The sequence below is a fragment of the Macaca fascicularis genome, chromosome 19 (assembly GCF_037993035.2).
Source record: "Macaca fascicularis isolate 582-1 chromosome 19, T2T-MFA8v1.1".
Lineage (NCBI taxonomy): Eukaryota > Metazoa > Chordata > Mammalia > Primates > Cercopithecidae > Macaca > Macaca fascicularis.
In genome coordinates, this window is record NC_088393.1 from 2362366 (window position 1) to 2476375 (window position 114010).

Below are 114010 nucleotides of genomic sequence, written 5' to 3' on the forward strand. Positions count from 1 at the left end.
CCCTCCCCACTTCCTGACCCAGCAGAAAGGGCCCGGGCGTGTCCTGATAAACGGCGCCTTAATGGAGGCGCCATCCCTGCCCGGAACAGGCCAGGCCCAGGTGAGGCTCAGAGCCAGATGCGCCCAGCCCAACCCACCTAGGGACGCCCCTCGGACCATCCCAGGGCGGGGTCCTCACTCCGGACCAGGGCCTCTGTCTCTGCGTCTGCAAAGTGGGAGCCCCCAGGCCTGTCCTCCCCCCACCCGCCTGTCGTCTCGTCTCGGCTTTCAGGGTGCAGAGTGGACACTCCCAGGTGTCCAAGCCGGCGAGCTCGGGTCCCGCAGAGCCGGCGGCCCTGGAGACGCTCCGAGGTTTGCCCCGCTGCAGCCTTGCTCGGGTCGCCTAGCCCGGGGCCTCCGCAAACCAGCCCACCGCGGGCCGCCGAACCCCGCGCCAGGATCCGCGGGTTGCCTCCATCCCGGAGGAGTATGAAGAGAATTAAATCTAGATATTTACATGTTTAATGGTCAAAGGAGCCTGTCTTCCGGCAGGGTAGGGAGGGCGCTCAGGTGGTTTAACTCAGCTCCGGGATCCCGCTCAGTTGCGGTGGCCGCGAACCCCGCCGCGGGGCCGAAGATTGGGCCCCTTCGGAGAGCGGCGCCCAACGCGGGTTTCGTTGCGTCGGGGAAGTCCGAGCCTGCAGCGCCCAGGCCCCAGGCTGTCAGCCTAGCCCGGGAGGGGGGCGTTCTCCAGGCCCCCAACCCCTGATCCAGGCCGTTCCCCTCCCGCGCACCCTCCCGGGGACTGCAGCCCGCGCCCCTCGCCGCCAAGCCCCATTTTCCCAAACTGCAGCAAACGAACTGGTTTTCTCCTGAGCGCACGCTGCGGGGAGACGATTCCAACGGAGCCCAGTGAGGAGGGGTCCAGGCCTGTGAGGGGGGCCGCGTTCCTGTCCCCAGACCCCTCCCGCTGCACCTCAGCCCCCAGCCCGGCTCTGTGACCTGCACCGGTCCGGCCGGGCGCAGAGGAAGCAAAGCAGGCGGAGGCCGCGAGAGGAGAGCAGCCAGATATCCCGCCTAAGCCCGGACCCTTCCCCTCCCCTCGGGCGCCCTCGGATGCCCCCGCCCCAGGGTGTTACTTTCTAGATGGGGAAACTGAGGCGCGGCCCGGGCGATGCGGCCGAAGTCCTGCGCCCGGCGTCTCCCGCGCCTGCCCGCCAGAGCCCCAAGAAGGGGGCATGGAATTCCCTCCTCTAATTGTGTCCCAGAACTCCGGGACGACGGAGGCCAAGCTGCTGAGGGAGAGGACGAGGACGCGGGGCCCCAGAGACCACCCCCTCCGCTCCCCGGCCAAACGCGGCCGCCCAGCCCGGGTGCCCCGGCGCAAACAAGCGCAGTGTTTGCCGAGCGCGAGGCGGGCGGCGCGGCCCGAGAGCGATGAGGATTCGATGGAGCCTCTTGCCGCGGCGGGGGCAACGGAGCCCGGGCGGGCGCGGGGATCGATCGGGCACAGCTGTCGCCGAAGAGCCCGCGGGAGCGTCCACCCGCGGGCCAGAGCTGCCCGGGCGCCCCGCAACTGGGGGCAGGAAATCCGGGACGTCGGGCCCGCCAGGGGCGAAACCCCAAAGTCGCGCCCAGGGTGGGGAGCTCAGGACGTCCCCACGGCCAACGTGGAACCTTCGGGAGCTGCGCGCTCAGCCCTGCCGGGACCCCAGCCAGGCCGAAAAAGCCCAGAGTCTCCCCCCAAATCTAAATAAAATCCCCGGACCCCGCCCGAACGAAGGCGGCTGGAGTCCAGAGGGAGAACTCCTGCCACACACTAGGCGCCGGAGGCCGGGATTTGGGGCGCCCGCAGGTTTCGGGGGCCGGGAGTGGGAGAAGGGCGGATCTAGGGCTGGGGCTGGGCTTGGGTGGGGCGGGCATTCATTGCCATCATTTAGTAAAACCTCGCTTTAATAAAAGCAGGGAGGGGTGCGCAGAGCCCTGATGCTTTCATTTCGGTGGCAGACAAATCGAATCAGAAAGTCAGTTGGGGGCGCACCGTGGAGGGTTCTGGGGGAGCCCCAGGAGCCCCAGGAAAGGAAAACTTGAGGTATCTAACTCTGCCTTTGATATTTTTAGCTGCAATGGGAGAGTCAATCACAACCGGGAAGGTGGTGTGTCCAAAAGTGGGGGAGGGGTGGAGGATTAAAGAGGGGGTTCAAGCTTAGGGGGTCGGTTTAGGGAGGTTGAAGCCATGGAGAGCACGCGCCCCTGGGGCGTGGGTGGAGCCCCCCAATCCTCCCCTCCACCCGCGGGACTCTCCAAGCCCTGACTCTGGCGGGACCAGAGGCTGCCCTTTTTGACTCCTCCCAGAGGCAGGCCAGGCACAGAGAGGGTGGGCGTTGGTCTGGGGCAGCCCAGCACCTGCTGAGGTCCCCCTCCCCCACTCCCAGGCACAGACTCAGGCTCTGGGAGTCAAACTTTAATTTTCCTGGAGGGGATACTGAGGCCAGAGAGCTTCCTCGAGGTGGCTGAGGTCCCTGTGGGGCAGGGAAGAGGGACTTCTTGTCCCATCCAGCCCACCCCTCTCCCTGCCCACAATTTGCCTAATGACCCAGGATCGATCTGGGCCTGGGCAGCCGGCCTGCCCCGAGTCTGGCTCAATTCTATTTTACTAATTACTAAAAGGCCACTGCTGATGGGAAGAAACAGGCTGGGGGCTCCAGGGGACCACACTCCCTCTCTTGGGGCCAGCAAATTTCTGTTCAATCTCCCAGCGGGACCACAGCCCCTACAAGGAGTGAGATCCCCATCCCTGGGGGAGTCCAAGTCTCTATCAGCCTAAGAGAGGGGTGAGGGGCTTCGTAGATCTGGACAGGGTTAGGTCCACCAGGCTGGGCTCCCCCTTCCAAGTCTAGGGAGCTTTGAAACGGGTCTGTGGCCACCTTAGGGTGTCCTGAGGCAGCAGAGGCGAGAGGCCCCCTTCCTCTCAGAGTCCCTGACCCTCCTCTTCTCTTTCAAAATGGATGCTTTCCCTGCTAGAAAAGCCACACACTCCTGCTATTAAAATGAACACGATAATCAAGCTGTAGAAAATATATTAAAAAGAAAGCCAGCATAATCCCAGCTCCTTAGGAGCTCCCCCACGTTGGGATTTGGGGGAACTTCCATCCACCTTGGTATCCTCCCACCCATAGAGACCCCCAGCCCCCACCTGGTCTGCCCTTCCTTGAGCCTGGGATGCTAGCGTTTTATGGCGGCTGATTGATTTTTAGATCTCACGATTATTTTTAATTATCTGTGATTGTTGGAGGGTGAGATTGAGGAGCTCAGGCTGGGGCTCTGTGCGGCCACTTTCCTCCCCCCAGATTCAGCATCTGCACAGGGAGTGGGGTACGCAACTGTTCGGACCTGCCCCTCTCTTCCCACCTGGAAGATGGGTGTAATTACGTAAACTCCAGAAATTATACCTGAACCCTGGAACTGGAAAGTTTAGGGACCGACACTTCAGGGGGCGGGAGTTAGCACTTGGGCTGATGTAGGAATGAAGCGGGGAGCTCTAGGGCCACTACTCCCCACCTTGGGCCAGGGACACCCAGAAAAATTATGATTTGACTTCCTCCTTTCTGGGGCTGAGTGAGGAGAGTATGCTGGGTAAACAGCAGGCACTTACTAAATGCTGAGCCCTAAGCAGCGAGTACTAACAGGGGTCCTCTTCAACCCATCCCTCCCCAGGACTTGGATCAGGCCACTCCAGGCTGGGGGCCCAGATCATTCAGGCCCCCTCTCTCTCTGGCTGTTGTGGTCAGCATAGAGCCGCCTCCAGCCCCAGCTGGGCAGGCTGGAGGGCAGCCCCTCCCACACCAGAGAAGGGGAAACTGAGGCACCGAAAGGACCCTGTTCCAGAGCCAAACCTAGTCTTGCTTCAGAAAATCGCATCTCCAATGTGTAGCCACGTCTACAGGGGCCAGGGAATCTGGATGCAGGTGCAAAGCTGGGGTTGCGGCTTGCTCAAAAGGTTTGTACCAAAGGGGAAGTGAGGCCTGACTGTGTCCTCCCCTCTTCCTTCAGCTTTGAGCCCTGATGCAACCCACTGACAAGGGGGTAACTAGGGGCTCCTGCAAACCGAATGCCTGACCCATCCCTTTCATCCTCTAGCAAGTGCACAAGGGTTGGGGGGAGTGGGCAGGGCAGAGGCACTGGGGAAGCAGGAAGGGGTTGAGGCTGGTTTTTGGACTCTGCACCCACAAGACAGGGCATCCTCTAGGTTCTGGTCTGGCCCCTCCAGACCCCCAGCCCTGACCTTACCCCACTGGAGAGATCTAGTCCCCTGGGGGTCTCTCTGATTATAGGAGCCCTCCCGCCATCTATCCCAGTTCCCAGGGGCCCCTGGGCCTCATCTGGCCATCTCCAGGTGGTGAGAAAAAGGAGACCCCTGCCTCCCCCCACACTGAGGAGAAGCCCCAGGGACAGAGAGGAGTTTGCACCAGGGACGTCTCAGAAGACAGGGGATCCAGAGTCAGCCTCCGTGGGCTGGAGGGTGACAGGAGCTCCGGCGGCCGCACTGTAAAAAGGCCCTGCAATTAGAAGGGGCCTTTGGCAACCCTGAGGCTGGGTAGCCCATTGTACAGTTGGGGAAACGGAGGCCCAGGTGCCCACACATGGGCAGGTGCTGACCCCTGGGGCGCACGGAGGCCCTGATCTAGCCTGAGGACCTCCCTTCTCCCCCACAAAGAGGTCATGGGAAGGGGGCTGTGACTCCGTAGGTGTGAGCGGGAGTCGCGGGGAGCTGAGCTTGCAGCGGGGATCTAGCTCCTGGGGGTCTGTAGGGAAGAGGGGACAAGTGCATCACACGCGACCGTCCCAGCCACACTCCCAGAAACTGCCTGGAGATGGACTTGGGGGCGCCAGGCAGGAAAGACACATTTGGGACTCTGGAGAGAATCACGCAGAGACGCGAAATCGGAGACTCAGGGTCGAGGTTCACAGTCCCACCAGGGCAGAGTCTGTCCTCGGACCCCCGCCCGCTGTCCCCCAGGTACGGCCTGCCCCGGGGGGCGCGGGCGGGTGCAGTGGCCAGGGACGCCGAAGCCCCAAGTCTGGCCGACTTCTGCCTGTCTGGTGCTCGAGGGGGCCGGAGAGGGCGGAGAGCGAGGCTGCGGGAGGCAGCGGCGGCGGGAGCCGGTGGGCGGGGGCGCTGACGTCAGACCCGGGCCCGGGAGCCGGCGGCCGCTCCCCTGCCACATCCTGGTGGCCGCGCTCGCAGCCGGGCCGGGCCGTGCGCCGCGCAGCCGGGCAACCTCGCGCGCAGCCACGGGGGAGCGGGCGGGAGTCATGCAGCAGCCTTGAGCACGAGGGGCCGGCGCTGAGGAGCGCGCGCGGCGGGAGGGCAGCCGAGCATGGAGCTGAGCCTGGAGAGCCTGGGGGGCCTGCACAGCGTGGCCCACGCGCAGGCGGGCGAGCTGCTGAGCCCGGGCCACGCGCGCTCGGCGGCGGCGCAGCACCGCGGCCTGGTGGCGCCCGGGCGCCCGGGCCTGGTGGCCGGCATGGCGAGCCTGCTGGACGGCGGCGGCGGCGGCGGCGGTGGGGGTGCCGGGGGCGCGGGCGGCGCGGGCAGCGCGGGCGGCGGCGCGGACTTCCGCGGGGAACTGGCGGGCCCGCTGCACCCGGCAATGGGCATGGCCTGCGAGGCTCCGGGCCTGGGCGGCACCTACACGACGCTCACGCCCCTGCAGCACCTGCCGCCGCTCGCCGCCGTAGCCGACAAGTTCCACCAGCACGCGGCGGCCGTGGCCGGGGCGCACGGCGGCCATCCCCACGCGCACCCGCACCCGGCGGCCGCGCCGCCCCCGCCACCCCCGCCGCAGCGTCTGGCTGCCAGCGTGAGCGGCAGCTTCACCCTCATGCGCGACGAACGGGCGGCCCTCGCCTCCGTGGGCCACCTCTACGGACCCTACGGCAAGGAGCTGCCCACCATGGGGTCGCCGCTGTCGCCGCTGCCCAACGCACTGCCTCCCGCGCTGCACGGCGCCCCGCAGCCCCCGCCGCCGCCTCCGCCTCCGCCGCTGGCCGCATACGGCGCGCCAGGCCACCTGGCCGGGGACAAGCTGCTGCCGCCCGCCGCCTTCGAGCCTCACGCCGCGCTGCTGGGACGCGCCGAGGACGCACTGGCCCGCGGGCTGCCCGGAGGCGGCGGTGGCACAGGCAGCGGCGGAGCGGGCAGCGGGAGCGCCGCGGGGCTGCTGGCGCCGCTGGGCGGGCTGGCGGCGGCCGGGGCGCACGGGCCGCACGGGGGAGGCGGCGGCCCCGGCGGGGGTGGCGGCGGCCCCAGCGCGGGCGCGGCGGCCGAGGAAATCAACACCAAGGAGGTGGCGCAGCGCATCACGGCGGAGCTGAAGCGCTACAGCATCCCGCAGGCAATCTTCGCGCAGCGGATCCTGTGTCGCTCGCAGGGCACGCTCTCTGACCTGCTGCGCAACCCCAAGCCGTGGAGCAAGCTCAAATCCGGCCGCGAGACCTTCCGCAGGATGTGGAAGTGGCTGCAGGAGCCAGAGTTCCAGCGCATGTCGGCGCTGCGCTTGGCAGGTAGGAGCGTGGCGCGCACGACCGGACCCTGGGGGAGCCGGCTGTGGACTCCCGAGCACCTAGCGGGGCGGCGGCCTGATGTCCGGGTCCAGCTCCCCAAGCCCCACCCGTGCGCCCCGGCAGCCCGGGACTCCCTCTCAGGAAACTAGACTGCGATCCGCGCCGCTACCCGTTTGTACGGTTACCAGAAGGGAGAAAGGGATTGTGCCGCCTCCCCACACCCTGGTCGCTGCTCCTGCCCTTTCGGGAGCGCGTAGGGGTTCTCTAATCCTTGTTAGACTGCTGGGAGGCTCCGAGCCTCTCCCCAAGCAGCCTTCAGGAAAGCTCATTGTGTGTGTGCGTGTGTGTGTGTGTGTGTGTGTGTGTGTGTGCGTGCGCGCGCGCCTGTTGGGGGGAGCTGTGTCCCCGAACGAGCTGCCGTCCGCTAAGGTGCCACTCCCCTCCTCCAGAATGGGTGGAGAGGGGTACTGAGGCCCCAGCCCCGGGCCACAGAGCTCCGAGACCGTGCAGCGGGCGCCCGCAGCTCAGCAGCAGAGGCCGAGCCCGCGCTCATCCCCCCCTGCCCCAGCGCGCGCTTCTTTGTAGTTCGGCCCTGCGATCGATACCCCCTCCCTCTCCCCTCCGGCCGCTGGCAAAGGTCACCCGAGAATGGCGGGGGAGGGGCGGCCCGGGGGACCCTCAGCCCTCGCCGCCTGGAGGCCTTCACACCCCGAGCCGGCGCCCGCCCCGCGCAGTTTGGTGGTGGCTCGGGTGCGCGCACCCCTGCCCGCCTGGCTTTGGGGTTTTGTGTCTCTCATGTCCACTTCTCTCCTCTCTCGGTCGGAACACACTGGTATCTGTTTTTCTCTTGCTCTCCGTTTTGCTCTGGTTCCTGCTCATTCTCTCTTCTCCCTGTCTCTCCGCCTCTGTCTCTGTCTCATACTCAGCCACCGGCCCCCTGGGGACCCTCCTCCCTCCTCCCTCCCAGCTGACAGCAGCTAAGTCCACACCTGCCCTCTGACAGGCAGCCCGGCCGGGCCCCCATTTCCTAGATGGGGGTATAGGGGTGCAGGAGAGCCCCTGGCTTAGGTAGGGGTTTCTTCCCCTGGTGGTGCTGGGGAGGGGGCTGCCCACCCAGGCCACAGGGACAATAGCCGCGGCGGCTGGCGCCTGATCGATCGCTTCTCTGAGCACAAGGGCGAGAAAGGCGGGGGTTCTGGGAGGCGCCCCACTAGCAAAGAGGCAGAGGGAGTTTGCGTCTGTGCCCCCAGGCAGCCCGTCCAGGTAGGGGGGCTGGGGAAAGAGTACAGCGGGGGTCCTGTCCTGTTCCTCCCTAGCAAGCCATTCCCTCCCTCCACCCCAGGAGGACCAGACAACCCCCTGGGAACCTGGACCAACAGGCCAGCCTCAGTTTTGCCCTTCTGCAGAGCAAGCAAGGTGGCTAGCTGGAACCTCTTATGGGATTCTTAGATTTTTCTGCTTTGGGGCACAGGAAAATAAATAGTGTTTCGCATGTGGCAGGGTAATCTTATGCCCAGGGAGGTCGCGTGAACCTGGACGGTTTCAGTCTGTCCCGCTCCCCTCCCCGTGACACATACAGTGGCACCTGTGTGCTCACCACCGACAGGCAGTCACATCCGCACACAGTCACGGCCCTCAAGGTGCAGTGCGAGGCTTCAGGTGGCAGAGGGCACACCTCTGACAGCTCTGACCATTTATTTATTCATTTATTGAGATGCAGTTTCACTCTTGTCGCCCAGGCTGTAGTGTAGTGGTGCGATCTCAGCTCACTGCAACCTTTGCCTCCCAGGTTCAAGCAATTCTCCCACCTCAGCCTCCTGAATAGCTGGGATTACAGACGCCCACCACCACGCCTGGCTATTTATTTATCATTATTATTATTTTGTAATTTTATTAGAGACGGGGTTTCACCATATTGGCCAGGCTGGTCTCGAACTCCTGACCTCAGGTGATCTGCCCGCCTCTGCCTCCCAAAGTGCTAGGATTACACAGGCCTTGAGCCACCCCACCGGGCCTAGCTCTGACGTTTAAACACCAAGTGGTTGCCATCACACCAGTAAGGCAGGGACGGCTTCCGTATCTCGATACCCACCGCCTGCTGCCTCCTCTCCAGCACGTATTTGGGGGACGTTGTGTCCACCGTGGGTGGAACAGGAGCCCACACCACTCTCCATTTTTCCCACTACCACGTTATGTAACTAACATGACCCAGTAGCAGTACTGCAGTTGCAGATTTGGGGGCCACAGAAAACATCAGCCAGAGCGTCACAGAGGGGCAAACCGCGGGCAAGAAGTCCCATGGGGGGTGGGCTCCCCGCAGCCGGGTCAGCAGCACCGAGCACTCGCCCTGATGGACATCGCCTGTTTCGCCTGCACCCGACCCTGCACCCAGGTCTGTGTTCGCTTCTGCCGGCCGCAGCGCCATCCAGGCCTCCGCAGTCCCCTTCCTGTCACGGGCAGAGTTGCAGATGGGGAAACAGGCTGCGTTTGTGCCTCGCCTTCCTGACTTGTGACAATGACAAACAGTCTCAGCTGTGGGAGTCTGGGTTTCCCGTCGACGGAGGGAGAGTTAGAACAGTCGCCGCCTCAGGGGTGCGTGGGGGAACCGGAGGGGTGAGCGCAGCGCCTGGCATCTCGGAGCCTCCCGCAGGGCGCTGAGGTGTTGAGGGTGATAAATCCGGACCACCCTGCCCGCCTCCCCTCTGCCGGGTCCGCTGCCCACGCCGTCCGCGCGGCCCCGCAAAGACCTGCGGTCGCGGAGTTCACGCCGTCAACCCTGCGCACCTGTCGCGTCTCAGGTGCGCTGCGGGCCGCATCTACACCACCGGACTCCGCCTGGGACGTAAGAGGTGGCGGGGGCGAGGGCCGCGGGGTCATTAGGCTCAGGCGGAGGCCTTTAGTTCCGGTCGCTGCGCAAATGAAAAGCGGTTAAGTGGCGGCAAATCGCGGCAGTTAGGGGTAGATGGCCGGGTGCGTCCCCATCTCCACCTAACACGGCGACGCCCCAACGCTGGTGTTGGAAAGGGAACTCTGCCCCTCTGCATCATTTCAACCCCGCAGCAGAGAACTCGCCGCCCTTTCTCCTCTCGCATCCCCATCCCCCGCTCCGCGAACACCGCGGGCCTCCCCGGGCCTCCCCAGGCCTCCTCCAAGAACTTTGCGCCCCGGGTCTCCCATCGCGCTTACCCAGCTCGGGCCGGGCACGCGTTTCCGCAGGTACCGAGTGTCCCGCCGGGCGCCGGGGCCAGGAGGGAGACGGGGACAGTGAGGGAGAAAGACCAGCAGGTGCAGACGGAGAGGGAGGGAGAGAAGGGGAGATGGAGAGAGAGGGAGGAGTCGAGAGACAAAACCAGAGAGTGGGGAGGGAGAGACCGGGAGCGGGACAAACAGACGGGGAGGAGAGAAAAAGAAGCTCAGAAAGGAACAGAGGTGAAGGAGAGACGAAAAGAGAGGCAGAGAGACCAAAAAAAAAAAAAAAAAAAGAGAGAGAGAGACAGAGAGGGGAGAGAAACTCTGGGTGCTGGAGGCTGCCTCTGTGCTCCGAGCTCCCACAGCCCCTCCTCCTTCCCCATGGGGTAGGACTGGGGAGAGGGGAATGGATGGTTTTTTTGTTTCACTAAAGCACGCAAGAAATCCCATCGCAGACCTCGGAGTCCCGGCACCACTGCCTGTTCTGCGTGCCTCAGTTTACCCATCTGTAAAATGTGCGTGTGATGGGCCGAATTCTGGGTCTGACACTGTCAGATTCTGGACCCCTGTCGTCTAGGAGTCCTGCAGCCCCCAAGTCCATTCCCATGGGGCTGGGAGCCTCACCCCACCCCCACCCCAAGGTCCTCCAAGTCCCTCACTTCGGAGCTGCCTCCTGGTCGAAGCCCTCCCCTGGCGCCGTCTCCAACAGTAATTATGGGAGAGGGGCTGGGGGAGGGGCGGGCGGGCTCCTCGGCGGGGGTGGGGGCGGTCGATGAATTCGAATTACCATCTCTAATTCATCACCGTCGCTGGGTCGATAGCTTCGGCCGTCTTCAAATATTGTTTAAATTGCAACTCCAGAGGAAAAGTATTTTTTGTAACTGATCAGAAAAAAAATATGTATATAGATAATACAAAGTTTGATGGAGGTGGTTGAAAGAAGGGCCTCATCTCCTCCTTGGGCACCATGGGGAGGCAGGAGCCCAGAATCCCTGAGGGATGGTGGAGCCCAGCGTGGAGGAAACTGAGGCAGGGAGGACCCCCACCCCTCCCCGCAGGTGGATGGGATGCTTTGCCCTTAAGCAGGACAAATTGTCCTAGGGACAAAAACCAGAGCTGTGTATGGAGTTGTATGCTGAGGACACCTGGTGCAGGAACTGGGCACCTCTGCTTGGTGGTGGGTGAGCAGGGGGGATGCCAGGGACTGGACACCTAAGGGGATGGACATGGAAAGGAAAAAGAGGCAGAACCTCTTCCCCACCAGGGCTCATGCAGGCCCTCCCTCCCCCACTTCTCCCTGCTACCCGCTGCCACTGTCAAGGGCTGTGGTTGAAATGGGAGAGGCAATCCAGGAATCCCCTTCAAAGGGACAGGTGTCCACCCCTCCACAAGCACTCTGGACACCCCCACCCAAACTCTAGATGAAGGGGAGGGATGAGAGGGGAGAGGAGGAGGAGGAGGAGAGGGAAGGGAGGGAAGGAAGGGGAAGAGGGGAGGGAGGTAAAGACCCCTGTGCCTTTTGCAAAAACCCCACTTTCCACTGCAAGGAGTCCACGCCTCTTACCAACACCCCCAGAAAAAAGATGCCTTGCCCCATTAGACAGTAGAGATAACCAAGGTTGGGAGCTTGGAGACCCAGGCCTCCCCTGGGCTCTGTCCCTGGCTGATCCCTGGCAAAAGGGCTTGAGCCTCAGTTTTCTTATCTGAGAAATGGGCAGAATGAAATGACGCCTAGGAGAGGGGGTATGAGGTGCCAGAGGGGCTCAGGGGTCTGAAGGGGACACCGTAGGTTTCCACAGGGATGTATGGAGTGGGGATAGACCCATACTGTGCCCAGGGCCATGAGAACCAGACCCATGTGGGGCTGTGCGTGAGGCCCAGGTGACTCTGGCACCCCAAACCAGCACCCTCCCTTAAAACCTCAGGACCTGGGGAGGAGCAGCCCTAGCTAGGAACCTGGGCCAGGATCAGGGATCAGGCTCCTGCCTCTCACGCAGAGCGGGGAGGGAGATGGGGAGGGGGTCCCACTGGGTGCCCACAGCCCTCCGCCTCCTCCTCAGCTTACCTGCCCGGAATGACCTTTTAAACCGGATGCACTTCCCATACCCACCCTACAGACCAGCAAGCTGAGGCCGAAGAGAAAGGCGCTTGCCAGAGCCCCACACTGCTTCTGATCTGGAGCCAGCTTCCGCCAGGAGGAGCCATACAGGACCAGGGCATGGGGGTTTCAGCGCCCCCGACCCCGCTGAGTCTGGTGGGCCTAACACTAGGCTGGGGATGCCCAGGCTCCCTGATCTCCAGCACATACTGGGGAGCATTCCAGGAAGGTGGAGCTTGGGGACGAAGGCTTGGAGGTGTATTGAGGTCAAGGACCACAGAGAAGGGACAGAGGGCGGTGGCACTTCCCACGTTCTCAGCTGCTGGCCGATCCTCAGGTGGAGCCAGGTGACCGACCAGTTCCGCCTTCCCACCTCACAGGAGCCACATCCTTTAGGGGCGGTGAGGCCTGCGCTGGGCTTCCCCCCGCCCCCCAGCTCCTCCAAGTGTGATGGTGTTGTGGACATGTGAGTCTTCTCTGCTGGGAGACCACCGGAGACTCCCAGAGAGGATGGGAGGGCAAGGTCCCAGCTTCATCAAGTCCAGCTCGGAGACCCCAGGACCATCCCCACTTCTGCTTGTCCCGGAAGACCTCTCCCTCCCAACGCCAGCCTCAGTCCCAGTAATTCCTTTCTGTAGCCTGGGAGACAGGGACGCTCACCCCCACATCACAGAGGAGTCTGGGGGAGTCTCTTGAGTGGTGAGGGGCTGGGGCTGGCATTTGGCTGTGAAGTCCTGAAGTCCTCTTAGCCTGAACTCCTAGAACTAATCATGAACCATTCATTCTTCTCCCTGAATCTCCCTCCCATTGCATGCTGCTTCTCCAGCAACCATTACCACTCTAGTCTAAACCACTATGGTGGTCTCCTCCTCCTCCTCCTCCTCCTCCTCCATCATGGCCTCCCAGCTCCACTCCTCCTTTTTTTTTTTTTTTTTTTTTTTGAGATGGAGTTTTGCTCTTGTCATCCAGGCTGGAATACAGTGGTGCAACCTCTGCCTCTCAGGTTCAAGCGATTCTCTTGCCTCAGCCTACCAAGTAGCTGAGATTACAGGCATAAGCCACCACGCCCAGCTAATTTTTGTGTTTTTAGCAGAGACAGGGTTTCACCATGTTGGCCAGGCTGGTCTTGAACTCCTGACCTCAGATGATCCACCCACCTCGGCCACCCCAAGTGCTGGGATGACAGGCGTGAACCACCGCGCCCAGCCCACTCCTCCTTCTTGCTGCCATCTCCCCCACATCCTAAGGGAGCTTTGCATGGCCACTTTGGAGCTCGTTTTCCGCTGGTTGGCACCCTGCCCCGTGGCTCCCCAGAGCCCTAAGATAAAAATGTGGTTTCCTGTGGTGTCCTACAGTATCCGACTGTGGCCTCCCACGTGGATGTGGGAGGGGACTTCTGGCTGGTGGGACCAGCAGGGACAAAGGCTGGGAGGTGGGAAAGTCCTGAGCGGCTGTTAGGAGGGAGGCTGAGCCTTTGTAAGTCTCTGGCAGGCAGCCCGACTTAACCTGGGGAGCTGGTGCTGGTTGGAATCAAGTTCTTAATTAAATATGGGCCCTGATCAATAGGGAGGGAAGCACTGGTGGGGGAGGGGAGGGGCTGGGCCAGGAGCCAGGGAGACCCACCTGACCTTGGGCAGCCCTGGGACACCTATGGCCTCAGTTTCCCCTCTGCCAAATAGATGCTAATGTGAGAGGGGCTGAGAAACCGGCACCCCTCCTGAGTCCCGAGTGTGGGCAGAGGTGGGGGGCGATGAGGGAGCCCTCCGAGCACAGAGCCACAGACTCACGGCAGAGAGAAACAGAGATGTGCCTGGCACAGGCTGCTGGAGAGGCGTGCCCGGGTCACAGGTGTAGAAGCACCCGGGGACACGTGTGTAGATGCCTCCATTCACACTGGGACGAGTGCAGACTGATCCAGGACCCCCATCCGCCCTCGGGCCGAGTCTTGAGCCAGCAACGCCCCAAAGTGGGGTGCGGGGACATCTGGATGAAGCCCCATCTCTCCCTGGACGCAGCGGCTGCGCCGTCCGGAGACCCTGGTGCTGGCGGCCGGGGGTCCTTCGTGCCTTCCGTGCGCCCCCAGCTGCTCCTCCTTGGGAGTCGAGACAGGTGCTGCTGGGCTCTGCTCCCTGGAGCTGGGGCTTTGGGAAGGTTGAGCCGACCCTCAGGGAGTGGGATGCGTGAGTGGGGAACGCTAGTTGCGGGGCAGCGTAAGTCCACGCCTTTCCAAGCGCCCTTTCCCGTCCAAGGGCCTGCTGAGGGAATGACTGTACCTCACTTTCCGTCACGCAGCAAACGCCGTCCCGCAGCACCCAGGAAGCTGCGGAGTCGGGCTGGGCCCACCGCGTTCCGCACGTCGGTCCTTGGCGGGTGTGTGGATTCCCGAGCGCGCCCAGCCCCCAAGAGCCTGGCAGGACCTGGACGCACGTGCCCCGGCACCAGGAGACCCGGGACCCGGGACCACGCGCCCGCGGCCTCGGAGCCTCAGGGTCACTGGCGCGGGCTCCGCAGGAAAGCGCCGCCCCCAGCAGGCGCGCACCATCCCACCCGCGCATCCCACCCCCGGGGAAACCACGCCCCACCGGGCGCGAGTAGCCTTCTTCCCTATCCGGCGCCCCAGAACCACGGCCCTCCCGGTTGCGCTCAACACAGGACACGCTCCTCCTCCCCTCCTCCGCCTCCCTTGGTTTTGCTCCCTGGTTCCTTAAAAAATTCTACATTCTATGGCCGGGCGCGGTGGCTCAAGCCTGTAATCCCAGCACTTTGGGAGGCCGAGACGGGCGGATCACGAGGTCAGGAGATCGAGACCATCCTGGCTAACACGGTGAAACCCCGTCTCTACTAAAAAATACAAAAAACTAGCCGGGCGAGGTGGCGGGCGCCTGTAGTCCCGGCTACTCGGGAGGCTGAGGCAGGAGAATGGCGTAAAAACCCGGGAGGCGGAGCTTGCAGTGAGCTGAGATCCGGCCACTGCACTCCAGCCTGGGCAACACAGCGAGACTCCGTCTCAAAAAAAAAAAAAATTCTACATTCTGTTGGCCAGGCAGGGAGGCTCACGCCTGTAGTCCCAGCACTTTGGGAGGCAAGGTAAGAGGATCGCTTGAGGCCAGGAGTTCCAGACCAGCCTGGGCAACAGGAAGACCCCATCTTAACAAAAAACTTTTTTAATTAGCCGAATGTGGCCGGGCGCGGTGGCTCACGCCTGTAATCTCAGCACTGTGGGAGGCCGAGGTGGGCGGATCATCTGAGGCCAGGAGTTTGAGACCAGCCTGGCCAACACGGCCAAACCTCATGTCTACTAAAAATACAAAAATTAGCAGGGCGTGGTGGCGGGTGCCTGTAATCCCAGCTACTCGGGAGGCTGAGGCAGGAGAATCGCTTGGACCCAGGAGGCAGAGGTTGCAGTGAGCCGAGATTGCGCTATTGCACTCCAGCAGCCTGGGTGACAGAGCGAGACTCCATCTCAAAAAAAAAACAGAAATTAGCCGGATGTGGTGGTGTACACCTGTGGCCCCAGCTACTCAGGAGGTTGAGCCAGGAGGATCTCTTGAGCAAAGGAGGTTGAGGCTGCAGTGAGACGTGACTGTTTCACTTCATTCCAGCCTGGGCAACACAGGCAGACCCTGTCTCTAAATAAATAAATAAATAAATAAATAAATAAATAAATAAATAAATAAATCTACATGATTTTACAATAGTTAACACATTTGCCAGGTTCTGAATTTAAATGCAAGACGAGGGGGCTTCCGTTGCCCTTCCTTCTGCAAATCACAGTTTGTATTTCTCCTTGCAAAAGGCTCCAGGAATAAATTATTTTTATTTATTTATTTATTTATTTATTTATTTATTTATTGCAGAAAGGGGAGCTCCAGATGCTCCGTGATTCTTCCCCTTGCTCAGATCCATGAAGCGCCCGTCCTGGTCATTTTTGCCGGCCGCCTAGTACTCTCTGACTCGGTGGTGGTTTCAGGCTTTCCTGAAGCACTTCCCGCCCCGCTGACATTTAGGCTGTTTCCAGTCGTTAGCGGTCACCGTAGCAGCTGCAATGAATACGTCCGGGGCGGGTCATTTTACGAGTGTGAGTTTATCTGTGGATTAATTTCCCAATCATTGAAACGCTGGATCAGCCTCCCCAGCCCCTTTCTGGGTGGCCGCTTCAGCCGCTTCTTATCACTGATTCCTTTCCTGTCATCTTCTTCACATCCATCTCCCACTGCAGGCTCTGTGTCTCCATCACTTTTTTTTTTTAAATCAACGCCTTGTGTGTGTGTGTGTGTTTGCCCACTCGATTTGCCCCGCTTGAGGGTGCCTGATGGGGTGGGTCTCCGTGGCTGAATGTCCAAGGGTGAGAGGTGCCCCCTGACACCCCCATGCCCCCACCCCATGGCGGCCCAGCCTCCAGATGGAGCCACGAGGGAGGGACAGCCCGAGAGTCCAAGTGGAAACGCGTTTCCTGGTTAAATCTTTGAAAGGCTCAGAACTAATTTGAAAATGCAGTCATTAAAATCCCATCAGGGGAGGCTGGCAGGGAAAGCTGGAGGGAGAGGGGTGGGGACAAGAGGGAGGCGGGCGGGGACCCCTGCCAAGGGGTGAGATCCTAACCGTGAGATGCAGGCAGGGCACGCTTGGGGAGGGTAAACCACCCAGCGTGGAGGGGTAGCGGGAACGGAGTGGGGCCAGATGAGGGGCTGGGGAGGCCTCTGGGGGTCCACACCTGGGGCATGACTCAGCCCCATCTCCTTGGAGAAGGTTTCACTGCCTCCCACCCATGGGAATCAATTTTCCAGCTCCCCCAGGAGTACAGGGTGTAGACAGAGGGTGTAGGTATGTGACCGGGCCCCCCTCAGTTACTGGACATGTGACCTTGGGCGAGTCACCCACTGACTCCGGTCTGGAGAGGCCATGGGGGGGACAAGACACCAGCATGGCGGGGGCCATCAGTGCACCCGGTATCTGGGGCCAGGCAGCTGGTGGTGGGGGCAGGATGCGTCGCTAAGGAAACAGGTCATCATCCCAGCTGGAGACCGGGCTCCGTATTGAATTGTCTCCTCCATGAAGCCGGGGCTGAGCACCAGAGGTGGCCGGAGGGAGAGGGCATCCGGCTCCAGGACACGGGGGGACCGGCACACCGCGGGGTAGACTTGCATGACTTGGTGGTTTGGGGCACTGTACAGAGTCGGGCACAGAGGGACAGGGCACGGTCACTTGAATCGCCCATTGCTGCATCCTGAGGCCATTTCTTCTTCTCCCTTTGGGCATCGCCCAGCTGGTCTCCATCTCCCCTAGTTGCTCTTTGATCTCCTTGGACCTTGGAAACCCCCTGGAGATTCCACGTCCCCCTCCTCCTGGCGCCACCCTGGCTTGTGCCTCTCCTGCCATGCCACCCCCCAGCACTGCCGGCGTCCACTGGGCTTCAGGGACCCTCCCTGCAGCTGTCCGGATGCCTGAGCCTGGTCTTCTGGTCCATCCTCCCTCCCAGCCAGCTGTGTATCCACTCGGAGGCCTCACAGAGCCCAGTGGGGCCCGCGCCTCCACTCTAGTACCCACCCAAAGGCGTCCTCCCTCCCGCTTTCCTGGACTCAGAGCGGAGCTGGCCTTCTCGTTGGGGAACGGAGTCCCAGGCAGCCGCAGCTTCACGCTGCCCTGTGACTGTGAGCGGAGGCCAGTTCCTGGAGCTGCCTCTCTCTGGCCTCATGCAGTAGCTGCTCCCTGAATGTGGAATGGATGAGTGAGTTGCAGGTCCACGCTTTGGCGTTCACTCCTTCATGACTCTTAGGACTGCTGCCCGGTGAGGACACAGGGCTCTGGGTCACTGCGTCTGCTTGATAAAGCAGGAAGCTGATGTCCAGAGACGCCAGGGTGTGCGCTCAAGGCCACTCGGCCCACGGAGCCCACCTGCATCACCGTTGGCGCAGTAGTGAGGGGAGCAGGGGGAGGCAGAGAGGAGCCACCCTGGGGCTGGGCGGACATGGATGCGTATCCCACACCGCAGGCTTCTGCGGGGTGACAGCTACACTCACCCCAAGAGCCTGCACACCCCACAACCCTCACGTCTCACGTCCACACCACGAGCCTGCTGCGTCCCACACACGGATGTCACACCGAGATCCACTGCCCCATCCACCGTCCGTCCAGGCCCCCACAGGCTGACTCCCGTTTTCCCGCCCGGAATGGAGACAGCTCTGCTAACAGTCATAGGTTTCTCAGCTCCTCACTCCGGTGGGGTTTGGATGTGCAGGGCTGCCGCCCCCGCATTTGTGGCTGAGCGCCTGTGCAGTCCCTCACTCAGACTTCGCCCTCCACCCTGCCGGGACATTTGGGAAGCCTCAGGCAGCCCCACGCGGGCACACCCGACAGTGGACAGAGGCTGGGACCTTCAGCCCGCATGCGGCCAATGTCAGGTGCGTGCAGAGGCACCCACGGGCCCCCCCCCCCAGGGAGAAGGGCGCATGCTGCATCCTGGAGGCCCCCCCATTACAAGCCCAGCCCCTCCAAAGGCCTCGGATGAACAGGAGGATGAAGCGGGAGAGGAGGAAGCGGGGGCGGGGGGGGGGGGAGAGGGAAGGGAGGGAAGTGAGGGAAGGAAGGGAAAGAGGGGAGGGAGGCAAAGAGAGGGAGGGAAGGAAAGGGAGGAAAAGAGGGGAGAGAGAGGGAGGGTGAGTAGAAAAGGAGGGGTGAGGAGGAGAGGGCCTGGTCCCCTCTTGGAGGATGACGGGGAAAGGAGGGGTGAGGAGGAGGAGAGGGGCTGGTCCCCTCTTGGAAGGTAATGGGGGTTGACAAGTGGGCCCCAGCAATGAGTGAATCCAGGGCCCCTGCTCAGCTACTGGCTTCCTGCTGAGGGCACTCAGGAAGCCCCACAGTCCCACTCGGCGCTCCAGGGCAGTGGCTGCTGGTCTTCCCCAACAGGGTCTTGTAGTCTGGGCTGAGACCCCCCCACGCTCCACCACCCTCGTGTGGGACAACCCAGGAACGTGGTTGTCACTGCACAATCACTCAGCCACTGCCCGTACCTCCACTCTGTGCTGGGCAACAGAAAGATCTCAGGCCCCACGAGGCTAAAAGGAGGAACAGTGGCCGCTGGGAGTCCCAGAGGAGGGACTTCGGACTCTGCTGTGGGGGAGGGAGGGACTTCCTGGGGAGAGGCCATTGCTCCTGGGCCTTGAGGAATGTGTAGGAGTTCTCTGGCCAACTTTCTACTCGTGGCCCCAGTTTCTCCATTTCTCCCCTCTCCAGGAAGATCCTGAGAGAAAACCTAAGTCTCAAGGACTTCCTTGAGGGAGGGAGAAACTTTATGGTTGGAAGGCAAGTGTCTCCCAGAGCCCAGCTCCTCTCAGGGACCCCCAGATGGGAGCTGGGAGCCTCGTGTTAGCCCTGCTGTATTCATTCAGGACTTTTCTGGCTAAACCCTTCCCCACAGCCCAGCCATGATCAAGACCATCTTACAGTTGGGGAAACTGAGGCTAACATGGTCCAACACCAGGCAGGGCCCAAGAGGGCAGCAGGGCAGACCACCCTCTCGGGCACCCGGTGGTCGGCTGCCCCCAACAACTTTTAGAAAGGCAGGAAGTGGGACAGAGCTGGTGTGTGGGGGACAAATCCCAGGGGGTCTGCAGGAAATGCCTTCATCTGGAACTTGAGGGTCTCCCCCAGTCCAGCCTCCTTTTCCCCCCAGGGAGACACAGCCTACAGCCCCCGCCCTTTCCTGGGTTGGGGCAGGGAAGGCTGCCCTCTGCTGGACACAGCGAGAACATCAGGGATGACTGAGCGAAGGGGCAGCCACACTGCCAGGACCCCGCACCCGGAGATTTCCTGATCCCACCTGCCCAGAAAATAAAACGACCGGCTTGTTGGTGCTGGGGGCGGTGGGGCAGGCCCAGGATGGTGCCCTGGGGCGGGAGGCTGGACGCTACGGTAAAGCCACCATGACTGCGTTTGCCGGGCGCCCTGTGCATGGGCTCAGATGTGGGCGTGGGGTCTCCGTATCTTCTAGTTGATCTTTGATATCCTCCCAGGGTCTCGGGGACCTCCCAGGAACCAGCCCCAGGTCATCCTCATCCTTAGATTCCAAAAAGGCTGATAACCGTTGGGGAGATGGGATGGGTGGGGTACCTGGAGTTCTCAGATCAGAGCCTCTCGGGGGTGACTGCTCCTGGAATCAGGGCCCCAGTCCCCAGGGTCCTGGAGGAGGTGCAGGGAGTGGGCATCCTGTCGGGACCCAAACCCTCACTCAGTGGGAACCCTGAACAGAGCGGGTGAACGGTTGTAAAAAGAAGAGGTGTGGCAGGGGTGACAGGGATAGTTGTGGGATTAGACAAGGGGTGTCTGGGTAGCCACACAGGGAAGGAGATATCTGAGCAGAGACTAGAAGGAGCTGAGGGGGGCAGGAGGGGACCTGGGGAAGAGCAACCAGGCAGAGAGAACCACCGTGCAGAGGCCCCAGGCTGGACCCTGCCAGGGAGGTGAAGCTGAGTGAGTGAGGCCAGGGCAGGAGGCAGGACAGAGAGGCGGGTGGTGGTGGGTGGGGAGAGGAAAGGGCCTAGAAAAGCTCAGGAGCCCAGGGAGGACTGGCCTGCACCGGGACATGCCTGAAGGGGGTGCACTGTCTTTACAAAGGAAGGGACTGAGGCCTCCAAGGGAGTGGGACTCGCCTGGGGTCCCTGAGCAAGCCTGACAGCCTGGCCCCGCCCCACTCCTCCTCCAGCTTGGTGGCCAAGATGTGTGTTGGGGACCACTCTCTATCCCCCCGACCGCAGGTCGGGAGCCACTGGTGATGGAACCCGGGGCTGAGTATCCAGTGCTGGCCACGTACTAGGAGAATCCCAGGATGGGTTCAGCAGTGTTGATAAGGATAATGAAGGAAATCAGGGGGAGGTGAAAAAAACAGAGGAGGGGGTGAGTAAAAAAAAGGTAATGGAGGAGGTGTGGGGAGGTGCAAGGTGGAGGTGGTGGGGGTGGAAAGTGAAGGTGATGGAGGAGGTGGTGGAGGTAGAGTTGGAGGTGCTGGATGTGGAGGTGGTGGAGGTGGTGGGAGTAGAGGTGATGGAGGTGGTAGAGGTGGAAGTGATAGAGGTAGGGGTGATGGGGGCAGAGGTGGTGGAGGCGGAGGTGATGAAGGTGGAGGTGATGGGGCTGGTGGAGGTAAAGGTGATGGAGGTGGAGGTGGTGATGGAAGTGATGAAGGTGGAAGTGGTGGAGATGGAGGTGGAGGAGGTGGTGGAGGTGAGGGTGGTGGAGGTGGAGGAGGTGGAGGTGGTGGGAGGTGAGGGTGGTGGAGGTGAAGGCAAGGGTGAAGGTGGAAGTGGTGGAGATGGAGGTGGAGGAGGTGGTGGAGGAGGTGGTGGAGGTGATGGTGGAGGTGGAGTTGGTGGAGGTGATGGTGGAGGGAGTGGAGGTGATGGAGGTGGAGGAGATGGAGTTGGTGGAGGTGGAGGTGGTGGAGGTGTTGGAGGTGGAGGTGGAGGTAATGGAGGTAGAAGTGGAGGTGATGGAGGTGGAGGAGGTGGAGGTAGAAGTGCTGGAGGTGAAGATAATGGAGGTGAAGGTACTGGAGGTGATGGTGAAGGTGGAGGTGGCGGAGTAGGTGGAGGTGATGGAGATAGAGGTGATGGAGGTGGAGGTAATGGAGGTGGAAGTGTAGGTGGAGGTGATGGTGAAGGTGGTGGAAGTGCTGGAGGTGGAGGAGGAGGTGCTGAAGATGGAGGTGGTGGAAGTGGAGGTGGAGGTGATGGAGGAGGAGGTGCTGGAGGTGGAGGTAATGGAGGTGGAGGTGGAGGTGATGGAGGTGGAGGTGATGGAGAAGGAGGTGCTGGAGGTGGAGGTAATGGAGGTGGAGGTGGAGGTGATGGAGGTGGAGGTGAAGGTGGAGGTTGTGGAGGTGGAGGTGGTGGAAGAAGAGGTACTGGAGGAGGAGGTGCTGGAGGTGGAGGTAATGGAGGTGGAGGTGGAGGTGATGGAGGAGGAGGTGATGGAGGTGGAGGTGGAGTTTGTGGAGGTGGAGGTGGTGGAAGAAGAGGTGATGGACAAGGAGGTGCTGGAGGTGGAGGTGATGGAGGTGGAGGTTGTGGAGCTGAAGGTGATAGAGGTGGAGGTGATGGAGGTGGAGGTGATGGAGGAGGAGGTGCTGGAGGTGGAGGTAATGGAGGTGGAGGTTGTGGGGGTGGAGGTGATGGAGGTGGAGGTGGTGGAAGAAGAGGTGCTGGAGGTAGAGGTGATGGAGGTGGAGGTTGTGGAGGTGGAGGTGATGGAGGTGGAGGTGATGGAGGTGGAGATGGTGGAGGTGGACGTGGTGGAAGAAGAGGTGCTGGAGGTAGAGGTGATAGAGATAGAGGTGATGGAGGTAGAGGTGGTGGAAGAAGAGGTGATGGAGGTGGGGGTGATGGAGGTGGAGGTGATGGAGGAGGAGGTGGAGGTGCTGGAGGTAGAGGTGATGGAGGTGGAGGTTGTGGAGGTGGAGGTGGAGGTGATGGAGGTGGAGGTGATGGAGGAGGAGGTGGTGGAGGTGGAGGAGGAGGTGATGGAGGAGGAGGTGCTGGAGGTAGAGGTGATGGAGGTGGAGGTGATGGAGATGGAGGTGATGGAGGTGGAGGTGGAGGTGGTGAAAGAAGAGGTGATGGAGGAGGAGGTGGAGGTGCTGGAGATGGTGGTGGAGGTCATGGAGGTGGAGGTGGTGGAAGAAGATGTGATGGAGGTAGAGGTGATGGAGGTAGAGGTGATGGAGGTGGAGGTGATGGAGGTGGAGGTGGAGGAGGTGGAGGAAGAGGTGATGGAGGAGGAGGTGGAGGTGCTGGAGATGGTGGTGGAGGAGGAGGTGCTGGAGTTGGAGGTGATAGGGAGGATGTGGTCGGATAGCACTGACATTGCTGGTGCAGGAGTGATGGTGGAGGAGAGGACGGAGGTGGAGGCCTCATTGGAGGCTGGTGGAGGTTGCGTGACAGAGGTGACAATGGCGGGCTCTGGCAGCATGAGGCTGGTGGTTGGTACCAGGGCCAAGTCCAGTGCTTCATTCCAGCTCCCCCATCCTCACTCTGAGCCCCGTCAGTCGTTCTCTCCAAGCCTCGGTTTTCACTTCCACACAAGGGGCCCAGAACCACCACGGCCTCTGGGGTTGGCACAGGGGTGGCCTTTAGGGCTGGCGTGTGGGTGACCCTGATGTCGGGTGGGGTGCTGGCAGGGGTGAGGTGGCGATGGTGATGGGCAGGGGACACACGGAGGGGGCGTCCAGGCGGCTCCCCTACTCCGACTCACACCTCTGTCGGCGGCCGTGGGGGATGGGAGCGATGACAAAGCTGCTCGAGGTAAACAGCTCCGACTGGATCGATCTGGGCTGTGAGGAGCTGTAATTAGATTGAACGCCGGGAAGGGGGGCAGCAGAGCCTCTTTTTGCTGCGATCGACAAAACGCGAAGTTTTTTCAGACTCTGCCTGGACTGGCCCCTCCCCCAGCCTCTGCCTCTGGGGTCCCCATTAGGCACCAGATTGGAGCCTGGGAGGTGGGGTGGGAAAGGGACTATCTGCATCCTACCTCCCTCCCCCATCTAGGCCAGTGGACTCTGGTTTCTGGGCTGCCCTGTTGGGACTGGCTGGGAAAGCTTGGGGGGTGGCTCACATTCTCTGAGTAAATAAGGAGAAAACTCCCTGCCTTACAGAATTGTTGTAAGGATTGAGGCTGGGTACTGTGATTCATGCCTGTAACCCCAGCACTTTGGGAAGCCGAGGCTAGAGGATTGCTTGAACCCAGGAGTTAGAGACCAGCCTGGACAACATAGTGAGACCATATTTCTACAAACAAACAAAAAACATATATATATGTTTTCGTTTTTGTTTTTGAGACGGAGTCTCGCTCTGTCGCCCAGGCTGGAATGCCCTGTCCTGATCTCATCTCACTGCAAGCTCCACTTCCCAGGTTCACACCACTCTCCTGCCTCAGTCTCCCGAGTAGCTGGGACTACAGGCACCCGCCACCATGCCCAGCTAATTTTTTGTATTTCTAGTAGAGACAGGGTTTCACCGTGTTAGCCAAGATGGTGTCGATCTCCTGACCTCGCCTCGGCCTCCCAAAGTGCTGGGATTACAGGCATGAGCCACCGCGCCTGGCCTGTTTTGTTTTTGTTTTTTTTTAGACAGAGTTTCGCTCTTGTTGCCCAGGCTGGAGTGCAATGGCACAATCTCAGCTCACCACAACCCCCGCCTCCCAGGTTCAAGTGATTCTCCTGCCTCAGCCCTCCTAGTAGCTGGGATTACAGGCATGCACCACCATTCCTGACTGATTTTGTATTTTTAGTAGAGACAAGGTTTCTCCATGTTGGTCAGGCTGGTCTCAAACTCCTGACCTCTGGTGATCCACCTGCCTTGGCCTGCCAAAGTGCTGGGATTACAGGCATGAGCCACCGTGCCCGGCAGTTTTTTTTTTTTTTTTTAATTAGCCAGATGTGGTGGTATGCACCCATGGTCCCACCTACTTGGGAGGCTGAGGCGGGAGGACTGCTTAAGCCCAGGAGTTCAAGGCTGCAGTGAGTCGTGATTGCACCACTGCACTCCAGCCTGGGCAACAGAGCAGGACCCTGTCTTAAAACAAAACAAGAATTATTGTTAAGAATTGAGTGACCAGATACACGTAAAGCTCTTTACACAAAGATCTTGTGAACATTCTGAGGAACATCTGTATTTCTGTCCCTACTGTAAATGTAGGATGAATTTGTGAGTAAATTGCTAAGTAAATGAATAAGTGAGTGAGTGAATGAATTAAACATTACAACAGGTGAGCGTGAGGGCCTCCCTTGGAATTTCAAGGCCCCGGTTGAGTTTTGACTCAGCTTTCCCTTTGAAAGAATGGAGGACTGGGTCCTCTCCCGTAATCCTCATGGGGTGGCCGAGTGCCAAAGAGGTGAGAGGTCAATTCAGTTTTTTTGCATTTCCTTCCATGTTTCTTTATGCAGATAAAGTATAAACATAGGTTCTTGGCCGGGCGCGGTGGCTCAAGCCTGTAATCCCAGCACTCTGGGAGGCCGAGACGGGCGGATCACGAGGTCAGGAGATCAAGACCATCCTGGCTAATACGGTGAAACCCCGTCTCTACTAAAAAAATACAAAAAACCAGCCAGGCGAGGTGGCGGGCGCCTGTAGTCCCAGCTACTCGGGAGGCTGAGGCAGGAGAATGGCGTAAACCCGGGAGGCGGAGCTTGCAGTGAGCTGAGATCCGGCCACTGCACTCCAACCCGGGCGACAGAGCGAGACTCCATCTCAAAAAAAAAAAAAAAAAAAAAAAAACATAGGTTCTTGCCTCTCCTTTCATACATAAAAGGCTCCCTGGTACACTGTTCACCCTTCAGGTTTTCCTTTGCCATCTTTTCAGATTCATAGCCATACCCTCCCTCTCTGTCAGTCTCTCAGTATAATTACAAATACAGTCTGTTGCCTAAATTAGCATTTAGTAATTAACGTTATTATGCTTTTGGCGAACATGGTCCACAGATGAGCCATGTAGAGTACTAGGACTGCATTTCCTTTCCTGTACAACTCTTTGATTTTCCAGGAGTTGATAACTGCCAAACAACAATTATTCCCATGCTCCCCAACAAAATTTAAAAACAACTCAAAGGGACTTTCCATACATATTAGGTCGTCTCTGATCTGGGTGGGGCTCCCCTCCATACCCTGGGTCCTTTTGTCTAGCTGTCTTCCAGGGTCCTCCTCCTCATCTGGAGGACCCCTTTTCTCTTTCAGCTAGGTTAGATCACATTTCCTGAATCCCACACCATCCTTTTTTGATTTACCTCCTCGTTTGAATGGAACACATCCTCCAGTAGCTTTCTGAGAAAGGGTATACGGGAAGTCAAGTTTTGGAGTCCTCAAACGTCTGATTATATCTTTTTTTTTTTTTTTTTGAGACTGAGTTTCACTCTTGTTGCCCAGGCTGGAGTGCAGTGGCACAATCTCGGCTTACTGCAACCTCCACCTCCTGGGTTCAAGCAATTCTCCTGTCTTAGCCTCCCGAGTAGCTGGGATTACAGGCATGCACCACCACACCCAGATAATGTTGTATTTTTAGTAGAGATGGGGTTTCTCCGTGTTGGTCAGGCTGGTCTCAAACTCCTAACCTCAGGTGATCTGCCTGCCTCGGACTCCCAAAATGCTGGGATTACAGGCATGAGCCACCGAGCCCGGCCCTGATTATGTCTTTATTGCACCTTCATGCTTGATGTTTTGATGTTTAGCAATTCTAGCTGAATGTAACTTTTCCTTGAGGCCAGGCATGGTGGTTCACACCTGTAATCCCAGCACTTTGGGAGGCTGATGCAGGCGGATCACAAGGTCAGGAGATCGAGACCACGGTGAAACCCTGTCTCTACTAAAAATACAAAAAAAATTAGCCGGGCGTGGTGGTGGGCGCCTGTAGTCCCAGCTACTCGGGAGGCTGAGGCAGGAGAATGGCGTGAACCCGGGAGGCAGAGCTTGCAGTCAGCTGAGATTGCGCCACTGCACTCCAGCCTGAGCAACAGAGCAAGACTCCATCTCAGAAACAAACAAATAGAAAAATCTTTTCCTTGGAACTTTGAAAGCCTTGCTCTATTGTCTGCTAGTTTTTGCAAACCCAAAGCTGCTTGGATTCTTGATCCTTTGTATGACATCTGGCTTTCCACTGGACGCTTTTTAGGATTTTCTCTTTATTCTTGGTGCTCTGAAATTTCACAATGAGCCTTCAGTGCCTTTTTCATTCGTTGAGCTGAGGACTTGATATCTCACCCCCATTTTTTTAGAGCTGGGGTCTCGCTCTATCGTCCAGGCTGGAGTGCAGTGTCACGATCACACCTCACTGCAGCCTTGACCTCCTGGGTTCAATGAAGATCCTCTTACCTCAGCATCCTGAATAACTGGGTCCACAGGTGTAAGCCATCATGCCTGGCTAATTTTAAATTTTTTGTAGCAATGGGGTCTTGCTATATTGTCCAAGCTACTCTCAATCTCTTGGGTTCAAGTGATCCTCCCACCTTGGCCTCCCAAAGTGCTGGGATTAGAGGCATGAGCCATTTTGTCCAGCCTATTTATTTATTTATTTTTGAGACAGAGTCTCACTGTGTTGCCCAGGCTGGAGTGCAGTGGTGTGATCTCAGCTCACACCTCTGCTTACTGGGCTCAAGCGACTCTCCTGCCTCAGCCTCCCCAGTAGCTGGGATTGTAGGTGCCTGCCACCACACCCAGCTATTTTTTTTGTATTTTTTGTAGAGATGGGGTTTCATCATGTTGGTCAGGCTGGTCTCGAACTCCTGACCTCAAGTGATCCACCTACCTCAGCCTCCCAAAGTGCTGGGATTACAGGAATGTACCACCATGCCCGGTGGGCCTATTTATTTTTTAAAATTATTTATTTATTTTAAGAGAGAGTCTTACTCTGTCACCCAGGATGGAGTGCCATGGTGAGATCATGCTCACTACAGCCTTGAATCCCCAGCCTCAGGTGATCCTCCTGCCTCAGCCTCCCAAAATGCTGAGATTACAGGCATGAGCCACTGCACCTGACCACTTTTAAACTGGAAACTCATCTTTCAACCCTAGATTTTTTTTCATTATTTGATCATCTCTTCCTCTATTTTTGAAGTGTCTCTTGATCAGGTGACAACCCTGCTTCATCGTAATTCATCCTCTAACGTTTTATTCTCTTTCATTTCCCATCTTTGCAGCTGCTTGTGTTCCATTTTCTGGGATATCTGCTTAACATTTTTTTTTTTTTTTTTTTGAGACAGAGTCTTTCTCTGTCGCCAGGCTGGAGTGCAGTGGCATGATCTCAGCTCACTGCAACCTCTGCCTCCCGGGTTCAAGCGATTCTCCTGCCTCAGCCTCCCGAGTAGCTAAGACTACAGGTGCCCGCCACCACACCCGGCTAATTTTTGAATTTTTAGTAAAGACGGGGTTTCACCATGTTGGCCAGGCTAGACTCTTGATCTCGTGATCCGCCCGCCTTGGCCTCCCAAAGTGCTGGGACTACAGGTGTCAGCCACCGCGCCCGGCCAATATCTGCTTAACTTTATCTTCCAGTCCTTACATGGAATTGTTTTACTCTGGCTATTACATACTCACATTTTAAGAGCATTTCCTCACTCTCTAAGGGTCGCTTTTACTTAACAGCATCCTGTACTTGTTTCATGGATATATTTTTCTCTTACCCCTCTGGGAATGTTAATTATATCTTTGCCTGCCTTGTCGGTTCCTTCTGAGTTTATTCCTCCCCCACCAAACCATTTTTCTCCATTGTTCTCCCCGCCCCTCCCTCCCTCACTCTCTCTCTCTCCCTCTCTTTTTCATGTTAAGACACTTTTCTAAAATGTGCAGTAACCCACAGGCATCACTTGCATTTAATCGTAAAACCTGAAACCGCAGTTAGAAGCCCCACACGTTCCGGGTCAGAGGGAGTGAAGTGTGTGTCAGCTCACACCCTAGATGGGCGAACCTGTTGTCCCCGAGACATGAGTCACAGCAGAGGGAACATTCATTTATTTCTGTGGATGTGTATGGACATTGATCTAGCATGTCATGTTCCAGGCTGTTCTGCAACCAAAGGAAAAGCTCTCTGTGCCATCCCAGTAGGCCACCAGGGCTGGCACAGAGAAGAGACTGGGAGCAGAGACCCACTAGTACAACCTGCAACACCCGCCGCTTCTGGGGGTCACAGAGTAGCTGGGACTCCGGGATTTTGACGAGGGCAGGACAGCCTCTCCAGCACCACAGTCCCAGACTGGATGCAGGAGAGAAATTGAGATTCTGATGGAGTTTCAAGCTGATGCCACAGATGAGACCATCTGGCTTGTGGCCCAGCTCCTAGGTGGGGAAGCCTGTGTTTTCTATCCACTGACATGCACTGCATTGAGGGGAGGGGTCCACTTTGCTACTGGAGCAGGAAGAGCAGGACTCAGTTTCAGCCCTGCCCCACCACCCCGAGCCTTTGCTTTACTCCCTTTGCCAGTGTCTGGTCTGCAGGCGGTGGGGCAGCCTCCTTCAGCCCTCTCCCTAATCTGTGCAGACTGGCCAAGAGGAAGGGTGACCTGCTTATCTGGAAGAGGAAGAGGTGGTCCCTACACTCCTCCCCTCCTCCTCCTAAGTCTTCTTCCTTAAATGTTCTGCGCTCCAGAGGGTCCACTGGGTGCTCGAGGGAGGCCAAGTCTGGGTGGTCTCAGTGTGTGGATAGGGGCAGGGCCAGGAGGCAGGGATTCAGTGTCAGAATTGGGCTGTGAACTCCCAGGGTCCCTAAGGGTATCAGGCCTTACAGGAGTGTCCCTGCTGCTCATTCGTAGAGCTTGGTTGTCAGAGCCAGTTGCCGTGGCACATGCCTGTAATCCCAGTGCTCTGGGAGGCTGAGGCCAGAGGATCACTTGAGGGCAGGAGTTCGAGACCAGCCTGGGCAACATAGCAAGACTTCCCCTCCCCCAAAAAAAAGAAAAGAAAGAAAGGAAAGACCCTGGTTGGCCCATCATTTCTGGGGAAGGTTGCTGGGTTTTGTGATGCACCCCAGGACCTGGTAATTAACCAGTTATTTCACCCAAGTCTACACTCAGCCGAAAACTCACATGTGCAGTTTCCGTGTCATTTCCCCAACACCCCCAGGTTGGGGCTGCAGAAGTTACCAACACCAATTTCTGTGGTCCTTTAGGTCGGGAGCGTTTGAGGGGAGGATGGGGTTTTGGGGGATATGAGGCTTGGGGTGCCTGAGTGGGCTCCATGGAGAAGGGGGCTGGCTGGAGGGAGTTGTGCCCGTGCCTGAAGAGGGGCGCTCACACTGTGTCCCCTTCTTTGTCCTCCCCCCACCCCCACCCCATCTGCTTTTCCTGCCTGTCCTCACCTTGAATTCTGTGTCCACCGCCCTCTGGCTGCATCCTGGACTTTCCTGGTGTCTCCCTGTTGACCTTGCTGTTTCCCTGTCTCTGTCTCTGTGCGTCCATGTGTTCCCCACTGTCTCCCCCTCCGCCTCTCCCTGCATTCCTGTTCCTCCTGGGCTCTCCCTGGGTCCTTATGTGCATCCGCCTTTCCCCCCACGTGTCCCTTCTCCCCTCCTCCTCATCCTCCCGGCGGCGTGCGCCGCCTGCCTCTCCCCGGCTGGCCACACGGTGGCGCTGTGTCCTGCTCGCCCGCCCGCTCGCTGCTCGCCCGCAGCCTGCAAGCGCAAGGAGCAGGAGCAGCAGAAGGAGCGCGCGCTGCAACCCAAGAAACAGCGCCTGGTGTTCACCGACCTGCAGCGGCGCACGCTAATCGCCATCTTCAAGGAGAATAAGCGGCCGTCCAAGGAGATGCAGGTCACCATCTCGCAGCAGCTTGGCTTGGAGCTCAACACCGTCAGCAACTTCTTCATGAACGCGCGGCGCCGCTGCATGAACCGCTGGGCTGAGGAGCCCAGCACGGCTCCCGGGGGCCCCGCTGGCGCCACGGCCACTTTCTCCAAGGCCTGAGGCGCCCCGGCCCTGCGCCCTCCCTGCCTCCACGGCCTGGGCGCTGTGCCCCCACGTCTCCTCCCCTCATCCTGCCGGCCCGGAGACCCGCCCCCAGGGGGCACCTGGAGGGGGTGCTGTCCGGGCCCCCCACACCCGGGGAGGGGGAAGCAGCACACCCCCCAGCCCAAGTGCACAAAAAGGGCCCCCCTCCCCTCTCCATGCCCACTCCCTCCAGGCCAAAGGAAGCCCTCCACCCCCACAGAGGAGAGGGAGTGACAGAAAGGGGTTCCCCAGCCCCCTCTCCATTCAGGACGCCCAGAGGGCCTCGAGAAAAACCAGGGCTCACTGTGTTGTCCCCTAAAGCGGGTCAAGAAGCACATACTAGAAATATAAACCGGGTATTTAAAAAAGGAATTTTAAAGAATAACCCCTCCTCCGCCAGATCCCCTGCCCCGCCCCCCGAGGAAGGTAGAAGAAACCTTCCTTCCTCCCCACCCGCCCTGGCCCCTCACCCCAGAGACCTCAGCCCCTTCCAAAGTCGCCAAAAACCCACATCAGGCCGGATCCTTACGGTCCCCCACCCTCCCCAAAACCAACCCCACCCGCTGGCAGGACGGCCCCTGAGGCCGAGAACTGAGCTGCCCCTCCCAGCGGCTAGGATTCCTCGTGCCAAGAATCGCCTGCCTTAAAGGCTGGGGAGGGGCCTGCGGCGGGCGCCCAGCACCCACGGGCAAGCACCCTTCCCACCCCATCCCAGGCCGCAGGGGACGGGGGGCTCCCACATGCGGGTAAACTCCAGACGCCCCCGCCCCGCCATCTCTGTTGAGTTCACTTTACCTTTAGGCACCTTCGTGGAGCGCAGGGAAGGACGCAGCCCCGGACACGGGAGACCGCGTCCACGCTCCCCGGAGAAGGGGACCCCGACGGAGAAGGCGCCGCTGGGGCCGCCCGGAGAAGCCCCTCTGCACGGGGCCGTGGAGCCGCTTCCTGCGTGGAACCTTCTGGAATTGACCGCCCCCCTTTCCTCCCGCTTCGGAGGCTGAACTGGGCTTGCAGGGGGCAGCGGGGTTGAACCTGGTGTTGGTCTCCACTCTCGCCAAAGAGAGAAGAAGCTGAAGAAGGTGGAATCTGCTTGCTCCAGTTTTTGCCAAAAAAATTTACAAGTGGGAAGGGTCGGAAATGAAGATGAGCGCCCCCCTCCCACTCCGCGCCCTCCCCCGCTCCTCTCATCTGGTCCGGGTGACCTCCGAGACTGGCCGGCCGTGGGATCCCAGGAGCCCGCCTCCCCCGGGGGTTCAAGATCCGAGGCCAGAAGGATCCCCCTCCCTGAAATTCCCCCACCCATCGGCTGCCTCCCAGGGAGGAAGCGGCCCGCCCACCCCCCTTGAAAATGCAAAAGACATTTCTAGTGAAATGCCCCTCCCCTCCCCCAGGTAAAGGCTACCTCACTCAAGCTCATGTCTGTGATTGGAAAATCACGCCTGATACCAAAGATTTCTCCCAAGGATTTGTGCTGGATGACAGGATTCCCTGGCCTGGGACCCGGCTCGGGGCCCCGCCTGCCGGGTGCCACCCCTTCCCCAACGCGAGAGCGAGAAAGAGAGAGGGAAAGAGAGAGAGAGAGAAAGAGAGAGAGAGAAAGAGAGACCGGGAGAGAGGGAGGGAGAGGATCGTGAGGTCCATGAGTGCCTTCTTCTTGAACCAAAGACGTGTATGGAGTGTTCTCTTGTCCTTATCGACTCGCTCTGCTCCCAGCTTTCCAAGCGACCGGATCTGAGTGATGCTTCTAGAACATTTGGGTGTTGGGGGGTTCCTAATAGTAGAAATGGTCCCCATTCCTGCTCAGCACCCCACCTCTCTGCCCCAACACAGACACACATGCAGACAACACGCAGACACACACATGCAGGCACTCACAGACACTTGCACACACAAACATGTGCACACACATGCAGAGACATGCATGCAGACACACGCAGGCACACACACACGAAGAGATGTATGCAGACACGCAGGCACACACAGCAGACGCAGACATGCAGGAACACATGCACACACACGCAGAGACACACACATGCACACACACTGGCTCCTGTTCTTCTGTGGTGTCACCGGGTGCCAGCAACTCAGTATCTCCCACCTCCCACTAAAACCTGGGCCTCAGTTTCTCTCCTGTCCCCACCCCTAAGTTCCTGATGGATGAACCTAGAGTTGTCCTGTCCACTGCAGGCCAGACTGACGTAGCCTATGGGCCCAGCAGGTCCAGGGCCCACGTTTTAATTTCTTTTGAAAAAGCTTTAGGCCAGTGACTGGGCACGGTTGGCTCACACCTGTAATCCCAGCACTTTGGGAGGCCGAGGCCGGCAGATCACGAGGTCAGGAGATCGAGACCATCGTGGCTAACACGGTGAAACCCCAATCTCTACTAAAAATACAAAAAAATTAGCTGGGTGTGGTGGTGGGCACCTGTAGTCCCAGCAACTGGGGAGGCTGAGAGGCAGGAGAACGGTGTGAACCCGGGAGGTAGAGCTTGCAGTGAGCCGAGATCGCACCACTGGGCGACAGAGCAAGACTCTGGCTCAAAAAAAAAAAATTTTTTTTGGTCCAAGAAGATGCGGACCTATTCAACATACCATATTATTTGTTTTTATACCAAGGTAGCCTGTAGATATACAATGTTTTAAATTTCTCTTTTAGAAACAGGATTTTGCTCTGTCACCCAGGCTGGAGTGCAGTGGTACAATCGTAGCTCACTGCAGCCTCGACTACCTAGGCTCAAGTGATCCTCCTGCCTCAGCCTCCCAGTAGCTGGGGCCACAAGCACGCACCACTATGCCCAGCTAAATTTTTTAAGGGATTTCTTGTAGAGATGGGATCTCGCTATGTTGCCCAGGCTGGTCTTGAACTCCTGTCCCCAAGGGGTCCTCCTACCTCGGCCTCCAAAAGTGCTAGGATTACAGGTAGGTAGACATTTAGTGGAGGAAAGGGCTCTCAAAGGCAATAAAATGCTTCTGATCCAAGAGAATCACGCTGCAGCCCTGGCCCAGTGAGCTTCTCAGAAAATCGATGCCTGGGCCTCAGGCACTGGCCAGAGCATGGGCCTGGCAGGGGGTGGGTCTCCTAGATGCCCTCTGCCTGGCCTTCAGGGCCCCAAGGGTCAGACACTAGGGGGCCTCCAGTTTTGTTCCCTGCTGGAAATTTAGGACTTGACTTGGGATCGTTCTTGTTGTGGAACGTTTTAGCTATGCTGAACTGTGGTCAGATCGGGTCAAGCCTCTTGGTCACAGAAGTGGCCCAGGAGCACTTTGGGAGGCCGAGACAGAAGGATTGCTTGAGGCCAGGAGTTTGAGACCAGCCTGGGCAACACAGCAAGACCCCACCTCTACAAAAAAAAATAAAGTGGCCCAGGACTCCTGGGTCCTTTTCAGATATCTTCATCTCTCTCTCTCACATTCTCACACACACAAACACACACACACACACCTGTTCCCGGCCCCATCCCAAACTTGGCCAGACCCCCACAGAAGGCTCTATCCCCAACCCACCCCCCAGCCCCTTGGGCCCTCTCCTGCCTCCCCCCCATGCCCACTTGGCTGTCACATACCAAAGAGCATCCATTCTCCATGCAGGGAACAACACCTCCAGCACAATTCCTTCGAGCCTTTGACAATTTTCTCTGAAATACCTCAAAATATTTAATGTTATAGTTTATGTGATTAAAAAAAAAATCCTTAGCTAGTTTTTGGAATACGTGACTTGAAGCTTTATACCGTTAAATTATAATTTTGCAGACGATGGCATGTCGTTTCTTTGACGAGTTCCGTGGGAGACGCATTGAATGTCAGGACTGGAGACCAGAGGAAAAGTCAGAGGGAGCGTGATCGCGAGAGAGACTGCGGCAGAAAGGACCAGTGGCGTTTACAGATTTCTTATTTAAACGAGTCCTTTAGGAAAGAGAGAGGGAGAGAGAGAGAGCGAGAGCGAGAGAATGAGAGTGAGAGAGAGGGAGAGGGAGAGAGAGAGGCAGAGGTATATCTTTCTGTTCTCTGGCTTGTTCTGTTTCTTGTTTTCTGGAGTCATGTCTTATAAGAGTATTTATTATTCTCTGTGCTCTGTGTTCAAATGTAATTTAAGAAAAAAAAAGGAAGAAAAATGCAAAAAAAAAAAAAAAGAAAATGGAATTTGAGTTGGTGCATGACTAATGTACTCTTTCTTGACGCTAATTGTAATAAAGTGGTCGGGGTGGGGGGCGGGGGGCGTGGCCCGGTTCCGTGTCGCTTCTGTGTGTCTGGTGCCCGATCGGTGCTGTTCGGTGGTTTTTCGTTACTGTTTCTTTCCTCCTTTCTAAGGAACTGTGTCCAGCTGGGACAGGTGGACGGGGCTCTAGGTAGCGGGGGCGGGAGCAGAGCCTCAGTGCCCAGGTCTCCTCCGCCTCCCAGCCCCTGCCTGCCCCAGCCAGGTGGGAACCACCGAGCCCCCCCAGCCATTCCTGGTTCTTGGGGGCGCTCTGGTGTCCTCGACATCTTAGACCACCCCAAACCCGCATCACCCGGTTGGTTTCACTTTAGCATGAACTCCCAAGTGTCTTGTTCAGAGGAGAGAGACAATCAGCCTATTCTTGTCTTGTCGCCCAGGGTGGTGGGGGATGCGGGTACGCCCCAACTTCCTGAGATCTGAAGGACCCTCCTGAGGCCCCCAACAGCAGGCACCAGCACCGCCCCCCCCACCTCCACCCAGACAGCCTCAGCCTCCCCTCCCTGGACTGGGCATGACTCAGGCTTTCTGTCCTGTCTGGGAGGCAGGGCGTGTACGCCTATAGAGACCCCTCCCTCCCAGCCCATTTTGGGAGCCTAGAGAACAGAGGACCCCCCAAAATCATCAAAGGGGGCTCTGGGACAATGTCCTCTGCCTCTGACTCCTCTTGTGCCATGAGGCCATGTCCCTGAGCCATCCCCAAACAGCCCCTGGAGGTGGAAGGGGCACAGATGTGCTGGCCTGGGAACCGAGGCTGGAGGAGAGAGAAGCAGGGGAGAGATGAGAGGGGCCGCTTTCGGGGACAGGCCCCAGTAGGGGGGCGGGGAAGCTAAAGGGGGTGCTTCTCACCCCATAAAGCAGAAAGCCCTGGTCTGGAGGGCTGGACCCGGGGCTGAGGGCTCAGCCGACCTGAAATCTGAAATGATGCCGGGGCCAGGATGCTCCTTGCACCAGCCGCAGCTTGGGCCATTTCACATTCTCTGCCCCAAGTGGTTTAAGCAAAATCAGGCCAAGAGACTCCAGGGGCTCCTCCTCGTGGCCCTGTCGGACCCCTGCGGGGGCTGGTTTTGGTGGAATGAGCTCAGCTGGGGGGGAGGGAAGAGCCAGGAGGCCCTGCGGCCTTGAGTGTTTTGAACAGACTGGAACCGAGGGCTGCTTTCAGGGGAGACACCACTTGGACTCTCCAAAGTCCCCTCCCCTCCAGTGACAGGGGAGAGAAGCCCTTTTCCACCTTCACCCTCGGGCGACAGGCTTAAAAGTTTAAAAAAAAAAAAAAAAAAGTCTCGTCATTGTTAACCATTGCTGTGCTGGGTTTGTTGATTTGTTTTTCTTCAATAAATTATTTTCTAGTCACTCATCTGGGTGTGTGTGTTGGCCGACGGGTCCGGCACAGATGCGGGCACAGATGCGGGGCGGGAATGGAACTCACCCACCTCAAGGCTGGGGCGGGAGGGCGGGAGTGCAGGGAAGAGGGACTTTGCTTCCACCCAGCTCGCCCCTCTCTGCTCTTGAGTCCCATCTTCTTCCTGGGCCAGCAGCCTGCTCTGAGCCTCCACCGCCCACACAGCTCCACCACCCACAGGGAATGGTTAAGAATCAGAAAGAAAAGCTTGGCGCCTTTGAAAGAAAAGCTTGGTGCCTTTGAGTCAACCAAGCCCCAAGATGCAGACCTTGTCAGGACCTGCTTCTGTGACATCACTGCTCACTGCTTTCTGGAGTCTAAAGTGAACGGAGACCCCAGCGAATGAAGGTGTATTTGAAGGGGAGAAACCAGGGCTTCCCGATAGACGAAGAAGCCAGATGGTACCAGAACTGGAATTTATAAACTTTCTTGGGAGGGGCCAGCTGTCAGGCAGTGGGGGAGCCACAGCTTTTAATAAACAACTTTTGAGAGCAATGAAGCTTGACCCACATTATCTTACCCCAGTATGAAGAAGAAAAGTTTTCCCTGCAAATACCCAGCTAGAGCACTAGAGGTCAGTGCTTTGATTTAAAAACCAGGAAGGAATACTCCATCACAAAAAAACTGTAGGGAAAGAGTGAGCCTCAATTAGCGCTGGGGTCAGATGGTCCCTGGTTTATTAGAAAAAGAAAAGCATGTGGAGCCCCTGTCTTTAGAGGGAGGCCCCTGCATGCTGGGTGACTTGCAGCAGAACTGGCTGGCGCTTCATCCTCCCCAGGAAGGACATCTTCCTGAGATGCCAGTGTGACTCCTTTGGGCTCGAAGATCTCTCTTCATCAGATGGGTCTAGGGATTCAGATGCTATGTCACTGCTGACCCCTGGTCCCCTCCGCAGAGGGCAATGACTGCTCCTCTGGGGGCAAGGATGGCTGCTCCTCCCCGGGCACCAGCAGCCACTCCATGGATGATGATGACTGCTTCTCCACAGGCCAGGGCTCCACCTCCATAGGCTGCTCGCTCGTGGACGTGGACGATTCCGCCAGACTTGGTGGCAGAGTCTCCACCTGAGATTCGTGGGTCTTGTCTGGAAGTGGCACCATCCCCTCCTTGGGGGTGAGGGGCTCCTTTTGCCAGCTCTTCCATAATGGTGCGGAGGGCTTCGAAAATGCTGACTTCTCCTCTGAGGAGTCTGGCTGGCTCTCCAATGTCAGCTGGCCTGAAAGCAATGACTGGCTCCCCGGAGGCTGTGGCTGGCTCTCAGAAGATGACAGCTGGCTTTCTCTGTGCAACGGCGGTTTCTCCTGATGAGAATATGACCTCTCCTTGGTCAACGGCAACTTCTCAGGAGAAGATGGCCTCTGCTTGGGTGACAGTGGCCTCTCCTGTACCCTTGGCAATTGCTCCTGGAAAGACCCAGAGAGCCTGTGGGTGCCGGTAAGCACATATCTGGGGAGGGCAAGTTGGTTTTCTGAATAAAGAGCAGATTGTCTATCCATAGAAAATGATGAGCTACTTGTAGGGAAGTGCTGTGCTTCCAGGAAGGACATCTGCCCCTGTGACTGGCGCTTCTTCTTCCCCAGGAAGGACATCTTCCTGAGATGCCAGTGCGACTCCTTTGGGCTTGAAAATGCCTCTTCATCAGATGGGTCTATGGATTCAGATGCTATGTCACTGCTGACCCCTGGTCCCCTCCGCAGAATTGTACCCTGAGTGATGAGGTCTGCGTAGCCCTCACGGTGGGAGAAGGCATAGCTGGAACGCCGGGTGCGAGACTCGCGGTATAAATGAGGCAAGGGCTCCACGGCGAAAATCTCCTCGCTCGGGCCCTCCTCCACCTTCTCCTCCTGAAAAGCAAAGGGGAGAGCAGGGGAATCAGACTTCTACGCTTGGCTGACGGCTCTCCGGTGACCTGTCCCCCGAGGAGGAGAGGCAGGATTCAAAGCCCTTGGCCACTATGGATTGGCTAGGTTCTTCTCTACCCAGTTGAGCCAATTAGACTCCTCAACTCCCAGTGTCGAGTTCTAAGGAGGACTCTAGTCCTTTGCTTTTCAAGACCCATTAATTGGCCTTGCCCTGGAAACTAACCCTGGCTCAGCCAATCAGAGTCCTTCCCTGAGACTTAACTCTAGACCAGCCACCAGGTGCCTTGGCTGCCCTTTAGTGGCAAATCCAGGAGAGGTGAGCCTGGAACAGCCATGTGTCCAGCCTGTGCAGTAAAGGTGGCAGGAGCTGGGCAGGGAGAACAGAGGTGGCAGGGCAGTACACCGTTCCAGTCAATTCTGGGGCCCATCTCAGCTGCAACCTGCTTTTCCATATATGTTTTGGTTACGTGGGCTAGTAAGTCTCCCTCCCTTTTTTTTTTTTTTTTTTTTTTTTTTTTTTTTTTTTTTTGAGGTGGGGTCTTGCTCTGTTGCTCAGATAGGAATGCAGTGGCAAAATCATAGCTCACTGCAGCCTCAACTTCACAGGCTCGAGCGAGCCACCTGCTTCGGCCTCTCAAAGTGCTGGGATTACAGGTGTGAACCTCTGCGCCCAGCCTTGAGCATATGTCCTCAAGGTGCATCCATGCTGTGGCCTTTGTCAGAGCCTCACTCCTTCTCATGGCTCAGGCGTGTTTCATTGCACGGATGGAGCACGCTGTGTTGACCCACTCGTCTGTCGACGGACTCTTGTTTCCAAGTTCCTCCTTTTGCCTAAACCACTTCAAGATTGTTTCCGTCATCTCAGTCCCCAAGCCCTAGATCATTCAGGGTAGAATCTGACGGTGTCGGCTGGGCACGGTGTGGCTCATGCCTGAAATCTCAACATGTTGAGGCCGAGGCAGGAGGATTGCGTGAGCCGGGGAATTCGAACCAGCCTGGGCACCATAATGATACTCCATCTCTAGAAAAAAGCTAAAAAATTAGCTGGGCATGGTGGTGCATGCCTGTGGCCTCAGCTACTTGGGAGGCTGAGGTGGGAGGATCACTTGAGCCTGGGAGGTTGAGGCTTCAGTGAGCCGTGATCACGCCACTGCACTCCCACCTAGGCAACAGAGTGAGACGCTCTCTCTAAATAAATCAATTAATTAAATAGAAACATTAAGGCCGGGCGCGGTGGCTCACTCCTATAATCCCAGCAGTTTGGGAGGCTGAGGCGGGCAAATCACTTGAGGTCAGGAGTTTGAGACTAGCCTGGCCAACATAATGAAACACCGTCTCTACTAAAAATACAAAAATTAGCTGGACGTGGTGGTGTGTGCCTGTAATCCCAGCTGCTTGGGAGGTTAAGGAAGGAGAATTGCTTGAACCCAGGAGATGGAGGTTGCAGCGAGCCGAGATTGTGCCACTGCACTCCAGTCTGGGTGACAGCACAAGACCCCTCTCAAAAAATAAAAATAAATAAATAAATAAAACCTTAAGAGTCCAATGGCATCAGCATTGGAACCCAGGGTGGCCTTTGGGTGCTTTCTGCTGCTTTGTCTAGGAAGGGAGGTCTCCCTTCTTGGGGAATCGGGTCCCGGGGGCACTGGGCACGTGTCAGGGCTCCGCACCCACCCTTCCCCCCAGCCCAGTGTCTTGGAGGGTCGAGAGGGGCTGGGACACCTTGCAGTCCCTACACCCTGCGTGGCTCCCCCACCAGGGTCCTGGAATGTACCGGGTGAGGACCCCAGGCCCAGGCCCACCTCACCTTGGCGAGCAGCTTCTTGAGGGCTGGGAAGATGACCCGGAGGGCCAGGACAGGGAAGGTGTTTATGGACACGCTCAGCAGGACCACCAGCAGGATGGAGGGGGAGGACAGCACACTGCGGTCAGCGTCTGGGGGCAGGGCGGGGTCACAGCAGAGCCTGCTGGGAGCCTGTGCCGCCTTCCCTGCCCCCAGCCCCGAAGACGCCCCCAGGCCACGGAGCGCCCTGGTGCCTTTGTGCCTGGTTTATAAAGGAGCCCGTTCCCCGGGACACTTTGCCAGACGACTGTCATGAGCAACCTGCCACCTCTTCCATCAGGGACCCCCGGCACCACGACCGCCCATCACACTTCCCCACGGGGGCTCACACAGAAACGGGAAGGTCTTGGGGGATACTCTGAAGAGCCACAAGCTCTGGGTGATGGTGGTCATGATGGCGTAGAAACCCAGGCTGAGAACGATGGTCACCACGCACAGGACAGTCCAGTACTTGATGATAAGAATGACCTGGACAGGCAGCATGGGGTGAATCCGGGGCCCGGCGGAGCTTGCACCAGGACACCCGCCCCTAGGGTCCAGGGAGGGCACCCAGCAAGGCCCCCAAAGCAGTGGTCCCCGGGGGAGGAGGCCTCCATAGGCCGTGTCCAAGGCCCCGGGGAGGTGAGGACCTTGCCCACCTCCATGGTGATGGACAGCAGGCCGGACAAGGCCATCACGACCGCAAAGGACTGGTGGTCGCTGAAGCTGGCAGGTCCCGCCGTGTCGTGGCTGATCCACAGCGTCATGAAGAAGTTGACCAGAGAGGTGGCCACGCCGTGGGCGATGGCTTGGACGAAGACCCAGTAGTTGAAGAGCTCGTCCTTCTGCCCCGCCAAGTACAGCTCCGGCTGCTCCAGGCTCTGCTCCGCGCTCACGTCCTGGGGGCAAGGGGAAGCTCTTGGGATTGTGGGGGATGGGGGACCCCCAACAGAGATCAGGACCTCCTTGGGCAGGCCAGTAGGGTGGCCACTCTCTGTGTGCGGCTCTTTGAGTTTAAGCGAATTAAAACCAAGGAAGGCCAGGCACGGTGGCACACGCCTGTAATCTCAGCACTTTAGGAGGTCAAGGTGGGAGGATTGCTTAAGGCCAGGAGTTTGAGACCAGCCTGGACAACATAGTGAGACCTCCCATTTCTAAAAAAAACCTTTTAAAGTGGCCAGGTGTGGTGGTGGGCACCTGTAATCCCATCTACTTGGGAGGCTGAGGCAGGAGGATCATTTGAGCCCAGGAGTGGAGGCTGCAGTGAGCTGTGATCGCACCACTGCACTCCAGCCTGGGTGAGAGAATGGGACCTCATCTACAGAATAAAATAAAATGCAATGGAAAGAGCCCTGGAGGTTGGTCACGTGGCCACACGAATGCACTGGGTGCTGCTGAGCTGTATGCATGAGTCTGGCTGAGACAGGGTAGTTTACATGATTTGTATTCCACCACGGTTAAAGATGCCAGCAAGGCCGGGCACGGTGGCTCATGCCTGTAATCCCAGCACTTGGGGAGGCCAAGGCGGAGGGATCACCTGAGGTCAGGAGTTCAAGACCAGCCTAGCCAACATGGTGAAATCCTATCTCTACTAAAAATAAAAAAAATTAGCCGGGCATGGTGGTGCGCGCCTGTAATCCCAGCTACTTGGGAGGCTGAGGCAGGAGAATCACTTGAACCCGGAAGGCAGAGGTTGCAGTGAGCTGAGACTGTGCCACTGCACTCCAGCCTGGGCAACAGAGCGAGATCCTGTTGCGAGCTAAAAAAAAAAAACGGTTCTAGCAAACATGAAATGAGATGTAAAATCCGGTCCCTGGGTCACATCGGCCGCAGCACAAGCGTTCCTCACTGGGCACATGTGGCTGCCGGCTTCTGTGCTGGATTGCATAGGTGTGGGACACTTCCATCATCTGGAACGTTCCATGTGACCCACCCTCCCAACTCCAGATCGCATAGCTGGGGCCTCTTGGAGCTGGGGGATGATAAACCTAGCAGAGTCATCTGCTCTGATCCCCTCTCCCCATTGCATGGATGGGTAGACAGAGGCCCAGGGGCTCCAGCACAGGGTGGGGGCTCCCACACACAGGAGGAGCTGGACGGCCCCAGGATGAGCATAGGCTCCAGTGGGAGGAGGTCAATGGCAGTGGGTAGGGAGAGGTACTGGACTGCACCCCTTGAGCCCCACCCCATGGCCTGAAGGTCTCCCAGCCCCCCTCTCCCCAAGGAGCAGAGGAGAGGAGGAGAGGCTGAGCAGAGACCCAGCCTTGCCCTGCTCACCTGCTCAAAGAGCCCAATGTAGAGAACTGGCAGGGTGCTGTACAGGAGGTTGAAAAGAGCCAGGAACCATCCTTCATACAGGGGCTGAGCCGGGGGAGAAAGGCAAGAAGAACAAGTCAGCCTCCAGACACCCAAGGAGACTGACAAGCGGGCACCCAGGGAGGGTTCTGGGTGAGGTAGAAAGTCGAGTTACACTCAAGGTTGGGGCTGGGACTGGGGTGGGGTGAAGTGTGGACTGATAAAGGTGGGAAGATAAAGGGAGGGAGGAAAGCATGATCAAATTCCCTCATAACGGCACCTCTGAGTTTTTGTTTTAATTGGATGGCCTCAAAAAAGATACAGGCCAGGCACGGTGGCTCATGCCTGTAATCTCAGCACTTTGGAAGGCTGAGGCGGGCAGATGACTTGAGGCCAGGAGTTTGAGACCAGCCTGGCCAACATGGTGAAACCCCATCTCTACTAAAAATATAAAAATTAGCTGGGTGTGGTGGTGGGCTCCTGTAATCCCAGCTACTCGGGCGGCTGAGACAGGAGAATCGCTTGAACCCAGGAGATGGAGGTTGCACTGAGCCGAGATCACACCATTGCACTCCAGCCTGGGCAACAAGCGTGAAACTCTGCCTAAAAAAGAAAAAAAAAAAAAGGCTGGGTGTGATTGCTCATGCCTGTAATCCCAACACTTTGGGAGGCTGAGGCGGGCAGATCACAAGGTCAGGAGTTCAAGACCAGACTGGCCAACATGGCAAAACCCTGTCTCTACTAAAAATACAAAAATTAGCTGGTTTTGGTGGCAGGCGCCTGTAATCTCAGCCACTGGGGGGCTGAGGCAGGAGGATCGCTTGAACCCGGGAGGCGGAGGTTGCAGTGAGCCAAGATTGTGCCACTGCACTCCAGCCTGGGCAACAGAGCGAGACTCTGTCTCAAAAAATAATAATAATAAAAATAAAACAGAAACCAATATATACTTACTAAGGGGTTTCCGTAAAACTCTCTCTCAAATGCCCCCCCCCAGTGATGGGGGCTCATTCCTTCTCAAAGGCACCTGACTCCCAACAGCTTCCCTACACGCAGGGAACAGCACTGCCCTGGGCCTCTTCTAGTCCTTGTCATGATACCGCTCAGAGTCTTGAGTGGAGCGCCAGCTCCCACATCGGATCTTCTCTGGGGTTCAAGGTCTTGTTCCCTCAACTGTCCCTAGAAGGGGAGGTCCATGTGCAGTGCCTGCCCTTGCTTGAAAGCTCTGAGTGTGCCCGGCACGGTGGCTCACGCCTGTAATCCCAATACTTTGGGAGGCTGGAGTGGGCAGGTCACCTGAGGTCAGGAGTTTGAGACCAGCCTGGCCAACATGGTGAAACCCCGTCTCTACTAAAAATACAAAAATTAGCCAGGCCTGATGGTACAACGCCTGTAATCCCAGCTACTCGGGAGGTGGAGGCAGGAGAATCACCTGAACCCGGGAGGCGGAGGCTGCAGTGAGCCCAGATCGTGCCATTGCACTCCAGCCTGGGTGACAGAGTGAGACTCTGTCTCAAACAAAACAAAACAAATATCCTGGAAGTTGTTGGGCACAGAGCTAGACAGGGACCATCACTTCCCTTCACCTGGACTCTAGGCCTCCACTAATGCAGCCTTGCCATGTAGCCTCAGGCAAGCCCTGCCCACCGAGGATTCCGGGGTTCTCAGTGTGCCCAGTGCTGCTCCTAGCAGCTATGGGAGGGGCACGACATCCCCAGAGGCCCTGGTCATGGATGGGGCAGCCAGGCCGGGGGACGCACCTGGGCAGTGAAGCCATTGTAGCAGGCGAACCAGACCTGCACCATCATGCTGGCCATGGTCTTATAGAAGAAGTAGCGCAGGAACTTGCAGATCCGCACGTAGGACCAGCGGCCGTGCACCAGCAGGAGGCGCTGCAGGAAGCAGAACTGGCCCAGCACGAAGTCGCTGTTCTGAACAGCCTGCATGCCCTCCTGGCCGGCCAGCCCCACGCCCACGTCCGCGGCTGCGGGGCACAGGCAGCGGGTCAGCCCCTCGCATGCCCCCAGACCCCCCATCGTTCCGTCCCTCATCAGCCCCCCCCCACGGGCCTCAGGTCCCCCCAGTCCCACCGCCACCTCCATCAGCCGCCCCCACTCGCCCCGGGCACCCCCAGCCCTGCCGCCGCCACCCACTCTTAATCATGTTGACGTCGTTGGCGCCGTCCCCGATGGCCAGGGTCACCACCTGGTGGTACTTCTTGACCAGGGCCACGATCAGGGCCTTCTGCTTGGGCGTCACGCGGCAGCAGATGACCGCCTGGCAGTTGGACGCCAGGTCCACGAAGGCGCGCTCCTGCAGCACCTCGGACCGACGGCGAGCTCCGGAATCGTCGGCCGAATCCTCGGCCGGCGGCGCGGACAGCGGGAGCCCGAACCTCCGGCACAGCAGGGACAGCCGCCTGGCGTAGAGGAAATCCCTCCTGGACTGGCCGGGCTCCTGCCACGCCTCGTCCATGTTCACGTTCTGCACCAGGGCGCGCGGCTCCTTCCGCAGGGACACCAGCAGCTTGTCCTGGCCGGCGGGGAGGGGATTGTGCCAGGCGCCGCGGCCTCCAGTCCAGCCTGGACCCTGCCCGGCCCTGGGCCTTGCCAGCAGCCCCCACCCCGGGGCCCTTTGAGGCCCCCACCCCGAGCCCGCCGCCCCTCCAGGCCCCTCCCTGGCGCCGGGACCCCGCCGTCCACCCTGAGCGACACTGACCAGGAAGTCTCCGTTAATGACCAAGGCCAACTTGACCTGCGACAAGGACTTCTTGGTTAGAAAGTCGTTATTGCTTTCCCAGTAGGTCTCCAGGATGCGGCTGTCGGGGCGGGCGCAGGGGTCAGCGGGGCAGGGGAGGGGGCGGGCTTCTCCCCACTTCCCCGGGAGCTCCACTGCCCCTCCCAACCCCTCCACTGCCCACTCCCTCACCGCTGCCCCTCCCCCTCCCCCTCTCCCCCACCTCTGCCCCTCCCCCTCCCCTCCCCTGCCCATTTCCCCTGTGCCTTCCCCTCCCCTCCCTCTCGCCTCCCCTCCCTCTCCCCTCCCGCTCCATCCACTGTCCCTCCCCGCCCCTTTCCCCTGCCCCTCCGCCTACTCTCCACTGCCCACTTCCCCACCTCTGCCCCTACCCCTCTCCCTCACCTTCCCTCTCTCTCCCCTTCCCTCTCTCTCCTCTGCTCCTCCCCCTCCTCTGCCTCTCCCCCTCTCCCTCCCCTGCCCCTTCCCCTTCCCTTGAGGCTCCCTCCACTGCCCACTCCCCCACTCCTTCCTCCTACCCTTCTCTCCCCTCTCAATCTCCCGCTTCCCATTGTGCCTCGGGCTCCCCGTCCAATGAGACAAGCACCTGGGCCAGGTGCCCCTTGTCCTCACCTCCCCACTCCCCTTGCTCACCCCCCCCCAACCCCACACTTCTTACGTAATCTCCTTCTCCTCCAGAATGAGCATATTCTCTGACAGCAGCTCGCAGGCGAAGCCGACGTTAACAGCGGTCTCTGCGAACCAGAACCAGACCTGCTCAGCACCTCTGTGACCCGCCCTGCACCGGCGGCCTGGGGGCCACGCCCACTCTACCCAGTGGACCCTGGCCCGACCAGTGGCAGCCGCATGCCCCACCCCCTGGCCATGGTGATTGGTTCAGAGAAGGGCTTGTAACCCAGGCTCGCCAATGAGAGCCAGCCCTGAGATTTTGACTGCAGTTCTGGCTGGAACTGGGCTGCTCAGAGACGTGTCTGAGGCCAGAATCATCAGGCACATGTGCCTAGGATCCACGGTGCCTTCAGGAACCCACAAAATGTCTTAATACCTTTTTTTTTTTTTTTTTTTTGAGACAGAGTCTCCCTCAGTCGCCCGGGTTGGAGTGCAGTGGCGCGATCTAGGCTCACTGCAAGCTCTGCCTCCCAGGTTCACGCCATTCTCCTGCCTCAGCCTCCTGAGTAGCTGGCACTACAGGCGCCGGCCACTACGCCCGGCTAATTTTTTTTGTATTTTTAGTAGAGACGGGGTTTCACCGTGTTGGCCAGGATGGTCTCGATCTCCTGACCTCGTGATCTGCCCCTCTCGGCCTCCCAAAGTGCTGGGATTACAGGCATGAGCCACCGCGCCCGGCCTTAATATCTTTTTAAATCAGAAGGGAAATAATTGAATATTTTTCCCTGGGCTGGCTCCTGGCCAACAGAGGGCACCCTGAAAATCTTTTTTTTTTTTTTTTTTTTTGACAAGGGCTCACTCTGTCACCCAGGCTGGAGGGGAGTGGCGCGATCATAGCTCACTGCAGCCTCAACCTCCTGGGCACAAGTGAGCCTCCTGCCTCAGCCTCTGGAGAAACTGAGACCACAGGCATGCGCCACCGCGCCCTTCTGAGAGTTGCAGCCTTTTTTTTTTTTTTTTTTGAGACAGTCTCACTCTGTCTCCCAGGCTGGAGTGCAGTGGCACGACCTTGGTTCACTGCAACCTCCGCCTCCCAGGTTCAAGCGATTCTCTTGCCTCAGCCTCCTGGGTAGCTGAGATGACCGACGCGCACCACCACACCCGGCCAGGCCCATTTTTGTATTTTGAGTAGAGACGGGGTTTGAACATGTTGGCCCTGCTGGTCTCAAACTTCTGACCTCAAGTGATCTACCTGCCTCAGCCTCCCAAAGTGCTGGGATGACAGGCGTGAGCCTTCAAACTTCAGGGAAATTTGAAGATCCATGCTGCAGGGGCTCAGCCACCTGGAGCCACCCAGGACTCACCCTGCTTGTCCCCAGTGAGCACCCATATTTTGATGTTGCTCTTCTTGAGACATTTGATGGTTTCAGGAACGCCGTCCTGAAGTCTGTCCTCGATGGCTGTGGCTCCCAGCAGCTGGTGGGGGAGGAGGGCAGGACGGGGAAGATGCTGAGCAGCCGCCCAGCTCCCTGGCAGGGGCAGGAGAGTCCCAGGGCCCCCTTTGGTGCCCTGCTGCCCACCCACCTTGAGGTTCTGCTCCAACTCGTTGTACACCTGTTGCAGGGCCTGCGCCCGGTTCTGCAGCCGGAGGCTGGCCTCCTGGTGGCGCTGCCGCCAGTCCTCGTAAATGTCCTCAGCCACCTCCCTGTAGGCCAGGCACAGTGTCCGCAGGGTCTCCTGGGCAAAGGCCTGGGGGCCAGGCAGGTGGAAGCTGTCACCATCCTGAAGCCGACATCTGAGTCTCAGCCCTCCCCAACCCCCTGCTGGGCTCCGGAGCCTGGGACCCCCAACCAAAAGCCTGTTGCCTCCCCTGCCAACAGCAGCCTTGAAGGGGCTCAGAAAACTGGTCTGAGTCTGGGCGTGGTGGCTCACACCTGTCGTCCCAGCACTTTGGGATGCTGAGGCAGGTGGATTATTGGAGGCCAGGAGTTCCAGACTAGGTTGGCCAACATGGTGAAACCCTGTCTCTACTAAAAATACAAAGATTAGCCAGGCGTGGTGGCGGGCGCCTATAGTCCCAGCTACTTGAGAGGCTGAGGCAGGAGAATTGCTTGAACCCAGGAGGCGGAGGTTGCAGTGAGCCGAGATCACACCACTGCACTCCAGCCTGGGCAACAGAGCAAGACTCCATCTCAAAAAAAAAAAAAAATAGAAAAAAGAAATAGAGAGTGGGGAAAAGGGCCGGGCGTGGTGGCTCACGCCTGTAATCCCAGCACTTTGGGAGGCTGAGGCAGGCGAATCACTTGAGGCCAGGAGTTTGAGGCCAGACTGACCAACATGGTGAAACCCCGCCTCCAGTCAAAACACACAAAAAAATTAGCCAGATGTGGTGGTGCACGCCTGGAATCCCAGCTACTTAGGAGGCTGAGGTGGGAGGATCCCTAGAACCTGGGAGGCTGAGGTTGCAGTGAGCTGAGATTGCCCCATCGCACTCCAACCTGAGTATCAGAGCAAGATTCCGTTTCAAAAAAAAAGAAAACTGAGCCACCCCTGCTCCCCACCTGCTCTGTCTCAGACACCTGCTCCCACCCCCAGACTCTCAGCTCTCTTTTGCCTCCAGACTTTCTTGGAGGACTGTTTCCCTGCCAGGAACACCTGCCCTACGCTTTGCACAGCAAATTCTTTATTTTTTTTTCGGGGATGGGGGACAGGGTCTCACTTTGTCACCCAGGCTGGAGTGCAGTGGCTCGATCATAGCTCACTGCAGCCTCGAACTCTGGGCTCAAACGATTCTACTGTCTCTACCTTCCAAACAGCTGGGATCATAGGCGCATGCCATCACACCTGGCTAATTTCTTTCTATATACACATTCTTTAAATAGAGGTGGTTTCACCATGGTGCCTGGGCTAGTCTCGAATTCCAGGGCTCAAGTAAGCTGCACACCTGAGCCTCAAAACGCTGACATTACAGACAGGAGCCACCACACCCGGCCTGCATAGCAAATTCTAACAATCCCTCATGACCTTGTATGCAGTCCACCTACCCAGAGCCTTCCCCAACCTGGGCTCCCCCAGTCCCAGGCCTCTCCGCCTCTGACCCCTCAATTTTGGGATCTCTGAGCCCCTGCTTTAGGCCTCTCATTTCTCAAGGGCCGGACCCAGGGTTGGGGCCTCTAGGGGCTGGGAGGAAACTGGGCAGGCCCAGAGAGTAGACACTCCAGGCTGGAGTGCAGTGGCGTGTGCTTGTAATTCCAGCTCCTCGGGAGGCTTGAGGCAGGAGAATCACCTGAACCTGGGAGGCGGAGGTTGCAACAAGCCAGGACCGTGCCACCGCACTCCAGCCTGGGCGACAGAGCAAGACTCTGTCTCAAAAAAAAGAAAAGAAAAAGACACTGTCTCTGTGGGGGGACACTTTGGAGTTCAGCTGCCTTCCAACCTGTGTGTGTGTGTGTGGTGTGCTGCCAGGGGAGGGTGTTTTGTACAGTGCACAACCTACCCAACTGTACATAGCCATCCCAGGTACCCGCAGCCATTCATTTCCCTGTACAGTCTCCTCCCCTGCCTCCTCCTCCTGTCCCTACATACACACACACACACACACCAGCCTTCCTCCCTGCAGGGACTCACAGCCAAGGCCGCCTCTGTGGCAAATTCCGTTGCCCCTCTCCTGTGCAAGCGTTGGAAGATGACCGTGTCGGCGCCCTTGGTGTAGAGGCAGATGGTGCCCTCTGGCTTTCGCACTGTGGGGGAACAGGCCCTGTTGCCCACAGAGGCTCCCCCTTTGCCCACCCGCCTACGGGGGCCCAGGGCTTGGGCGGCGGGGCTTACCCAGCACCGACATCCGTTTGCGCATGCTGTTGAAGTCCATTATGGCCAGGACCTGGTAGACCCGCTCCTCCCCCAGCTCCACGATGGTGATGGTGTCCTGGGTGCGGGACAGGAACACGTAGCCGAAGTTCCGGGCCGCGGTGACCAGCGCCCCCTCGTCGGGGGAGGCTGCCTGGTACAACAGCTGGTCTGGTGGGGAGGGGGCCGTTTTGGGGTCACGTGGTGGAGCCCATCTCCATCTCCACGGTGCAGGGAGGAGATGGGCACCGCCTGGGCTACACCGTTATTGAGTGTGGCGGGGGATCCCCGCCTGGACAACCTCTCAGCCCAATGCACGGAGGGGAGCACTTGAGTCTAGACGACCTTCCTGCTCAACAACACATCCTGGGGCTCCAACCGCAGGTCTGGACATCCTTTATTGAGCCGTGAGGATGACACATCCGCCCTCCCGCCACGGTACTGGGCAACACGTCTGGGCTCCAGGCCCGGACACCCTCGAGGTGGGGCTGGGGTCACCGGCCTCAGCGCCCCCTAAGCCAGGTGAAGGGGGCCCTGGAAGATGGGCTGGGTGAGCGGTGGGGCCGGGGACACTGCCGTGCCCCGGGGGCCGAGCGGCCTCAGAGATGGGGAGACGGGTGGGCGCGCCCGGGGCACTCACGGCGGCTCTCCCGCACCATCACCGTGTGGCAGATGGCCAGCAGGCGCCAGAACTCGCGCACCGCCGCGTCCCTGTTGCTCCGCACGAGGTTCAGCAGGGCCGCGTTGTGGAAAAGCAGCTTCCCGTCGGCGAACTTGTTCCAGAGGTAGGGGTTCTCCTGGGGGCGGCGGGGCGCGGCGGGCTGTGGGCGGGCCACTCCCTGTGCCCCATCCCCCTCACCGTCCCGCGCTGCAGGGCGGGCAGGCTCACCTTGGGTCGGGTCCTGGCCTCCGAATCTGGCCCTGGGGAAAGACATGGCTTCAGGCCCCGGCTCCCACAGGCCCCCCATTCGGGATCCCACAGCCCCCGCCCCCTAGTCTCAGGCTTCTGGGGGCCCCCGGATGCAGCCACACGAGCCAGGCCTGCGGTCGTGGAACCGACGCCCCGAGCAATCTTGGGGCGAAAGCTGACCTCGGTTTCCACCATCTGCAGAAAGCAGGAAGAGGGGAGCACCCCCATCCTGTCTCGCAGGGATCCCTAAAGGACGGCCTGGAGCGGGATGCAGCCCCATCCGTGGGGCATATTTTGTTTCCCACTCCTGGGGTGAGTTTTTGTTCTTTTTTATTTATTTATTTATTTATTTATTTATTTATTTATTTATTTATTTATTTATTTTTGAGACGGAGTCTCGCTCTGTCGCCCAGGCTGGAGTGCAGTGGCCGGATCTCAGCTCACTGCAAGCTCCGCCTCCCGGGTTTTTACGCCATTCTCCTGCCTCAGCCTCCCGAGTAGCCGGGACTACAGGCGCCCGCCACCTCGCCCGGCTAGTTTTTCGTATTTTTTAGTAGAGACGGGGTTTCACCGTGTTAGCCAGGATGGTCTCGGCCTCCCAAAGTGCTGGGATTACAGGCTTGAGCCACCGCGCCCGGCTTATTTATTTATTTATTTTTATTTTTTTATTTTTGAGACAGAGTCCTGCTCTGTCGCTCAGCCTGGAGTGCAGTGGCACAAGCTCAGCTCACTGCAACCTCAGCCTCCTGGGTTCAAGCGATTCTCCTGTCTCAGCCTCCTGAGTAGCTGGGATGACCAGCGCCTGTCACCATGCCTGGCTCATTTTTGTATTTTTAGTAGAGATGGGGTTTCACCATGTTGGCCAGGCTGGTCTCAAACGCCTGACCTCGTGATCCTCCCTCCTAGGCCTCCTAAAGTGCTGGGATTACAGGCGTAGCCACCGCGCCCAGTCACTTTTTATTCTTTATTGTTCTTAGAGATGGGGTCCTACTCTGTGGCCCAAGCTGGAGCGCAGTGGTGCGATCATAGCTCACTGCAGCCTCAACTTGCCGAGCTCAAGCCATCTTCCCTCTTCAGACTTCCAAGTTGCTGGGGCAACAGGTGCACACCACCCCTTTGTGGTGTCTTTTTTTTTTTTTTTTTTTGAGATGGGGTCTCTCTCTATCATCCAGGCTGGAGTGCAGTGGCTTGACCTTGGTTCACTGCAACCTCCACCTTTGGGTTCAAGCAGTTCTCCTGCCTCAGCCTCCTGAGTAGCTGGGACTACGGGTGCACGCCACCATGCCCGGCTACTTTTTTGTATTTTCAGTAGAGACAGGGTTTCGCCATGTTGGCCAGGCTGCTCTCAAACTCCTGACCTCAGGTGATCTGCCCGCCTCAACCTCGGGCCCCTTTTTCTATAGCTGAACTTGAACCATTTCTTGGGGACTTCTCACTACACTAAATTATGACCCAGTTCAAACCATGTGCCCTGGTTATAAATTAGACCCGGGGCTGTCAAACTACACCCCACCACATCGTCAGTTTTTGTACAGCCTGCGAGCTAAGAATTGCTTTTGGATTTTTAAATGGTCAGGAACAAAAATGGCAAGAAGAATATTATTTTGTGGCCGGGTGCGGTGGCTCACGCCTATAATCCCAGCACTTTGGGAGGCCGAGGTGGGCGGATCACAAGGTCAGGAGATCGAGACCATCCTGGCTAACACAGTGAAACCCCGTCTCTACTGAAAATACAAAAAAATTAGCTGGGTGTGGTGGTGGGCGCTGAGGCTGGGAGGCTGAGGCAGAATGGCGTGAACCCAGGAGGCGGAGCTTGCAGTGAGCGAAGATCACACCACTGCACTCCAGCCTGGGCAGAGACTCCATCTCAAAAAATAAAAAAAATAAAAAATAAACTGTTTTGCAATCTGGGAAATACCCAAGAAATTCGAATTTCAGCATTCACAAATAAAGGCTTGTAAAAGTCAAAAGAGGAATAGTGGCCGGGCATGGTGGCTCACATCCTCACATCTGTAATTCCAGCGCTTTGGGAAGCGGAGGCGGGCGGATCGCTTAAGCCCAGGAATTCAAGACCAGCCCGGGCAACGTAGGGATACCCTGTCTTGACAAAAAATACAAAAATAAGCTGAATATGGTGGCATGCTCCTGTAGTCCTGGCTACTTGGGAAGCTGAAGTGGGAAGATTGCCTGAGCCCAGGAATTCCAGGCTGCAGTAAGCTATGATTGTACCACTGCACTCCAGCCTGAGTGACAGAGCAAAGCCCCATCTCAAAAAAAAAAAAAAAATACTGTTTAAAAGTTTGGCTAGGTGTGATGGCTCATGCCTGTAATGCCAATATTTTGGAGGCTGAAGCAGGCAGATCACCTGAAGTCAGGAGTTCGAGACCAGCCTGGGCAACATGGTGAAACCCCATCTGAAAAAAAGTACAAAAATTAGCCAGGCCGGGTGGCATGCACTGTAATCCCAGCTACTCGGGAGGCCGAGGCAGAAGAATCAACCCGGGAGGCGGAGGTTGCAGTGAGCCGAGATCGCACCACTGCACTCCAGCCTGGGCAACGAGAGCTGAACTCCGTCTCAAAGAGAAAAAAAAAAAAAGTTTGCTGGCCCCCTCTAAAAAAAAAAAAAAAACCAGGCCATCTTGCTACAATTCCCTGGTTCTGATTCGGGCGGGGGTGCTGGGCTTGGGGCCAGACGTGGCTCTGGTTCTCGGGCACCCCAAGCCCCTTGGAGATCGAGGACCCAGCCGGGAGCTCAGGGGTTGGGGCCACACCGTAGATGCGGCCGTTGATGCAGCACTTGTTGAAGGTCAGGATGTTCTGCGTGAGTGTGCCCGTCTTGTCCGAGAAGATGTATTCCACCTGGCCCAGGTGGTCGTTGAGGCTGGTGCTGCGGGCCTTGGCGGGCACGTCCTGCGGCTGGTAGTACATCTGCACGTCCCAGTTGATGAAGACGCTGTTCCCCAGGTAGATGAACTCGGACCTGCAGAGGCACTCGGGGTCACGGTCAGCCCCGCCTGCTGTGCGCCTTCCCCCATGCCTCCCCGTTCTGTGTCTGCACCGGGCACGCGGCCGGCAGGGACTCACAGGATGAACATGGACATCGGGATGGTGACACTGAGCAGGATGAGGAAGCCCCAGAAGATGAAGAAGGCCTCTGCGGCCACACTGCTCACGTGCAGCCCTGAGAGGTAGTAGTGCTGGCCTTTGAATTCTTTGACGGAGAAACCGAAGCTGAAGGCCAACACCAGGCAGATGAGCACCACGGAGATGAAGATCTGGAAGGCAGACGCGACGGGGTGGGTGACAGGGGCAGGGGTCCCCCACTCTGCCATTGGGATGGGGTGAACACAAACATAAGGCTGGGGCTGGGCACGGTGGCTCACGCCTGTAATCTCAGCACTTCGGGAGGCTGAGGCAGGCGGGTGGCTTGAGGTCAGGAGTTCAAGACCAGCCTGGGTGACAAAGTGAGACCTCCTCTCGATGAAAAACTTAAGAAATAATTTAGTCAGGCATGGTGACACACACCTGTAGTCTCAGCTGCCCAGGAGGCTGAGGCCAGAGGATCGCTTGAGCCTAGGAGACTGCAGTGAGCTATTATGGCGCCACTGCACTCCATCCTGGGCAATACAGTGAGATCGAAAAACATTTGTTTATTTATTTATTTATTTATTTATTTTTTGAGACAGAGTCTCGCTCTGTCGCCCAGGCTGGAGTGCAGTGGCACGATCTCAGCTCACACAAGCTCTGCCTCCCGGGTTCACGCGATTCTCTGCCTCAGCCTCCTGAGTAGCTGGGACTACAGGCGCCCACCACCATGCCCAGCTAATTTTTTGTATTTTTAGTAGAGACAGGGTTTCACTGTGTTAGCCAGGATGGTCTAGATCTCCTGACCACGTGATCCACTCGCCTCGGCCTCCCAAAGTGCTGGGATTACAGGCGTGAGCCACCGGCCCCGGCCGAAAAACATTTATTTTTGTTTGTTTATTTATTTATTTATTTTTATTTATTTATTTTTTTTGACACAGAGTCTTGCTCTGTTGCCCAGGCTGGAGTACAGTGGCACAATCTCAGCTCACTGCAACCTCCACCTCCGGGGTTCAAGTGATTTTCCTGCCTCAGCCTCCCAAGTAGCTGGGATTACAGGTGCCTGCCACCACACCCAGCTAATTTTCAATTTTCTGTAGAGACGGGGTTTCACCATGTTGTTCAGGCTGGTCTCAAACTCCCAACCTCAGGTGATCCGCCCACCTCGGTCCCAGAACGTGCTGGGATTACAGGCATAAGCCATCTCTCCCAGCCTAAAAAAAATATTTATTTTGGCTGGGGATGGTGGCTCATGCCTGTAATCCTAGCACTTTGGGAGGCTGAGGAGGGCAGATTGCTTGAGCTCAGGAGTTCAAGACCAGCCTGGGCAACATGGTGAAACTCCGTTTCTACTAAAATACAAAAAAATTAGCCAGGAGTGGCGGCAGGCACCTATAGTCCCAGCTACTCGAGAGGCTGAGGCAGGAGAATTGCTTGAACCCGGGAGGCAGAGGTTGCAGTGAACCAAGATTGTGCCTGGGTGACAAAGCAAGACTCCATCTCTAAAAAAAATAATAATTTAAATAAATAATCATTATTATTTTATAAAACTTTTTTTTTTAATTACTTTAATGAAAGATTTTCTGGCCCAAAGACCTGCCCACAGGATCAGGCTACACATTTTGCAGAAGAAGGAAACTGAGGCCTGGAAGATGACAGCCCTGACCGACCCTCCTCTGTTCCTGGGGCAGCGGCACTTGTTGGCAGCTCACCACAACCACCAGCTTGTTCATCAGGACGTCTAGCTTGGTTCTCTTCAAATGGATCTTGCCACAGTTCTTCATAATTTTTGTGTCAAAACCTGCAAGGTTTGCAAACACGTATCCATCTATCCATCCATCCACCCACCCACCCACCCGTCCACCCACCCATCTACCCACCCATCACTCACCCATCCCACATCCATCCACCACGCCCCCATCTACTCACCTATTTGTCTATCCATCTACCCACCCATCCCCACATCCATCCACCCACCCACCCATCTACCCATCTATTTGTCTATCCATCCATGCACCCATCCACCCACCCATCCCCACATCCATCCACCACGTCCCCATCGGGACAGCTCCCACTCCAGGACCCTGGAGCAGCCGTACCAGCATAAATGACCATTCCATAGCAGGTGTCTGTGTTGCGAATCCTGCAGCCTCGGAGGAGGAGGTTGCCAATGTCCAGGGAGTATTTCTTGTCATTCCATTCCAGGCACCCCACGAAGTGGTGCAACCGGCTGTTGGGCGCCTCACACGTCACCGTGCCTGTGGGCAGCCAGGTGGTCAGTGGTCAGTGGGCTCAGGCCCTCCTCCCCAGGTTCCCTGCGCCGGGTGCAGGTGAGAACATTCTGGCCACCCTCACAAGCCCCTCAGTGCCCCAAACTTGCCCTCTGGCGCCCCAGCACAGGGCTGCCTCAGGAAGGCTCCAAAGCCCTCCTGTCCCCGCCTGGCCTCAGGGACTTTGGGCAGGTTGTTCCTTCCACGGGGACTCACACTTCTCTGATCCTCCAGCCAGATCAGCCCCTCCTAGCTCCTAGCTCCCGCCCTCGTGGTTCTGATCCCAGCACATGATGCGATGTTTATTTGTGCAAAGCTATTGTTACTGTCTGTGAGCTCCCTGAGAATGGATACCAGCCTCGTCTCAGCCACACTGTCACCCCAGGGCACGGCCCAGCACCTGCCCACAGTAGGTGCTCAATAAATGTGTCAAGAAGGAAGAGGAGAAGGGACACCTGATGGATGAGCCTCCTCCTGGGTGCCGGAGCCCGTCCACCACCACCACCCCCCATTCCCCAACACCCTGCAATGTTCTCACTTCCGCTGGAGGAAACAGGGTCGGACCACATGGACTGGCCCGGGCAGCATTCAGTGAGGGTTAAAATGACAATGAGGCGTGGGTTGGGACCCCAGAAGGGAGAGGGGCCACAGGGTTCCTGAAGGGTCCTCATCTGCCTCCCCATCACGTCTTAGGGATGGGGAGCCTGACTCCGTCCTGAATGTAGGAACTGGAGACTTCCATGGTGGGATGGCCAGAAGGCAGAGGAACTACAGGGCTAGCCCACACCTCAGGCCACCTCTCTGAACCTCAGTCTCTTCCTCTGAAAAATGGGTCCGTGCCCGGTGAGAATGCTGGGGCAGAGGGAGGAGGCCAGGGCCCGCAAAAGCATCCTTGCTCACCCCGGGAGGAGTGCCAGAGGAAGAGTCACTGCCCGTCTATGATTCTGCGCCCTGACGGCGTTAAATAAGGGAGCTGGCCGGGCGCGGTGGCTCACGCCTATAATCCCAGCACTTTCAGAGGCCAAGGCAGGTGGATCACCTGAGGTCAGGAGTTTGAGACCAGCCTGGCCAATACGATGAAACCCCGTCTGTACTAAAAATACAAAAATTAGCCAGGCGTGGTGGCAGGTGCCTGTAATCCCAGCTCCTCGGGAGGCTGAGGCAGGAGAAACGCTTGAACCTGGGAGGCGGAGGTTGCGGTGAGCTGAGATTATGCCACCGCACTCCAGCCTGGGCAACAGGAGCGAAACTCCATCTCAAAAAGAAAAGAAAAGGAAAAGAAGCAGCCAAGCAGTGGGACGGGGTCAGCACTCCGTTCTTAGAGGCCATTCCCACCACAGGAATCGCCAGCCCATGCAGGTGCCTTTTCAATGAAACAACCAAACGTGACTGCGTTGTGGTTAAATTTTACACTTAATAGAATGTAGCATTTTATTTGTGGTTTTGACACAGGGGCCTCACTCTGTTGCCCAGGCTGAGTGCAGTGATCACAGTTCACTGCAGCCTCAGCCTCCCTGGGCTCAAGCGAGCCTCCCACCTCAGCCTCCCAAGTAGCTGGGACCACCGGCACATGCCACCATGCCCAGCTAATTGTTTTATTTTTTGTGGAGATGGGGTCTCGCGATGTTGCCCAGGCTGGTCTTGAATTCCGGGGCTCAAGTGATTCTCCTGCCTCAGCCTCCCAAAGTGCTGGGATTCCAGGCGTGAGCCACTGGGCCTGGCCAGCACATTTTTTTGTAAGACAGTAATAACAACAACAAAATACCTTAACGTTTAACTTTTACAGATTTGGGGGACGTGACTCCCTGCTCAATGCCGCTCACCTTGAAAGGACGCCATCTTCTTTACAGAGGTCAGTTCTTTGTGGGTGACCATCAGGGCCTGTCTGAACTTCAAGTTGGTCTCCCTGGTGACGAGGAGAGGAGGGAGGTGAAAAGAGAGGTGAAAATGGGGTGACGGTTGCTTCGAGGAGCCCCCGGACCCCTTCTGGAGTCACTCAGACATTTTCACTGAGCACCTACTAGTTTGCCAGCTGCCAGTCAGATGGCTGAGGTCCAGAGAGGGAGAAGGCCTTGCCCAAGGCCACACAGCATGTTTGCCAAAGTGCTGAGGCCAGGGCCTAGGGCTGCACACAAGGGGGCCTCCAGCAATGAAACAATGGGGAGAGTGGGCGTCTTCCTCCCCTCAGTGCCTGGCAGCACCCACCCCCCAGACACTCATGGGGTGAGTGACCAGAGTCTCTGGGTGACCTTGGCTGGCCGCCTCCTTGGTGATCGGGGAAGGGGGCTCCTCCGGGCCATGTGCCCCACCCCCCAGGGTCCCCAGCGATGCCACAGCTCCTCACCCGTCAATGTCCACCGTCTCCACGTAGCACAGGCTGCTGGGCTCCGTGCTGGCCAGCAAGAGCATGTCAGCCTGGGGTGGAGTGGGGAGCAGCGTTGCAAGAGGGGATGCAAGATAAGTTGGGGGTGTGGCAGCCCTCCCCACCCTGGGAGGGGCGCTCTCGGTGCGGGGGCGTGGCTCTGGGACCTCAGGGTCAACCCCAGCTCACCGGGACAATGTTGTCCTTGTGGAGACAGACCACATCCCCCACGCACAGATTCTGCCATTTCTTCCGCTTGAAGCTGCGGGGAGAAGGGGTTGTGAAGGAGGCCCCTCCCTCTGCCGACCCTCCCCACACGGTGAGAGCAAAGGAAGCGGATGTCGTGGGGCCTGCGGCTGCAGTACCCACCTCCAGGCCTTTGCCCCCTCCGGAAGCCTTCCCTGGCCTCCCACCCCACTCCCCACGGGTCCATGCTCCCACCCAGTGACCTCCAGGGTCCTGCACCCACGTCCTCTTCAGACTTTCCTTGTCCTCCCCATCGCCCCAGCCCTAAGCTCTGCAGGGGTTTGCCATCTGGGCCTTGGCCTCTGTCCTCACCCCAGCCAAACGCCTAATGAATGCAGGCCAGTTTCCGTCCGACTCAACCAGCCGGGAGACCGGGGAGCATGGAAGGTGACGGACACTTGGCCAGGCACCCTGCCCTGCCGAGGCCGATGACCCTGCTGGGCTGGAGCCCCTGTGTCCCAGGGGATCCCCAGCTGCAGCCCCAGCCTCACCTCTTCCCCATTAGAATCTGGCAGGGTCTGTTGTTGACGGTTCTGTCACTCTTGTGTCTCCCCTGGGCCAGGAGGGAAAGGATCAGAAAGACCGTCTGGCCTCTCGTGCCCCTGCCCAGGCCGCTGCCGCGCCGCAGCCCAGCAGTGCCCACCCGCAACACGGGGTCTCTGTCTGCTGGCCCCATGCCACGTTGCGTCTGCCCAGGGATCCCGGGCATGGGGGCCACTGGACCCACTGCTGTCGGCGGGGAGAAGATACGTGTGCTGCCCACCACCTAGTGTGCCTGCCAGACCACCACCCCACCAAAGCTCAACGGCCCCGAAACCACGCAGCCGGCGGAGCCAATGCCACCAGCGGCACCTCCCCAATGTGGGTGCTAGTGGATAAGGACAACGTAGCCCCAACAGCGGAGGCTCCCAGGCCCATGTTCCCCTAATGCTCCAGGAAGCCCAGCCCTCTCCCGCTCTCACTCTCACCCAGGGCTCAAGAGACCACCCCCCGTCCCCGCCCCCTCCCCCAGGCAGCTGCGTCCAACAGCACTCACGATGTCGTCCACCAGGTCCCGGGTGGCACGGATGAAGAGGAGGCAGACCATGGGGGCGCCGAGCGAGAACCAGGGCAGCGTGGAGATGTCGGGAATGCTCTGACGTGGAGGGGGCCACAGGAAGGGTCACACCAGCCCCCTCCCCCATCCCCTGCCCTTCCACCAAGCCAACCCAGCCCCGCACCATGTGACACCATCTGCTGGCCACCTTGGCCGGGCTCCAGCCATCACCTGCACCCCCCAGCCCTTAGGACAAACCGCTGGCATCCCTCCACCTGCCTGGAACTTCTCCCACATGCCTCGTCTCCCCAGCAAACTCCTCTTCTCCCGTCCAAGCCCAGCTCCCACGTTGCCTCCTCCAGGGAGCCTTCCCCAGCCCCAAGCTTGGCCCTCACTGCTCCCCCTCCCTCCCGTGTTCCTGCTTCCCCAGGTCACCCTGCAGGTGTGAGCTCCACCATCCCCCACCCTGGTGCCCGGCCAGTGGCCTGCACACAGTAGGTACTCCATTAATGCTGAATGACTCGATGGATAAAAGGAGAACCTCTGTATCCAGAACCGAAATAAGATGTTGGGTGGGCCGGGCGCGGTGGCTCAAGCCTGTAATCCCAGCACTTTGGGAGGCCGAGACGGGCGGATCACGAGGTCAGGAGATCGAGACCATCCTGGCTAACACGGTGAAACCCCGTCTCTACTAAAAAATACAAAAAACTAGCCGGGCGCGGTGGCGGGCGCCTGTAGTCCCAGCTACTCGGGAGGCTGAGGCAGGAGAATGGCGTGAACCCGGGAGGCGGAGCTTGCAGTGAGCTGAGATCCGGCCACTGCACTCCAGCCTGGGCGGCAGAGCGAGACTCTGTCTCAAAAAAAAAAAAAAAAAAAAAAAAAGATGTTGGGTGAGGGTGGGTGCTCTGAAAACAGTGCCCCTGGCCGGATGCTGGCCCCACGCTGGCCTGGACCACCCAGGTACCAGGATGTGACTCTGCAGGTCTCAGAGAACATGCTCTGGGCTCCTCCTTCCCCCTCGCCTCTGAGGTCAGCTAGGAGGGTGGGGGCTAGGGGAGCTGCGTGGCCGAGGCTGTCTAGGCTGGGGAACGGCTATGCCTCCCGACACCGAGCCCTGCCCAGCAGGAACCAACAGGGCATGGAGAGGGTGCCGTCATCAGACCTGGAGGGTCCGTCCATCCACCTTCATCATTCAACGTGTATTGAGCACCTCTTGTGTGCCAGGCCCTGGGCAGGGTAGTAGGGACTCAGTGATGAGGGTCCCGGTCTGTGGGGAGCGGGACATGAACCCACCCATCACATAGACAAATATATCGATGCTGCCAGGTGGCTAGGGGGGACCTCCTGCAGGAGGTGACGTGCCTCACCTGCAGGATGATGATGAGGAGGAAGTACAGGTTGGACACCCGGTGGAGCTGCTCGTACAGGTTCAGCGGCAGGAACGAGAAGAAGTTGTACTTGGCCGTGCGGATGACGTTGGTCTGGAACAAGAGCCGCAGGCCACATGGCAGGGGGGTGCCTTCCAGGCCAGGGGATGGGGGTGCCCAAGGCCAGACCTGCCCCACTTGGCCTCGCCCAGAATCCTCTGGGCTATGGGACACCATTCATTAAGCACCTACTGAGCACCTGCTGAATGCAAAGTTTCAAGCCAGCATTATTAATAAATGCAAGACCTCAAGCCAGCATTTACTGAGCACCTGCTGAATGCAAAACTTGGAGCCACGGTTAACTATTGAATGCAAAGACTTGAAGCCATGTTTTACTGAGCACCTCCTGAATGCAAGGCCCCAGGGCAGCATTTACTGAGCACCTCCTGAATGCAAGGCCCCGGGCAGCATTTGCTGAGCACCTGCTGAATACAAGACCCCGGGCGGCATTTACTGCACACCTGCTGAATACAAGGCCCCGGGCAGCATTTACTGAGCACCTGGTCAGTAATGCAAAAGCCTAGAGCCAGCATTAATTGAGCTTCTACTGAGTGCAAAGACTCGTTGAGCTGTGACCAGCATTTCCCAAAGCAGGACACTCAGGAGGATTTCAGGGCCCGATGGACACGTTGTACTTTCAGGTTGGGTATTAACACCGTCATGTGCACTGGGACAGGGCAAATGAGACACCCAGAACTCTTGTGCCAAACCAGTGATTTGGTTAGGACGGGCGCTTCGGTCTTCGGGATGAAAATAAAAATACTGGCCGGATGTGGTGGCTCACCCCTGTAATCCCAGCATTTTGGGAGGTCAAGGCAGGTGGATCACTTGACGTCAGGAGTTCCAGACCAGCCTGACCAACATGATGAAACCCCATCTCTACTAAAGATGCAAAAAATTAGAGGGACATGGTGGTGGGCGCCTGTAATCCCAGCTACTCAGGAGTTTCAGGCAGGAGAATCGCTTGAACCCGGGAGGTGGAGGTTGCAGTGAGCCGAGATCTCGACACTGCACTCCAGCCTGGGTGACAGAGCGAGACTCTGCCTCAAAACAAAACAGAAAAAAGAAAAAAGAGGCTGGGCATGGTGGCTCACACCTGTAATCCCAGCACTTTGGGAGGCCGAGGCAGGTGGATCACCTGAGGTCAGGAGTTCCAGACCAGCCTGAGCAATATGGGGAAACCCCGTCTCTACTAAAAATACAAAAATTAGCTGGGTGTGGTGGCTCACCCCTGTAATTCCAGCTACTCGGGAGGCAGAGCAGGAGAATTGCTTGAGCCCTGGAGGCGGAGGTTGCAGTGAGCCGAGATCGTACCACTGCGCTCCAGCCTGGGCGACGGAGCGAGACTCCGTCTCAAAACAAAACAGAAAAAAAAAAAAAAAAGAAAAGAAAAATATCAAGCAAATACAAGCAGAGGCAGGACTCAAGAGGTGTAAAAAATAGATTCCCCAGGGGTGCCACGGCAGCTCCTCTGGGGGCCGGGGAGGCACGGGAGGGGCTGCCCACCTTGTATTTCTTCTTCTGCCAGCACAGGAACACCTTCTCCTTGAACTGCGCGTTGTAGGTGCGGTTGTTGGCCTGGACCTCCCAGGTGAATGCTGTAATGAGGGCAGAGCCGGGCGTCGCTGGCTCGAGGGCCAGGAAAAACAGCCCTAACCACGGCCCAGAGGAGGACTAATGGGGCCCGAGGGACCCAGGTGCCAGGAAGGCCCGAGATGTTGGAGCCCCTAAAGACAGTCGGGCAGCAGGCACCACCTAGGGACCTACCAGACCCCTGCCCATAGGTGGCGTGGGCACAAGTGGATTGTGAGAGTGGCCACCCCCCCCACCCCTGGCCATGGGCCAGTCCTGAGACGCAGAGAACAGGCCCTGGGAGATCCGTTCAGGCCTATACATTTTACAGAGGGAGGCAAACTGAGGCTCGGTGATGGGCTCTCGGGTGTCCAAGGCCATACATCCAGCAGGCAGCCCAGATCTTTCTGGGCATGCAGCCCCCAAATCCTGAGTCAAATACCCCAAACCCAGTCAGTACTAGGGTTGGGGACTACTAGAAACCAAATGAGAATCCTAGGCAAGGCCTGACGTGCAGGTTTGGGGGCCCCCAGCCCATCTCAGCCTCAGCCCTGCACTTTTTTTTTTTTTGAGATGGAGTCTCGCTCTGTCACCCAGGCTGGAGTGCAGTAGCACAATCTCGGCTCACTGCAATCTCCACCTCCTGGGTTCAAGTGATTCTCCTGTCTCAGCCTCCCGAGTAGCTGGAATTACAGGCATACGCCACCACGCCCGGCTAATTTTCGTACTTTTAGTAGAAACGGGGTTTCTCCCTGTTGCCCAGGCTGGTCTCGAACCCCTGACCTCAAGTGATCCGCCCACCTCCACCTCCCAAAGTGCTGGGATTACAGGTGAGAGCCGCTGTGCCTTGCCAGCCCTGCGCTTCATAATCCCTCCCATCTGCACCACCCGCTCCGCCCAGGATCAGCACCTGAGTTCTTATCCGCATCATCTTGGAGATCTTCTCTCTGGGCCAGGCTGCCCATGCTGGTGGGGCTGTGGGAGAGAGGGGCCTTGGGTCACAGCAGCGGCCCCAGCCCTTGCTGGGCACCACTCGTATTCAAGGAGCTCACGGCCTAGGGGTCGACCCTCTCAAATGCTACCTCCCACACTCATCTGCCGCCTGCCCCCAGGCTCTGAATGTCCAGCCATTGGCTGTGTGTCTTGCTTTGGACACCCTGAGACCCATGGGACCCCAAGATGATCCCCAAACCTGCAACAACCCATCTGCCAGTGTCCCCCGGCAGCCACCCCTGTTGCCTCCCGCCAGTTCAGCCTAGGAGGACTCTACCGCCGGCCATGCCAGACTCCGGCCACTGCTCCCCACACCTCGCCTTTCCTGGAAGGCCACTCTCACCTCCTCCTGGTTTCGCTGACGGCCTCCTGCCCCTCTCCCCACGCGGCACCAGCTTAGAGGCTCAGTCGTCTGTTGACTGACTGGATGGGATCCCCGGGCTATATGTTATATCTCAAAACACAGCAGGAGGGTCAGGCGTGGCCATCCCCCCTCCTAACCCCCCCGGCTGGGCGCATAACTCTGATGGGGGCGATGGAGGCAGACAGCACATGGTCAGAAGATCCTGGAATCTTCTCCACTAGCAGGTTTAGGAATGTGGGTCTGGCTCTAGCTCTGCACTGGGGGCCCTGGTTTGGCCCCCCGTGAGGAACGGGCAAACCACCCCAGACGTTAGCAATTGGCCCCTCACCTGCCCACCCTCTAGCAGTGCCCTCCTCACCAAGCCCCTGCTCCTGGGTTCCGGCGGCCCGGGGCACCCGTCCTCACCCTTCTGGTCTCTGTTCATACTTCCCAGCCCGACCAGGCTGGGCCCTGTGCCTCCTCTGGGGTGCCCCTCTGCCTGGGGAGTCCCCCATCCCAGCTCTGATCACCTTCTCACCACCTCCGCGGATGCCAGCAGGACCTGAGCCTTCCTGAGTCAGGTCTGAGTCACCTGTGTCCCCAGGTCCTGGTGGAGCAGGACTTGGCTCAGGGCCAGCTCTGGTGCTCCTGGGAGTCTGAGCGGGGCCAGTGCCCATTCACCACATGAGGAAAAGGGAGGTTCAGGGCGAAGAGGGGTTTAGGCTGTGGGACGGGGGAGTGGTGGGGAGACCCCCGTGGGGGCAGACTGGGGGTCGGAGAGTTGGAGAGAATGCTCAAATGGCCAGAATCCACTGAAAGTGTATCTGGGGGCAGAAACAGACACGGACACAGCGCTGGCTTCCTGCCGCCTCACTAACCGGGACGCCCCATTACTCGGAAGCCCCCCACCCCGTCTTCCCGCAGCCACAGAGGCACAGGACCGCCCTGGACAGGGCTCCAGAGTCCAGGGCTGTCCGCACCCGCCCCCGAGCCCCGACCGCGCTAACCTCTAGGGGCGACCTCTCTACCCTCGCTGCCACAACCCCAGCTCTCAGCCCGGGTGGAGCCCAGAGAGGGTGCGCGGGCTCCCAGGAACGCACAGCAGTGGGAGCACCAGCTGCTCACCCGCGCAGGACAGGCAGGGAGGGGCCAGGCTGCCTGGGGCAGGCCGCGGGCGTCCAGAGCGGCTGATGTGGTGGAACCGTTAGCCCGGTGCCAACGGTCCTGAAACGGGGGGCGGGGTCTCGGGGCCCGGCCCAGGCAAAGGTGAAGCTGGTTCGGAGCCCGGAGGGGGGCCGAGGGCGGGGCCTGGAGGGGTGGGTGGGGCCAAGGCCAGGAAGGGGACGGGGACTCGAGGATGGGGCCAAGCAGGATCCGGGCCAGGCCTCAGGGGCGTGGTCACGGCAGAAGGGCGGGGCCGAGCAGAGCCTCGAAGAACAGGTCAGGGTAGAAGACGCTCGGGGGCGGTGCCTGGGTCTGGGGTGGGGAGGAGGCTAGGAGGAAGGCGGGGCCTAGTGGGGTGTCGCCGAGTGGCGTAAGAGTAGGGGCGGGCTCAGGACCCGGGGCGTGGCCAAAGAGGGAGGCAGGGCCGCGCAAGCAGGGTTTAGGTAGGGGAGGGGCCAGAACCCAGGGGCTTGGCCAAAGTGGGAGGCGGGGTTGAGCATGGCCTTGCGGAGCAGTGTTACGGCAGGGGCGGGAATCCGGAGCCGTTACAAAGGAGGAAGGCGGGGCCGAATGGGGGTGTCGCTGAGCAGAGTCAGTGTAGGGACGGCACCAGGACCCGGGGCGTGTCCAAAGAGGGAGGCGGGGACGCGCAAGCAGGGTTTAGGTAGGGGCGGGACCAGGATCCAGGGGCGTGGCCAAAGGGAGGCGTGGTTGAGCATGGCCTCGCAAAGCTGGGTCAAGGTAGGGGCGGGGCTAGGATCGGGGGCGTGACCAAGGAGGAAGGCGGGGCCGCGCACAGCAGGGTCAGGGTAGGAGGGAGCTCAGGGTGGGTCCAGGACAGACGGCAGGGCCTTGGGAGGGCCTTAGGGAGCAGTGCCAGTGCAGGGGCGGGGCCTGAAAGGGAAGAGGGTGTCAGGGAAGGGCCGGGCCGGGCTTGGCCGGGGAGCAGAAAGGACCTGCACCGCAGGGAGGGGTTGGAGGGGTTCTTGTAAAGGTGGGCTAGGGTCAGGCCGGAATGGGCCTTGCAGACCTGACGTGGCTGAGACTGGTGGGAACAGCGTGGCAGAGTGCAGGAGGAAGGACCACAGGTAAAGGCAGGTATGTAAGTCGTGTCTGATTCGTGTCCTGGGTTCGTTCATTCATCCCATTCACGTTCAACGAGCACCTCCTAGGCACAGATGCAGGGCTGAGCACCAGGCTGGGGAGAGGCGGTTATAGCCATTGAGACAACCCTAAGGCCAGGAGGAAGCCCGCAGGGTTCTGTCCTGCGGGTGGCAGGGGCTCAGGGATCCTTACTGAAGAAGTGGCAGGGGTGAGTTCAGCGACGAGGCAAGGGCGTGTCCAGGCCAGAGATAGGGCCCGGAGCCAGGGACAGAAGGTGTGTGTGGAGGGGCTGTTGAAGATGAAATGCCCCCAAGAGTGAGGCTACCTGGGGTGAGGACCCAATGGGAGAGGCAAACATGGGTGGAGGAGAATAGGGAGGCTACCTCCCCCATCAAAGTGGCAAACACCTGAGGGCTCTGGGTGATCACAAACCCTCTTTTCTTTGGAAGCCCAAACTGGAAGTCTGCTTGGCCCTGGAGGTTGCCAGGGAACCTCTTTTTTTAGAGACAGTCTCGGTGTGTCACCCGGGCTGGAGTGCAGTGGTGCGATCAGAGCTCACTGCAGACTCCACCTCCTAGGCTCAAGTGATCCTCCTGCCTCAGCCTCCAGAGTAGCTGGGACCACAGGCAGGCAGGCAGGCCACTGTGTCTGACTTCTCTCCTTTCATTCTTTTCAACACTTCCCCTGCGCTTGCTTGCCCAGTGGTTATGAAAAAGAGCCGGGGGTGGGGGTTTGAACACACTGTTCTCATAAACTTTAGAAGAGACCTGGTTGGGTGCAGCTGTGAGGACCAGATTCCCCCTCCCCAGCCTTCATAGGGGGCACTATCTGGGGGCAGGAGCTTGCCCAGGGCACTTGTGCAAAGGCCCTGAAGCCTCCAGTGGCAACAGGTGGCTTCGCAAGCTGAAGGAGGTCCCTGGGGGCTTAAGCCAGCGCTGGCCAGCCTTGGGACCCCCGTGGGCTATGTCCTGAGGCACCAGGTGCGTTCTGGGAAGAGGGAGGCAGACATCACACGGGAACGGACAGAAACAGAGTGAATACACACCTGCGCCATTTATTTAGAAAACAGGGCCAGGCACAGTGGCTCACACCTGTAATCCCAACACTTTGGGAGGTCGAGGCAGGTGGATCACTTGAGGTCAGGAGTTCAAGACCAGCTTGGCCAACGTGGTGAAACCCCATCTCTACTAAAAATACAAAATTAGCCAGGTGTGATGGCAAGGCCATAATCCCAGCAACCTGGTAGGCAGAGGCTGCAGCAAGCTGAGATTGGGTGACAAAGCAAGGCTGTCTCAAAAATAAGAAAAAGAAAACTCCTTTATAGAAGGGGTGGGAAGCGTCACCTGGTCACAAGAACAGCCCTCGAGGGTGGAAGGGCCTGGCCTAACCACGGTCCCCCAGGAGGGATGCAGAGCCCAGAACCAAGAAGGTAACCTTTCTGCCTCTGCAGCCTTGGGACGGAGTCCTCCGGGGAGGCCCCACGTCCTCATCTGGGGCCCCATGCCCTTGGCCTTGCCCTTCAGCAGAAGCCCAAGGCCAGGGTGGCAGGAAACCCCCTCTAGGCAACCTGCCCTCAACTGCTGGGTCCTGTGCTGTGAGGCTCACTTTTTCTACTTGAAGTGAATAAAAAAGTAGGGTCTAAACACCCCTGGGCCTCCCATTCCCAAATGGGGTCCCGATGCAACCAAGGTTGCCTGGAGCCGTGCGTGCACCGCATGACATGTGGCATTTCCTGGCAAGGGCGGAGTAGCTTTCCGTGTCTGTGCTCCATCCCCTCGACGGGCAACACACAGTGGCTCCCAGTCTCTTTAACCCCCTCTGACCGTCAGCATGCGGCCCCTATCCCTGGGCGAGGTGGAGAGGGAAGCCAGCTCCGTGCACAGGGCCCAGCTCCACGTAGGGCTGGGGACACTGCCCGCTGTCCGAGTGGCACTAAAAGCTGCAGAATGGTAGCCCCACAATCTGGGGCTGGAACTGGGACTCCACAGCAGGTGTGGCCCAGCCCTGGGGGAGCCAGCACTGGGCCAGCTTTTGTGAGGGAAAGTTTCGCGGTTTTCTCTGCGTTGGTGGGAAGAGAATCAGTCCCAGCTGTAGGGACAGTGACCTTCCCGGGCCACATGCAGAGGCCTCACCAGGCACCAAGACCAGGACCAGCAAATCTAAAATCCATACAAACATTTATTCTGTCCCTGCCTGGAGGTGACGGGAGTGGGGGTCCGGAGAGCCCCGCAGAGGAAGACGGGGCTCTGGCGGGAAGACAGTGTCCAGACGCCTGTGGGCTCCATCCGGACCGCAGGCCCTGGGGCTAATGAGGGGCCGGCTGGGTTCTCAGAGGTCATGGAGTGCAGGGGTGGGGCGGCGAGTGGTGGAAGCCGGCGCCCCGAAGACAGGCCAGCCCCTGGAGCACGGAGGCGGGTCCAGCCCACGCTGGGCTGAGTGTGGCCCTGGCTGGCCCCCACTGGGGTCTGTCCCACCCCCAGCCCCCAGGAGGGAAGGCAGCAGGCCCGCTCTTCCCGGTGGGAAAGGTGCTGTGCAAGTCATCAGGTTTAAATTAAAAATAATAAAAATAACAATACAAAATAAAAAAAAGACTGTCTCAAACAAACCCGGGACAAGCCCGCCCCGCGACCCATGTGAGGAGCAGAGGTGCCAGCCACCACCTGGGAGGGAGTGAGGGCCTGGCCGGAGGGGCAGGAGGGGCTGCGGGCTGATTGGGGGCGGGCTCTGTCCTGGTCGCTGTCAGCAGCAATTCTAGAGACGCCAGAAGGCTGGGGGCAGAGGGTGGGGACGGGCGGAGGGGTGCGCAGGACGTGAGCGGGGGTGGGCTGGGCTGGGCGTTCTCCGGCCGCCAGCTTGTCCCGCTGCTCTGGGCTGCCTCGGCCAGGTGGACGGGTTACCGGAGATTTATTGCACTGTTTTGGAAGAGGCCTGGGGCTAAGGACCAGCGGGGCGGCAGGAGAGGCGGGCGGGAGGCGGGCAGGCGTCATCGCTTGGTCTTGGCGTCTTCTCGAACCTTCCAGATCACCAGGTGCATGCAGGCGCCGGCGTCCTCGCTGGAGCTGTGCCCGTCCACTGCGGAGCAGATGCGGTGAGCACCCGGCTCCTGCATAGGGATGGCCCCAGGGCAGGCGCTGGCACTCACCATTGTCCTGGATGATCTGTCTGAGGTAGTCGGCCATGAGGTTCCGCAGGGACCGCTTGTAGGGGAGGCCCAGGCGGTGGGGGAAAAGCACAGACGTGTCCACCACGGTGCTGTGGATGACCTGCGGGCAGCGGCAGAGGTTAGTGCATGTGGGGCCTGCGCAGGTTCTGCTGGAGAACTGCGAGGGACCCGGGCTGGCAAGGCACCTTCAGGGCCAGGAGGTCACTCTCCAGGCTGTGTCCGATGAGGATGGTGTCAGCGCTGAACATGCTCAGCAGAACGGCCTGGACGTCACGCAGTGTGACGCTTGTGTCAGCAAGGTCAGCCTCCGTCACCCCCGAAAACCTGGGGGAGCAGGCAGGAGGGGTGCCAGGGCTCAGCCTGGAAGCACTGGCTGGCAGGGCGGGGAGGGTGGGTCCCTGGGGAGGAAAGACGGGGCGGGGTCCCGGCTCCCAGAGGGCACTGGCCACACCTGGTGTTGTAGTCCACAATCTCGTTGTCAGGCTTCACGAAGGTGTCATAAACCACGTGCACATCCGTGTCGACCACTGTGACGCGCGTCAGCTCCAGGCCGTACGTGGTGTAGGACTGCGGGCGAGGGACGCGCCTCAGACGCGCCCCGGGGACCAGCCTCCCTCCCTCCCGCCCCCTGCCCACCTTCAGGTCTCCAGAGCCCTGTGAGGCAGAGGCAGCAGCCAGAGACTCTGTGGGGCTTCTAGGAGAAGCGGAGTAGGGTGGGACCTCAGCAACCCCCTTTCCCAAAGCCCTCCTGCCTCCCATTCACAGGCAGAGCCGGGGCCCAGCGCCCGGAGGGCTTGGCTGTGCTGGGAAGTATGGGGTGCTGGTCCAGGGCAGGAGCTGCAGGCACCGGTGCTGCGAGAGAAGCCCTCTGAGCACTGGCCGGTGAGCCGGGCCCAGATGGGGCCCAGATGGGGCAGCCGCGCCAGGACAGGTCCTCCCCAATCCTAAACCTGAGGCTGGGCAGAGAACGGCCTCACCATCTCGCAGTCCAGGGCGTAGATCCCTGGGTGGGTGTCTCCTGGGAGCTCTTTCTCAAAGGTCTTCACGAAGCCCTCGAGGCGCTCCTTCCGGCCATCCTGCACATGTTGCTGGGGGTGGAGAAGGCAGGTGAGGGCGGCTTCGGGGTGCAGTGGGGGCGGGGGTGGCAGCAGCACATCTCTGAGCCCTTCGGGACTGTCCTATCCATCCATCACGCCCGTTCACTGGCTGGGACCCTGGTGAGCAGGTGGGGAAGGGGGCTTGCCAAGAAGACACAGGGAGGATGGCTTCCCAGGATGGGAAGTGGCCAGGGACAGGGCCTGGGGCCTATGGGCACTACACTCTCTGGGTAACACAGAAAAGGCTGCCCAGGGGCCGAGACCCTGAGCCCAAGACTGTGCTGTGTCCTGAGACCCAAGACCAGCGACGGGGAAGCAGAAGTCTGTTGAGAACAGGCAGAGGGGACCGGAATGCCAGGGCTCACCTTTGCGACCTGGCAGCCGACAGAGCCGGCGGCAGCCGAGCAGCACATGTACTGGGTCTCCCAGCCTCCGGCCACTGCAGGGGACACAGACAGTCAGGGCCCGGCCAGGCCCACTCCACAGCCCCCGGGGCACTGACCACACGCATCTGCTGAGCCCTACTAGAAAGTAAAGACTGAGGACAGGAGACCTCAGCCTCTTGGCAGAGCTGGAAGCAGACCAGGCCCCGGCAATAGTCTGGCAGCCAGGACGCCCAGGCCTGGATCCAGGGAAACCAGCGCGCTCTGCAGAGGCCTCTCGGGCAGCGCCGCCTTGGGCAGGACCCTCCAGGTGCCCCCGAGGCGACGGCTTTAGGGGCTGCAGCAGGGCTGTGCAAGGCTGGCCATGTGCCCTGAACATGGCTGTGTGGCTGCATGGGGGACTGAATGGAACCAGCAGGCCAAGGGTGGGACAAGCCCTCCGCTCGTGTGGCCAGCAGCCTCCACATTTCCATGGACCAAGGGCACAGGAAGACAGGGACACAGGGCCTTTCAGCTGGTGGCATTTGAACATTGTCATGGGAAAGCTCTCGTCTTACTTTTGCATAAAGAACGGGTGGAGAGAAAATGAGGCCAAGGGCTAGCCCTGGCTCTGCCCGGGACAGTGGAGTCCAGGGACCGTGGGTGGGACGGAGGGCTTGGGTAAGGCCTCACACCAGTTCCGGGGGCCTCAAGGGAGGGCCCAGGTTCCAGGGACCATGGGTGGGACGGGGGAGGGCCCAGGTAAGGCCTTACCCCGGTTCCGGCGCAGCCGTCCCCAGTGGTAGTAACACTCCTCGTCCCGGACGCAGCGGCCCGAGGAGGACACAAGGTACTCGGTGCCACAGCGGCAGCAGGTCCTGCAGGAAGCTGTGGGGGGGACCCGGGCGGAAGCTGAGGCTCACGCTGGGGCCCACATGCCTGGCCTTGCCCACGTCCCGCACCTGCCCGCCTAGGCTGCTGAAGGCCAGCAACTTACAGTCCTTGGGTCTCTTCTCCTCAGCTGTGAAGATGATCGCGCCGCCGGGCCGCTCTGGGTGCGGGAAGGGGTAGCCGTTCTCCTTGAGCTGGTCCTGGGTGAGCAGGTACTCCTTGAGGCGGCTGTACAGGGCAGCCCCTGTGGACAGGCACGGTGGTCAGCCCCTGCCTGGGATGGCCCACGGGGTGGTGGACACCACCAGGAAAGGCGGCTGGTGGGGGCCCGCGAGGCACCATGTGGCAGAGCACAGGCGGGGCGAGTCCTCACCTTTCAGGTCCTCCACCCGGGGGCTGCTTGGGCGGCTGAGCGAGAAGCTGGTCTTGGTGGCCAACCTGCCCCCCAACACCACCTCGTGGGACACAACCCTGCGGCCACTGGTTTCTGGAAGGAGGGGAAAGGGGGAGGGGAGGAGGGTGTGAACTAGCTGGCTCAGACCCCCGCCTCACCTGCTCTCCCACCCACCCTGCCCTCCTCAGACCTCTGCCTCAACTCCCCCTTTCTGAGATAGTGCCCTACTGACTCCGGGCAGACACGTGGTGGGCCAGGGATGCAGGGTAGCCCCCAGCTCTGCAGGCCCGGGAGCTGCATGGAGACCCCACACCCGAAGCCTTCGCCCTCTCCCCTCAAGCGAAGGGGGAAGGGCCGGGAAAACAGCACAGGGGATCTAATGGCTTTTGAGGGCTTTGAGCCTTCTCGGGCCACCCAGCCTGCGACGCCAACCCAGGGCCTCTCCGAGTGCTAATGGAGGCGGGGACGGAGGCGGGGGCCAGTGATGGCTTAATGCAGCCTGGAGAGGCTGCAATGAAACGCCCAGGTCTCTGCTTTCTTCCCCCCAGAGCTTAATGCACGGAGCTGGCCCAGCCCGGGACCTCCTGCTTTGAAGAGGCTGCCGCGGCTCCATTAGCAGGCGGCCCCTCGGCCCGGAGACCTGGCTCAGCAGAGGAAGGTGGCTGACAGCGAGGACGCCAGGGCCAGGCCAGTCCCAGACAGAAACCTGGGAACCAGGGAGCAGGCAGCCCCCCGTGGCACCCGCGCTTTCCTTTTGTCTGAGACTGTAGCTGAGCTCAGGGCTGTGAAGGTCCCAGCTCAGCCCAGCTGCCACCCCAAGGGCAACACTGAGCCTCCCCCGCCCGGACTCACTGCTGAGCAACCCTGAGCCTCCCGCCCCACCCGCCAGGACTCACTGGGGAGCAACCCTGAGCCTCCCGCCCCCCCTGCCAGGACTCACTGCTGAGGCTGGGCACGGTGCTGGGGGCCAGGCCCCTGAGCTTCTTGAGGGTGTTCACGGCCACATTTAGGTAGATGTTCTTGCTGGGGCTGCGGTCATAGGCCACCTTCTCCTCGTTCAGTGCCTGGGGGACACGTGGTGCCCAGCTGAGGCCATGCCTGCCTGGTGCTGGGGAACCCCAGTGGTGGGGTCGCCATGGGGTCAGGGACTTGCATCTCTCCCAGGCAGCTCCAGGTCGCAGCTGCGGCTGAGAGGCCGGGGGATGTCTGGGGACCACCCTGGACCCCTAGTCCCCACCCGGCCGGCCAGACAGGAACTCCAGGACCTCACCTTCTCTATGGCCTCCTGGTTGGAGGTACAGAACTTGAGACACTCCTCGATGAACAGGTTGAGATAGCGCTGGCGGATGACGGTGGGGACTTTGCCCCCAAACTCTTTGGGGATAATGGGTTTCTTTAAACTCTAGAGGAAGGCAAAAGCAGCCATGGGTGAGGGCCTCCGCAGGACCTCCAGTCGGGAACGCAGACACGATGATGCCATGACCACGACTGGAGGCAACAGTGAGATGCACTGTGACAGATCAGCCTGGCTCCAGTAGGGACAGACACGCCAAGGCAAGACAGGACCGGCAGGGGAAACTGAAGGCAGGGGGAACTAAGGGCATGGGAAACTGAGGCCATGGGGGCACACGGGAACTTGCTAAACTGTCTGCTCAATTTTCCTAGAAACCTAAAGTTGTTCAAAAAACGTAGTCTATTAAAAACAAAACAAGGCCAGGCATGGTGGCTCATGCCTATAATCTCAGCACTTTGGGAGGCTGAGGCAGGAGGATCACTTGAGGCCAAGAGTTGAGATCAGCAATCAGCCTGGACAATGGACAACATGGCAAAACCCTGTCTCTACAAAAGAAAAAACAAAATTATTAGCTGGGGTCTGGTGACACAGGCTTGTGGTCCCAGCTACTCGGGAGGCTGAGGTGGAAGGATCACTTGAGCCCAGGAGGTCGAGGCTGCAGTGAGCCATGATAGTGCCCCTGCACTCCAGCCTGGGCAACAGAGACCCCGTCTCTTAAAAAAACAAACAAAAAAAAACACCAACCAACCAAAAAAAAAACCACACACAACAGAAAAAAAACCACCAGGGCAGCCAGGCGCGGTGGCTCACGCCTGTAATCTCAGCACTTTGGGAGGCTGAGGCGGGCAGATCACGAAGTCAGGAGATAGAAACCATCCTGGCGAACATGGTGAAACCCTGTCTCTACTAAAAATACAAGAAGTTAGGTGGGCATGGTGGCGGGCGCCTGTAGTCCCAGCTACTCGGGAGGCTGAAGCAGAATGGTGTGAACCTGGGAGGCGGAGCTTGCAGAGAGCCAAGATCGCACCACTGCACTCCAGTCTGGGCAACAGAGCGAGACTCCGTCTCAAAAAAAAAAATTTTAAAAACCACCAGGGCATCAGGAGGGAAGGTGAAGGCTGTACTGCAGTGTGGAGCATGAAGGCCCGCAGGGCAGGGGCGAGGCTGGCCCTCTGCAGGCTCCATGTGGCCAGGAGGGGCTAGGCCACCATAAGGCTGGGCCTCGGGGCTTGGTCTGGGGGTGGTGGTACTTGCCAAGACGGGAGGTGCTACCTGTAAGGATGGACTGTGGGCGATTCGCTTAGGGGTGATGGTGGTGGTAGTCTTGGATGCCATCCCCGACAATGTGCGTGTTTTCAGCTGCTGGCCGCCTGGTTCGGGGCCATTGGAGGGCTGGCTGCCGCTGGCCGTGAGGGTCCTTTTGGCACCTGTGGGGGCTGGCGGGGCACAGGGGGTGTGGGCACAGTGCAAGTGGCTGCCCATCACCACGTGACGGAGCACCAGGCAGCCGCGGCCACTCAGCGCCAGCAGCACGTGCATTTCCGCGTGCAGGGGGCCAGGCCGGGGCGCGGGGCTGGGACTGCGCAATGACATCAGGCTCTAACTGCCTTCAGGCAAGTCCATCGAGGCAGAGGACACAGGTCAGGCTGTGGAGGCCGCTCAGGCCACGTCAGCGGTGGGGCGGTCCAGGCCTCTGCCACGTGTTCCGACCCCAAGCCCGAGGCATCGATGTCTGAGGGAAAGGCCCTGCTCCAGGACAGAGGACCAGAGGGTCTCGGGCACCCCCACCTGCTCATTGTGACCAGCGGCCTGCCCTGCCCTGCCCTGCCCTGCGGCCTCTGTGTTCTGTCTCGCCCTTTGATGAAGTCACAAACCAAAGGGAGGAGGTCAGGCCTGCAGGGGCTGTTTCGGAGGGCTGGCCACATGGGCAGCTGCAACCTGGGCATGTATGTCTGTGTGGTGGGGGGCTTCTGGACTGGGGGCTCGGCACTGACCCAGGAAGGGGAGCTGTGGTGGGGACATCTGGCCCTAGTCTCAGAGCAACATCCCTTGAACCGCCATCTGGCCCTGGAAGGTGCAAGGGAGGCAGGCTGAGTCTGCTCATGCTACCGCGGGCCGCCCAGGAAGGAAGCAGGCTGCCCGCCAGGCTGGCACGCGCCTCTTGCAGTGGAGGGTTTGCCCTTCAGGAATGGAAGGAGACCCTCCAGGCTCCCTCGGCTGCACGCTGGGGGCGAGCACAGGCAGCCACAGGAGTCCTCCAAGCCCGGTGAGCCTGCCCTGTGGCACTGCCAGCACTTGGGACGCCAGACTCGCTTCAGGTGGTGGGCCCCGAGGGCACTGTGACAGCTCAGCACCCACCACAGACCAGCAACAGGACAACCGCCAGCACGCAGACGCCGATGCAAGTGTGTGGGGTCCCGGGATCAGCCCAACTCAGTGACTTCCCTTCTCTGGGGCTAAGGTCTCAGACGTGAGGGGCTCTGGGGAGGCGAGGTCAGAGTGGCCTGGAGAATTCTCCCTAAGGAGGGCCTCAGTCCAGGTCCAGCACAGGAGGGCGGGGGATCCATGGGATCTGCAGGGGAATCACCGGGGCTGGCCCTAAGGCCCTCTGGCCAGTGCCAGGGAGGCAGGGTCTCCAACCCAGCAGGCTGCTCAGAGTGGTCCCTGGACAGCAGCCATGCCCTCCCAGGGAGCTTGTCAGACACAAAGGTCCTTTCCCAGCCTCCAGACCAGAACCTGCATTTTTTAGGAGCTTTCTGGGGGACCCTCATCTGTGACCTGCCTCCAGGGACACTTCCTTGCTCTACAGACACCACTGATGTGAAGATGCAGGAAACAGGACAACCCCGCATGAAAGGTCCTGTCCACCCACCACTGAGGCCTGGCCCGACTTTCCAGAAGACTCTGCGGAGGACATGCCTCTCGGAGTAAAGGAAACACAGCCCCGCTCCTGCGAAGACGGTGCTCATTTCCATCAGAGGCCACGCCCCCCACTCACACGCCAGGCACAAAGCCACACCTGCAGGAGCCTGCACCCCACCCAATGCCAGGCACCCCGACATGGTTCCCCATTCCCTGGCACCACAGGCTCAAGCCCTGGTTCAGCACAGTCCCCACCGGGCTGTTGGACTCCTAGTAACCCCAGAGCCGGGTCAGGGAAGGAAGGTGCTGGGCCAGGCCTCTTGCACTCCTCAACAGTCCCCATTTCACAGACAGGCAGGCTGAGGGCCCCAAGGAGAGGGCCCAAAGTTGCCACATGAGCAAACACCACGTGGTTCAGGTGAGCTCAGAGACCTCGGGGTGCCCTCTCCTGCCCACATGCCAATGTCCCCCTGGCACAGGCCTCCTGGGTCAGCACTCACCTGCAGCCAGGCGGGGGTTGGGGATGTGGGCGATCCTCCTCTTCTCGCCAGGGGCAGAGATGTGGACGGAGGGCAGCTTCTCTGCCAGCCTGGGGGGGGCCTGCAGCAAGCTCGCCGATGCCCTCTGCGCCTGCTGGGCCCGCAGGTAGCACACCTCCTGTGCCGTCGGGGGCCGGGCCGGGGGCACCACAGGACTCCTCCTTGGGGGCTCCGCCTGCATCACCACAAATGCTAAGGCCTGGCAGCACAGCGGGGGCACCTGGAGCAGGTGGCCCCAGGCAGGCTTGGGAGAGGGTGGCTGGAGCTCGGGGGACGGAGGCACCACCTCCTTGGCTACCTTCTGAGCTGCTGGGCACACTGGGGGGAAGCAGCATGGAGCAGTGGTCCTCAATGCCACGTGGCTCCAGGCTCCCCCACTTCGTGTCTCCCGGTGCCCAGGCTGTGTCCTCAGCCCTGATAAGGCACGGGTGGGTGGGACTACCCCGATTAGACTGGCACTCCAATCCAATGACACTACACCTAATCTTCCTCAAAGCCCCTCCTCTGGGGAGGCTCTGGGACTGGATCAACTTGGACTCTCCTGGCTGCTGGCCTGGGAGCCAGGCTCTCTGCTTTTCCTGCACTGCCTCGCTGCGTCTGCACAGGGGCCTGACAAGCGCTACTGTCTCCGGGCTACAGAGGACCCCGGGCTCAGAGCTGGACAACTGGCCCAGGCCCAGGCCGCACACGGCGCAGCAGGCAGTCTGCGGGAGGTCACCCTGGGGCTGCCGTCCCCGCTCTGACCCCTGCCCCAGCACTGTGGGTGATCTAACAGGAAGGGGCAGGAGCCAGTTCTCTCTGGGACTCGGGCAGCATCAAAGATAAGATGTCTTCAAAAACCTCATGGAAAACGTGCACTGTGACGAAACTTGCATGGATTTCAAGTTTTTTGCCCCAAAATAAACTGATACTAACTTGACATAACACGTCTGAACCAGAGGGAGTTTGAGGCACTAAAAAAAAGTAAGACATCAGTTAGAACAGAGTTCCGATCAGAGCAACAGGAGTTCTGCTAAAAGCAAAGCAAATGTTAAGCATCAAATTTATGGTGAAACTTGGGTGGAAGAATGAATGGGGAAATCACTGATGCTTTACAAAAGCAAATCTCGTGATCAGTGGGTGGATCACGAGGTCAGGAGTTCGAGACCAGACTGGCCAACATGGTGAAACCTCATCTCTACTAAAGATACAAAAATTAGCCTGGTGTGGTGGTGGGCACCTGTAATTCCAGGTACTTGGGAGGCTGAGGCAGGAAAATCGCTTCAGCCCGGAAGGTGGAGGTTGCAGTGAGTGGAGATCGCGCCACTGCACTCCAGCCTGGGTGACAGAGCGAGACTCCATCTCAAAAAAAAAAAAAAGAAAAAAAAAAAACGGAGGGATGAAGCTGGGTGTGGTGGTGCACACCTGTAATCCCAACACTGGGAGGCCGAGGCAGGAGGATCACTTGAGGTCAGGAGTTGGAAGACCAGCCTGGGTGATAGAGCAAGACCCCCTTATTTTTATAATTTTTTTTTTTTTGGAGACAGAGTCTTGCTCTGTCACCCAGACTGGAGTGCAGTGGTCCAATCTTGGCTATTGTAACCTCTGCCTCCTGAGTTCAAGTGATTCTCCTGCCTCAGCCTTCCTGGTAGCTGGGATTACAGGCACCCACCACCACGCCCAGCTAATTTTTGTATTTTTAGTAGAGACGGGGTTTTGCCATGTTGGCCAGGCTGGTCTTGAACTCCTAACCTCAGGTGATCCGCCCACCTCGGCCTCCCAGAGTGCTGAGATTACAGGCGTGAGCCACCGCGCCCAGCCCACCCGGTCATTAAAATATAAAGAGGCCCCTGCTGGCCTGGCCTCTGCGGACCTTACCTCCTGGCCTTGCTTGGAAAGGTGGGAGATCCTCCTCTTCTGCCCGGGGAACAGAGTGGTCAGACCCGAAAGCCCCTTCTCCTCACTTTTCTCTTCCTTGGGGGGCTAAGACACATGTCCGTCCGTCAGCATGGGTCTGCCCTCCCCACCAACACCAACACACCCCAACCTCAAACCGCCCCCGGCAAGTGGGGAATGGCATAGTCCAGCCCCCAGGCACAGCAGCTGAGGGATCAGGGCCACCAGTCCCTGGGCTGTGTGTGGGTGCAGTCAGCGGGGCGGGGGGCAGGTGTCCCACGTTCTGCAGATGCCCAAGGCTACCTCTCCTGTGCGCCCAGGGCTTGGAGACCCCAGGCCGCAGAGTGAAAGCACACTGGGAAAGTGAGGCCCCAGGGCGCACCAGCTGCACGGGATGAGCACTTGGGCTCAGTCTGTGTGAAGCGGGCTCCCCCTGGTGGCCAATGTGGAGACACTGGGCCAGGAGACCCAGGGGTCCAGAGCTGGCCCAGGAGCGCAAGAGCTCCGCACACTGGGGGTAGGGAGAATGGAGGGGAGGAGAGAAGGGCAGGAGGGGATGAGGCGGGGACAAGGAGAGGAGACAGAGGAGCTGGAAGAGAAGAGACAGAGATGGGGACGGGAAGGGAGGGGAGAAGAGAGGGGGAAGGGAGGAAAGGGGAGAAGAGGGGAAGGGAGAGGGGCTAGAAGGGTGTGCCAGAGGTGGGTTCCCCTCAGGTGAGTGGGTGGGCCAATATCCCCCTGCCAGTCAGTGGGAACAGATTGTGTGCACATGGCCACAGGAGCCTGGCTGGTGGCCAGGGACCAGCAACCTCTGTGGGTGGGTGAGGGGCAACAGGGCCGCCCACGAACTCCTGAGCTTTCAACAGGCTCAGGGGCCAGCACGGAGGAGCTGCCTCCACCCACACCTCTGAGCCAGCTGGAAACCACTCCGGACAGAACATCCCTCACCAGGCCCTGGGCTCTGCCTCGCCTGAGCCCAGCCCGAACACCTGTGCCCTCACCTGCCGGTCCAGCCGGCCTCTGTCCTCCACCTCTGAGCCCAGCCCGGGCACCCATGCCCTCACCTGCCAGTCCAGCCGGCCTCTGTCCTCCGCCCCTGAGCCCAGCCCAGGCACCCGCGCCCTCACCCGCCGGGGCCAGCCGGCCTCTGTCCTCCGCCTCTGAGCCCAGCCCGGGCACCCGCGCCCTCACCTGCCGGGCCAGCCAGCCTCTGTCCTCCGCCTCTGAGCCTAGCCCGGGCACCCGCGCCCTCACCTGCCGGGCCAGCCAGCCTCTGTCCTCCGCCTCTGAGCCTAGCCCGGGCACCCGCGCCCTCACCTGCCGGTCCAGCCGGCCTCTGTCCTCCGCCTCTGAGCCTAGCCCGGGCACCCGCGCCCTCACCTGCCGGGCCAGCCAGCCTCTGTCCTCCGCCTCTGAGCCTAGCCCGGGCACCCGCGCCCTCACCTGCCGGTCCAGCCGGCCTCTGTCCTCCGTGCCTGAGCCCAGCCCGGGCACCCGTGCCCTCACCTGCCGGGCCAGCCGGCCTCTGTCCTCCGTGCCTGAGCCCAGCCCGGGCACCCGCGCCCTCACCTGCCGGGGCCAGCCGGCCTCTGTCCTCCGCCTCTGAGCCCAGCCCGGGCACCCGCGCCCTCACCTGCCGGGGCCAGCCGGCCTCTGTCCTCCGTGCCTAAGCCCAGCCTGGGCACCCGCACCCTCACCTGCCGGGGCCAGCCGGCCTCTGTCCTCTGCCTAAGCCCAGCCCGGGCACCCGCACCCTCACCTGCCGGGCCAGCCGGCCTCTGTCCTCCGCCTTGACGCTGGTGGACTCGTTGAAGATCCGCAGGCACTCCTCCATGGGGTCCGAGTCAAAGTCCACCTCCTTCTCCAGGGCTGAGTAGTCCACATCCGCCCCCGCGCTGGAGGACGAAGAGGAGGAGGACGGTGCGGGGGAGGGGGGCGGGGAGGCCTTGAGCCGCTTGGGCGGCCCCCGCGCCTCGGGGAAGCCCAAGCTGGAGTCCGAGTCAGAGTCTGAGTCTGAGCTGAGGCTGGGGAGGGCAGGGGGCCACACGCTTGGCACCCCCGGCCCTGCGGCCTCGTCCTCACTCTCGTCTCCAAAGAGGTCGGCGTGGCTCAGGGCCCGCTTCTTCAGTTTGGGGGCGTCCTGGGAGGCGCCCTCATCTAGCGAGCGGGCTTTCCGCTCCACCAGCTTCCCCGATGGGACCTTGGTGCTTTTCCTATCGGGGAGCTGGAGGGGGCGGGGTGGGCCTCTGCTGGCTGCCTGCTGGGAGTCCCCGCTTGTGGGGCTCGGCCGCCGCGCTGGCCGGTCAGGCCGTCCTTTCCCTGAGCTGGCCACAGGAGTGGCCGAAGATGGCTTCTTCTTGGTCCCTTCCGGTCGCTCTGCCTTGCGCCGGGGGCTGCTGGCCTGCGGGCCCTTCTTGTCCGCACGGGGCTTCTCTGCAGGCCGCCCTCGGCCCTTGTCCTTGGTCTTGTCCTTCCTCTGGGTCCCATCTTTGCAGCTGGGGGCAGGTGGGGTCCCGCTTTTTTTCTTCTTGGGTTTTCCCTCCTTGGGGCAGCCCCCATCCTGTGAGGCCTGGACCTGGGCTGGGGAGCAGGGCTTGGCTGGGGGTGGCTGGAAGTCTCCCACGTCGCACTGCACGGCCGTCTCCTTGGTCTCCCGCAGGCCGCCCCCTTCGGCCTCCAGGCCCTCTTTGGAAGGTGGCTGCCCAGTGGCCTTGCTCTCAGGGTCAGCCCTGGCTTTGGGGGTGCTGGCCATGGTGGGCTCATTACCTGGGGCCGTGGTGGCCTCATCTTCCGAGTCTGAGAACCTCGCATCGCAGCTACTGAAGGGGTCACAGGGTTTTTTGGGAGCAGGGGTGTGGGGCTCGCTGCTGCGGGGGCCCCGGGGTCGCTTGGCAGCCCGCTCGTCCCGGGAGCTGGCCCTGCTGAGGTGCCGGGCCGAGTAGTTGGAGAGAGGGTCATACTCCAGGTCTGTGGGTGGCCTGGAGTTGTCCACCACATACTTGCCACTGGGAACAGGGCGGCTGTGCCGCCGGGGCTGGCTCACAGCCTTGGGGACGTATTCCAGGGCACCACTGCCCCCTCCGCCTCTGCCCTGACCCCTGTCCAGGGACGCCAGCAGGTACTTGCTGCCCGACTCGGCAGGCGTGGCCAGCGGGGTGGGCTGGTAGCCGGTATCGGGACTTAACAGGCCGTGGCTGCTGGGGCTGTAGTCGAAGGCCAGTGGGAAGGCATCTTCGTCCAGGCCCACGGTGGGGCTGGCGTTGGGGCCGCGGGGCGCCAGGGCGGGGGCCTCGGCGGCGCGGTGCTCACGGGCCGTCTCTAGCAGCTCCCGGTAGCGCCGCTGCTCCAGCTCCACCTCACTGCGCACGGCCTCAATGGCCTGGTTGACCAGCTCCAACTCCAGCACGTCCGGGCGCGGCTCCTCCCCCAGGCCCAGGGTGCCATTCTCCCTCTGTGAGGGGGGCTTGGGCAGCTCGGGGTTGTAGGGGTCATAACCCAGTCCTGAAGGGAAGAGAGAGCATAGCTGTGACCAGCCTGCCAGAGAGGAGCCTGCAGCGTGGGGGTGGCCCCGGCCTCAAACTGCAGGGAAGGGAAGAGACCCGCCTCTGAAACCCATCGTGCACTGGCGCCTGCCAAGGCTCTGGGGTGCCCAGCTGGGTGCAGACCATGGCGCCATCTCAGGCCCTGTGCAGGGCCCCGCCCTGCCCCTGACCAACGGGCGCTGGATGGACCTGGGCTGTGTGACACGCAGCTCCATGGGTCCTGGAGGCTCCCTCACACGGCTCATGGAATGTACACAATGACCATGGCAGGGTGGAGCAGGCAGGTGTGGAGCTCCCAGCATTCAGGATGCTGGGCTGAGGCAGGACTGGAATGGGCTGACAACCACAGCCTGACGGTGGACACAGGAGAGCCCTTCCTCGGCCAACATGGCCCCACCCAGCCAGCAGTGTGCCTGCGGTGTGGCAATGGTGTGCCTGCAGCGTGGCTGTAGTATGCCTGTGGTATGGTGGCGGTGGTGTGCCTGTGGTGTGGCAGTGATGTGGCTGTGGTATGGCGGTGTGCCTGCGGTGTGGCGGTGGTGTGGCAGTCACATGCCATATGCCTGGCGGGGGTAAGCTCAGGGCTCTGTCCCACAGGCTTTCTTGCCTCTAGGAACATTAACTGGGCTGTGCCTGTCCTGCAGAAACGGAGGTCACAGAAGTGGCCATGGCTGAGCAGGGCCGGGGGGATGGGGACATGCCCAGTTGATGGGCCACCCTGCAAAATCCACAGTAAGATTTTTTTTTTTTTGAGACAGTCTCTCTGCCACCCAAGCTGGAGCGTAGTGGTGTGATCTCAGCTCCCTCCAACCTCTATCTCCCGGGTTTAAGCAACTCTCCCGCCTCAGCTTCCCGAGCAGCTGGGATTACAGGCGCCCGTCACCGGCCTCTCGAGTAGCTGGGACCACAGGCGCCTGCCACCAGCCTCCCGAGTAGCTGGGATTACAGGCGCCCGCCACCAGACTCCCAAGTAGCTGGGATTATAGGCGTGTGCCACCACACCCAGCTAATTTTTATATTTTTAGTAGAAATGGGGTTTCACCATGTTGGCCAGGATGGTCTCGATCTCCTGACCTCAAGTGATCCACTGCACCTGGCCTACTTTAAATAAATTTTCTTTTTTTTTTTCTTTCTTTTTTTTTTGATACAGAGTCTCGCTCTGTCGCCCAGGCTGGAGTGCAGTGGCCGGATCTCAGCTCACTGCAAGCTCCACTTCCCAAGTTTATGCCATTCTCCTGCCTCAGCCTCCCGAGTAGCTGGGACTACAGGTGCCCGCCACCTCGCCCGGCTAGTCTTTTGTATTTTTTAGTAGAGATGGGGTTTCACCATGTTAGCCAGGAGGGTCTCGATCTCCTGACCTCGTGTCGCCCGTCTCGGCCACCCAAAGTGCTGGGATTACAGGCTCGAGCCACCGCGCCCGGCCAAATAAATTTTTTAATTTTAAAATTTTTTGTAGCTGGGAGTGGTGGCTCATGGCTGTAATCTCACCCAACATTTTGGGAGGCCAAGGCAGGTGGATCACCTGAGGTCAGGAGTTCGAGACCAGCCTGAGCAACATGCAGAAACCCTGTCTCTACTAAAAATACAAAATTAGCCGGGTGTGGTGGCTCACGCCTGTAATCCCAGCTACTCAGGAAGCTGAGGCAGAAGAATTGCTTGAACTCGGGAGGCGGAGGTTGCAGTGAGCCGAGATCATGCCATTGCACTCCAGCCTGGGCAACAAGAGCAAAACTCTGTCTCAAAAAAAAAAAAAAAAAAAAAAAAAATTTGTAGAGGTGGGATCTCACCATGCCGGCCAGGCTGGCTTTGAACTCCTAGACTCAAGCAATCCTCCAACCTCAGCCTCCAAGATAGCTGTGACTATAGGCACGAGCTGCTGTGCACGCATTAAAGCACATGGCTGAACTGTCTTCCTGGGGGGCAGCTGGGAACATGTGACTTGCATGTTATTTACGTGGCTCCAGGGCACATTCTAGCAGACCCTCCCAACCTCAATGCCACCTACGTCAGCACAGAAGTCAGAACCAGAGGAGCCTCACATGGGGCCAGGCTGAAGGAGTCTAAAGAAAACAAGAGCAATGTAGCCCAATATTCCAGCAAAGGAATAAAAACCAAGTTCAAATATTTACTTCAGAAACATTAGAAGTTCTACTGAGCATGGCCAGGCGCAGCAGCCCACGCCGATCACCGCAGCGCTTTGGGAGGCCGAGGCGGGAGGACACTGCTTGAGCTCAGGAGCTTAAGACCAGCCTGGATGACACAGATCCCATCTCTTTAAAAAATACTTAAAAATAAGCTGAGCGTGGTGATGCACATCTGTGGTCCTAGCTACGTGGGAGGCTGAAGTGGGAGAATCACTTGAGCCCAGAGGCTTGAGGCTGCAGTGAGCCAGGACTGTGCTTCTGCACTCTGGCCTGGGCAACAGAGCAAGACCCCAACTCTTAAAAAAAAAATAATAAAGTTCCACTGAATATAATTCCGTAACATCTCTAAAGGTCTCTAAAGGTCAATAGGTCTGATCCTCTGGAGTTGGCAGGAAACGGTGCCAAAGACGCCTGCGTCCTAATTCCTGGAACCTGTAGATGGTACATCCCCTTAGATGGCAAAAGCGGCTCTCAATGGGGTGAAATCTCCCTTGCCTGTCGCTGAGGGGGCCATGGACAGGCCGAGATCTCGCAGAGCAGTTTTGCAACCATCCCATGCAGCTTCAACACCACCACCTTGAGACTCAGAATCCTCAGAACCCGTGCCATAGACAGACCACACAGGGCAGAGGTACAGATGCATCTGGCGCAGCCTTCACGGCAAAAACACAACAATAAATAACACAGAAGATGACCTAGAAGCCTGAACGCAGGTCACCTGGGGTTAAGAGGCAGGCGTGCGCCCAGCGGGGACCTCCAAGTCACACTGCTACAGGGAAGAAGAGGGGCAAGGAATGTTGCACACTCTCGCCTTTGAAAAGCAACTCCACAAACCCAGCGAGATCAAAGATTCCAGCAAAGTCGCAGCCAGGCCCACACTAAGCCTGCAGTCCCACCGGGTGCAGGAAATGCAATTTGGCCTTAATTTATGCTGCACCCAATGCCGACTGCCAAGAGGGATGTGAATGCTGACACCCGTCCCCGACAGACTGATAAGGAGCAAGCCGTGACACCACGTAGCAAAAGGCAACAGCCCCCCACGGGAACCTGCCCGCGCCAAGATGCCGCTTGGCTCTGACTTGATTCTGACTGAAAGTGCAGCTTGTCTGAAGGTCAGGCCTCAGATGTGTTTCTTCCACTCACAAAACCTGCGTGCCCTTCGGCCTACCTGGAGGCCGACCCCTACCGGGTGCTAAGACCTCTGTGCAGAGAAATGGCTGGACACAGGCAAGGGGAGGCAGGCCCAGGATCTCCCACTGTGGACGCTGCAGAGAACAGCAACAGAACTGGAGGCTTCCCCTAGGGCCCCCCCACCCCGCCTCGGACCCCAGCAGGCATAGGAAAGAAACGGCTGGCTTCCGCCCCGCGGTGGCTCACACCTGTAATCCCAGCACTGCGGGATGGATCCCGCATCCACCTGCATCCAGCCGAGGCGGGTGGGTCACCTGAGGTCGGGAGTTCAAGACCAGCCTGGCCAACATGGAGAAATCCCGTCTCTGCTAAAACCACAAAATTAGCCGGACACGGTGACCCACGCCTATAATCCTAGCTACTTGGGAGGCTGAGGCAGGAGAATCGCTTGAACCCGAGAGGCGAGATTGAGCCACTGTACTCCATCCTGAGCAATAAGAGCGAAACTCCGTCTCAAAAAAAAAAGAAAAGAAAAAGAAAAAAAAAAAAAATGGCTGGTTTCCCAAGCTGCTCCCCGAGACACACCCACCAGGAGAACAAAAGCCTCCCCAGGCAAGTCCCCCTCCTAATCCCTGGGACCTGTGGCCTGGCCCACCTCACTCAGCCAGAGACTGAAGGTGCTACGAACGAAGGACCCTGAGGTGGGTGAACATCTTGTGTTATCCGGGGACCCAATGTCCTCGCAGGGTCCTTTAAAGGGGGAGGCAGGAAGGTGAAAGTCAGAGAGACCAGAAGAGGTTGTACTGTGGCCGTGAAGGGGAGGAAGGGGCCCTGAGTCGAGGGATGCCGGCGCCTCCAGATGCTGGGAAAGGCGGGCACTGACTCTCCCCTGCAGCCTCCAGGAGGCCCAGCCCTGCCCACAGCTTGACTTGAGCCCTCTGATTTGGACTCCGACCCCAGCGCTGAGAGACACCGTGCTGCTTGAAGGCCCATGGGGAACGAACGCAGCCTCATTTGGTGATGAGAGTGCAGTGGAGAACACGCTGCCCACTGGCTGTACCTGCGAAGGCAGAAGGCCCGTCCTCTTCCCAGGAGCCCTGCAGGGACAGTGGGAGGCCGGGACTCAGGCTATGGAGGAGGTGGGAGGGCTCACCGCAGGCAGCTGCCGCCTTTCCCTTGAAATCATATCAACATTGTGCCCATTTTAAAGATTACATTTAGGGGCCAGGCGCAGTGGCTCACGCCTGTAATCCCAGCACTTTGGGAGACCGAGGCGGGTGGATCACCAGGTCAGGAGTTCAAGACCATCCTGGCCAACATGGTGAAACCCTGTCTCTACTAAAAATACAAAATTAGCCAGGCATGGGGGCACGCACCTGTAATCCCAGCTACTCAGGAGGCTGAGGCAGGAGAATCGCTTGAACCCAGGAGGCAGAGACCACACCACTGCACTCTAGCCTGGCGACAGAGCAAGACTCTGTTTAAAAAAAAAAAAAAAAAATTACATTTAGGGCCAGGCTTGGTGGCTCACGCCTGTAATCCCAGCATTTTGGAAGGCCAAGATGAGCAGATTGCTTGAATTCAAGACCAGCCTAGGCAACACGGCGAGACCCTGTCTCTACAAAAAATTCAAAAAATTAGCTGAGCGTGGTGACTGCGTGCCTGTGGTCCCAGCTACTTGGGAGGCTAAGGTGGGAGGATCTTGAGCCTAGGAGGTCAAAGCTTCAGTGAGCTGTGATCACACCACCGCCTTCCAGCCTGGGCAACAGAGCAAGATCCTGTTTCTAAAACAAATAAAATTAAGGAGCATTTAGACAGGAGGACGGATCCGTGTGTGCGTTTTGGACCACCCAGAACTCTGCGCAATGTGCGCAGAGCCACGAGGTGCGGGCAGGCACGGGAACATCACACAGAAGCCACAGATGGGGCAGCCAGGCTCTTCTTTGCCTGTGCCAGGCCACAGCCGAGGCATTTCCAGGAAACGTCACCCCATGTGCCCAGCAGGCGCAGAGGGGCCCACTCTGGCACCATCTCACAGCCAAGGACCCTGGGAGTCAGCAAGGGCACCCGACTGGGATCAGCAACAGTGGCTGCCGGTTCCTCTGCACGGGAAGGGCCAGCTCCCAGGCCAGGAGGATGCTCCCAGCAGGGCAACGGCCAGCTGGGGCTGGGTGTCAGCCCACACCGAGGGGGAGGGCACTGGAGGCCAGCAGCACGCTCAAGGGCACCCTGCCCTCCCAGCCCACTTCACTGAGGGAGGCTCCGGCTCCTCCCTGACCCAGCTGGCTGTAGAGCACGCCACCCCTGCCATCCGCCTGGTGAACAGGGCAACTAGTGCCAGCCCTCCCCCAGCCCCGGAAGTCCTGGCTGCCCAGTGACGTGGAGAGTCCAGGCCAAGGCCACTGTGGAGTGAGCTGCAGAGATTCATGGCGGGGGAGGAGACAGAGCACAACTACTGAGGAGGGGCAAGGCCAGGTCATAACGGGGATGCAGAGAGGAGGAAGAGCCCGCCTAACGGGAAGGCTCTCCTCCCCAGGCAAGGGGGGGCAGCAGCGAGACTGGGCCCCAGGAGGGCAGGCGGGGGTGGAGGGGACTGAGGCATCTGAGGGGCTAAGGATAAGGGACTCTACTCAGGGGCTTCCACCTCCTTTCCCTGGACCCCAGGGCTCTAAGACACAGCTTGCGAGATCAACCCAGGCCAGGGGAGCCAAGAGTCATTGGCAATACACACACCAGCCGGCAGACACCCTCAGGCCCTTCCCAAAGGAAGGAAATTCAGACCTCCGGACATTGTGAACTCTGAAAGGAGAGACCATTTCCCCACCCAAAAGGTGCTTCTGGAAGGTCTTGGAAGGAATAGCACCTGCCTCCCAGGAGTGGAGCCAGGCCCCCAAGCAGAGGGCAGCACCAGGGCACAGGTGATAAGGGTCCAATCTGGGGAAGGTGGCCTTGTCTTTCTAACTAGAAGCCTGTGTGAGTACTTGTTTTGTTGTTCTGTGGAGACAGGCATTGCCCACGCTGGAGTGCAGTGGAGCCATCATAGCTCACTGAAGCTGTCTCCCCGGCTCAAGCGATCCTCCCGTCTCAGCCTCGCAAGTAGCTGGGACCACCTGCGCGCTCCACCACACCCAGCGAATTCTTTTCTTTTTTTGGTAGAGACGGGGGTCTCACTGTAACTGCCCAGGCTGGTCTCAAACTTCTAAGCTCAAGCAATCCTCTCGCCTGGGCCTCCCAAAGCACGGCTTGTCTTACAAGGGCTATGAAACCTACTCCAGCCTTCAGCCAACAGGTGGGAAAGGGCAGGGGCACCTGGAGGCCGGAGCGGCACACTCTCCAGAGGGCGTTCAGCATTTCCACTCCGGGGTGGAGGCTGCTACCGCCTCCACAAAGGCTGCACCAAAAAGAAAGCGGGTCCAAGAAGACCGAGGTCAGGATCTGCACCAAGGCCTCCCCTCCCTCCTCCCTCTGGTTACTGGGCTCCCCCGCCCTGCAGCCTGTGACCCGCTGGTGCTGGAAGGCAGAGTCCTGGCCTGGGCACTCCAGCCAGGTCTGGGAGTTTCACACAGGAAGCTGCCTGGGGGTTGGCCATGGCTGCCTGCAGCTCAGAATAGGGGGCACGGGGTGCTGAGCCCCTGAAAGGTGACCTGAAGCTGGTACGCACCACTGCCTCCCTGGGCCACCCCATCCCACTCTGCCCGAGGGAGCTGGGTCTGGGTACCTGTCAGGACTGGAAAGGCCCTAGGGTGGCATCTACTTGCCGCTGGGTGCCCTGGGAGTCCACCCGGGGGTCACATCTAAAGGACGACTCGGCCAGGTGCGGTGGCTCACACCTGTAATCCTAGCACTTTGGGAGACAGAGGCGGGCAGATCACTGAGGTCAGGAGTTTGAAACCAGCCTGGCCAACGCGGTGAAACCCTGTCTCTACTAAAACATACCAAACAAAAAAATTAGCCAGGCCTGGTGGCAGGCGCCTGTAATCTCAGATACTTGGGAAGCTGAGGCAGGAGAATTGCTTGAACCTGGGAGGTGGAGGTTGCAATGAGCCGAGATCGCACCACTGCAGTCCAGCCTGGGCAACAGAGCGAGACTCCGTCTCAAAAAAAAAAAAAAAAAAAAAAAGCACCCAGAAGGCCCAGTCCCTGTTCCAGGAGACCGCTTGGTGGGCCCTGGAGGCCTCTCACTGCAATGAGGCATCAGCAGGACTGGCCCCTCCAGCCCAGGCAGTGGGCCCCGCACACTGGCCCCGAACAGGCCAGGCAGGAATCCCAGGAGGAAACAGACAGTCCCTCCGGCCTGGGGCTTAGCCGGACACTGGCACGACAGATAAGCAAGACTCCTCCCAACCTAGCCCCCAGGGGAGCCATCTGGGCGGCCTGAGGCTTTGAAGATGGAAACAGGAGAGAGCATTCCCAAAACAGCCACAGCGGCAGAGGACGCACGGGGCTGACCCTCGCGAAGCGCAAGGCAGGGGTTGGTTGTATCCACGAGAGCGCCCTCCCCATGACAGACCTCTCTGGGAAGAGGGGTCTAGAGGACAGTACCCCTGAAGCCCACCTCCTGTGTACGGCAGAGTAACCATAAGGTCCCCACAAACGGCCATACGTCCACTCTGGGGGTCTCTGCTCCCGGGGCCTCCCCTCCCACCCTCACGGCGGGACGTCCTCCAGCCCCATTCCTGGACATGCAGGTGCCCGGGGCCCTCTAAGCACAGCCCACTGGACAGATAGGAACCCGCTGCTCAGAGGCAAAGGGACCAGCACTCCGCACCCAGAGGCGGCCCACAGCTCCTGGACCACAAGGGGCAGGAACAGGGGACGGCTTAGAGGAGGGGTCCAGCCAATGCTGGGGGCCTGGACCTCCACCACCCAGCGGCTTCCAAGACCCTCCCTGAAACCCAAGGTGGCCCAGCTCTGCCCCACCCCCACACCAGACTCCGCCCAGACAGCAGAGCTTGCGGTGGAGGCTGGGCTGTGCCTGCAGCGGCAGCGCCTGGGGTCCACCCCATGGCCCACAGGGTCCTCCTCCACCCGCAGGGCTGAGATCTGAGCCTCCCCTCTGCTCCAAGGCATGGCACCCCCCACCTCGACAGTGCAGTGCCGGGGCTGCCCAGCAGGTGGAGTCACACAGCAGGGTACAGGGGAGAAAAAGAAAAAGGTCCTGGCCTGACCAGGGACCACCAGCTCCGCTCTCTGAGGCATCCTGGGCATTTATTCACCTCATGGGGTGGCCGTCCCCTCGTGCCATGACTGGATGCGCTGCTGTCCCAAGGCGTACAGCTCAAGGTCGGGGGACAGGGTCGGTAACCAGGACAGAGGTCAGCTGCCTTTCAAAACAATGTAGAAACAGGCTGGGCTGGGCGCGGTGGCTCACGCCTGTAATCCCAGCACTTTGGGAGGCCGAGGCAGGTGGATCACGAGGTCAGGAGATCGAGACCATCCTGGCTAACATGGTGAAACCCCGTCTCTACTAAAAATACAAAAAAAAAAAACTAGCCGGGCGAGGTGGCGGGCGCCTGTAGTCCCAGCTACTCAGAGACGGGAGAATGGCGTGAACCCGAGAGGCGGAGCTTGCAGTGAGCCGAGATCGCGCCACTGAACTCCAGCCTGGGAGACACAGCGAGACTCCGTCTCAAAAAAAAAAAAAAAAAAAAAAAAAAAAAAGAAACAGGCTGGGCGCAGTAGCTCACGCCTGTAATCCCAGCACTTTGGGAGGTGGAGCCCGAGGCCGAGGCAGGTGGATCATTTGAGGTGAGGAGTTTGAGACGAGCTTGGCCAACATGGGGAAACCCCATCCCTACTAAAACTACAAAAAATTAGTCGGGTGTAGGGGTGCCTGTAATCCCAGCTACTTGGGAGGCTGAGGCAGGAGAATCGCTTGAACCCGGAAGGCAGAGTCTTCAGTGAGCTGAGATGGTGCCACTGCACTCCAGCCTGGGCAACAAGAGCGAAACTCCATCTCAACAAAACAAAACAACAACAAAAAACCGGCCGGGGACAGTGGCTCACGCCTGTAATCCCAGCACTTTGGGAGGTCAAGGCGGGAGGATCACCTGAGGTTGGGAGTTCAAGACCAGCCTGAGCAACATGCAGAAACCCTGTCTCTACTAAAACAAAATACAAAATTAGCCGGGCGTGGTGGCGCATGCCTGTAATCTTAGCTATTCGGGAGGCTGAGGCAGGAGAATCGTTTGAACCCGGGAGGTGGAGGTTGCAGTGAGCCAAGATCGTGACATTGCACTCCAGCCTGGGTGACAGGGCGAGACTCCTTTTCAAAAAAAAGTAAAAATAAAAATAAACTGAAACAGAAGGGTACAAATGGCAAAGGACAAGAACCGGAGGGGAGGGGCCTGACTGCCACCACATGATGGGGCGGGGCCAGCGGGGCCTTCTCCCCTGTGCCTCTCCACCCCTGCCAAGAGCCCACCTTGGCTGTGAGCCACTTCCATGGTCCACACAGAGCAAGTTAAGAGTCCAGCTCTCAGCCAGGCACGGTGGCTCACGCCTGCAACCCCAGCACTTTGGGAGGCCGAGGCAGGCGGATTGCCCGAGCTCAGGAGTTTGAGACCAGCCTGGGCAACACAGTGAAACTCTGTCTCGACCAAAATACAAAAAATCAGTCGGGCGTGGCGGCGTGCTCCTGTAATCCCAGGTATTCGGGAGGCTGAGGCAGGAGTATCACTTGAACCCGGGCAGTGGAGGTTGCAGTGAGCCGAGATCATACCACTGCACTTCAGCCAGGGCGACAGAGCGAGACTCTGTCTCAAAAAAAAAAAAAAAACCAGTCCAGCTCTCAGCTCCTCCTCATCCCAAGGTCTTTTTTGTCCCCAAAGCACATTTCCCAGTGGGTGTTTCCAGGGTTCCTGTGCTCCCCATCGGGCACAGGGGACTAAAAGCATCCAGGAGCCCTGCAGCCTCTTCCAGAAGCTCACAGAGAAACTGAAGTGGGCACCCCTGCGGGGCACTGCCCCTCAGCCAGAGGTTCACATGTTCCGAGGATGGGTGCCGTGGCGCCTAAGGAGGACCCCGCACACCAGGGTGACTGCAAGCACGAGCTGTTTTTGTCACTTGGTGACCTGTGTGCAGGTGCTGGGGGGCGGCGGCGGGGGCGCTGGCTGACAAGGTGGGCCAACCCCGGCCCCATCATTCATTCCTCCAGCACATATTCTCTTAATACCTGCCCAGGACCTCAGAGAGGGCACACAGCCTGCAGAGCGCAAAGGGTAGGGCCCTCCTTCCCTGTCTCGTCCACTCCCCCAAAGTCCATTTCCTCCAGGCAGCCCTCCAAGGTCCTCCCTGCAGAAGCAGCAGTGCCGGGCATGGTGCCTGGGACACAGAGGTGGAAGGCATGGTGGAGCCCTCACCTCACTCCGCCTCCTCGGCCAGGGCACACAGGGCTGTGGCCACCTCGGGCCTGCCCAGGCCCATTCCATGGCTTTCAGACCCTGCCTCCCTGGGGCCTGCTCCTGAGGCAGTGCTGGCTCCCTTTTGGTCTCTGAGGGCCTCTGAGCCACCATGAGAGGAGGAGGGAGGGGTCTCAGAAAAACGGACTGTGACCTGTGACCGTTAACAGGGTGCAGATGGACCTATCGCCAGGACAAACGGACAGGCTGGGAAGCCACAGGGCGGGGATACGCTTGGAGTGCACGCCGGACCCACACCCCCAGGCACACACTCTCCGCCACCTTCCTGGTCCTGCCCCCGCCAGGCCTTCTGGGCACCCCAGGCTTGATGGAGTTGGCCCAGGGCACGTGTCTGCAGAGATATGAGGAAGGAAGGAAAGTGGGAAGGGGAAGGAAACACTGACCCAGAGGCGCAGGCCCCTCCATGCCCGCGGCACATCGACTCTCCAGACGTGAGTCTCTGTGGGAACAGGAAGAGACTGCAGAAAGCCAGGAGTCGCACACTGCCCAACGACGGCAGCACTCCCAGGCTGGAGACACATGAGACAGCATGTCAACAGTGAGCCCCCGTCGGCCACGAGCTCCCAAGCAGCCCCAAGCCCAGAGCATGAGAACATTCCAGGCTTTCAGCAGGCTGTCTCCATCCCCAGAGCCCACAGCCCTAATCCCACTTCCAGCCACAGGCAAACTCCTACTCATCCTCCAAAGCCCAGCCCAGTAATTGTGTGCTTGGAAACACTTGCCCCACTCCCCTACAACTCCGAGTGACACCCGGGCCCACCCCACGTCACCCACTCCACTCCCTGCAACTCCCAGTGACAGCTGCCCTCTCTCCTGGACCCGGGCCCACCCCACGTCACCCCCTCCGCTTCTGTTTCCCGAGTCCCCTCAGCCTAGACCCACAGACATTGAGTCCAGATGGACCCAGAAAGGACCTTGGAGGGCAACAGGACCAGCTCCTGGCTTTACAGAGAACACTGAAGTTCTGTGGAGTGTGTGTCCAGGCTCAGCCCACAGCTCCTCCCGAGTCCTCCCACAACCACTCCTTTCCTGAGGCCAGAAGCAAGGCAGGTCCCGGAACCCCGGCCTCCAGGCATGCAGCCTGTCATGGGACGGGAGGCGCTCTGTCCTTGCAGCCGTTCCCAAAAACTTCTCAGAGCCTAAGGAAGGGACAGCCCCGAAACAGCCAGTGCACATGGGGCTCCTTCAAGGGTCCCCGAGGACTCGGCTATTAGCAGAGGAGGAGGAAAGGTGACGTGAGAGGTCCCCATGAAGCTCAGGGACCCCCAGGATTGCCCTGACAGGCTCCTGGCTCCCTGGGACCCAGGTGTCTCCTTCTATCCTGTTTATTTCCTTTTCAGGTTTTTGCTTTTTGTTCTGCCACAGATCACACCAACAGCGTACCCACTGCGTGGACGGCGTGAGGAGCAAGCCACGGCCCTCGCACCCAGCGCTCCCCCGAAACCTGCCTGCTCCCCTCCAGGGGCTGCTCTGCAGAAGGGATTCTGAGGGTGGAGGAGGACAGTGTTTCCTCGTCAAAGTGAGGCCTGCTACGACACAGCCTGCACGTTTCCTGTCACACTCAGATGCCACAACCCCATTGTGCACAAGGAGCTCACGGAGGTTCAGGAAGCAACAGGCTCAAGGGGGTAACGCCCAGCAGGTGGAGGCTGGAGCCTTCCTAGCGAGCTCTGCCCCACAGAAAGCCAAGCAAGATGCCTTCATTCCAGGCTGTGGTCTCCAGAGGGGCAGAGGCCGGCCACTAGCACCAGCGCCTCAAGTCTGCAGTCCCTGGAGAAGATGGTAAAGCTGCAGAGGGCTCGGGGGGGTGGGGCACGGGGGGCGGCTCAGGCACCACAGGAGTCCCCGGAACCCCTCCCAGCTGGCACACTTGTCCCTGCTGACCCCAGCCCCAGCGAGCTGCTCTGCCTCTCCTGTCTCAGGCTTTGGGGGCAGGGACGGTGCTTCTCAGGGCCTCTGCCTCTCCCTATAGGCAGACCACCAGCTCAGCCATCCCTCTCGAAAACAAAAAAACAGGCCCAGCGCAGCGGCTCATGCCTGTAATCCCAGCACTTTGGGAGGCTGAGGCAGGTGGATCACCTGAGGTCAGGAGTTCGAGACCAGCCTGGCCAACATGGTGAAACCCCATTTCTACTAAAAATACAAAAATGAGCCAAGCTTGGTAGCAGTCGCCTATAATCCCAGCTACTTGGGAGGCTGAGGCAGGAGAATCACTTGAATCCAGGAGGCGGAGGTTACAGGGAGCTAAGATGGAGCCACTGCACTCTTAAGAGCCTGGACGACAGAGCCAGATTCTGTTGCAAACAAAACCAAACCAAACCAAACAGAAAGGAAACACAAAAACAGGCTGGGCCAGCAGACCAGCATCCTCGTCCTCGTCCTCGGCACTACTGACCCCAGGCTAGATCCCTGTCTGCGGGGCTGTCCCTGGCTCTGAAGGGTGCTGAGCAGCGTCCCTGCCTCCGCCCTCTCTGTGCCTGCACCCCCAAACTGGCAACCGAAACATGTGCAGACATCTCCCAACATTCCCGGGGTGCAGAATTGCCTGTCGGGATCCGTCACTGCTCTACTGAAGACCTAAGCAAAGAATCCCAAAACATAAATACCAAAACCAGTCCCGACTGACATGGCCCACGCCTGGAGACAGGCTCTGGGCCCAGAAGCCAGGTTTTCAAAGCTGCCCAGGCGCTCGGGAAGTCAGGTGAGGACCTCAGAACCTTGGGAAAAGCCCCCGAAAAAAAAAAAAAAAACAGAATCCAACCTCACCCATGAGGCTTCTCCTGGGGCTCTTCCGTATTTTCTGAGGTTTCTAAAACAAGCATTTCCCCAGGGCAGAAAACAGACTTTCCAAAGTAAAGTGCCCAGACACCCACGGCAACACAGACAGGTCCCCAGGCCCTGGGAACACAGACAGGCCCTGGGAACCCGGCGCTTTTCCCATCGCCATCCACCTGGAGGAGAGCGGCCAGCGCAGTCCTGCCAGCATCTGCAAGGCGGCGGCTGCTCCAGAAACCCCAGGCCCCTTTCCTCTAATCCCCTCCACACAGGAACATCAAGAGCCACAGGGCAGCAGAGCCACCCACCCTGTGGTGGGAGCATGGGCTGGGGTCTCCTCCTCGAGGCCAGGGCAAAGCTACAACCCCCAGCCAAGAGGGTCCCAGCTCGCCAGGGCCCAGAGCCGCGGCTGGACTCGCAGGCTCCCCGGCGAGCGCTGAAAAAGAAATGGCCTCAGCACCACTGGTGGTTGTCACCACTGGGGTCGGGGAAGCCCAGGGACGCTGCTCAACGTCCTACAATGCGAAGAATGGCCCATCAGACGACAATCTGGCCCCCAATGTCCCTAGCGGCAACTGTCCCTCCAGCAAGCTCCATAGCTGCCACTCCAGGCCAGGCAGGTGGCCCCGCTGGTCCAACTGCCCATCTGCCACCTGCTGGTAAAATCACCCCCAGGTCCTCATACGCCCCAGCCAGGCCTGGGAAACCAAAAGACAATACTGCTGGCTGTGGGGGTTCTCCCCCAGAGTCCGTTCCTTCCTGGACGCAGCTCACTGCGGATGAAAAGTCGTACCGAGGAGAGCACACACTGTCAGGTGTCTCAAGGCAGCACAAGTGGTCGGATGGCACCTTCACTACCCCACGGAAACCCGGTTGTCACCCAGCCACCAGGAGGCAGCGCAGGACGCGGCCAGTGGGAGTTCCTGACCCTCCTGCGAGGCCAGAGATGAAAACAAGCCACCCTCGAAAGCGAGGCGCCGTTCTTGGCCTCCTGCTCCCTTCTCACCTGACTCAGGGGCCTCAGAGTTTCCCAGGAGAGCCGGCAAGCCCTGCCAGATCAGTAGGCTCCTGGGGCTCAGCTGCCTACTGGGGGAGGGGAGGCTGTCACCGTCACCAGAGAGCCAGGCCTGCCTCAGGCCCATCCTTGGAAGGTTTCAAGTTCCCTCCTTCTGTTCTCAGCCCACAGAGTCTGGCAGCAGAAACGGCTGAGGAGGCAGGCAGGGCCCCGGTCCACCCACATCCAGCCCAGCACCCCCAGTCACCAGCCACACGCACACAGGTGAGTGGCCTCCTGATGCTGGGCCTCAGTTTCCTCATCTGTAAACTGGGATGAGCCACTCCCACTGCTGTTTGGGAGTCACAGGCAGAGTCCGCCCAGTACTGATGTGGCAACGGCCAAGTCCAGAGGTAGGCACCCCAGAGCCCATGTGGGGGGCCGCATCTGAAGAGCCAGGAGGAGGAGGATCCCTGCCCAACCCGACTCTGCTGGAAGGCTCACGAGATACTGGGTGCATGGCGGGTGGGCTTCAGGGCTCCCCATGTACCTGGAGCTGCTCCCTGAGCGCCTCTACCTCAGGACCCCGCCCTCTACAGATGCAGTTCTGGAGTCGCCTGGAGCCCCAGCTGGGACGCCGTCAATGGCCCCACCCAGAACCACTGGCACTGGGCCGCCAGATCCTGAACCCGACTGCGGGATCCCTGAGGACAGGAGCTGTGTGCCCCGCACACACATCTGCCACCCACTTGGCAGTATAGGACGGCCCCTTCCCCAGGCCCAGGACTGTTCTGCTGGGGCCTGAGTCGGCCTGTGGCGCAGCACCAGCATTCCCTCAACGCAGTGCCCTCAGCCTCTGTCTTCCTGGGTGAAGCATCATCTGGGAGGGCGTTCCTGCCAGAGCCATGAAGCCCTGGGCTGAGGCCCACCGTACCTCTGGAGAGCCCTCGGCTTTCCTGCAATCCTCCCCGTAAGGGTTCCCTCTCCTGGAAAACGTCGTCCTGCCTCTCAGTAGGGCACAGACACCGTGAGATGCCACAGGGAGAGCGGGGCAGTGGGCAGGGGCCTGGGCTCTGAGGTCAGATTGGAGGAAGGTGGGATCTAGCCCTGCCCACTCCACAGAGACAACCAAGGCCCTCCCCTGCCACCAGGCTGCAGCCAAGGCCCAGGCAGCAGACAGTGGCCACTGTGGGGAGAGTAACGCTCATTTACAACTCTCAAGGCCGGGATAGAACGTGCCCCTCTAGGCCGGGGCTGCACGTCCCTGCATCCCAAGGCTACACGGTGCCCGCCGTAAGGGCTGCTGAACCATCCCTCCAAGCCACCCTGGGCAGGTCCAGCCGGCTCTCAAATGGCTGCACAGCCCAGCACGGTGCTTTACGCCTGTCATCGCAGCACTTTGGGAGGCTGAGGAGAGAGGATTGCTTGAGTCCAGGAGCTCAAGACCAGCATGGGCAATAAAGTGAGACCCCGTCTCGGCAAAAATTTTACACATTAGTGAGGTGTGATGTCACATGCCTGTGGTCTCAGCTACTCAGGAGGCTGAGCCAGGTGGATCCCTTGAGTTGAGGTTGCAGTGAGCTGTGATCGTACCGCTGCACTCCAGCCTGGGCAATGAAGTGAGACCCTGTCTCAGAAATTAATTAATTAAATAAAATGGTTGAGCACGTCCAGGGATAAGAGCCCAGGAGGAAACCCGAGTCCTTCAGGTATGTTGCTCAACGTCGCCAATGACCCACTGAGCCTGTGACCCAGGGCCCAGGAGCACCGGCCATCTTCCTGTTCCCATCGCAGCTCCACAAAGCCTCCCCAACCCTGCCTACCCTGGTGCCCTCATCAGATGCTCTCTCCTCCCAGAGGCCCTGGAGGCTCCAGACCTGCCCTGGTCAGGTGGTGGTATGGGCAAAACACGTTCCTTGATAAGCCCCCTTTTCCCCACCAGCAGCAAATAGCTCACAGGGTCACCATGCAGCACGTGCCCAGCACAGAGCATGGCGCCACAGGTGTTCCAGGGCTAGCTGAGGGCTTTTCACCTGAACCTCTGTCCACTCTCAATCCTGGGAGGCCAGCGTTCCTGTCTATCTCCTCTCTGGAGGCTGCTGCCCTGTCCACCCTGAAATCCCCTTGAGAGGACATGGCAAAGGCTAGATCACGCCAGCCTCTTCAAACCCCATAGAAAACTGGGCGTGTGTAAATGTGGAGGGTGGACATAGGACATACATTCTCCCCTGGTGTTCTCAGAGGTCAGTCTGATGAGCATGTTACGGAGGAGGAAACAGAGGGTCAGAGGAGCCTCACGGCAAGGAAGATGGATCCTGCCTCTCTGCGGGGGAGGCAGCCTTCTACCAGACAGTAACAAAAAGCCCGACCACCCCACCAGAGATGGGAAAAGGAGTTCATTCTTACCAGCAGAAGGGAAATGCAGACACACCATGGTAAGAGGCAGGCAGCCACATTTGTCCCATAGGAACGTGAGGCAGACAGGAAGACTACATCACCCAAGGGACCCTCAAAAATAAGCCTTCGGGGCCGGGCGCGGTGGCTCACACCTGTAATCCCAGCACTTTGGGAGGCCGAGGCAGGTGGATCACCTGAGGTCGGGAGTTCAAGACCAGCCTGACCAAAATGGAGAAACCCCGTCTCTACTAAAAATACAAAATTAGCCGGGTTGGTGGCACATGCCTGTAATCCCAGCTACTCGGGAGGCTGAGGCAGGAGAATTGCTTGAACCTGGGAGGCGGAGGTTGTGGTGAGCCAAGATCGTGCCATTGCACTCCAGCCTGGGCAAAAACAGCGAAACTCCATCTCAAAAAACTCAAATAAAATAAGCCTTTGGGAAACAAATAGGCCATTTGGGATGCACAGATATCAAAAGCCTGACTCGCGCCGGGTGCGGTGGTTCACACCTGTAACCCCAGCACTTTGAGAGGCCGAAGCAGAAGGGCTGCTTGATGCCAGGAGTTTGAGACAAACCTGGACAACATAGCGAGACCCTATCCCCACAAAAAAAATACAACAGTTTGCCAGGTGTGGTGGCACACGCTGCCCATAATCCCAGCTACTCAGGAGGTTCAGGCAGGAGGACCCCTTGAGCCCAGGAGGTCAAGGCCTCAAAGAGCTGTGACCGCACCACTGCACTCCAGCCTGGACTACAGAGTGAGACCCTGTCTCTAAAAATAGGGTGAAAACGAGCATCGTGAGTCGGGTGTCACAGCCTCCGAGAAGCCTCTCCCACGCACTGCCTTCTTCACCAACTCCCAGCCCCCGCCAAAGCTGGCTGCGTGCTCCCAGGACATCACGACCCATGCTAAGGGATCTGTAGGCACATCTGTCGGCAGGTCCCTAAGAGCACAGCCAGCATCGTACGCGGCTCTGAATCCCCCGCCTCAGGCACAGCAAAGATGCTGGGCGATGGGGAGCTGACAAGTGATTGCTTGCATCTGTCCACCTGCAAACAACCGCCCACAGGTGCAGGTGTCCTAAGCACACTTATCAGGGAAATCAGAAAAAAATGCTACCTTTTCTGGCCAAACAGGATAATAAACCTATTCTTAACTCCCAACGAAGATATTCCTATTTTGAAGGAAAAGGTTCTGAGCTGAGACTGTTTCATTGAGGTAAAGGTGAAAACAACGCTGGAAACTCACGCCCAGTGAGGAAATCTAGGATTAAAGAAGTCAGGGGCTGGGGGAAGCAGAGAGCCACTATCAAGGGACAGAGGTCACAGGGGAATCTGAATGACATCACACTCGATAACCCTCCCTCCACGCCTTTCCTTGCGATGTCCTTTTTCTCCAATCCAAATCCCACATCTCCTCCAAGAAACGCTGCCATGACGATGAAAACCACCATGACGCTGTGAGGTGGAGTCCACCACCGTCCTCGGCCCGACCAAAAGCGTGGAATTCCTCGGAGCCCACTTAAGTAAGCTTTGACTTCCTCCCTGCCCAGTCATGCTGGACACAGGGCTCGACACACTCAGGAGACGATCCTCGGACCATCCTGACTCAACGACTGGAGACTGAGGCTGCCAGAAGCGCGGCCGGAGGAAACGTCTTGGAAATAAACAAGGGCAGCCACAAGCACATGGGGTCCGGGAAGCGGCGGGCGCGAATCAGCGGCAGGAGGAGTCCAGGGCCTGCCTAGTGCCGGCCGCGCCCGTCTCCCGAGCCCCCTCGTGCCAGGCCCGGTGCCCGGTACTCAACATGCGCTCGCACTCCGCCCTCTAGACAGCCCTGGTAGGACGCGTCCTCCTAGTTGACACTTCATACTCGTGAAGACGAAGGCTTACAGAGATCTAGTGCTTTGCACCGGGTCCCCGGGTGGGTGGTCCCGGTCCCGACTGGGCAAACCGTCGCCCGCGAACGTGTGGGGAGGGGACTGGGCCGAGAAGGGGGACCCCGGGCGGGACCGGAGGTGGGCTCCAGACCCGGGTAGGGGAGCCGAGCCCAAGGCGAGCAGGCGGGCGGGAGTTACCTGCTGCGGGGGGCGCCTCTCCGCCGTCACCGGGCGCGCCGGGGACCCGGGCCCCGCGGTGCCGGAAGTGGCAGTAGGGCCGCCGGCAGGGCCCCCCGGGCGCCCCAGACCAATAGGGGCAGTCAATGGCCCGGAAGAAGCCAGTGGAGCGTAGCATGGTCCGTCCCGCGGCGGGGCCCCGGCCCGGAGCCGCCCGGGCCCCCGGGCCCCCTCACTGGCGCCGCGGTCGCCGCCGCCCGCGCCTCACGGACCCCGCCGCCGCCATCTTGCTCCGAGGCCCCCGGAGGCCCTCGGGACGCCGCCGCAAGGGACCCCGGGAGGGGCTGCCCGCAGCGCGCCTGCTCAGAAACGCCGGCTCCCGCGCGACCGAGGCTGGTGGCGGACCCCTGGGCCGAGACAGACGGCCGCGGGAGGAAATAAGGACGGCGGGGGCTGCCCTGCCTGCGGTCTCCGGGAGCCTCGCCAGCGCCGCCGCCCGGCCTTTGGCGGCTGTACCGGCGCCATCTTGAGCCCCAGGCCCCTGAGGCGCCAGGGCTGTCCACGGCGCGCCTGACCAAAAAAAGCCCCACGGGGCCCGCTATGACTCATTTGCATATATTTCCATTCGTTAGCATATCACCTTAAAGCGCCCTCTGCTGGATGAGGAGAGTTCTGCGGGGAGGTGGCCTTAAACCTGGACCAGGTGAAACCCACGGGTGAATTATTCCGTTCACAACTTCCCTCGCCCTGGTATACAGCTAGCTCTCAGGAAGCGCCTTAATTTCCCCAACCTCGACTCTTATCATCAGTCTGATGACCAGGTCCACATTCTCTTATTTGTTCAACAAATATTGAGCGCCTACTGTGTACCAGGCTAGATGGTGCATTTTAACAGACAAACGAGGAACAAGGCTGGGATGGGGTAACTCTGTAGTCTGGTGGGGTAGGCCCACATCTTTTTTTTTTTTTTTTTTTTTTTTTTTTTGAGACGGAGTCTCACGCTGTTGCCCAGGCTGGAGTGCAGGGGCGCGATCTCGGCTCACTGCAAGCTCCGCCTCCTGGGTTCACGCCATTCTCCTGCCTCAGCCTCCTGAGTAGCTAGGACTACAGGCGCCCGCCACCGCGCCCGGCTAATTTTTTGTATTTTTAGTAGAGACGGGGTTTCACTGTGGTCTCGATCTCCTGACCTTGTGATCCGCCCGCCTCGGCCTCCCAAAGTGCTGGGATTACAGGCTTGAGCCACCGCGCCCGGCAGGCCCACATCTTAATGGGAAGTTTAATCTGGTGCATTTTGGTGAGATTGTAAAATAGTGCGACTGCTATGTAAAACAAAAAACCCAAAAAGTTTGTTTTTAAGAGACAGAGTCTTGCTCTGTCACCCAGGATGGAGTGCAGTGGTGCGATCACAGCTCACTGCAGCCTCGACTTCCCAGGCTCAGGTGATTCTCCCACCTCAGCCTCCCGAGTAGCTGGAACCACAGGTGTGCACCATCATGCCTAGCTAATTTTTTGTATTTTGTGTAGAGATGGAAGAAGTTAAACAGAGTTACCCTATGAGCAACTCTATTCCTGGGTATACACCCAAAAAGAATAGAAAGCAAAGTCTTAGGCCGGGCACAGTGGCTCATGTCTGTAATCCCAACACTCTGGGAGGCTGAGGCGGGTGGATCACTTGAGCCCAGGATTTCAAAACCAGCTTGGCCAACATGGCAAAACCCTGTCCCACTAAAAGTACGAAAATTACCCGGGCGCGATGGCTCATGCCTGTAATCCCAGCACTTTGGGAGGCTGAGGAGGGAAGATCACCCAAGGTCAGGAGTTTGAGACCAGCCTGGCCAAGATGGCAAAACCCTGCCTCTACTAAAAATACAAAATTAGCTGGGCATGGTGGCGGGCACCTGTAGTCCCAACTACTTGGGAGGCTGAGGCAGGAGAATCACTTGAACCTGGGAGGCGGAGGTTGCAGTGAACCGATATTGCACCACTGCACTCCAGCCTGGGCGACAGAGTGAGACTGTCTCAATTAATAATAATAATACAAAGGTTAAGATGGCAAATTTTATGTTATGTGCATGTGATTTTACAATTACAAATAAATGACAGGGTGCAATGATGGGGCGACGTGAGTTGGGGTGGGTCATGAGCGACTCTGCAGAGGACTTTATCTAATCTCAAAGCTGTGCCATCACCGGCAGTGGAAGGGCAGACTCCTTGTCATGGCTCCTGATGATGTGGGGGAAATGAAGTCTCATTTATGCAATTGCTCCATCCGTGCCAGCTGGTCTTGGTCATTCATTCAGCAAATAATTACTGAGCACCTACTGTGTGCCACACAATGCTGGAAACATTCATAAGCAGAGAACCCCACCCTGGTGGAGGTGGTGGTGTAGGCAGGGAGGCAGACAGTGAACACAGGGATAAGTCAGTCAGACAGCCTGAAACGAGGTGGAAAGTGCTTTGGGAACAGAAACAGGAGAAGAGCCTGGGCTGGGGACAGGCAGGGCTGGTCTGGGTGGTTCTATGGGGAAGGCGGGATTTGTGCGGTTTTAAAGAAAATTAGGGACCGGGCATGGTGGCTCTCGCCTATAATCCCAGCACTTTGGGAGGCCAAGGCAGGCAGATCACTTGAGGTCAGGAGTTCGAGACCAGCCTGGCCAACATGGTGAAACCTCCGTCTCTACTAAAAATACAAAAATTAGCTGGGCGTGGTGGCGCGCGCCTGTAATTCCAACTGCTTGGGAGGCTGAGGCAGGAGAATCCCTTGAACCTGGGAGGTGGAGGTTGCAGTGAGCCAAGATTGCACCACTGCACTCCAGCCTGTGACAGAGCGAGACTGTATCTCAAAAAAATAAAAAAAAAGGCCGGGCGCGGTGGCTCAAGCCTGTAATCCCAGCACTTTGGGAGGCCGAGACGGGCGGATCACGAGGTCAGGAGATCGAGACCATCCTGGCTAACACAGTGAAACCCCGTCTCTACTAAAAAATACAAAAAAAAACTAGCCGGGCGAGGCGGCGGGCGCCTGTAGTCCCAGCTACTCGGGAGGCTGAGGCAGGAGAATGGCGTAGACCCGGGAGGCGGAGCTTGCAGTGAGCTGAGATCCGGCCACTGCACTGCAGCCTGCGCGACAGAGCGAGACTCCGTCTCCAAAAAAAATAAAAAATAAAAAAAATAAAAATAAAATAAAATAAAATAAAAAATTAAAAAAGATGAGGGAGCTAAGCAGGTTTCTGGAGGAAGGGCATTCCAGGCAGAGGGCACAGCCCTTGCAAAGGCCATGCGGCAGGACTGTGTCTGGTGTGTTGGCGGAGCGGTGAGGAGGCCGATGTGGCTGGAGCAGAGTAAGGAGGGGGAGAGAGGGAGGAGGGAAGGGCAGAGAGGAGGGAAGGGCAGAGAGGACGGGGCAGGTCGTGCAGAAACCTATGGGCTTCAGGGAGGACTTGGGCTTTGACCGTGAGGGGAGTGGGAGCCATGGAGGGTTGCGGGCAAAGGAGGAACCAGACTTGCCCCAGGTGCTCACGGACGCCCTCTGGTGGCGGTGAGGAGGACAAACCGTGAGGGAACCAGGTGACCAGGGCGAGGGTGATTGCACTGGTTCAGGTGAGTTGTAGCGAGACTAGACCATCAGGGTGGAGGCCCTTACAGCAAGGAAAGGTGGCCGGATTCTGGATCTATTTTGAAGGTAGAGCCCAGGGAGTTTTCAGATGGGCCAGATGTGGGTGGTGAGACACACAGTCCTTGGGGAGTCACCCTGGACTCAAAGGATTTTGACCTTGCAGGATGGCACTGCCCTCAACTGAGGGGGCGTGGCAAGGGCAGCCTACGGGCAGGAGGGATGCCCAGGAGGGTCGGGGTCCCAAAGGCACCAAAAGGATGGCGCTGTTTCCGTGCACATGTGTGTGTTGTGGGTGGGGTGCTGTAATTTAAAAGCCTAATGCGAGTATGTCCGTCAGAGATTGAGGGGTGAGGCTGCGAGTGTAGACACCACATTCTAGACATTTTGCTTCAGAAGGGCAGAATACCAGGCAGGTGATTTATCTAATTCCTTTTGGCCAGGAAAGAGTTAGGCGCTGGAGGCAAGTGGTAGAAAAGAAAGAACTTTATTGACCAACAGGTCAGGGCTCTTGGGCGAGGTTCACCGGTCCTCTAAGTGGGGCCAGAGAAGTCGAGCCGGCGCTCTCCGGCGAGGTTCCTCGGTCCACAAGCAATGGGGCCGAGGGTGGAGGGCAGAGGGTGGAGGGCAGTGGGTGGGATAAGGGCGTGCCAGGGACGTCTCCATAGTAAGTTTGTTTCCTCAAATTGTCCTCACCTCACGCCTGCTCCATTGGTCTGCTTTTTTCCCGGCGCGGGCTGCATTTTCCCACGTGCGGGTAAGTTGGATGAAGAACCTGGAAGTAGTAGGGACTGCATCTTTTCTATTCTCCTTCCTCCATCTTGTCCTTTTCCCCTTCACCCAGACAGTCCAACCTCTTATTGATTATAACAATCTGGGGCGCCGTGGTCTGGCTGGCTGCTTCCTGCTGTTAAGGGGCGTAGTTAGGGTCTGAGGTTGGCAGTTGGGTGTAGGGATACAGGAGCATTTGATTGAAGGTGACTCGGGTGATTTCTTGGATCCTGGCTCGGAGAAATTTTATTAGAATGGGAGCAAGACATAAGACAGAGGATTAGTATGGGGATTAGGAATGGAAGCATCTGCTGGACTACAGGCAGCAGCCATACTGGTGGTCCGGGGGTTAAGGGGGCGTTAAATTTCTGAAGCTCCTTTTTGATTTTGTTTAATGTTTGGACATTGGTGTCAACTAGGCCTGATTCATTTATGTAGTAGCAACACTCCTCCCCTAGGAAGAGGCATGTTCCTCCTTTTTCAGCTGTAAGAAGATCTAATGCCCATCTATTTTGTGCTGCCACTTGAGCTATTGATGTAATTTGGCACTGCAAGGAGGCCAGGCTTTCGGCTGAAGCCTCTATGGCTTCCTGGAGCTGGGTAGAGAGGGTCCGCGTGGACTGGACTGAGTGGGCAAGCACCCGTGTCCCTAGTCCAGAGGCTATTAAGGAGGATGCTAAAGAAACCCCAGTCGGGCGCGGTGGCTCACGCCTGTAATCCCAGCACTTTGGGAGGCCGATACGGGCAGATCACGAGGTCAGGAGATCGAGACCATCCTGGTGAAACCCCGTCTCTACTAAAAATACAAAAAACCAGCTGGGTGTGGTGGCAGGCGCCTGTAGTCCCAGCTACATGGGAGGCTGAGGCAGGAGAATGGCGTGAACCCGGGAGGCGGAGCTTGCAGTGAGCCGAGATTGCACCACTGCACTCCAGCCTGGGCAACAGAGCGAGACTCTGTCTGAAAAAAAAAAAAAAAAGAAAGAAACCCCAATGACCATGGGAAGAAAAATAGCCCGCTTTTGGATTTTATTGTTGGAGGTGGTAAGTTGTGAAGTCAGTTCGAATACTTCTCCTTTGGTATATAGGGTTAGGCTAGGAACTAAAGACACTGGGATGCAAAGGAATTGGCTGATAGATGTATGGTTAAGAATTTTAGAGAGGGTTTGATTACACCAAAAATAACCTCCAACAGGAGCTGTCTGGGTCCTATTGGGCGATTGGGTGTAATTACACCAGGAGGAGTTTGGGGCAGAGTAGCAGAAAGAAAGGATTGGATTTTCTGGGTTTTGGTATATTGGGACTTGGAGTAGGGACGGTTTTTGGGGGGTGCCGGTAGAGTCCGTTGTAGCCTTGGAAGCAGTGGATAAGGGAACTGCCACTAAGGGGGCTCTTTCAAGAGCCACACAGAGGAAGCAGTGGGAAAGATTTGTTATGTTAGCTGTTTGTGTTAGGTTTAGCCCTTGACGGACAAGTTTTAACCATGAGAATGGGTCTTTTTTATTAGGGGGATTTAACTGCTCTTGTAGGTTTTGTTCCTGTGATTTTACGACTGAGGTTAAATTTTGTAGGACTTGTATATTTTTGGGGAGGGATTTTTGCTGCACAAGTGTCCTTTTTATTAGGAGGATGGCAGTGGGATATGAGTCCCAAACGCTGTTTCCGTAAAGTCCTCCTTTTACGCCGTCCGCCCATCGGGAGTCCCAGGGGTCTTTTATGTTTAGATGATATTTAAGGGGGTCACTTCTTCCATCTTAAGTGAAGACATATTTGCTGCTTAACTTTCTGTCATGTGTATTTATCTAGCATTGAATAGTGTATTTTACAATATTTGTATGGGCAACCCAGATTGGTTTGTTGCCAATAGTTGTTACAATTGTATTCTATCTGGTCATGTAGGAAGCAGATGGATGGTTGAGCCCATCTATCAGCCATGGAAGTTAGGGAGAAATTTATGGAAAGAGCAGATTGACAGCCTTGAGGTGAGCAGTCTGCAGTGCCTTGCAGAACTGTATGTTGCTTGTTGTTGGAGGACCAAGTTTCAGTTATGGAGAATCTCCATATAAAGGTTGGGTTAGTAATTGCTGTTGGAATGTAGAAGGATAGTAATAAAAGTGAATAAGAAAACTTCATCTTCTGAATAAGCATAGAACGCGCCTTGCCACTGGAGGTGTTCTACAAAGGTGAGTAGGCGAGAGAACCAGTGTTGGGCTGGGGTCTGGGGGCAAATAGAGATCTGGGGTGATGTGTTGAAACTCTGCCAGATTTGTGTACAGTATGGTGAGGAATCGGGATGGTCATAAAAGGCCTGGAAACGTGTTAATTAGGGAAGTTTGGTGAGCTTGAGGCGGGTGGGGTGAGTTTAGTTGATTCCCACTTGTCGCCTTCTGGGGGGCCCCTCTTCAGTTGTGATATGTGGACCCAGTGTGTGAGGCCTAATAGCTTGGCTGCTGTGTGTGTGGATAGGACAGTATATGGGCCTTTCCACCTGGGCTGGAGGTCTTTGGCCTGGATGTTCTTTAAGTATACTTGATCACCTGGGCTGAGAAAGGTGTGTGGATTATAAGTGCCCATCGGAGGCGGGTGTGCTAGTTCTGCATGCTGTCTTAGTAGTTGTCTCAAAAGAGTTGAGTATGGAAGGTAATTTGCCAGCGGAGAAGAAAGGGTAGGCAGCTGTTGTAAGGTGTGGGGTCGGCTGTAAACTAGTTCGAATGGACTGAGGCCTGTTGGACTTCACGGGGTGGCCCGCAGCCGGGTCAAGGCTAGAGGCAGGAGGGTTACCCAGGACTGTCGAGTCTCGAGTGAGAGTTTGGTGAGTTGTTGTTTGATTGGTCCGCTGGCTTTTTCTACTTTACCTGAGGACTGGGGTCTATAAGGGATGTGGAGTTTCCAGGTGATGTGGAGGAGGGCTGCCACCTGTTGGACTACCTTGGAGACAAAGGCTGGGCCGTTGTCAGACTGGAGGGTGAGTGGGAGGCCGAACCTAGGAATAATGTGTTCAGTGAGTATGGAGGCCCCTATATTGGCAATCTCTCCTGTGGTAGGATAGGCCTCTATCCATGCTGAAAAGGTATCAACGAGGGTTAAGAGATATTTGAATATTTTATGTTTTGGCATGTGGGTAAAATCAATTTGCCAATCTTCGCCTGGTTGGTGTCCTCTGAGTTGGTGATTTGGGTGGGAGTTGTGTAATGTGCCTTGAGGATTTGACTTGAGGCATGTGGAGCGCTGTTGGTTGATTATAATTAGGTGTTTCATGAGTGTAGGGCAGTGGATAAGGGGGCTTAGAAGGTTATATAGAGCTCTGGGTCCTATGTGTAAGGAATTATGTATGTCTCTTAAGACGGTGTGGAGTTGTGTTTTAGGAATAACTAATTTATTATTGATGTAAATCCAATTGTCTGTGGCTAGTCTGGCTGTTGAGTCTTGTAATAGTTTGGTTTTTTCTTCCTGGGTGTAATTAGGGGTATATTAGGGAGAAAGAAAACAAACAGAAGGAAGTGTAGGGGTGGAGAATCCGGCAGCTGATTTGGCAGTGGTGTCAGCAAAATTGTTGCCAGCTGCCACCGGGTGAGATGGAATCTGATGACCTTTACAGTGTATGATGGCTGCTTTGGAAGGTGCTGATAAAGCGTCTAGCAGTTTAAGTATTTGCTTTTTGTTGATTATGGGGGTACCACAGGTGGTTAGGAACCCTCTTTCTTTCCAGATGACAGAATGGGTGTGTGCAATTAAGAAGGCATACTTAGATCTGTGTATATGTTTACTGTTTTTCCTCTAGATAGGAGGAGAGCCCTAGTTAGTGCGATAAGCTCCACCTGCTGTGATGTTGTTCCTTGTGGTAAAGGCTTAGCTTCTAGAACAGTGGATGATGTAACTACCACGTATCCTGCCTGTCTGTTTCCTTGAGAATTTATAAAGGAACTGCCATCCACAAATAGGGTTAACTGTGGGCTCTCCAAGGGTTGGTCATGTAGATGCAAGTGACTAGGTGGTTGGGCCTCTAAAAGTTCTGGACAGGAGTGTTCAGTATGGGGTTGTTTGAGAGGGTTGGGGAGTAAGGTTGCTGGATTTAGAGAGGAACAGACTCCTAGGGCAATGGTAGAGTCTTCTATGAACAAGAGGTGGAAAAGTTGAAGCCTGGACGGGGTTAGGTGGCTGATACTTTTGTGGGCAATAAGGTCTTTTTTTTTTTTTTTTTTTTTTGAGACAGAGTCTCTCTCTGTCTCCAGGCTGGAGTGCAGTGGCCTGATCTTGGCTCACTGCAAGCTCTACCTCCCAGGTTCAAGCGATTCTCCTGCCTCAGCCTCCGGAGTAGCTGAGGTTACAGGTGTGCACCACCACGCCCAGCTAATTTTTGTGTTTTTAGTAGAGATGGGGTTTCACCATCTTGGCCAGGCTGGTCTCGAACTCCTGACCTCGTGATCCACCCGCCTCGGCCTCCCAAAGTACTGGGATTACAGGCGTGAGCCACCGCGCCCGGCCGGGCAATAAGGTCTTGAAGGCGGTGGGTAGAGAAGACTGTCAGGCTGCAGCCTCTGATGAGTTTCCTCGCTTCCTGCGTTAGACAGGCTGCTGCTGCTAGGGCCCAAAGGCAGGGCTGCCACCCTTGTACAGTGGGATCTAATTGTTTGGATAGATATGCCACAGGACGGTATGTGGTGCCTACAGGTTGGACTAAAAGGCCAATAGCAACTTTTTGTCTTTCATCTGTGAAAAGCTGGAAGGGGCGTTGGAAGTCTGGGAGTGAGAGAGTAGGATGTGAGAGAAGGCAGTTTTTTAGGTGAGTGAAATGTTTATAGATTAACTTTGGGTTAGACAAAGGTCCTTGGGGAGTCTCCTTGACAGCTGCATATAAAGGTTTAGCCAAGATTCCGAAATTAGGAATCCAGTGTATGAAAAACCCTACGAGGCCTAGGAAGGATTGGATTTCTTTAGTTTCTTGGGAAGGAGAAAGATTTTGTATTAGAGTTAAACGGTCTGCGGTGAGCGAGCACGTTGTGGGAGTGATTTCAATGCCTAAATATATGACACATTGTTGTGAGAGTTGAGCTTGTGTTTGGATACTCGGTAACCTCTGGATCCTAGATGATTAAGGAGGATTGCAGTGTCTAAAAGAGAGTCCTGTCTTGTGGGACTACAGAGTAAAAGGTCATCTACATATTGGAGAATTTTACTATCTGTAAGAGGACAGGAGGCCAAGTCTTTTGCAAGGGTTTGCCCAAAGAAATGGGGGCTATCTCGGAACCCTTGGGGAAGCACTGTCCATGTCAGTTGGGTGGAGGCATGGGTGTCTGGGTCTTCCCATGTAAAGGCAAAGAGACACTGACAGTCTGGGTGTAAGGGAATAGAGAAAAATGCATCTTTTAGATCTAGTACAGTAAAGTGTGTTGTGTTAGATGGGATGAGAGGGAAGGGTATAGGGATTGTGAACTATGGATGGGTGGGGCAAACAGCCTCACTGATAAGACGAAGATCTTGCACTAACCGAAAAGTCCCATCTGCCTTCTTTACGGGTAGGATTGGGGTGTTACAGGGAGAATGAGTGGGGATGAGGATGTGTTGGCTGAGTAACCTAGTAATGATTGATTTTAGTCCTCGTAAGTGTTGTGGAGAGAGAGAACTGTGGGCGGGCTGGAAACTAAGATGGGTTTTGAAGTTTTAAGAGTATTGGTGGATGATGGTCCGCCACGACAGGAGTGGAAGTGTCCCACACTTGGGGGTCTATAGGAATGGGGAAATTAGGGAAAGGGTTAGTGGGTTGTTGGAGTCATTTGAGTTAGTTAATACTAGAAGTAGATGGCAGGTGGGGTGGGGGGAGCTAGTAGGAAGGGAGATACAGGCTTTCAGTTGACTTAGGATATCTTGGCCTGGTAGAGGAGTGGGGCATGAGGGGATAATGAGGAACGAGTGTGCAAAATAGTTATTGGCCAGGCAGCAATTAAGAGGTGGTGTTCTAAGAGGACTAGACGGAGTGGCTCCAACTCCTATAACTGAAATATGAGATGGGTGACTAGGTCCACTAAATGATGGCAAAACAGAGTGGGTAGCCCCCATATCCACAAGAAAAGAAACTGGCTTACCCGCTACCTGAAGTTACCCGAGGCTCGGGCGAGGGTGATGGGGGTCCCCGAGTCCAGGCGCTTTCAGTCGTCGTCTAGGTGTAAGAGCTGGAAGGAGCTCCCAGGGTCCTGAGAAGGGACACCACGTTGAGACGCTATGCCCGTTTTCAGGGTGGGGCAATCTGACTTCCAATGCCCTTCTTCTTGGCAAGCCGGGCAGGGTGTGGATGGCGGACGAGGATTGGGACAGTGACTTGCCCAATGTCTGCGTTTGCCACACTTAAAACACGGTTGTGTTGGACCTGAAAGTTGGGCCTGTGGGCATTTGTCAGCCCAATGACCTGGGGTGCCGCACTTATAACAGGCCCCCTTTGTTGCCTTAGTAGGCTTACCTCCCGGCCTGGGATTGAGATTAGGTTGCAGGGCTGCCGCTAGTGCTTGGGCATTGAGGGCTGCCTTCTGTTTGGCCCCATTTTGTCCCTGGGCCTCAGCTGTCTCTTCTCACGAATTAAAAACTTTAAAAGCTAGCTTGACTAAATCTTGGATGGGGGTCTGAGGACCATCTGCGGCTTTTTGGAGTATTTTCCAAATATCTGGGACTGATTGTGAAATAAAATAAGATGCCAAGATAGTGGCCCCGGCTGGGGAGGCTGGGTCTAATCGGGTATACTGGGTTAAAGCCTGTTAGCCTACTTAAGAATGTGGCCGGATTTTCATCTGGACCTTGAATAATTTCTTTTAATTTATTAAAATTAACTATTTTGTTTGAGGCCACCTGCATACTATTTTGTTTGAGGCCGCCAGGAGGCATTGGGTCATGATGTCTCGACTTCGGCGACCCGGCTGGCCTACTTGGTAGTCCCATTCTGGCTCAATAGATGGGACTGCTTGTTTGTTCCCCTACTGGAACAGCAGCATCCGTTAATTGTAACTGATCTGCATGCTGCCTGGCTGCCGCTAGGATGCACTCTCACTCCTCAAGGTTTAGAGTAGAGGTAAGAATGACAAGGAGGTCGTGCCAGGTTAGATTGTAGGCCTGGCACAGGTACCTGAATTCTTCGGTATAAACCGTAGGGTTGGCAGAGAAGTCTCCTAAGCGTTTTTCAATCTTGGAAAGATCTGCTAGTGAGAAAGGGACATGGACCCTGACTACACCTTCTGCACCGGCCACCTCGAGTAGCGGGGGCAGGACCGTAGGGGGTTGAGGGGTAGGAGTGGGGGAAGGAGCAGGCCCTGAACAATTTTTGGAACGGGTATGAGAGGATATGGGTGAATCAAGGTGGCGAGAGGGAGGTGCCGAGGGGGCGGGGAAAGGGGCGGCAGGTGGAGCCAAGGTAGAGGTGGAAGTGGAAGGGGGCGGAGTATAGGGTGGAAGAGGAGAGGAGGCGGCTGCTGGAGGTCTGAAATGGGAGTTTCTGAGATCCTCGGGCAGGTCGGACAGGAAGGATGACTCCTCTTTGTCCCACCCCACGGGGACCCCAGCCCTGGCCAACATAACTTGGGCCAAGGAGCACTGACTACATAAGTCTGGTCGAGAGCGTAAATCCCAAAATCCTTGTATATAATTTATTTCAGACCACTTGCCTAGGCGCCGGCAAAAATTGCCGAGGTCGATTAAAATATTACGATCTAGGGTGCCTTCAGGCGGCCATTGGGACTGATTGTCTAGTTTACATTGCGGCCACGCCACAGTGGAGAGGAAAATTAGTCGCTTTCACTTTAGATCCCGCTCTAATTGTAGGTTTTTTAGGTTGCCTAATAAACACCCTAAAGGGGTGTCTCGCGGAATTTTGGACTGGGGATTACCCATTGCCTTTCTTTGGCTAATGGAAACCGGGCTCTGGCTGACTCCAAAGCGTCCTTTGGAATCACTAGAGACCGGCGGCTCGTGGAGCCGTAAGTGGGTGGAGAGACTTCCGAGCAGACGTCTCTGTCACAGAAGGCTTCCTATGGGTCACCTGGTGACCCCAAAAGTGGCCTTGGGCCTGCGCAGGACTTCTTGGCCAAGGAGTGGGAAAGAAAGACAAAGGGCACTTACCCCAGGAGATTCTGGAGGAATGGATTGGTAGAAAGCGGTTCTTTGGGTCCTGGTCCGTCCGCAGCGTGGAAGGAGGAGGCTCCCCGGACCTTGGGGGACCCTGAGGAGGGGTCTCCTCCCGGGTTTCGGCACCACCTGATTTATCTAATTCCTTTTGGCCGGGAAAGAGGCGCTGGAGGCAAGTGGTAGGAAAGAAAGAACTTTATTGACCAACAGGTCAGGGCTCCTGGGCGAGGTTCAACCGGTCCTCTAAGCGGGGCCAGGGAAGTCGCGCCGGCGCTCTCCGGCGAGGTTCCTCGGTCCACAAGCAATGGGGCCGGGGAAGTTCGCGCCGACGCCTGCCGGCGGCGACTTTTATGTCCTGGGCGTGGAAATGGGCGGGCAGTGGGTGGGATAAGGGCGTGTCAGGGGCGTCTCCGTAGTAAGTTTAGGTTTCCTCGGATGACGTCACGTCGCGCCTGCTCAGTTCGTCTGCTTTTTTCCCGGGCGCGGGCTGCATTTTCCCGCGCGCGGGTAACTTGGATGATGAAGAACCCGGAAGTAGTAGGGGCTGCGTCTTTTCTGTTCACCTCCCTCCATCTTGTCCTTTTCCCCTTCACCCAGACAGCAGGAGCTGGAGGGGCGCGAGAGTCCCGGGGGTAATGTTTGTGGGGCGTCCGGTAGAATGGGAGGATGGGCGGGGTAGGATTGGGGGTGCACGAGAGAGGCTGCCCTCGAGTAAAGCCGAGAATTCGCCGCCCAGGTTGGGGAGGAGTCTGGCGTGAGCCGGCGCCGACCACCCCCTTCCCCGGGCAGGCTGCAGGCCAAGCCCCCGGGCTCAGCAGGTGTGTAGGAGGGGCCTGCCCTGCCCCACCCCGGCCCCGCCGGCCTCCAGGCTCTAGGGAGCGCTGGAGTCCGGAGTGGTTTTTCCTGGGGAGGGCTTCAAAGCTCTCACCGCCCCCTCTTCCCAGTTCCCACTAGGGGAGCTGGCATACAGTAGGCGCTCAATGC

General features: G+C 58.3%; 3 protein-coding genes, 1 long non-coding RNA gene and 1 other non-coding gene across 12 annotated transcripts; 2 read left to right on the forward strand and 3 right to left on the reverse strand.

Annotated features, from left to right (window-relative positions):
• The first annotated feature begins 5203 nt into the window (after positions 1-5203).
• Positions 5204-35859, forward strand: ONECUT3 (one cut homeobox 3). Its single transcript, XM_015440176.3, has 2 exons — positions 5204-6546; positions 29974-35859. The coding sequence occupies exons 1-2, from the start codon at positions 5361-5363 to the stop codon at positions 30264-30266; spliced, it is 1479 nt and encodes a 492-aa protein (XP_015295662.2). The 5' UTR covers positions 5204-5360; the 3' UTR covers positions 30267-35859.
• A 693-nt stretch (positions 35860-36552) lies between these two features.
• ATP8B3 (ATPase phospholipid transporting 8B3) lies at positions 36553-64638 on the reverse strand. Of its 3 annotated transcripts, none has more exons than XM_074025267.1 (29): positions 64461-64638; positions 63336-64159; positions 62910-62974; positions 61934-62025; positions 60368-60481; positions 59001-59099; positions 58456-58517; positions 57908-57980; positions 57701-57771; positions 57180-57262; positions 55186-55344; positions 54799-54887; positions 53087-53277; positions 52774-52982; positions 49982-50013; positions 49733-49889; positions 49075-49263; positions 48874-48986; positions 46831-46995; positions 46611-46722; positions 45296-45371; positions 44599-44698; positions 44034-44412; positions 43641-43864; positions 41866-41949; positions 40248-40487; positions 39939-40077; positions 39574-39701; positions 36553-37748 (listed from the first exon to the last, which is right to left on the reverse strand). In XM_074025267.1, the coding sequence occupies exons 3-29, from the start codon at positions 62962-62964 to the stop codon at positions 36771-36773; spliced, it is 4413 nt and encodes a 1470-aa protein (XP_073881368.1). In that variant the 5' UTR covers positions 62965-62974; positions 63336-64159; positions 64461-64638; the 3' UTR covers positions 36553-36770. The 3 variants fall into 3 exon arrangements, with proteins under 3 accessions (XP_073881368.1, XP_073881369.1, XP_065391740.1); XM_074025268.1 differs by lacking the exon at positions 64461-64638 and having other exon boundaries at positions 63336-63433; positions 63866-64121; XM_065535668.1 differs by lacking the exon at positions 64461-64638 and having other exon boundaries at positions 63336-63446; positions 63866-63997.
• Positions 64639-67763: 3125 nt separating this feature from the next.
• REXO1 (RNA exonuclease 1 homolog) lies at positions 67764-100845 on the reverse strand. 5 transcript variants are annotated; one of them, XR_012428202.1, is made up of 16 exons: positions 100564-100845; positions 79840-81581; positions 78063-78167; positions 76167-76380; positions 74077-74240; positions 72781-72912; positions 72451-72574; positions 71490-71603; positions 71223-71360; positions 71000-71113; positions 70229-70302; positions 69744-69980; positions 69218-69333; positions 68952-69090; positions 68746-68866; positions 67764-68675 (listed from the first exon to the last, which is right to left on the reverse strand). XR_012428202.1 is itself a non-coding variant. In XM_045381234.2 (16 exons), the coding sequence occupies exons 1-16, from the start codon at positions 100718-100720 to the stop codon at positions 68587-68589; spliced, it is 3654 nt and encodes a 1217-aa protein (XP_045237169.2). In that variant the 5' UTR covers positions 100721-100845; the 3' UTR covers positions 67764-68586. The 5 variants fall into 5 exon arrangements, 4 of the variants coding, with proteins under 4 accessions (XP_045237169.2, XP_073881370.1, XP_073881372.1 ...); XM_045381234.2 differs by having other exon boundaries at positions 69744-69854; XM_074025269.1 differs by lacking the exon at positions 71490-71603 and having other exon boundaries at positions 69744-69854.
• On the forward strand, positions 93389-97782 carry LOC123570385 (uncharacterized). Its single transcript, XR_012428203.1, has 4 exons — positions 93389-93548; positions 93684-94100; positions 96273-96372; positions 96687-97782. It is a non-coding gene; the product is annotated as an uncharacterized lncRNA (long non-coding RNA).
• A 3775-nt stretch (positions 100846-104620) lies between the features above and the next one.
• Positions 104621-113348, reverse strand: LOC107128728 (KLF transcription factor 16). Of its 2 annotated transcripts, XR_012428204.1 has the most exons (4): positions 113021-113348; positions 111004-111111; positions 107776-107903; positions 104621-105153 (listed from the first exon to the last, which is right to left on the reverse strand). It is a non-coding gene; the product is annotated as a KLF transcription factor 16 (transcript). The 2 variants fall into 2 exon arrangements; XR_006694424.3 differs by lacking the exon at positions 107776-107903.
• Between the last annotated feature and the right edge of the window lie 662 nt (positions 113349-114010).

Coding starts and splice junctions, on each gene's coding strand:
- ONECUT3 (XM_015440176.3), top strand. CDS start 5,361: ATGGAGCTGAGCCTGGAGAGCCTGGGGGGCCTGCACAGCGTGGCCCAC. Junction 6,547..29,973: donor GTCGGCGCTGCGCTTGGCAG/GTAGGAGCGTGG, acceptor GCTCGCCCGCAG/CCTGCAAGCGCAAGGAGCAG.
- ATP8B3 (XM_074025267.1), bottom strand. CDS start 62,964: ATGGGCAGCCTGGCCCAGAGAGAAGATCTCCAAGATGATGCGGATAAG. Junction 59,100..60,367: donor TCCTCATCATCATCCTGCAG/GTGAGGCACGTC, acceptor CCTCCACGTCAG/AGCATTCCCGACATCTCCAC. Junction 53,278..54,798: donor TGAACAAGCTGGTGGTTGTG/GTGAGCTGCCAA, acceptor TCTGCCTTCCAG/ATCTTCATCTCCGTGGTGCT.
- REXO1 (XM_045381234.2), bottom strand. CDS start 100,720: ATGCTACGCTCCACTGGCTTCTTCCGGGCCATTGACTGCCCCTATTGG. Junction 81,582..100,563: donor AGAGGCGCCCCCCGCAGCAG/GTAACTCCCGCC, acceptor TCTTCCCTTCAG/GACTGGGTTATGACCCCTAC. Junction 71,604..72,450: donor CACCGTGCCCAGCCTCAGCA/GTGAGTCCTGGC, acceptor CCCTCCTTCCAG/AAACCAGTGGCCGCAGGGTT.